The sequence below is a fragment of the Talpa occidentalis genome, unplaced genomic scaffold, assembly GCF_014898055.3.
Source record: "Talpa occidentalis isolate TD23 unplaced genomic scaffold, MPIMG_talOcc4v2.1 talOcc4.12, whole genome shotgun sequence".
Classification (NCBI taxonomy): Eukaryota; Metazoa; Chordata; class Mammalia; order Eulipotyphla; family Talpidae; genus Talpa; species Talpa occidentalis.
Window position 1 is genome coordinate 77,491,161 of NW_023601212.1, and position 144,179 is coordinate 77,635,339.

At 46.7% G+C, this 144,179-nt stretch overlaps 1 long non-coding RNA gene across 2 annotated transcripts; it reads right to left on the reverse strand.

Annotated features, from left to right (window-relative positions):
* Window positions 1–33,935: 33,935 nt before the first annotated feature.
* Window positions 33,936–95,463, reverse strand: LOC119240138 (uncharacterized). Of its 2 annotated transcripts, none has more exons than XR_005124086.2 (3): window positions 94,805–95,463; window positions 35,342–35,489; window positions 33,936–34,148 (listed from the first exon to the last, which is right to left on the reverse strand). It is a non-coding gene; the product is annotated as an uncharacterized LOC119240138 (long non-coding RNA). The 2 variants fall into 2 exon arrangements; XR_005124085.2 differs by lacking the exon at window positions 94,805–95,463 and adding an exon at window positions 90,312–90,511.
* Between the last annotated feature and the right edge of the window lie 48,716 nt (window positions 95,464–144,179).

Genomic DNA, 144,179 nt, shown 5'->3' on the forward strand with positions numbered 1-144,179 from the left:
AGGGAAGGGGAGGAAGAGGTGGGGAAAGGTGGGGGGGGATGGCAGGGAGGGTAAATTCAGGGCCACGATCAGAGCCTGTGAGGACCATGTGCCCGGGGATTTGTGCAGAGAGTGATAGTCCCTTTTTCTTATTTCAGTTTTGCCACAGATCAGAGAGATTCTGCTTTTCTCTGAATAAATCCGCATTAAGGTGAGAAATGTCTAGACACATTTAATCCAGAAAATCCCTCTTTCTGAATGGAAATCACTCTATACTTGGTAGGGATATCAAAAGGCTGTTGTAAGGTGAGGTAAGGAGCATGGATTTGGGCCTCTGACACATCTATCTTCAAACCCAAGTCTGGTGCTTACTAAATACCTTTGCTTTAGAAAGGGCAGAATGTCTCCGAATCAGATCTTCCTGAAATAAATGGAGATAATCGTGTGGACCTCACATGACTGTTAGCAGGATCACAATTTCATGCAACATTCTCTGAGACCATTCCAGATATCAGGCCTGTGCTGGGATGCACCCAAAGCATGGACTACGATGAGGCTCTTGTCTGGAAAGAATACGATTTCTTGCTGATAATTAAGAGGCGCCGAGTCGTGTTTCTGTCATGTGTGGTAGAATCTATGAAGACGTAACAAAAACCGGCAAAGTTAGCCATGCTAGAGGGAGGAGAGTGCCTGGGGGAACCATGTTGAATTGTCTCAAAAGATGAGTTTGGGTGTTCTGGTTGAAAGATGCCCCTGGCCTTCCAGACAGAGGGGGCTGCAAAGGCAAAGGTCTGTACCGGAAGACAATATGGCAAAAACAAGGGGAGGTGGCAGCCAAAAGGGAAGGGAGGGACGCAGACCCAGCTGGGGAGGGTCTCACCTTGAGCTAAGGAGTCTGTGTTTTATTGCCCCAAGGTGACACATTTAGCTAGGTCTTGCCTTTGCAAAAAGCCTTTAAGAAAGCCAAGTGTAACCTCTGTTCAAATGTCACTGAAGAGCTTAACTTAGAGAAATAACACAATTCATCATAAAGTTTGTTAAAGCATCTGAAATTAACAAGTGCCCACTCAATACATCTTGGTTTCTTTCGATGCTCTGAGATGGAAATGGTTCCATTTTCTGAATCTTTCCATCTTCCTAGTGTATATCTCGTGTTGCAGTGCCTCACCATCATCCGTAGGGGTCAAAGGTAGGGAGCGGGGTCCTGTCAAAGGTGATTATCAGGTTCAAGCTTGAAGGAGCGAAAGGCAGAGGAGAGCTGTAGCAAGCAGACCAAGTCAGCAGCTGTACAGGAGACCCTAATGCTATGCCTTCCCCAGACACAAGTGCCTTTCTCCCCTGCCCAGCAGTCCAGGATGGGCAGGCAGGATCTGCAGCCTGAAGCCAGCAGGGACCCAGGACCTTATTTTCCGCAGCATTTCCACATTTGCCTTTAGTGTGGGACACAGAAATTAAGGCAGTTCAGAACTACTTTAGGCTGGAGGAACTTCCACTCACATCCTATTGGACCTCAACTTAGTTGCATGAGCTCATGTATGTTGCTTTGGCTGCTACCAGGCTGTCAGCTGATGTGCAAGACTAAAGTTCAAGAACTTGCAGCGTTGTGGGAGAGGGTCTCTGAAGCTCACTGAGACTGGAATCCCTGGTAAACTCACAAAATGCCTGTTGGCTAATGAAAGCAGTGTGGTCAAATGATAATGAGGTCGCCTTAGTTTGCAGTCACCACTTGGCTGCTTATTCGCAGAAAGCTGTTCACTTAACCTCTCTAAGACTTATTTTCTCCTCTGTAAAAATAAGGTTGTAAGGATGATGGGAAAATAAATAAAATGCATGAAAGTGTCTGCCTCATGGTAAATCTAATAAATGCTACCTTCCTTTCCCTGTGGACAGAGGTGATTGATCTGAAGTCTCTGAGTGAGACTGGAATTCATTAAAAAGGTTTGGGAGGGTCATTAGAGTCTGTCTACCAGGGAACTTTGCTGAAGTTGGAACTTAGCAGAGAAGGGGATATGCACAAGCAGTTACAAACCACACAAGCAAATGAGATGCTACATCACCAGCATGCAGCAGACCTGGCCCAGCTAGAGAAGGTACGTGACCAGGGACAAAGAGGGTCGCTTTGGAGGTGGAAAGTTAAAAGTCGGGTTCAATTCTTCCATCCAGTGGACAGGTAGCCTTGGGAGAATCCCTGAATCCCTCTAAACTTCCATTTCTTTATTAATAAATAACACTAGTACTTTCTGCGATGGAGGGTGGGGCCCCCACTATGAGATAAGTGCCCTTCTAACAAGAGACCACAAATCACTCTCTCTCCCTCTACATGTGAGGACACGGTGGCAAGCCAGGAGGAGAGTCCTCACCAAGAACCGAATCTGCCCCCACGTTGATCTTGAACTTCCAGCCTCCAGAACTGTGAGAAAGAAATGTTTGCTATTGTTCAGTTACCCAGTCTATGGAACTTCATTTAAACCACCTGGGCTGAACTAAGATACATATTGTATTGTGATATTAGATGACTTGCTGAACAGGTAAGTAAGTCACTAAGTCAGAGCTGGCACACAGTAGGTGCTCAATATGAAGTAACAATGATCATCATCATCCTGATTCTCTCATCATTATTTTTACCATATAACTCCTGCCCTCCAGGAGCTCGAGGCCTGGTAGGAGAAACAGATATAATGTTTGGGGCAGAATAACAGAGGGACCCCCAGCTCCAGGGGGCTCAGAAATAAGAGGATCTTCCCTTAGGAATGAAGCTAGATTTACCCCAAAAGCCCCATGGGCTCTCCTGCTGCACCAGACTCTGCAGTGCAGCTGAGTGTGGAACAGGGGCTCTTGGGCAGGAGGGCGTTGCTGAGAAATGCACATGCCCCTCCAACCGAGGACAGCTCCTGGCTGCACAGCAGGCATGGGAAACGCAGGCTGCCTCCCGAGTTGTGGTACATGATGGCACCCTTCTGGGTGCACAAGCTGTCCCTGTCGCTGCTGCCAGAAACACTGTGTGGCAATGTCATATGGAGATGGGTTTGGTGCTCCCACCCCCACTATGCCTGGCAAAAAGTTAACTGTGCTTTATTTCACTTCGCGTCCATATGCCACCTCCAGTTCTGATCAGAGGTATTACAAATTACAGTCTGTCTCTACAGAACATTAAAGTAGGCTCATTTCTCTTTCTGTGTCAACACATTAGTTTCAATTGTTTGAGAGAATGTGCTAGATTGCATTCGCTTCCTTGGAAGATAATTTCTTTTCTGTGCTCCCCAATGACAGGATCACTGGTTAAGATGTTCCTCTTCCTCCCTGCCTCTTGCCCCCACGTGACTTAATCTGCCCGGGGCAGGCGGGTTGCTTTGCAATCAAAGTTTGCAATCTAACAATTGGAAGAGAGATTAATTAAGGAAGAAAGGATTTTCTCTTTCTTTCTTTCTTGTGGGTTCAAACGGTGCTTTAACAAGAGGAATCAATGGAAATCAAAATAAAGGAGCGGAAACTAGGTCCCTGGGCTCCCCTCTGCCGCCCAGTGTCTGCGCAGCCAGGCCCCAGGCAGCTGCGTCTGTGACTGTCTTTCTCTGCAGCCCCTCAGATGCCCTCGGAGAAATCCATCAAGCACCCCTGCAGGAATGAGATGGACAGAAGGAAATTTAAAGGGGATTTTTATAAATTTCATCAATAGTAGCACAAAACAGAAGCAGGACCACTATATTGATTTAAACATTAAAATAACATGTGCTTTCTTTGCATTTTCCCAGCGGTGATAATGTTTCTTATTTTTAATCTAGATTGAAATCTCAGAGACTTTCCGCAAGCCCCTTGTGGTGATTACCAAAGATTAGTAATAACATGTCTAATTAGTGTAGAAAGACATCAAAATCAATGGCACTGGGAAATGCTCTCCTGCCTGAGCACTCAGAGAAAAACCCCAGCATCTCCAGAGGGGGCCGCGCCTGCAGTCCCATGCTCAGCTTCCCCAGGTGGGCTGATGCCCCTCCCCAAGGAGGCCCAGGGCTTTACAGGGGCTTTCCAAGTTCCAAGATACCTTTCTTTGAGCTTCTGATGTCTCTGTTAGCAGAAATGATAAAAAGAGAGCAGAATGCATTGGCGGGGGGAATAAGCCAGTGCAGCCAGCGGCTGATTCTTAGTTCTGTATTTCAGTGCAATTCACCAAGCAAGCCCTGGGAGCAAAAGGAAATCCCCAGCCCTGGCCTCTGACAGGCCCTGATCCACTGAGTCAGAGAGGCTCCTGTGGATGGTGGCCCCTCGCAGAACCCAGGAGGAAGTTCCCAAAGGTTTGTTCCTTTCCATTTCAGAAAGAGGTAAGTGCCCCTTTTCTATCCCATCCAAGAAAGCTCTGCTTCCACTCATTGTTCAGCCCCTTTTCCCTACTCTCCTGTCTCCTTTTTCCCTCCCCCGCAGGCTGACCTAGTCCAGATGGCAGAAACAGCCCTGCAAACTCTCCTGGGGGCCTCTTCCTCCCTCACTCAGGGGGCATTTCCCCCAGAGCCTCTGTTTCTGCTTCACCATAGGAGCAGGGAGGGGGACACTGGACCTGGAGGGTCAGAGTGAGAGAGAAAAGGGAGGGACCATCCCGGGAGCCTCCGATAATAAATGCATGGCGTAGACATTCTATAGAGACACAGCTCACCATGCAGGTCGCGTGGCTCACACAGTCCTAAGAGGTCTAATCAATGGTCTCCGGAACACAGGTGAAGGAGAGCTGATTCGGGGTAGAAGGTAGGATGGGGAAAAGAGGTGAATTTGGAGATGAGCCAGAGGAGAGGACACAGAGGTGGGAGATGGAGGTGGGGCTCATAAAGAAGCCGGCCTACAGGACAGAAGCGTGCAGGAGAGAAGGGGAAAGCAGAGGGGTGCATGTGGCACCGCAGTGACCGCCTCCCCTCTCCACCTCCTCCCTCCGATGCCACCTCTCCACCAGGACCACTAAAAGCAAACCTAATGGCAGCATCCAGCCTTTAATTGGTTGCATATTCCTATTACATTTGACCCTGGGAACCACTCTCTCCACCTGGAAACATCTTGACTCCTGTGGCTTCTTGAATTTCCCTTCTATTCTCAGTATCCTTTTCTGGGTCTTTCTTTCTCTCCCCTATTGATAATCGTTGCAGTGTCATCCAGGATGCCCAGCATGCTCAACATTCTCCCTTCGATGGCTTCACCTCCTGATAAGTCCCAGATCCCCTTCACCAGCTGTAAATCCCTAAGCCCAAGTCTGTTTCCAAAGAACCTTGGCTCTGGATTGAGGCTGTGAATGTGAACCTACAGGTTGCGCCCTAAGAACAGCCTCAGGGAAGTATGCGTGGAGCACCTTTAGCCAGGCTGGGTACAGGAAGTGCCTCATCCTTAGAAATAAATTCCCAGGGGTCTCTGCAGAGATTTGGATACAACTAGCCTGGGAGATTTTGCCGGATAGAGTGACAACAGCGACACCATGTGTCCGTGAAAAGCAACATCAAGCTCCAGCCTGGATGTGGAGTTGAGTCAACTCCATTTTGGTCTGTGAAGCTTGAAAAGTCAAGGTTGGAACTGGCTTCAAAGGATAGATACTAACTTCCTGGAAATAAGCATCTTGGCTCTCAAGTGATCACTTTGTAAACTAAGACCTATGTCTTTATTTGCACTTGGACTTTGAGAAACTTCACGCTGGTTAGGAAGGGTGGGGGTGGTGGGCTATGGGTGATGAGCCTGGAAGGTAGCCAGAGTCCACTGTTGGCAAAGAGCAGTGACTGTCACTGTGCAGAATTTCACTTTTAAATTTGAAATTTTTTTTAAAGATTTATTTATTTATTTATACAAGCACTGGGTACAGTCAGAAGCACAGGAGGGTGAGAGAATCCACCAGAGCCAGAGCTGGGAACAGAACAGGCAGAAGGACCAAAGTACACTGCTGAGGGGAGCAGCAAGCACGGCAGGAGAGGTCTAGAGGTCTGCGCGCCATGTGGAGCCCTCTCCGGAGGCCAGGGATCGAACCAGCACTGCAGAGGCTGCGGGCAGCTTCACAGCCCAGCGCTCAACCACTGCGCCACCGGGGAAGCCCTTGAATTTATTTTTTAACTTTCAACTGTGAGATAAATTCAGACTTCACGAAAAGTTTGTACCAATAATTCCCACTTTATCCACTTACCCCGAATGTTAGCATCTTACACAACCATGGTATAATTGATCCTTGAACAGCCCAGGGGTTCAGGGGCCACTCTGACTGTCCTCGAGTGAAAGTCCTCCTATAACTTAGAGCTGACCCACCATATAAGCAGATTCTGTGTCCAGGATTCAACCGGCTGACATTGGTTGAAACTGTAAACGTGGTACCCTGGAATAGAAAATAAAATCCACAGACAAGTGGACCCCTCAACAGTTCAAACCTGTGCTGGTCGAGGGTCAACCTTACGGTGATATAATTTAAGGAATCAATACTGGCACAATACTATCCATCAAAATACAGAATTTATTTAAACTTTCTAGCTGACACTTGTGTTCTTTGTCTGGGAATGGATCCTATCCATGGCCTCTGTGGCATTCAGCTAAGGTATTTCCTCCATTCTCAGAGAGTTCTCAGTCTTTGTTTCCCAACCTCAACATTTGCGAAGGGTATTGGCCAGTTATTTTGTAGACTGTTCCCAAATTTGTATTTCTCCAAGGCCCCCTTTTATCTCAAGTCTTCATCTTTCAGGAAGAAATTCACAGAGGCAAAGCTGTCGGGACAGATGTCACCATGTGTCTTTCACCAGTGATCTTAACTTGGGACACTGCATAAAGTGGGTCTTGTGGGGTTCACCGCCATATGCCACTGCCTCCCCCTTTGTCTGGGGGTGTCTAGGAGGGAGATACTTTGAGATTACGTGACTGTCCTGTTTCTCATCATACTTTTGCTTGTAGTTTACCATTTGTTGGTGATTTTGCCTGAAACAATTATTGCTGGGCTGTTTGCCTAGTTCTACATTCAATAACGAGATTCCACTGTAAGAAAATACTTCTCCCTTCTCTTTAGTTATTTGTTCACTAATGCAAGCCATTGTGGACTCCTAGAAATTGATTTTATTCTATGTGTTAGAACCCATTACTATCATTTTTGTTGTTGTTGTTGCTCAACTTGTCTCAGTTTTTGTCACTAAGAGCTTCTCCAAGCCGGCCCCTGTGTCTTTTGTCATTCTTTAAAAGTACTTTCTTACTTTCGCACCGAGACTTTTCAGGGTCATCTTGGGCTTCCCAAGCCCAACCAGGCATCCCCATATGCTTATATGTAATGGTGCAAGCTCAGGAATCACGTGGGAATGCTCTGAAACCACACCCTCCTGCACCAATGGAGGGCCAGCACTTCATTATTTATTCATTGCTTTTTTTATTTGCTGATATTAAGTGCTGGTTATTGGATTCACTGGCTTGTCAAGAATGGACAAGCACTCACAGGCACCAGGCTCTGGGCTGGTTGTTGAAGGTGGAGGTTAACCAAGCCTGAATCTCCCTTCCCAGAGCTCGAGCACCCACAGGGACGCAGGTGAGCCAGCACAGGCTGAGAACAAAGTCTGCTGCTGGGACAAAGGCACCAAAGACAAGCCATCACATCCCAAAGGGACCCAAGACCCAGGAGGAATTTACACTCTACATTCTGGCTGCATCACCCCTCCAACCCATGCTGGGGGCTAAGAGTTGGGAATGAGAGATTTGGGGAGACAGTTTCTTTGGAGAAAGCTGTGCTCAGGGTCACCCCAGTGGAAGGGGTGCTGTCTCTTCCCCTGTGCCTAGTGTCAGACACTTTAGGAAAGGATTTTTAGGACTAAGGGGAGAATGTGTCAGCTGGTCCCTGATAGACCACCCTGGGGGGAAGTTCCTCTCTCTCCCCCTGTGTGAGCACCTGTGTGTCTTCCGAGGGCCAGGTATGCTTTTACACCCAAGGCGCCACTCAGTGGGCAATAAACTTCAGCAGAGAGAAGTCAGGGCCACCCTGGCAGGACAGGGACCAGATAAAGAGTAAGCAGCAGGTCAAGGAAAACGCCCCACTTACATCAAGGGAGGAGAATGGCAGGGTCTCAGAAATGGGGTGACAGTCTCTAAGGAAGCAAAACTCCACAGGGGTGCCCCCAAAGAGCCCCTGAATTCTCCTCGAGGCAGAGAAAAAGACATCATGGCAAGCTTTCTGTTACCTCCTCGCCCTCATCAGATGCCCGTGCTGGCATCAGAAGCTCATGGTTGAAATATCAGGAAGGGTGAGGAGGAGAAACAGGAAAGGAGCAAGAGATGACAGCCACCCCAGGGCTGAGTTTCTTGTCTGCGTCAGGCTCAGCATGACAGCATGGCCTTGATTGACAAATCAGGTTGAGATTGTTGGTTACCTGGGGCTGGGATTGTTTTCTCTCAGAGTGACCAGGAGTTTCTCTTCCATACCATGGCTGTGAGAATGGTGGGGCTGATCCGGAGGTCACAGGCAGGCTGGGAGGCACGAGCCCCACACAGCAGACTTGAGACCGTGATCACAGCCCCTGATTAGTGTGACTTAAACACATGCTGCAGGGGATCATCAACAAAACTCTGGAGGAGCTCAAAAGTATGACTTTAAACAAATCCCTTACTTTTGCAGGCCCGGCAGTATCCTCACCTGAAAGTGGAAAGGGGCAATGCAGGCTTCAGTTCTTCAGGGCACTGAGGAGGAAGAGGATGCGGTGCCCAGAGGCCAGATCTGTACTCAGGCTCCGGGCTGAGCCTCCGACACAGCATCTTCTTTAATCTGTACCTAAAACAGGGATATGTGGTTAGATGTCCGATAACGCAGCATAAAAGAAAACTGTTTGGGGCAGCAGATGCGCCACAAAGAAATCTTCATTTTGCTGGGCTGATCGGGAAGAAAGAACAAAAGACTCAGACTCCTGGATTCAATCAGCTTTCTCTCTTTTTTTTCCCTTCAGAAGCACTTTTCACCACCTGGCAATATTTCTCCTTTTAAGCCAGGATTTGTGCTTTTAAAGCTTTATAAAATGTGCAGCTCAGCCTTCGTTTTCCTGGCAGGCAGTCTATTCCCAGGGCCCGCGTCGCCTTCAGCAGTTCTCTCTGGCTGATGTCACCAGGCAGGGGAGGCGGCACTGTCGCCTGCCCCCAACGCATTCCCTGCGAACCAAGCCAGCAAAAGGCTCTAAGGAGCAGATGTTTCTGTTTAAGGCCGATAGAAACGGCAGGGACCATTTCTCTCCCCATCAGTTTTCAAGTGCAAGAGGCAGCTGTTTGCCAGGAACACAGACCTGGATTCTAATGAGGTTCGTGGCTGAGCCAGGCCTGGGAGACCGATGGAGGTCTGAGCAAAACCAGGATGCGGTTATTAACGCCCCCCAGAGAATGCTGGCAAAGGGGCATTTTTAAATGATATGGAGAAGAAATGTCTTGTTTTCTAGAATGGAGTTTGATGTTTTTTAAAAAGCATAATCAATGGGAATGTCCATTAAGTCTAATTTCTACAAAGGATCAGCGCTCACCTTAACAGAAAGGCAGACACTTCTTCAATGAGCGCGTGCATGACAGGACTCAAGATAGGAGGGCGCTTGCATGGCAGGGCGCGTGCATGGCGGGGCGCGTGCACGGCGGGGCGTGTGCGTGGCCCATCTTGGCAGGAAGCCTCACAGTTGGCAGTCCCAGAATGCTACCTACCTTTCACTGTGACCTTGGTCAGGCCAGCTGGGCTAAGCAGCTTGACTGTCACCCCAGCTACTGACCACTCCCTCAAGCTGGCACTGCTGCATTCTGTTATAACTTTATGGGAACTGGGACCTCCACCTGTGGGGACACTCCTTCCGAGGAGGTGTTCCCTATCCCTCTTCCGGCCGCAGAACCAGCCTTGACTTGGCAGAAACTCTGGTTATTCAAATAACCCAACGTGACTTTGCTAATTCAGACTGTAGTTCATGTGAAGTTCTGCTATGATCATTTTGGTAGTAAGAGACAAATGTTTAAGAACAAGTTTCTGATGTGGTTTTGGAGTGGAAAAATTAAAATTGAGAAAATTCCTAGGCACTGACTTCAGTTTTTCTACAAATTGGAAAATGACGGCAATTATTCTTTAAATAGAAAGTTATAGAAACAAACCTTTCATTTTATAACGAAAATCTCACAGACTTAGAATAAGATCCATCTGGAAAAAAAAAGATATTAATTTAAATTCACTGTAAAATAGAACAGTTTAATATTAGAATGTCTCCTATGTGCACGTTTTGATAAGAGAATGTGTACTAGACACAATAAAAGGCATTGCATTTATTGAGTGATTAATATGGATCAGGAGCTTTCATACATATTATCCCATTTCCTCTGCACCACAATTTAAGAGTTGATATTATTATGCAAATTTTGCAGATGTGAAACTGACACTCACAGAGGTTAAGTAACTTGCCTAAGATAATATAGCTAGTAAATAGTTAAGTGCAGAACATTTTTCATTAAATATGTGTTTCTAAATACTTACAGGAATGATAGCTATGCATAAAAAACACTGAACTCACTGAGAAGTTCCCCTCGGTACTCAAAGATTACCTTTATGTCTGTATATGTGTATGTACATATTTAAAATGCAATCATATTTTACAAGCTAGTGCCACTAAAAGCAGTATTATATATGTTTTTTCACTTTATGTATTCTAATCACTATTCCTGTCTTCCAATGACTTCTTTTTTATTATTATTTTTTAATTGTAGTAACATTCAGATCCACCCTACCAAGTATCACCACCATAGAGTACCCACCACCAAACCCCACCTTTGGATGCTTCAGTTCTTTAGTCAGTTTTCAAGGATTAGCTTTAAAGATTCTCGTTCTCAGTTCTTAGTTTGGTTTTTCTATATTCCACTTGTCCGTGACACCATCTGATATTTCTTTCTCCTTCTGACATATCTCACTTTGCATTGTCTCTTTAGACTCCATCCATGTTGCTGCAAATGACATGAGTTTATCTTTTTTAATTGCTGAGTAGCATTCCATTGGGTATGTATACCACATCTTCATAATCCATTCATCTGTTTTTAGGTATTAAGGCTTTTTTCATGCCCTGACTATTGTAAATAGTGCTGCAAGGAACATGGGAGTGCAGGTTTTCTTTTGAATTAGTAGTTTTATATTCTTCAGGTTGATACCAAGGAGTAGAATTGCTGGATCATATGGCAGATCCATTTGAAGTCTTCAGAGAAACCTCCACACTGTTTTCCATATGGGTTGGACCAATTTACAGTCCTACCAACAGCATAGTAGGATTCCTTTTTCTCCACATGCTCACCAGCATTTTTTAATGGACCTATAAGCAATCATCTGACCCAATTCTGTCATTGTTAAAGGCTCTAGGAAATCTTACTTTAAAAGTTTACTGAGCTGGAATGCCTCTTTGACTCTTTGAAACAACTTCTTCCTGCCTGGAACATGGATGTGGTGGCTGGGACTATAGCAGCCATTTTGTGATTATGAGGCAATACATTAATTCTATACACTGAGGATAATGGAGAAGAAAAATGATATAATGGGTTCCTAATGTCATTTTGAGTCACCATAACTTCCCTGGGCCACCTACCCCAGACTTTTGAGAAAGAAACATAAAACCCTCCTTTATTTAAGCTACTATTAATTTCCTTTATCTGTGTTGCCTAACCAATTCCTACTATAATCCCTGTTCTATGTTCTCATTTCAGTAACAGGTTGGTTTGCATGCAATCATATTGCATGTTATTAGTCCTCCATTTAATAGTCCTCCACCCACCCCCATGCCTATCTACACTGGGTTAGAGATGGGCCATCTTGGGTCTCATCCAACTTTTTTATTTTTGAGATAAGATTCCCATGACATAAAGTTAACCATTGACTACTTTAAAGGATATAATTCAGTGTGAAGTAATACAATCACAGTGTTGTATAGTCATCATTTTTATCCAGTTTCAACACTTTCATCACCTCAAAAAGAAGCTCCAAACCCACTAGAAGTCACCCTTAATTGCACCTTCCACCAGTCCTTAATCTGCTTTATGTCTCTATGGATTTGCCTATTTGGGACATTTCAGATAAATGGAATCATATCACATGTGTCCTATTGTGTCTGACTTCTTGCACTTAGCGTAATGTCTCAAGGTTCACCCATGTCTAGCATATACCAGAACTTCTTTCCTTTAATAGCTAAATAATATTCCACAGCATGGATATACCACTTGTGTTTATCCATTTGGGTTGTCTTCACCTGTTGGCTATGATGAATAATGTTACTATGAACATTCATGGACACATTTTCCCTTGAACCTCTATTTTCAATTACTTTGAGTGTATATGTGGAAGCAGAATTGCTAAGTCATGAAGTAATTCTATGTCTAACTCACTGAAGAAAGATGACCTAACTCTTGACAGCACTTTTCCTTATTGTCCTGAAGAATGTTCCTTGAATGCCAGACCAGAGACGAGAGTTCTGTTTCAGATACCTGAGGCCATGAATGTTACCCAGCTGGAGATGCCCCCCACCACCTGCTCAGTCCGGGAATGCTCCACCAAGCACTTCAACTTCAGGCCCAGGGCTGACCACGGGCCATTCTCTTGACCAGTGGCCTGTGTTCCTCTGGAGCTCAGTGTCCTACAAGTTATGCTGTCTTGTAGGCATTGGAAAGAGAGCATCTCAGGCATGAGAGAAAAATGGGAGGTAGACGGGTGAGTGCTCCCAGCTCTCCTGGGTAAATGGCTATATTGGAGGCTTGAGGGGCTGGAGTGAAGGTCAGAGAGGGCAGGACTGGCAGAAGGTGGAGCCAAGGAAATAAAAGCTTGACTGGTACAGAGAAAAGCTGAGTGGATTAAGCAAGTAGAACACCCAGCTCAAGTGCCAGACACTATCAGCTGGGCCCAGACACCAGAGGCAAGGAAGAGGCTGAGGGGAAAACTATGTGTAGGAAACCAGAAAGATTCCCCAAGATGCTGGGCCTTCTTCCCTACTCTTCGGGTGTCCTGGAGTAGAATGTGCTGAGAGTCTCTATAGCCCTCAGAGAGCACGCCTCTGTCTCGCCCAAAAATGTAAATCAGAACCCGAAACAATATAGCCCTCCACCCATACCCGGGCCATGCTAAGAAAGTCCAAATCCCACTAAATCTTTTCCATGAAAGGAGCACATAAAAGCAGTCACGTGGTTCTCCTGTTAGTGGATATAGCAGAGCATTTTTCATGTAGCAGATAGAAGAGTTTCAGGCATGGATCTTTGCTGTATGTAATCCACACATGCTAGGGGAAAGTGTCAAACTTAAAAACAGTTACATACATTTATGTATTAACTCAAAGTGGTGAAAAGTGAAAAAAACATTTCATCTTCCTTTTGTTTCCAAGGAGACTAACAGTTTTGTATTACAGCATTCTATTACTCTTTAAGTAAGAGAAACTGATACACATCTCTCCCTCCCCCATGAAATGAAGCTCATCGCTCATCCCAAAGTGGATTTGGGGCTGTGTTCTCCATTTTGTGGAGTAACAGGATCACAGAGCAAGGAGGACCCTGGGAGGCCTCCAGTCCCAATCAACCCATTTTGCAAGTTGGGAGTTTTCCCCTGACAGGTTAAGTGACGGTTCAAGGTCATACTCATGTTGGTGCCAGTCAGAGTCCGGTGGGAGTCTCCTCATCTGGAAAGTACCCCACTCCCCAGAGGGGTTATCCCAGGGATTCCTAAATGGCTTAAGAGGAGGGGGGGGCCTCCCTGGTGGTGCAGGGGTTAAGATGCAGCACTATGAAGCTACCCACAACCACTTTAGCACCAGTTCGATCCCCAGCCAGGGAGGAGACCTACATGGTGCAACAGACCTCTCCTGACTCACCCGCTGCTCCCCTCAGCAGTGTATTTCAGCAGATCTGCCTATTCTGCTCCCCACTGTCTCTGGTGAATCCTCTCACCCCCCGTGCCCCTGGCCTGTACCCCAGTTCTTGTGTGCATAAATAAATCTTAAAAAAAAAAAAGAGGAAGGGGGATGTGAGATACACATCCCCATACACACAAAAGGTAAGAGCTAACTCCAAAGCATCACGCTCCAAGACCAAAGATGGCCTCAAAGTCCCAGGGCCCCCTGTGGGCTGCCCACTCACAGGCCCCGCAGCAGCAGCTAAGCACTTCTTCTTAGCAATGCCATTCGAGATCTGGACTGACTCCCCCAGACTTCTAATAATTGCTAACACTTAGTGAGTACCTATTAACTGAGCATACCATGGAAAGTGCTTTGGAAGGCCTGCTCTGCTGTGTTCACAATGGTCCCATCGATAGCTATTGTTTCTTTGTAGATGAAGACACTGAGTCTTAAAGAAGCCACAGAACATTCCAAGGGGTTACAGAGCTGATCCGAATTGGAGCTTAAGCCTGTATCTGGGGTTCTGACCCCAACTCTTAAACCATCACACTCAGCCCCTGCAGTTGGTTCCCTGTGCCCCCTAGAAGTCAAACAATTAATTGCATAATAAATGATTCAGTGCCTATCTTTCCTCCCCTCCCCTTGAGGTCAAAAATTCCTATTCATTGCTGAATTTTCAATATTTAACATTGCATTGTCTATGTAAGTGCTAGGTAAACATCTATGAAACAAATGACTGCACTCAGACAACTGGGAGAGAAACTGCTGAGCCCCCTGCATGGAAGGGACTGATGATGCCACTTATTAGCCAAGTGGACAAAATATCCAAAAAGAAAAAAAAAGGAAATTCAGGGAATGAAGCTTGAAGACTCCTAACCTCAGATGACATCAACTGGGCTCATTAGCTCAGGCTACTAATGGGTGTGACCTCCGGTCCCGTGCTGTGATGTTCTTGGGAACCTATAAGTTCCTGTGGTTTTCAGGGGGGTCCCCTGGCCAGGACAGTGGCAACACAGGGCCAGGCACTGACACGAATGAAGCCAAGGGCCTTTTGCAGTGAAGGAAGGCCTTGTCCTCTCCAATCTTCCTGCTTCTTTCCCCAAAAGGTAGTACTCTCCCTGAGTTGCAGAATATGTCTTTCAGAGGATAAAATCTTTTGGATAATGCACTACTTTTCTCAGAAAATATCATCGCTGTGGACAACAGCATTAAGTCAATATGGTTTTTATGAAACACAGTGAAAACTGGAAAGTCAATGCCAGATCAATCCTTTCTATGAACCTGAAGCTGTTGCTGCATGTTTTGCAAATTAGTGAGATAGTAGCAGCATTTAGACCATGAATACACAGACTCATCATCCTTCTAAAACCCAGGGGCTCCAGCTAACGTGAACTGCATGGCAATCTTCTGGCTGTGCTGCATGCCTGGACTTTATTTTCCAGAAAAGAATTTGGCTTCCCTTTCAGGTGGCTTCAGTCATTGAAGACTGTTCTAATCTCAGCCTTGCCCCACAACCCGTGAGTTAAAGGCAGCGAATGTCTCCCCACTGTCACTGGCTTCTTCTAAGGAAAAACATGTCAAGTTACTCTATCTTTTTCACAAGCAACCTCATGAGGAATTGGGACCCAGCTGGAACAAAACATTCAGTTCTTCCCTCGGATCTCTTATGACCTTGGCCCTGAGATCACAAAAGTTGTCCCCAAAGTTTGGAGTAAGATAACCTCACAGGAGTTGCAATGCCATTCAGTAAGAATTATGGTAGCCATTTTTACGTATTGTAGGAACCCAAGCAAGTAAGCCGCTAACTCTGCCTCAGGGAAAGCAGAGAAGGCTGCTTGAAAAAGGTGATATCTGAGCAGCGACCTGCTGTGACAAAAGTGGGAAGTGTATCCCAGGAAGAGGAAACAGCGGAGGCAAAGGCACAGCGGCTTAACCATGAGGGTTATCAGAGGGTATAAGTGGTTTCTGTGTGGCTAGGTCATGGCCTAGCCATGGTGGTGGTTAGGTATTTCACCTAAACAAATAAATAGGATATCAATTTTCAAAAGGTGGGTGTGTCACATACGTAAGTAACTTCATTGACCGCATAGGCAGTTACCAATTTTGATGACATGTCAGACTAACCATGAATCTGATTCTTATTAGCACGTCATTACATTCCCAGCATCTTTAGGGCTGAGAGAGACTTTCAAGAGATCAACCCATGCATTTCACAGATTAGGATATTTAGGAACAGAGAGGGCAAAAAGTTGCCAAGAAGTCATACAGCAATTTAGGATAGAGCCAGTGATCCTTAGTTAATAACCCACTAACTCAGGGTTCATACAGTGGGGACACACATAAGGTGTACAAATGACATCACCAATTCTAAGTATCTTGTTGGGCATGAAAGTTATACCCCCAATTATAAACCATGATTGTTATATGAAAGTTATAGCCCCAAGGCCCCAATTATAAATCCCCAATTATAAAGCATGATTACAAGTGGTTTTTATTATATTTTTACACTTTTCTCTATTTGCCATGAAGTTCTACAGTGAATATGCCTTACTTTTGCAATCAAAAAGCACACATTTATAAGGGGGGGAAATGTCTTTTTTGTATTTTAGTCACTGAGAGACTTTGATTGTGACTTTCTGTGCACTGGAATTATAAGTGGTCTTCCTTTCCTCCCTCAGACCTGCCCTAAAGCAGGTCTTAATAGGGAAGGGCATTCAGAATAGGTTCCCACCAAATGGGAAGGAGAGCCAGAAGTTGATTTTTTGTGGAATTTCTGTCCAGCTGGATCATTGCTGCCTTAAGTCTAACAGATATGCTTTGGCCTCTTGTTGATTTCTTTCTAAAATAAGATTCCTGGCAGGCTCTTCAGATAAAAGGGGCATATGGGTCTTTATGAGAGTAAAAACCAGTAGCTGTGTGTTCACCAGAGGGAATTTGGTCATAGCGCTCAGAAAACATTAAAAATCTCTTCCAGGTATTGCATCTAAACAAATACTGAGAGGTGGGCATAGAGGGCGTGCTGAGGTCACCACCACATGAGTCCCTGTGACTGGTTTTTGGTGAAGGGAATAAAGAAGAGAGGGGAGGAAAGGAAACAATTAGAAATTGCCCAAAATAACTAAGCGTCTAATAATCAAAGACTGGTTGCACTAGCGAACATGAATATCCTGTCTACGCTGTTTCTGTCCACGTCCATGAAGTGATGAAAGCAGAATGCAAACACTGTTTGACTTTCATTTTCAAGAATGTGTGTGTGTGTGTGTGTGTTCATTTGTGTGCTGAACACTGCACTGTGGTGATTTCTGGGTAGTGGGATTACATTCATTTCTCCCTCATCATTCTGTCTTCCCAAATTTCCGTAATAAACATACTGTGTCTATCACTGAGTATTTGCAAAATGTACTCTGAAAGAGGGATGTTTGGACTAGTCAGAAAAATGTTGATAAAGATACATTGAATTTTTTTGTGTACCTACAAAGGGCTAAACGCCTGGTCACCTGAAAGAGTCATCTATGGCTCCTAAGTCCTTGAGCCCAGAATCTAGTGAAGGAGATGAATGTAGACAGACCAATACAATGCAACATGATTGAGTATTGTATGGTAAATAAGAAAGTTTTGGAAATGCAAAGGCAGAAGCACTCACTGCCCAAAGGAGTAAGCAAAAGCATCACAAACAAAGGGATATTTGAGCAGGGCTCTGACTAAGGAAAAGGAGTTCATCAGGAGGTTGAGGTCAAGGTAGGCCTTTCCCATAGCCACAATGGCATGAACAAGGGGAGAAGAGACAGCCAGGATCAGTGTTGGGAAAGAGGAATACACTGAGGAAAAGCTCTCTGTGGCCTCTAACAATTCTGGACCCATCTGTGGTAAATGCAGCATCCCTAGGAGAATCTGGGATATATGGCTTCAGCAGTGATATTGAGGATGGCCTCAACCAGCTCCAGTGGAAAATACTTGTTCCATTATGTCATTTTTCAAGTTAGTTAAACTCACAATTTAAAATTTGAGGGCATGAGAGAATATTTTTGTAGATAAACAAAATTCTTCACTTCAGATCTTATCTCTTCTTGTGAATGAATAGTGTAAATAAGGTTGGAAATATCTTTTCCCAACAAAAAAATGTCCCACCAATGTTAGAATGTTAAAAACATAATCTCCAGGGGAAATCATGGCTACTGCTTCGCCATTTGCTTCCAGTCACTCAGCCATGCATCTCCCAGGGAGGCAGCACACCCTGGCTGTGCAGATGAGGAATCTGCTTCTTCCAGAAGCGTTTCCGCCATGATGAACACTATTTTACATAGCTCCTTTCCTGCTCATGAGCAGATGCACTGAAGCTTACTGAAGTATCCCCTCTCTGGTGGGCTTGCACTTGACTTTACATGTGCTAAAACAGGGCTTCCACAGGCCCCTTAATATGTTAACTTCTTTCCTCAGAATAGGCAACTAGAAGTGAGACTCTAACGGTGAATAGAATCAGCCCCAAAAGAGGTAGAGATAGGGACATTTCTAAGACTCTTCAACACATATGGCCAAATTGCTTTTGTCCTTGGCCTGTTTCCCTCCATGCTTCTTACAGAATACAGTTTTTAGCTGTGGCCATTTTTCATGGCAACTGGCCTGGCTTTTAGTCATGCATCTGTGAATCAGGGGTCAGTCCCACATCTTTTCTGGCCTCAGTTCCCCCAACCACATTGTGGTGGGGGGCGGGGAAGTTTTGCAATTAAAGTGTTTCTATTCTCTACGGTTAATAAATTTGGGCTTAAGAGAGTCTGTGCTATTATTTTATCTGTCACACTTGGAAACAGCGTTTCCTTTCAGCCTCCCTTCTTTGGCTCCATTTTTTCAAGGTGAAACCAGGCATGAGACAGCATTTCTCCCACACCCCCACACAAATCTCATTTTCTGCCAGATTTAAAATGCAATCGCTACAGAGTGGTGCCTATTATTTGAGTCAACATGATGCCCTTACCCAGAAGTCTGGTCACCATTATATATGATTTATGAATCCAACCCAGAAACAAGGCAAAGAGAAAATGAACATAGACTTGAAGTGTCTGTGGTAATGAAATCGCTTCTCAGTTCCATGTCCCTCTGAGTTCATGCTCATTTTCATTTCTCGATTTCTTCCCAAATTTGTTACCCCCATGACTGACGCTCCAATTACAATTTCCTCCCCTCGCCTCCTCCCATGTTATCCAATAAATGCCATGGCCTTTCGCTGCACTTATTTTCCAATTACTGTGGGTAAACAGGGATGAGCAAGCAATTGAATTGAAGCTCTTAAATCATTTGATTTGGTCCTGAGCAAAATTTCAGAGATTGAGACATAAACACCAAGGCCACCGTCTACAGAAATTAAAAGTGTTGGGAGACTATCCCTCTTTTGCAAAGAGCAGTTCCTGCTGGGACATCTTTACCCCAAAGTGACTTCACGTTCCAAAAAGACATGTTTCCAAGTCTGTTAGAGTAACGCCCTCGTTTGTTTCAGTTCTGAGCTGGTGCCCATCAGCCTCTTTCAATCTCCATTAGCAGGTTGGAAATTTATTTAGAAAGCCGACAGGTACTATTTGGGGGATTAATGACCACTGATTTATGAATATTGAGCAGCATTTCAATAATCGGAGGCAGAGCAATCACCAGCGACTGCAGGGGCTCTCCTTGCCATTACGGTCTACAACAATCACTCAAAGCCAGTTAAATGATTCTGATTTATGACCTTAACCTTCAGGGTCCACTCCATTTGCTCTCTCGGTGTGTAAATTCTAAAAATGCAATTGCCTCCACCTCCAGAGAGCCAATTTAAGTCAACATTATGCATGAAGCGAGAATGCGGGAATTCTCTGATCTCTTACTTCACTCATTAAATTTGCACCAAACATCTTGCAATTAAAATTTCATATAGATTTCTTCCTATGATTGACATTTGGCCTTGATGAAATGAGTTCAAATTTGGTCTCTCTGAGGACTTAGAAGAAGAGAGATCGTTCTGGACATTGTTTGCAGGCATGATGACGGTGCGCTAATACTTTGATTAGCATTTTGAACAGACTCATCGGTGAAGGGCTGCCTCTACCAGGCAGTGAGAGACATTGGGGAGCCACGCCAAGAAGCAAACCCAATCTGCTTTGAAAACTCCTCTCATTTAGTTTGGCGATAATGAAACAAGAGGCATGTGTCTAAAAGACATGAACTCTCAGAGCAAGAAACCTCCCAGATCTCACAGATCAAAGCTGTGTTACAGACACAGAACATGATAAGTCAGCAGGGGATGGAACTCTCCAAGATGGCAGAGATGGCAGGGGATCAGGAATCTCTTCTTCCTTGGGCTTCCCATGCCATGTGAGCAGGGGACCAAATTCGGACCCATGGAGCATTCTAGAAATTGTATTGTCCATACTGCCACCTCCAGGCTGGCCCATAAAAACCTCCCACACCGTCCTCACTCTTGCCTCATCCTATGAACAGACAGCTGAGAAATAAGCAGACTGAGTTAAACCACTGAAGTTCAGGGGTTGCTTTAGCAGTTAAACTACTCTAACACATCCAGGACATACTGGCATATACCCTGAGTGACATACCTAAAAGCACATAGTAAATCAGTGACCCACCCTTGGCTAATATACCCAAGAGACATACTGTGTGCACAGACAAGAAAGGGAGAGGTGGCAGAAAACACATGGACACGTCGGTAGGCCCAGGGGCACTGTGAGAGGGGAACGGGAGCAGGCCGGAGGCCATGGGCCTGGTAAACCACAGGCCATAGAGAGAAGTTTGCATAGTTTGGGCACTGATGTTAATGTGTCTCCATCTTTATGCAGAAGCTTCTGAAGCCCGGGCCATTCCGTATACCCAAGAAAAACAACGACGCCTGTTGGAACAGGAGGTTTTCCCCATGTCGCTGATGTCTATCATATATGGGGGGTGGGGGGGCAAAAAGAAAAAACACACAAAAGCATTGCCTGATAAAAAGTGATCTGGAATTTGAGCAAGAATATCCGATTCTGGCCTCAGTCCTACCACTTCTCATCTCAAATTTAGCTTCTTCAACTGTGAAATAGGAAGTTGGCTCCTAGATTCCTAGGAGCTCAGGGACTCAGGTCTGTGACAGCCCCTCCCGCCCTGGAGTCATTGAACCTCCACTCAGAGGACCTGAGTTAATCTGACGCTAAACCAGAATAGTTGTCTCTCACAGGGACTAACCACTTTGCCCACGAGAGCTCTGCTAACCTCAGGGCCAAGTTGGAGGCAAAACAGCCTTTGACTTACCTACTTGCCTCCTGATTGGCCCAGGGGATGCAGAATCCAAACCAAGCCCAGAGCCACGCTCAGTCGTCATCCAATTGGCTTCGCTGATTCAGGCCAACTGTTGTTTACCATGTCGATTCCAAGTCGATTCCAAATGCCAAGCAGAACTGTGCTGAGGACATGGGCAGAGCTTCAGCAGAGAAGGACCCAGCAGGCAGACAAACATGTTAGAAAGACGCCCCAGTGCTGCAGGTGGAGCCAGCTCCCTGGGAAACTGGCCCACCTGGCACAGGAGCCCGGAGCGTGTCAATCCTGGAGCAAAGTCAGCGGAGGCAAGATGGCAAGAAAGCAGTAACTCCAGGGGAGTTCTCGTCCCCAAGCCTATCGCCTCTCTCAGAGTAGCAGCCTCCCCACCACCTCGCCAAGCACAAGTGGCCATGATGGGGGAGAGGAGGGCACACTGCCCCGCACACAACCTTAACTCATTTCTTTTACTTGTTTATCAGTGCACAAGCATTTGGTTAAGTGCCCAGGCCCCCAGCACAGTGCTAGGAACCGACGCACGGCAAGGACCCTGTGGAGCTCAGCCTGGGAGGGGCACAGGGTCAGGGAAACACATCTGTAAACACATCACTGCAGCAAGGTATTATGGACCTCGGGCCTCCCCCGTGGCGCAGTGGTTGAGCGCTGGGTTGCGAAGCTGCCCACGGCCTCTGCGGCGCCAGTTCGATCCCCGGCTGCTCCCCGGCCACCGGAGGAGGGTCCCTCATGGCGCGCAGACCTCTCCTGCCGCCCGCTGCTGCCCTCAGCAGTGTACTTCGGTCCTTCTGCCTGTTCTGCTCCCCGCTCTGGCTCTGGTGAATTCTCTCACCCTCCCGCGCCTCTGACTGTACCCAGTGCTTGTATAAATAAATAAATCAATCTTAAAAAAAAAAAAAAAAAAGGTATTATGGACCTCAACTCTGGTAGAGACGGGGCCTGGAGGGAGCCCCGGGGAGGCAGTGACCAATCTCAGCTGATGGGGAAGACTCTGACAGGGCTCCCTAAGTGTGTCACTGGGGGATTCACGAAGCCATCTGGAGCAGAGAAGACAGGGTAAGTAAGGATATGAATACATTGAACAGTATGGCAGTTTGGGGAGCTACTGATAACAATTCAGCAGGGCCAGGGTGTTGGGGGCAAAAGGCATTTCAGTGAGAGACAAGGTTGGAGCAGCAGGTGGAGGACAGATCAGAGCTAGCTTCATGTTGAGCCTAGCCGACAGGTACACCCCACATTCCCCTAATGAGCAACCCTGACAGCACTTTCTCCATAACCAGAGTAAAGCGCAGGTACACAGTTCAGGACACAGGAGCACGGCGAAGGGAGCAGGGCAGTGGGGAATAGCTTGTCCAGGCTCTGCAGTCAGGCGAAGACACAGGTCTCTGCAAATTCTCTGTACCTGTGAAGGGAAAGAAGCAAACAAGGACATGACCCCAGGAGGCGGTTATCTGAGCTGCTGTCTTGAAGCATGATATGGGGAGGGACTATGAACCACTTCCTGGGATGCACCTACAGGGGTACTCTGGGTATTGGCTCATTGGGGGATTCATAGATTTCACAGCCTATGAGCGCTTATCTGTGACATCAGCCGTCTTGTGATTTATTCACCCAGTTACCCCACTTAATAAGAGTCCATCACACCTCAGAAATGCCTCCCTCACATTGCATAATCTATCTGTGCTCAACACAGCAACTGCACGCCATCCTCTACCTGACGCTCCTGAGTGGGCGGGACGGAACAAGAGCACTGACAGTGATAGTGACCTAACCCTGCGCCCCCACAGCACCCTGTGCAAGTTGCTGCAAGTGTTCCTGCTCCTGGGGGAGCAGCCCACACATGCTCAAATCAGACTCCTAGCAATTAGGTCTGGGGACTCCCATGTGGACCCCTCTGTCCACGACAGACTTGTCTCTTCCACGCTTCCGCTTAGGGCTTAGCATGGAGTACATTGTCATTTTAGGTAAGTGCTATTCCAATGATAACTGTCACAGTAATAATATCTGGCCCTAATAGGCAGTGTGCAAGCATGGGAACTGGGGGACTCCCATGTTACAGAAGAGAAGCCGGAGCCCATTGGAGACTCACGGTTGTCGAACATTGTCTGCTAATAAAATAGGTGACCACAGCCATTACATCATCACCGATCCTGAGACAAAAGTATGTAGAGCAGCACCCCACAGCTGTTTATGAGAGTGTCCCATTAATTGATGCCTGGGCTGAGAGACCAGAAGGGCACTCTCACCTTGTGAGTGGCTACAGGCAACTGGGTCCAAGCTGCCATGGCCTCTAAGGAGATTATGAAAGAAACTTTGTCAGAGTCCAATAATTCCCCCCATCTGAAGTTGAAGAACTGGCACTACCCACAGTGCCAGTCAAGTGGCAAACACATAGTAGATGCTCAACAAACACTGGTTGAAAGCAAGACTCACATCCAAGAAAGGGAATCCAGCATGTACACAGATGAGTATGGATATGACACAGTCACCCCACTGGAAGGAGCAAGCACAATGCACAAGAGCCAACCAGACAGATACTTGAACACTCATGTTCAAAGCAGCATGATTCACAAGAGCCAAAAGTGCCCTTGATAGATACGTGGATGAGCAAAATGTGATCTGTCCATACAATAGAATGTTATTTGACCATGAGAAGGAATGGAATTCCAACATGTGCTACTACATGGATGAATCTTGTGGTTGGTATTCTAAATGAAAGAAGCCAGACACAAAAGGACAATATAGTAGGATACCACTTATAACAAGTACCTAGAAGGGGCAAATTCATGGAGATAAAAGTAGATTCAAAGTTACCAGGGACTGAGGGAGGGAAGGAGTAGACATTTACTGTCTTAGCAGAAGAGAGAGTCTGGGGTAATGAAAAATTTTGCAACTGACTAGAGTTGGTGGTTGCATGACATTGTGAATGTAACACGACATTGTGAATGTAACTATCACTGAATTGCACACTGCAAACAGTTGAGATTGCAAATTGGATGGTAAGTTATTTTGCCACAGTAAAAGAAATTTAAAAAAAAAAAGACAGAAAAAGAAATCAGGGATTGAAATTGTAGAGTCTGGGTATTTAAAGAAAAAGGTGGACTAGAGCAGAGAATAAATTACTGAGTCCAGAGCATCAAAGAGGACTTCTGGGAGGAGGTAGCATGCTGGCAAAGGCAAAGGGGAGCAGGAAATAGAAATAGCTTGAGAAAGGTTTTGCCTCTTCCAATTCTTTTTTTGTTTTGTTGTTTTGTTTTTGTTTTTGTTTTAAGATTTATGTATTTTTATACAAGAGCTGGGGTACAGGCCAGAGGCACAGGAGGGTGAGAGGATTCACCAGAGACAGAGCGGGGAGCAGAACAGGCAGACAACCAAAATACACTGCTGAGGAGAGCAGCAGGCGTGACAGGAGAGGTCTGCTGCGCCATGTGGGATTCTCCCTGGCTGGCTGGGAATCGAACCCGTGCTGCAGAGGCTGCGGACAGCTTTACAACGCTGCGCTCAACCCTCTGCACAACTAGGGAGGCACTGCCTCCTCCAATTCTTGATAAAACTAAATTAAATATATACTAAAACTATACTAAATTAAAAATATACAGCCTTTTGAGCACTACGCACTGCTTTAAACCACAAGGTTTCTCTGGGTTCTAGGAGGACCATACACACCCCTCAGGGCATGCACTCTCTGATCTCACCACCCACTCAGAATCCGCAAGTCTTAGCCTGCTCCTCTCCTCTCTGCAGAGCCTCCCCATTTGCCAGTAGGACTAACTCTCCCCACTCTGAACTCCACTGTACTCCCCAGTCCCACCACACATTCTGAGAACTGAATTCCATACCACTTTGCATCAAGATCCCCAAAGTTGTTCTGTGGTTTACAAATCCCGCCCCGCCCACCGCACCCCCCACCCCAATACTCTAAGAACAAGAGTTTCCACGGTAAAATAATTTGGGGAAAGGTAGCCCATAGTCTCTCTCTTTGGAACAGCATAATACCTAGCTGCTGAGCACAGAGTGGGAGAAGTTCAGTGATATTTAGCTTTTCCCAGTGTTTAGCAAAGCTATTTGTCCACATGACTCTCTTTTTCTTAATGCTGTATTTTTTGTGAGCACCTGGCAACCTAGGTAGGGAAATTCTGACCTGAGAGAGTCACAAACCGATACCTTGTCTTCCCATGAAGAATGGAGGCTCATGGAGGGTAGGAACTGGATTTGCAATGTCTGTTCTCCCACCTCCCCTCCCCCCAGTGCCAAGTGCAGCACCTCAGGGAGCATCCAGAAGGATCCTGTTGCCTTGACGACCAACACTGAGTTGCTATTTCAGGAGTTTCCCTCCATGTTGGAGCCCCAGGAAAGCAGCAGATGCCATCAGGCATTAGTCTGAGTGTGCAGCCTTTCAGCAAAGTGGCGTTAATAATGTTCAGTGCATCTCATCAGCCAGCGCTCCCCAAGACAGGCAGGAAAAGACGCTGCCAGCGGCAGGTCACTGAAGCTGCCTCCCCCAGAGCCTGCTAACTGTAGAGATCCACTCTCTTTCCTTTTTCCAGCTAATTTGGAAGGTGGGAAGTGGCTCCACATTGTTTATGGCCTCCTTCTTGGAGGTAATATGACCCCTCCGGTGAGTTACTCCTATCTTGGTCTCACCATCTGTTTTGTCACTGTCAAACAGCTCCGCTGTGCTCTTGGAGCACTTTGCAGACAGGCTGAGGCACAAGGGTGTTCTTTATGCCTCTAATTATAAGGAGAGCACAGTTTCCACCTGGTCCCAGGGAAGGAGGGACAGACCAGGCTTCTTCCCTCCACAGCTAAGTGCCAGTGGCCACTCCCCCTCTCTGGACCCTCAGCTGTTTCCTGTCCATGCTGCAGTGAGCTTCTGGGCTCTGCCGGCAATGGATAAGGGCCTAAAGCCCTTCCCTAATAGCTACAATCTGCCAACAAAGCTCAAAAAACAGGCTCAGCGTAAGAGTGAAGGAGCGATCTGTTGGTGGTTGACTAGACAAGGTCCAGATCTGCATTGTTTGCAAATGGGCTTGTATCATAGGCTTTGTTCATTTCTTCCATGATCTTCTGATGTCTAGCACACTGTTGGTGTCACAGTGGCTGCTTGTTCTAGTCACCTGTGGCTTTGTAACATATTGTCCCAATATTTTGTGGTTTATGCAGCCGTCACTGACTTTGCTCACAGCTCTTCAGTTTCGGCAGGGCTGGAAGCAGGGTCTCATCTCTGCCCCATGTGGTGTACAATGGGGTGACTCCAATGAGCTAAGGGATGCAAATCCAAGATGGTGCCCTCACTTGGCTGGCACATTGGTGCTGGCTCCGGGCTGGCAGCTCAACTGGTGCTTTCATCAGAAGACCTTATTTTCTTTCCACATGTCCTCTCCGTGGGGCAGCTGGATTTCCTCACAGTGTGGTGGCTTGGGATGACTAAAGATTCCAAGAACAAGAAATGAAAGCTGCCAATCTCTGGAGGTCTGAGCCTGGAAACTGGCATAGCACCACGTCATCATTTTCTATTGTTCAAGCAATTATTGAGCCTTCCCAGGTAAGGAGGGGAGGTACCACGGACCCCGTGTCTCGATGGGAAGTTTCAAAATATACATGGCCACTTTTAATCTCCTACAGTACTGGACACTTTCAGGTAATTGATGAAAAACCCCCATTAGTCCATGTGGGCTGGTTCAAACAAAAGCTGTGTTGTCAGTCCTCAGCGCAAATCCCCATCTGTCAAGAGTTGGCTAAGCTACTCTATGATATTGCTGCCTCAGCCTCCATTTTGTTTAGCCAGATGACTTGGAGGAAATCTTAAACTGACATTAGCCCCTAATGCAAGCACATACCCCAGATAAGAGCCCATGGAATCACAGTAAAATTCCTGAGGAGACCCCCCCAATAGTGATAAACACTCCCCCAGCTTCCCAGGGCCTTTCTTTATCACAACCCCATCCTTTCCAAAATAATCCTGAGGATTCACAGGGGCTTGGGGATGTTCCAAGATCACCATGAACATCCAAATGCATCAGATGCAGCCACACTCAACTTTAAACTTGACCCATGACTCTGCAGATCAAAGCAGACCCCCAACAAACTTTCCAGAGAGAGGAGGGTGGGTGGAGGGGCTGATATAAATCAGACAGGGATTTGAATTCCAACTCTAGTGTTCCCTGGAGCAAATCACAGAAACTTACTGGCCCTTAGTTGCCTCCTCTGGGCGATGGTTGGGCGTGGATACAGTGATGGACTTTGCACGGCTGACTCAGGGACTAAAAATCAAGCATGCAAAGGACTACACCCCCCCCCAAGATATGGTATACCTAAGTAAATGGTGACTTGTTTATTTTTAATAATTACCTCTGTTCTTTCTATTAAATGACAGACAGGAGATAGAGAGGGACTAGGACTTTAATATATAATTAGCCCAAATGCGACAAGTTAGGCGTCAACACATTACGAAAATATTCTGTTAAAACAGCATTTTTCTGAAGCAGAAGGGTGACTCACAGGTCAATAAAGATTTGTGAATATGTTGAGCTGCTTCCACCCCTCATTTTGCCAAAACCTGATGCCCAGGTGTGTCACTGCAAGTGGCTGGCGTTGCAGTCTTGCTGCCAGTTCTTCCACGTCTGAGTGGTGACCCCAGGTCCGAGAGCAGCAGTTCCCAGCTCATCTTGGCTTCAGCTTCTCCCCAGGACAACCAACAACCCAGAGCTTGCACTTCTGCTTCCTCCTTCCCTTGGGAAATGTCTTTGTTCACGCCAGCACCCCCACCCCAGTAGCCCGTTCTCCATTCCCTTTGCATTCACTCCATTGCCCCTTGCCAGTGCAGAGCTGTGGCTTTTGTCAAGACAAATGAAGAGAAATCAGTTTTCACAATATTCCTTTTTACAATCGTGTCAAAAACTATAAAATGCTTATGAACATGCTTATGAAGCAAAGGACAGGACACACTTGAGGAAAACAATAAATGTTATTAAAATACATAAAACAAATTCTGAACAGTTCAAATGGAAAAATATGGTACGTGCAAAGTTCTCAAAATATATCACATTAATGCAACTCTGCACAGAATCCTGCCAAGTTTTTGGGTGTGTGTGTGTGTGTGTGTGTGTGAGCGCGTGTGTTTGCTTCAGTTTTTGTAATTGTATAAATGTCTTAAAGAATCACCAGTCAGTTTGGTTTCAATCAAGGAATAGATAAATCAGTGGAACACAGTAGAGAACCCAGAATTAGATGACTGTGTATATGAGATGTTCATTTACAAGGATAGCAGTTTAATCCAAAGGAAATGAATGGGTTATTTATAATGTGCTGGCAAACTCATAAGCAATTTGGAGAAAAGTTAAAACAGACACCCCATATTATCTCTTATACAAAAACAAAGCAAACAAAAAAAAGTACTTCCAGATGTTTTCTAAAAAACATAAATAGAAAAAGTAAAGCCTATAACTTTGCAATGAAACCTAAGTGACCACATATAAAATCGGAGAGGCAAAGCAAATCACTTAACTGAGACTAGAAAACCCAAAACTATAAAATAAAAACATACATACTTAACTGTATAAAGCTTTCAATTTTAGTGTGCAAAAAGAACCATAAACAAAGAACAGATCTGGAAAAATATTTGTAGTATAAATGCTAGCAGAAGATTAACAGCTATGCTATAGAAAGAATTTCTGGGAATTTAAAAAATAAACACCATCCTATACAAATGAAGTCAGTCCTACACTGACAGACAGTTCACATGACAGCAAGCCCACGTGACTGATACACATTTGAAAGTTGCTCACATTCTTACTAATTAGAGAAATGCAAATTAAAGTTGCAATAAGATATCACTTACAGCCGTCAGAGTAGAAAACACTAGAAACAGTGATAGCATCTATCGCAAGCAGGGAAGGAATCTCCTCAGATGGGAGATGCTTCCGCCTTTGGGGAAAGCAATCTGGTTACATTTATCACCAAATTAGAAATCAGATCTCTGGGGACCACAATTCTCACTCTGAGATGCTTTGCCATAGAAATAAAAGCAACTGTTAACTGCAGCCTTCTTCATATGGAAAAATCTAGAAACAATGAATATTCATAAATGAAAGAATAGGGGAGTAAAAGATGTTCCCTCTGCACTAGGGAATGGAAGTAACCATTAAAGAGAGCAGAAGCGTTGTCAGGCTGGAGTTAGAATGGGCCTTCCCAAACTTTGGTTTACAATCCTGCCTCCCCCTCCCCGACCCAATTCTGATTCCATAGATACACTGTACCTGTTTATATTGTCAGAAGAACTGAGCACAGGAGGAGCATCAGCCATTATAATACCTAAGATTTTTTTCATCTCTTAAGAACCAATTTTTGTCCCCTCGTGGTCAATATTACCCTGTTAAAAATGCGTGATTTAGGGGCCTCCCTGGTGGCACAAGGGCCTAAGCACAGCACTGTAAAGATATCTGCAGCCTCTGCAGCCCTAGTTTGATCCCCAGCTGGCCAGGGAGCTACCCACATGGCGCAGCAGATCTCTCCTGTTCACCTGCTGCTCCCCTCAGCAGTGTATTTCAGTAGATCTGCCTGTTCTGCTCCCCACTCTGTCTCTGGTGAATCCTCTCACCCCCTGCATCTCTGGCCTATACCCCAGTTCTTGTATGCATAAATAAATAAATCTTTTTTTAAAATGTGTGATTTAGAGGTGTTTTCACCAGGTCCTATGAGTGATACAGAAAAGCCTTTATAAAAAGACACCGTTATTTGTACAGCAAACTACATAGGTTTGCTTCTATGGGTATATGAACTTCTATAGATACAGGAATATCTGCACAGAACCACAGTCAGCCCTCCGTAGCTACCTGTCCTTGGGTTCTGCATTCCAGATTCAACCTACCTGAAATGTGTGTTGTGCAGTCAGATTTACACGAGTTGTGTCTAAACTGAATGCTTGCATTTATGGATTGTGCAAATTATGCACCTATGTGAATACACAAATACTAAAAAGTGACCATAATTTTAAAATTTTAAAAGCTCACTTAATAGCCTTGCACATTCCCCTGCATGAAATCCCAAACATGGCTCACCCAGAGTCACTGTGTTCCAGGCCCCTTCACGTCTCTCTGTCCTGAAGAGACTGATCCTTTCAGAATCCCCTATCTCTGTGCACCCTGTTTCCTCGGAGGTCATTATGAGTTGAACTGTGTATCCTAAAAATTCCTTGGTTGAAGTCCTAGCCCCCAGTACCTCAGAACGCGACTATAGTGGAAACAGGGCCTTTTACAGAGATAAGCAATTTAAAATGGGGTGATTAGGGTGGGTCCTAATCTGTATAAGAAGGGGAAGTTTGGCCACAGAGACTGACATGGATTGAGGAAAGGTGCGGTGGAAACAGAGAGAAGAGCAGGTGACGATTAGAGCCTCTCTCCCGAAAGGCCAGAAGGCAGGAGTGAAGCCGGGAGCAGAGGCTGGGGGGGCTCCCACCTTGGAGTCAGCTTCATCTCCCACTTCCAACCTCTGGACTGTGAGGTCACAGTGTCAGCCCCCTCGGTTTGCAGTGTGCTTGGTAAGGACCCTCCTAGGAAACAATCCCTTTCCCTCTCGTCTGGCTGGCGCACACGTTTCCATGCTGCACGACCCCTGTGAGAGCTCCTATCCTCTGCAATGGCTTCCCCAAATCAGGCTGCCCTTTCCTCCTGTATCTCCACATGCCCATCCTATAGCTCCCACCACTGTGATTTGAACTGTCTTGTTCTGGGTCCGGACCCCTGAAAGACACGATCACTGCCGGCTCACCTTTGCATCTACCCACAGGGGAGGAGGCTCACAAACACGTGCCAAACGAGCAGGACAACCGCAAGGCACGGCTTTCCTCTCCATCACCTCCGGGCGGGAAGGGACAAGAGTGGGCGCAAGCAGCTCCTTGGACGGTAATTCTTCTGTCTTGGCAAGGCTCCTCAATTCTAACAAATTGACTTAATAATGAAAATGTCTTTAATGGGGGCAATATGGCAAAAAGTAATTAACTCCCTAATTGAAATCTATAACTTTAAAAGTAATTAATGAGAGGGCCAAATTGTCCTTCACAGCAAGAGAGCGGGAGCCAGGCAGCCAGGAAGGGGGAGAGAGGCTGCAGAGGTGTCCTCTGAGGCCGCCAAGTCCACGTGATGAGTGTTCCCCCTAATCAAAGCGGAGGTGCCATCCGCCCGGGCTGGCAGGTGCCACTTTGCTCTGGAAGAGGAACGTTTCTCTTAATGAGCAAAAATTTCCACCCCCATTTTGTTCTTGTGCTCAGAACTTGGCGGAAGCGGGGAGCCCCTGTTTTCTAAGTCAGCAAACACTACCTAAGAGCCTGACTATTACATAATCTTGGGGTTTGGGCAACTTCACCATCTTGGAGGCCCTGGAGTGGCAGGGTTTCCTGACCACCCTGCCTGCTTCAGCAGGGCAGGCGTGCTGCCCCTGGATCACAGCAGCCTCTCCTGGTTGCCTGCGAGGAAGCAACTGCTGAGCAGGGATCAGTGACAGCATATTGCACAGCAGCAGATGGCTTCTATATTTAGAGGCCCTTCTGAGGAAGGATTAATGCCATTGAGAACACACCACAGGCCGAGAAAATGAGAGTGAGTGCTCCAAATAAATCCCGAGAAAGCCTCCCTTTGTCTCCTGGTGTGGGCTGAGCTGTGTGCCCCCAAAAAATATTCATACGTGACATCTTGACCCCCAGTACTTCTGAATGTGATGGTGTTTGGAGATAAGGTCTTTACAGAGGTGATCAAGATAAATTGAGGCATTGGGGGGCACAGGACCAGTGTCCTTATAAGAAGAGATTAGGACACAGATGCTGGCAGAGGCAGAGCCAAGGAAAGAGACCCCAGAAGAAACCAGTCCTGCCGAGGCCTTGATCTTGGACTTCTAGAACTACAGGCCTATAAGAAAATCTGTTTCTATTATTTAAGACCATGGTCTGTGGAACTTTATTATGCAGCCTCAGTGAATTACTACACACACCCATACCCCACCCCAAGTTCCTAGGACCCAGCACTATTTGCAGGTTGACCTCGGTAAGATGCCCCCACTCACCCCTTGGGCTCCTTGACCTGCCCCTTTTGAGGTTCCCATCCTCTAAGCACCTGGCTCTCTTCCCTGTCACCCAAAACACACCATGACCTTTCACACCACTGAGCCTTAGTGCATGACCTTCTCTTTGCAAGGATCACTCTCTTTGCCCCCCTTCTCCCCTTGAAAAATGCTTTTCACCTTCCAGATTCAGGTGGCCCCCATAAGCCTCTGGTCCGCACCTGGAGCTCTTTCTGCTCTGAGCCCCCTCTTACTTCTCCTCCTGCACACAGCCTGACCTTGAACTCCCACACATAGTCACCCCTCAGTCAGTGTCCGTGGGATGAGGTAACACATTTATGAAGGCCAAGTCATGGAGTGAGAAAAAGGAACCCACAATGACCAGCCAGTCTTGGCCACCTGAAATGGTCTGTGTAATGGACACAGTGCAATGACAAAGCCCCATACCAGAAAAGAAACTCAAAATTTTGTAAGCTGAGTGTTATCTCACTTCTGACACTACTTAGCCCTGTGATTCTGAACAACACCTATCCTCTCAGTCTCAAGTTAGACCACTTCATCTCTAATGCCAAAAAAAAAAAAAAAAAAAAACTAAGGGTATGTGAATCTATAGACATCAACAAAATAAAATAAAGGGACCTTTTACCCTTCCACCCACATGTGTATTCATGCATTAACTTATTGCACATTTACTGAGCACCTACCACTTGCTAAGGGATTAGAAGTCTCCAGGGAAGCAACATCTGAGCAGGAGCTTGCATAGGGAGCCTGAGAAATGAAAGATAGCATTTCCATAGAAATTGAGTTTCCCAACTTCAAAGGATCCTTCCAACTCTTAGCAACATTATGCTTTGCCATTCCAAACACAGAAGAGTACTTCTGCCCAGCAGAGTGAGTGGGAGGAAGGGATGGAAGACAGCTCCGGGTGGGAACATGGCAGACAAAGGTCAGAGGTAGAAGGGCAAAGAGCACACTGAGCAGCAGGAGAGTGGGGGCACATTCTGGATACATGAGTTTCTGAAGGGTGTGGGTACCAGGGCAGTGGGCGCATTGTGGAGGGGATTAAATATTAACCTCAGAGTCTTCACTGAATTCAGGGGTAGTGGACCGCACCAGTTTTCTGAGCTGGAAAGTGATAGATTTGTGTGCTGAAGATAACCTGTTGGATGGTGCTTGTGAATAGTGTGGAGATGTTGATTCCGTTCAGAGACCTTGGCAAAGACTCAGGAGATGTAGGATGGGTCAGGGGGCAGGCCCAGGTCTGGGATGGATGTTTCTCTCAGATTGCTCAGCTCCCAGACCCCCTGGACAGCACTCTGGTCACTGTCACGCCTGAATCCTTGGCAGGCCGTCCCAGCAGGACTGCTGATAACTTCATTGGATCCCAAATCCCCAACAGAAATGAAAGAGATTTAAATTCAATCATCAGTTGAAATACATCTCTTCCCATCAGCTCCAATCCATTACCACTAGATAGGCGTGTGTGTGCACACACACACACACACAGAGTCTTTGTTTTTCCATGGGAAGTCAGAGAGTTGTGTAGCCTATTATTTAGTTTAGAGAAGATCTGTGTGGTTTAAATTGAAGGCTTTGGACAAATTGCATTTGAAATTGAAAGGGGGTGAAGTAGCCAGATGTATCATCAATTTAGGAAGATAACTAGAGTATTTGGTTGCTACCAGTGCCTGTTTTAGCCCACTGTTACTTAAAATAAAAGACCACAAGCTGGGTAACTCTAAATTTCTCAATCTGGGCCTTTGACAGGAAACGGAAGGATTCGTCTGCAGAATTCTTTATTTTTCATTAAGACCCAGGCCTTTCTTTCCCCAATGAATGAAGAGCAAGCTGAGCTTTATTCTCTGCCTCCCTCTCAGCAGAGTCCATTTGGAAAACAGTTTGGCTAATTACGTATGGATGGAAGAGGCGTGCAGGGCCAGGATTTCCGAGAAGAGCAAGTATAGAAGAGTTCCAGAAGACAGGTCTTCTTGCCTAAAGACGGGAAGAGGGGTGTCTGTGAGTCTCTGAAAGCAATAGACTCAAAAGTCCATGAGCAAAGAACAGCCTCATCATGCCCTATAATATCTGCAAAAGCATCTTAGAAACTGAAACAGTTTATAAATGTAAATATTATTGTTATATATTATTATGAAAACATTTATCAGGAATGGACCCATCAGGATGAGAGAAAACATTGTGCATTTATTGAGCACCTACAACTTGCCAGGAGAGCTAGAAATTTCCAGGGAAGCAACACTGGAGCATGAGCTGACAGAGGGAGACTGAGAAATGAGAAAATAGCATTTCCATCGAAATTCTGTTTCCCAATTTTAAAGCATCCTTCCAACTCTTAACAATACTATGCTTTGCCACAGGACGAAAGGTCTTTTTATTTTATTTTGTCCAAGGCTATGGAATCACAAACACTTAGGATTTTTTCCAAGACTAAAAATGAACTGGTCCAACTTGAGACTGAGAGGTTAGGTGACTTGTTCAGTATCACATCTCAAGTTGCCAGACGTACGCCTAGACACAGCTTTCCTAATTCTGCTTCCCCTAGAAGCAGAACAAAAAAATATGTTCTTCTCTGAAACGTCACCATTAAACACCTGCTCCTGAGAGGGTCTAAGGAAGGAGAGAAGGGCACCACGCCTAGGACAGGAATCTGCACACGCACACCTCACACAGGCTGCATGGACACACTATGTGATTAATGACCTGTTTTCTTTAAACTAAAATGCTTACTTTGAACTGAGATTCCTGCCCTGATGAAGCCTAAATGAGTGCCAGACATTGACACCATCAGATGTACCAGGGTCAAGATTACTAGGAGGGCCTCCCCGGTGGCACAGCAGTTGAGCGCTGGGTTGCGAAGCTGCCTGCAGCCTCTGCAGCGCCAGTTCAACCCCCGGCTGCTCCCCGGCCACCGGAGGAGGGTCCCACATGGCGCGCAGACCTCTCCTGCCGCCTGCTGCTCCCCTCAGCATTGTGCTTCAGTCTGCCTGTTCTGCTCCCCTCTCTGGCTCTGGTGAATTCTCTCACCCTACCAGCTTCTGACCGCCCCCAGTGCTTGTATAAATAAATAAATAAATCCTCAAATCCTTTAAAAAAAAAAAAAGATAACTAGGAGACTGATAAGTTCTGAAGGTTGATAACAAGTTCTGGGGAATGAACGTAATACATACCAGGAAGATCAGCTGCAATGGGCTGTTCTGATGGGCTGTTAGCTTAGGACTGTTTAACTCATCATAAAAAGGCCAACTCAAGATGAGACGGCAGAATGGTTCCTTCAGGGTGCTACACCCGCATTCTCTCAGATCCATGGCCAGCAATCTGAAAAATAAAAATGCTTGCAGATTCAATTCCTGTTTCGGCTCATTGGCTCCCTGGTAGTGACAGGCAGCACCAAGAACCCTGCCCATTTCCATGAACAGTACTCTGTGACATGGATTTAGGTGCCCCAAAAGGATAGATGCTAAAGTCTGAGCTATAGTCCCAGATGACATTGGGTTGGAGAATTGACTGAGAGGTAGTGTGATAGAGGTACAAGAAAGTAATCTTTCTGAGATTCAGGTTCTTCATTTGTCACTTGGAATCATGTCACTTACAATCTCATAAAGTTATCTCAAGAATTAAATGAGATAGTATATGTAAAAAATATTTTTGGCAAATGATAAGCACAGATGTAGTAAGTGCTCAAATAAATGATAGCTACTACTATCATTACTTTTTTATTATTACTGCAATCATTCCCTTTCATTAAATTTGGAAAAAAACAACTTGGAATCTCATCCTAGTCTCTAAAAACAGCTAGAGCAAGTCCCACTTTCAGTTGTAAGAGTTTAAAAATATTTCAAATGGAAGGCAGACCGGTTGGGGGATGGGAGGGAGTACTGAGGTATCTGGGAAGGAAAGATATCACAGATGGTCCATCAGGAACTTCACAGAGTGTCACATCCAGAGGTACCTGCCAGCTCAACCAGGGATGAATCTTCTATGAGGACCAGATGCTACTAATTGGCGAGGAATCCTGTGGCTGCCACCCAAGGAAGACAAATTCTTTGTCACCACATGGCTGTTGTTAGTTGTTGTTTTTCTAAGTGGAATGAGTTAACTCCTTCAAATAATCATATCAGCATTGATCTCTAAACCCCATGTCCACATTAGGAAATTCTTATGATACTGGGACCTCTATTTCATTCATTCTGATTCTTTGCACAACAGAGAGTCCTCTCTGTTCAGTCCTGTCTGCTCTGGGAGAACAATGAGCACACCCTCCACGTGGGACTTGAACTTAGTGATCCGGTGTGGGGCTCCATATGGACTTGGCAGCTCAATGCTTCCACTCCCTGTGCCCCTTCCCCTCTGTCACTCTCCTCCACATCTCTCCCATTTGCAGACATGGACTGGTCTTTGCCCTCCTTTGGGGGCCCCTAGAGCCCAGCAGAGAGCCAGCCACATGGCAGAGCTTTGCTCAACAAGGAGATAAATATGACCTGGGCCCCAGTTACATTTTCAGCATTTCCTGTCTCTTCAAATCCCATACCTCAAATTAACACCATCTGCTCCCATCTCATCAAATTATTTTCCATCTCTGGAATACATCATACACTCCCACACACCCATGCCTTCGTACTCACTTGTCTAGAATCCTCGGTATGGAGTGGGCCAAACCCCATAAAAGTTGCATATTAGAGTGCAGAGGTCATCACAACTGCAGCCTAAGACTGGCTCACTGCCTGCTGTTGTCAGCAGCGTGTGATTGGAATACACCCACACCTGTCTGTTTACACAGCATCTATGGCAGCTTCAGGCTACAATGCAGCAGAGTTTTGGAGGACCAGCCTCTAAGCCTGCCTGATGGGGCTACAGTAGTTGAGGCTGCCTGCTCCAGGCTCTGGGCCCAGCCCTCCAGTCTCACCCACAGATGCCCTGAGGGCCTGCTGGAAACTGGGGGCTGAGCACAACCGCCATGACAACCACAAAGATGGAGCGGGTGGCTGCTCTGCCTTTTATCATTTTGGACTTCTAGGTTCTGGGGCTTTGCTTCTGATTGGTGACCAGCTGCTTCTTCCATGTGTGAAACTGTAAGCATAGGCACAGGCACCAGGCTCTCTCCCCCGGGGTTTCCTCAGTTTCAGTTGAATAGTTATTCAAGATTATATGGCCTGTTGAGCCTTAAATATTTACTTTTGGGCCCATTTTCAGAAGCTGCTGACCCTCATTTCAGCACAAACTGCAGAGTGAGAGGGACGTCAGTGTGTGCCCAGATCTACCCCTGAACAATAAGTAGCCATGGGAGATTTGCTACCCACTGAGTTGGGGTTCTTTCTCTCTAAAAAGAAAACAAAAGACTATTTGACAAAGTGGGGATTAAAAAACAGAATATAATGTGGGAAAGGGTTTGGTTTTGTACCCAGCAAAGGGTGTATGCTCAATAAAATTCTCTCCTCTTTCCTCAGGCATTCGCTCAGATTGCATAATACTGTGTTACACCCTGGGGGGCTTAAACAAGGGACATTTACTTCTCACAGTTCTGAAGGCTGAAAGTCCAAGATCAAGGCACCAGCATGGTCAGGTGAGCACCCTTCCCTGGTTCAGAGATGGCAGGTTCTCACTGTGCCCTCACGTGGTGGAGAGAGTCTCTTTGAAAAGGGAACTAATCCCATCTTGAGCTCCACCCTCCTGACCTAGTCATGTTTCACGTCTGTCAGCTTGGACACTGAGCATTCCGGATAGCTTAGCTATGAAATAGAAAAATACCTAAGTCCCCAAAGAGGCAGAGAGATGCCCTGGAATAGAGTAAGCCACATCCGACTATATCAGGAGACATTTACTACTTGAACCATTTTAGAGTTTGCTACTCAATACATCATGACCCCTCCTAAGGCATCTCTCAATCATAACAAAAACATATGCATTAGTTCAGCTAAATTCCATCTTCTTTGTTCTCTATTCCTTGAACTTCAGAATTGGCAAGTCATGACGATGGGCTCATGGGTCATACAGAAAAGGTGGCAGTCCAACAAAAGGAAAAAGATAGGATAAATATCATAACAAAATGGAATAACTATATAAGGGGGAGAAAAGAACTTTTTTCAGCTTTCCAGCTGAAATTTTCAACCCCTTCAAAATTCCTAAAATTCCTTATTTAAAAAAATACAAAAAGCTTCTTAAATACAAAAGCTATTGTCTGGAAAGTAAGAAAATGCCTCCAAGCCAAAAAAATTAAATGGGACCAGGAATCCAGGAACATGGTAAAATGCAGAGGCTGCCCTAGGGTAGCTTTCAATCCCCCAAGATCCTGTACCCCCACTTCATTCACCCCCACATAGGGAAAGAAGACAGGCTCAGGATCCCTCAAAGTTTGGGAATAAGATCAGACATTTTGTGCAATACCACAATCTGAGGGATACACTTTCAAGGAGCCAAGAACTAGAAAGAAATCTCCCCTTGCAAGACATGATTCAGAGGTCAGCTGTGGCTGAGCCTTCCTTACAAGGAGAGCGATGGGGTGGCAGGTGGGGACTACTACATAGTGTCCCTTGAGAATTCCCAGCCACAAGCACATATTCACAGGGATTGGGGACTGAGTTTATTGTACAGTCATGAGCCACATAATCATGCTCAGCAAGGCACCACACATGTGAATGGGGGCCCCTCTGTGTAGTGTAGGTGTGTAGTTTGTATAATTACACTCTGATATTTAAATGACAAAATCACGTAACAATGCATTTCCCAGAATATATCCTCACCATTAAGCAGTGCCTGACTGTATTTGATTTTTTTTAAAGCCCAACTTAAAAATTTAAAGTGGTCCTGAGTTAGTAGTGCCTCCAAGCCACTGGCAAGTAGCCCAAGCAACCTGAAGCAAACCTGCATGTTCTTAATGTACCCTCAAAAAATTATCACAGGCATGTGTGCTAAGAAATATGAGTTTACAACAAAAAAAAAAAAACACAAAACATATGAGGGGAAAAAAATATGAGAATCAAAAAAAAAAGCTTAGGAGACACAGAGCTACAAACAAAGGCTTTGTCGACATGCAGCATGTCCTATAGTGTCCTATAGGGATATCACACATGGAAATCCCAGGGGACAATAAAGAGACCAAATTATCCAAGAACTGGGGTTAGGGTTGAACAGAAAATGCCCAAAAGTTGACCAGTGGTCTGCAGTGGCACCCTACAAGAGGTGGGGTATCCCCATCATGAAAGTCATTTGGGGGTACCACACAAGTACCTGGAGAAGTGGCCCCATTGAGAAGGAGACAGAGGTCACTCACAGGGACCTAGGATGCACAAAGGTGGTCAGGGAGTCAAGAACCACCCTTGACCTCAGACCTGGGAGTAGTCCAGAGATGGGGCTTCTCCAGCTCACCCTGCTTTGTCCCATTCTCCCCTATGTCAACAAAAGTAGGTGGGATAAAGAAATGCTGCCCACCAGCAACTTGAAAAAAATTAATGAATATTAAACTCAATGCCTTACTCTGTTCAGGCTGCGTAACAAGTAACATGGACTGGGGGTGGTAGGGGAATGGGGTGGGAGTGGGTATCAACAATAGAAATATATCTGTTCTGGAGGTTCCAACTTCCAAGTTGGAGATAAGGGCACTAATGTGCCAGGTTCTGGTGAGCTCTCTTTCCCAGGTTGCAGACAGCTGACATGTTATACCCTCACAGGGCAGAAAGGGAGTGAGAATTTTCTGGGGTCCCTTTCATAAAGGCACGAGTTCCATTAATGAGCACTTTACCCTCATGACCTAATCACCTTCTGAAGTGCCCATCTTCTAATACCATCACATTGGGGTTCAGGATTGCAACACACTAAAGAGGGGTGGGGTAAGGGGAGCACAAAGATTCAGCCCTTAAAAATTTTATTTGACTTTGGGTAGAACATGAAAGAAATAAAGAAGTGAACGATGAAAATGAATTAACCAAACTCTCAAAATGAAAAGGCAGAGAGAAGGAGATATCTGAGTTTAGAAGTGTCTAAGATCCAGAGTAAATAGTCTCAGTTTCACAAAATTACCCCTTTCAGTTTCAATCTTTTATATTTTAATCATCTGCAGCCCTGGACATGGTCTTTACCATGAAGATGAGGGCTCAGAATGAACACAAGGATAATGAAGGTGAAACACTATTATATTTAATACTATAATATCATTAAAGCAACTGTAGTCAGAGATCAAGGACTTTTCAAATTAATTATTTCTTGTTCCAACATATACCATGAAATGGGCTTTCTAAATCAGAATGGCACAGTCCAACCTTTTCTTTATTAAGATAATTCTATTTTATTTCTTGGATTGCTGCAGCCTAGACAAGTTTTATAAATATTTAAGAGAAAGATTAGATGGGAAAATGCTGGATAATGCGTGAATAGCAACCATTTGACTGAGAGGGCAGTACACTGAGAACTGAGTTTAGGCTCTTCCTGCATACACACAGAAATTCTGCAAACCTGGACAGTCCTTTCCTAGAAAGATTGCAGTTCTGGTAACTACAATGAATGCCTGTATGTCCTTCCTGATTCACATTTTCCATTTCCATGCCAGAGTTAGGAAGGAAAATCACTGCTCAAAATATGCTCATTAAGCCCACTCTGAATTGAGTCTTAATGGTCAGCAGTAAAAATCAGGCAAAATATTGATAACTTGCCTATCAATGGTGTCTCCAGGGGGACCTCTAATGTCTTGAAGAACTCATCATCTGCAGAAATCAATTTCACCCCTAATTTTGGGCTCCAAAGAAATCTAAGTGTTCACAAAGACTATGTATGAACCTTGGAAATATTTGAGGAGCTTGTCCCCAGTCCATGTAGAGTGACCCCCAAGGTGTGACAAGAGTCCTGTCCACATGAGGGTGTGCACTATAATGATTTATAAGAAAATCTATGTATATGTAATTGGTAAAACATATATATTTGGTCTTCATCCACAATCCCTGGTTGATAGTTCCCAAAGCCTTAGTATTTTCTACGTTTCAAGGATGATAAAGGTGTCTTTTGTTATGTTAAAGAGAAAAAGCACCTAAGGATGAGGGCTGTTTCCCTGGAGAACCAACCTTGTGATTAGAGGGTTGAAAGGTCAGCCCCGCCAGCCCCACACTCAACTACAGCGAAGGGAAGGCCAAGGGCTGCAGATTGCATTCATTTGCCAATGGCCAGTGATTCCATAAAAAACCAAGAGGGAGAGCTTCAGGGAGCTCTAGGTTCATGACCACGCAGAGATCTGGGGAGAAGGGCACGTGTGGAGACGGCATGAAATCTGAGTGCCCATTCCCCATTCCTTGTTCATCGTGCATCTCTTCCCTCTGGCTGCTCCTGCTTTCCACCACCTCTCATAGATCCAGCCAAGTGGGCTTTTCTCTTCTTTCCTCATCTCTTGGAAGGAAAGCTTGCAAGCAGGATAGATTGTAGAGTTTCATTGATTATATGGTTTCTTTTGCTGAAACAGCTCTGGTAGTTGCTCCAGGATTCTAGACAACATTGATGAGGATTAATGATCATGTAAATAGGTATTTAAAATAAATAAAAGGATGAAAACAGGGATTAGGGAGAAACTACAGTGGGTTAATAAATTAGGTGTTCGACTGTAAGTTCCTACAAGATGATTTTAGCAATTAGTGGGAAACATTTTGTCACAAACAAAATAAATCTGCAATCAGAAAATAATTTGCAATCAGCTTTGCAAGTAAAATAGCATACTTTCCTGTCATTCGAAGGCATTTTGAGAATTAAATGATCAAGTCAAGAGTGATGCTTTCAGAAGGTAAATGGTTAGAACCGATTATCCTGGCAATTAGTCAACTGTGAAGCATCAACTGGGGAGCCATTTCACAGAAGTGTTTCCTTGGAAGAAGCTGTCCCACCTCAGAGAGAGCAGAGATGCCTTGGTGTGGGGAGGTTGATGGTCCCTTTCTGGAAATCAGCAAATGTGCTCATATAAAGCCTCTGCCAGGTACGAAGGTGGCTGTCACCCTGAATTGGTGTCTTGAGGCCAGTTTCTCTGTGTGTAAGTTTCCCTACACTAACAAGCAGTTCTCGGACAGCAGCAGGGATTCCAGGAATTCAATGCAATTCAAACATTTTTGACACAGATACAGTGTCAGATTCCACAGGTCTCCCAAGACTGCCCTCCACTTCAATTGTCTGTCTCAAGTCCAGGTTGTTCCCTGTGTAAATCAGGGATTTCCAGGACCCCTTTCCAGATCTCAGGGACTCAGGCTGCTACTTGTGCTTCTGACAGACTTGTATAAAGCAGAGGTGGCCACAACACCCTTCTCAGTTTCTATTCACTTGCTAGAGCAGGTCACAGAAATCAGGAAACCTGTTTACTCACTAGATCACTGATTGTCTGCAAAGGCTATTATTCAGGAGTGAATCTTGTTGATCCATAGAGAAATATCCATTCTTCATCTGCCTTTGGCCAGCCAGAAAATTAAAAGTTGCCAGATACATTTTTTGAACAGTCACAGGTAGACAGGTGAGCAAGACACTGTTTCAACATTCATATCTGGCTAGCGTGCTTTCAAGACATTTTGACTTAATATTAAGAAGGGGGAAGATGAATACAGGCTCATCAGACCAAAAAGCACTATTGACAGAGTGACCGTACAGCTCACTTATTATACAAGTGAGGAAACTGAGGCACAGGGCAGTTGAGCAATTCAAACTGAGGTCCTGTGCTGTTTCATGTTGAGTTGGGGTTGGGGAAGGAAAGACCACCACATTCAGTTATTTGAGGTTAGCTTCCATCCTCAAAATTTCCTCTTGGTCATTCTGCATTTGAGATGGGAAGTGTCTCATATGAATGTTCATTTTCTAAAGACTTGTGCAAAATAGCTGTAGATAATTGCTTTCTCTGAAGCATGCACCATGGAGATGACAGCATTTGTTTCTTTCAATACTGCTGAAGGTTAAAGCCTGTCACATCTGAACCCCAACACCTATCTTGGAGATTCCCTTTCATGAGGTGCCTTGACAGATATCAGTCCATGACATGCACCAGAGAACCTTTTCAAAACTGACTGCTGTCCGCTCAAAGGCCAGCAGAGAGAAGGCACTCAAATTTGGGGTTGAATAAGAGAGCAAAGGACAGTTTTTCTGGGTTTTGTTATGAAGCAGCAATTCTCAAGAAAGGACTTTTATTTGACTCTAATTTTCCCAGCTCTGCTCAGCCAAAGTTCATGTCAAGTTGACCTTAATTCATTTACTTTCTTGGATATGCTTCAAGCTCAACTACATTAACTCTTCCTTCCTGGTGGGCTCCCATGCTCATTGCAAACCCCTTTCCTGGATCTGGCAGGGAATTGCCTGTAATTACCCTTAATGTACTCCTGGAGCAAAGATACGCACGTTAAGAGCCAAAATAGAAGGTTAACTACAAACTGTGCAGTAATGCAATTACCTCCCAATTATCCCTTTCAACGCTTAGGGAATGAATAGGAGACATTAAACCCAATTCTGCAGCAGAGTCCCTGGTTATTGGAGAGAAGGGTGGAGGTAAGGAGGGGCAGAAGAAGGGAAAAAATAAGGAAGGTTGCTGCGTCTATGAATGCCAGGGAATGCTGGTCATGCCTTACTGGAATTACTCTTATGGGCATGAATGTCTTTCAAATTCTTTTAGTTGTTGTACCCTGTGGAAGATAGGTCGGGTTACCAGAGTAGCCCATATCTAAGCCTCTCTACTCAGTAATAATTTAATGAAAAATCCTATATAGAACGGTACATTATCCCCTGCCCCAGGAGCACCTCTCTGGGGCCTAATATGTCTGGGACAAGCAATTCATCCAACACTCACTTGTTGGTTGGGATGAATAGGAAATGTCCAACTGGGGCTATACCATAAAACAAGGGTCCTGCAAAACAGGGGAGACCTGGAAAGGTATTTAAGGCAGACTAACTTTAAGCCTAGAAGGAAGATTCAAGTGCAAAGAACTGGGGGCAAGCATTTGAGATCTAAGTTCTTTGAGAGAATACTGGCTGGAATGTGGTGGTATAATGGCCTCCAAGGCCGTGATGGTGGTCAAAACAGAAACCCCGAACAGAGCACTATCAGTGTGGTTGAGATAACTCCCATGGGGTGTGCAGAGAAGGCAAGGGCAGGAGAAGGGGATAGGTAGGGATGGCTAACCATGGATGGAGAACAGGATTACTACTCAGAGATCAGCAACTGACAGGCAGGCAGAGAGATGAAACAAGAATCCTGGAAAAAGCACACTCAGTGTCAGGACCAGAAGTTGGAGACTAGGTCAGTAGGTTAGGAGCCAGGTAAGCACCCTACCAAGTGGGAGGTGAGGAGCAAAGGTGGGATTGAAGAAGAGTCCTGGACACCTAATGTGAAGAGTACTGGGCATTCCAGCTGCCAGGAACATGTGACAAGGGGACAGGCCAGCCTCATCAAGCTCCAGGGTCAGGACAGGCACTGGCATCAGAAGAGAAACCACTTGGCAGGGCCTAATTGGGAAGGGGCGGGGAAGGGTCTGTTCCAGGTATGCCTGAACTAGCTTCGAAAAGCCTGGCCCGCCAACAGCCACTCGCATGGAAAGCTGCCTGGCCCCATCGAGCGCTCTTCCAAACACAGCCCCGGGAAGACACGCTAGGCTGTAACAAAGCCAGCCGTGCCCCCGACAAGCCTTTTATCAGGCCAGTTGCTCCATTTTGTTTCACATAATTTATTGCTCAGTACATATCGATAATACAATTGTCAGCCCAGCAGACATTTTCCATTTTAATAGTTCGCATGAGATACCACATTATCGATCCTCCACCACTAAATAAAAAACTCGTTTGTCAGGAGAGCACAGAATGGCTTTTAATGGACACAGCCAAACACCTGCTACTAGTTAGGGAAGAAAAATAACCATCCAGCCGCAAGGACATTTGGAAGCTGCATTGAAATACTTCGTTTTAGGGTTTAGCATGGCTCTCAGAAAACAGGGGGTGCCTTCACCAAATGCCCAAATGCTGCCTCTCTCTTTGACAGCAGGAAAAGCTACCGTCCACCCAGTATTACACGTGCCAAGCATTTTCACTTTCTGTACCTCACCTTACATATTCCTCACAGCAGTCCTACAAAAGTACGCTTTGCCACGTTGCCACATAGGCTCTGGGAAGTGAGGCATAAGAAAAGGAGATTAGGACCCAGACACACAAAAAGGGAAGACCAGGTGAGGACACAGAAATAAGACAGCAGGTAGCAAGCCAAGGAGAGAGGCCTCAGAAAAAATCAATCCTGCAGACACCTTTATCTCAGACTTAGCCCCCAGAACTGTGAAAGCAAATTTCCATGTGTCTGCTATATCTCTTCTGTCTTCAGGAGTTTTCCCCTCCCAATGATTGTCTGAGTTTTTGCCTCAGTCACTAATTTTTAACAATGTCACTGAGGTATATTTAACACACAGTAAGATGCATATATTTAAATTGCACAATTTGATAAATTTGATATATGAAAACACTTGTGAACCATCACCACATTCAACAAAATAATCATATCATCTCCCCCAAGATTTTCTTTGTACCCTTTGTAATTCCTACCCCCAATCCCACTGCAGGCAATCACTGACCTGCCTTCTGTCCCTATTGGTTGTTTACATCTTTCAGTTTTATAGAAATGCAATTGTACAGTAAGTGTTTTTATGAGGGGAGGGAGGGACTGGCCTGGCTTCTTTCACTGACATAATTATAAGATTCATCCATGTCGTCGATCAATAGTTCATTCCTTTTCATGTTGGTAGTATTCTATTGCATGGATATATCACAGTCTATATTTCACCTATTGATAAACACTTGGGTTGTTTCTCGTTTTTGTCTATTACAAGTAAAACCACCTTAAATTTTCATTTGCATTAAATTTTCATTTGCATCTCTCTAGTATCTAGAATCAGACTAGCTGGATAATACAGTTGGTGTATGTCTAACTTTGGGAGAACTACCACACTATTTTCCCAAGAGGCTACATCCTTTACACTCCCACCAGTGTGGAATGGCAATTCTAGTTCCTCAGTTATTCATCAATCCCTGTTGTCTGGCCCCTGTTTATTGTTCTAGCCATTCTCACAGGTGAGCGGGGTACATCGCTGTGGCTTTAATTTGTATTTCCTTCATGCAGAATGATGTTGAGCATCTTTTCAGGCACTTATTTGCCATTCATACATCCTCTATGGTGAATTGCCTATTCTGAACATAAGTCTGGTATATATATTTCCTCTCCAGCCTCTGGTTTATTTTTTCATTCTATCGCTAATTCATTCTCAAACACATTTCTGGAGTTTTTGAAAGATCAGAAGTTTTTCATTTTGATGAAGTTCCATTTTGCCATTTTTTTCCTCCTAAAAATTGAACTTGTGATGTTTAATCAAAGAATCTCTGCATAACCCAAGGTCAAATATGACCCCAGTTAGGCCTCCCTTCATTGTCCTTCACTTACAAGCCTGTGGGCATCTTCCCAAAATGCAGGCAAGAGGCTCAGTCTTTGGGGCTCAGACATGAAAACAATGTTGGCATCCCGCCCCTTGGCATCAACAATATTTTTTTCCATCCAAGGACTCAGGCAGCATGAGGTACAGATGACCAAGAAGGTTGGGTGAAGAAAGGCCTTTTGAGGCAATACCTGCTTTTTTCCCCTGAGATTGGGTTCCAGGTGAGTGGGCTCCATATTCCCCACATCCAGAGAAACACACCCTAGATGATGTAACTTCTCATTTTTTTTTTTTTTAGTGGGGGGAAATTAGCAAGAGTTTATGAAATCTGGAGTCACAGAAAGAATGCAACTCTATATGTATCTGAACTACCTGGCCTTTCATATATTAATATGAATAATCATAATAGTGATAAGATCTATGGTAAAATTGTAATAGTAATAATCTTTGGAGCACAGTGTAGCATTAGTGACTTACATTATCTCTCATGATTTCTTCTAATACTTTCATATTTTACTTTTAGTTGTTTGATCCAATTGGAATGTATCCTGGTATAGACAAGAAGTGTGGTTCCAGCTATTTTTCTCTCCAGAAGGCTACCTAGTTGTCCTAATCCAATTTATGGATCCATCTATTTATTTCTCCACTAATTTGAAATTCTTCATCATTTATTAAATGTTTCCATGTGTTCGGAAAGTTTGGAACTATTCTGTTCCATTGATCTGATTATCCACACATAAGCATCTTGCTATTTTAATTACCATGACTTTAAAATGTTTTGCTATCTCCCTACTCTCCCCAAAACTCTTTCAAAACTTTTTGGTGTAATCATTATTTAACTTGTACTTTAGTATCATCTAATCTAGCCTGAAATCAGGAATGATTTCAAAACTACTGTAGATTTCCACACTTCAACCCAGTTGTACTGAATAGGACTCTTCACGGGCAGAGTCCCCAAAGCTGTGTTTTCAATAAGTGCCCCTGGCATCAGCCCACTGGCCGGTGTGTAGGAGCCAGAGTGCAGAACAGTCACGTGGCGTTGTAACTGAGGAGACGGCCTACCAGGTACATGTGGCACTTGCTGCAGGCACCATGGCTCTCTAGGGACTTGCCCAACCCTAGGGCTGGGGACACATGCATTCTCACCTGATGAATTGAACAACAAAAGAATGAATGCAGAGAAAACTGACACTTCTCATGGAAGAGACCCCTGGAAGTTCTCATGGGGAAACACCTGCCAATTAGACACCTCTAAGAGAGACTCGCTGGTTGGAGAGGACGAGGAGAGAGAGTGCCTTACTGAGGGGCCAGCAGAGCCAGGAGAGGGGAGGCTGATACGACAAGCTGACACACCAGCCGGGACACCGTTCTCACACAAGTGGGCTTGCATTTGTCCTGGTGGCTGAGGGAGATACCACAACTTCCAGCTTGGGTAGAAGAAGCAAAGGATGAGTTCAGAGGAGCTGTGTGTACTAACCAGTCCCTGAAGAGCCTAATTCATGGCAGCCAGGACTAGCCTCCTAAAGAAGAAAGCCCAGGGGCAGAGGCACTTCAATCCCAGGACAAGAGGGCCCCCACTGCGGGGAGGGAGGCCACGGCCCGGCCAGGAAGAGCCAGGGCGGCTTGATAGCTGGGGCTTTTAGAAGGATAGCAGATGAGGGGAATCCATCTATCTCTCTCGCTCCCCTTGTGTTTCTCCCTCTGCCCATAAAGAAAATTCCTGCTCAACTCCTTACCTGCAAAGAGAACGCAGACTGCAGGTGCTCATCAGGACCCTTCCCCGCCCCTTTATTAGCTCCTCTCCATTGAAAGGTCTGATTCTCTAAAGGCAGATTGTCCCAGCAAAGCTGTCAACATGGACACCTAGCCAGGAGTGGCCCCAGCAGTGGGAGGGGGCAGGGTGGAACAGCTGAGACCTGTTCCATCAGAGAACTTGACCTTCAATTCATACATCTCACAGGAACGTGAGATGCTGGACTGGCTTTGCATCCATTTCTGGAACCCCTGAGCAAGCAGGCACTTGGCCAGCATCACCAAAATGAGTGTATGTGAAAGTGTGCCAAGTGGTATGGAAACCTCTCAGCCATGCTGGCAAAAGCAAGCTTCTTGTGCCTCATAAAATCTTCATGCCACACAGATGGAATCAGCAGCAGCTGCACGTCTTCGTGGGGACTGGGAGGGGAGAGCTTGAGAGCCACCATCTGGGAGTTTGCCATGTCATCACTTGCTTTAGGTAACACTCTCCATAAGGCTTCATAGCCTTTGCCATTAAAGCAGTACATCTGCTAATTGTGTCTATTGGCATCTTTCCACCCATCATGTCACCATCCCGTTGTGACAGTGACTCAGTGACAGAGGGCACCAATGTCTCAGCTCATTCCCTCTCACGTGCAATTTATTAATAGTCAGAGGTTGCAGGTCAGAGATTCCTCCCTATTGGAGGTGCCATTAATTTGCAGTGGCCAGGACTAGCCTCGTCTGGCAGATAAGCTTACAGGAGTAGAGATGAGTTCATGAGACTATCTGGTGGCCTGAAAGCTAGTGTGACCTTAAGCAGAGGTTCTCAAAGTTTGGGCCCCAGAGCAGCAGTTGATGATGGAATTAACAAGTCCAATGTCTATTTTTTAAACTATGTACAACTCCTCCAGTGAAATTTTTGTGTGTGCACGAGCTAAAAAACATTGAGAAATGATCAGATTTCTTTTCTCTGTTCTTCTTTATTATGGTTATAGCTGCTGAATCTTGACTAGCATTCTATCTAATACACTTGAATCAGAAGTGCAGAATAGAAATACAGAGAAATGGGAAGGAACAATTCATTAAAATATGAAGACAAAGATTTCTATGGAATATAAACTGTATATAAATTATATATTGTGACATATTATAGATAGCAAAGATTTTGCAAAAGTGTTATTGGTTCCATCAATAAGTGTTTGTAAAAATTAATCATATTATGATTCCATGGTTATATGATTTCATCCTTGTGGTGTTTTATAAATCCTTAAGAATAGAATTGTAGCTTGTGTTTGGATATCTAGTTAGAAAACTTGAATTATGAGATGATTGCATCAGATCAAACAGTGAACTAGGAGAGGTTTCAGCTCTTCCATCCCTGTTCTCTGTCATGGTGCAGGATGAGGAACCAGAGGGTTGGGCTAGACTCCCAGAGACCTTAGGAAAATAACAGGACCTCTCTGGACCTCCATTTCCTCATCTGTAAAAATCAAGGAATTGAATTATATAGGCTCATGTTCCTGCGATTCTGATTACGTGCTGATCCAGTCATGCATGCAAAGTACTGAATATTGAAATAATTGCTTCAGGTTGACCATTTCATCACTGTCAACTGCCCAGAATTGCATGGAGGGGCAGCACTTTCTTCTCTAGTTATGTAGTGCTTATAATTACACTTTACATGAGTTAATAAAGGAAACAAATGTTCTCTTTTGATAGGAGTTGTCCTGAGGCTGCACACACTGTGTATGTTAGGGCTGTTTATCTGTCTCACCTAAATGAGACCAGGCCTTGCTTGTCCATGACTTTAGGCTGTCCCTCTGGTCTACCTCATCTCATCTGTGCTCCTGATCAGAGGTAGCAGTGTATCTTGGGGAGTGTTTACCCTGAAGCTATTAGGAGGCCATCAGAAGGGTTGTTTGTGAAGGGCTATGGTCTATAAAACCCTCCCCACATATACACACATGCTTGAAAACAGGTCTCAAAGGTGATAAACTTGGAGGAAATGAGGAGGACAAAAGTTCAAAATGGATGGAGGTAGGGGCCAAAGAGATTGCTAGAAGGGTGTCTCAAAGCACCCTGCCTCAGTTGTCAAAGTCACCAATGTAACAACTTCAGATCTCTCTCAGTCTGACCTTCTGCCCCTCTCTTCTTTTGAGGGTCCTGGTGATTACATTAGCCCTGCCTATATTATCCAAAATAACCTCCCCACTGCAAGATCTTTAACTTAATCACATTTGCAAAGTCCCTGTTGCCGTAACATTCACTTTGGAGCCATCAGGGTATACACATCTTTGGGAACCATTATTTCCCCTACCACAGTTCTTAACTCACCAAGCTTCTATTTCCTCATTGTAACATGGGCTCAGGAAAAACAGTACCTATATAGGGTTGTGAAGATCAAATGACTTACTACTTTTCAAGTGCTTCAGACAGAGCCTGATATGTGGTATGAACTCAGAATCATGGTAATTTCTCTGTCCATCTGGACAAATTTGTGGTATTCCCTCCTTCAGCACTGGAGTCCTGGTTTCGATTTTTCTTGACTATTGTCCACAATACAAATACACTTTAGAGACCCAGGGCGCCCAGTGATTTATACAGCTATAGTGCTAAAATAAATGTTTCACAAACAAAATTTCACTGCACTCTGTGTAATGGATTCTGATAAATTCCCATTCATTCAACTTCATTTTTCATATGATGAAATAAACCAGTGAAGACTAAGGAAGATTTCAATGCTGGTGTCCTAATTCACTACCTTTTCTTTTTTTCTACCTGGTATAACCAACAGCCAGAAGAATCCATTCCAGCCTTCAGAGACCTGCCTTCGGATGATCCTGCTTTACCAAAGTAACCTCAGTAAGCTGAAAGAAAGCAGGAACTGAGAAATAGGGGCCATCACTGACTCTGTGGACTTCTGCTTTCACGTGTCAGCATTCAAAAACTTTCGGTCATTGAGTGGCTTTAAGGAAGCTGACAAGCTTTAATTTGTCAACCTTCTGGTGTTAACGCTGGAGAGCACCTAATTGTCATGTCCTCCTGATTCACACCGAGTGGCTGCGGTGAGCTGCCGCCGACCTATCATGGCCACAAGGTTTCTGTGACAGCTTCTCTTGCCAATCCTGCAAATACTGTCATTGGATTTGACAAACTGACAAGACAGCACTGTCAATCTCCCAGATGGGTGAGGAACCACAGTGACTGACAAAATCTAAGGGTCACTATGAATCTGATGGTGACTGTGTTCAGCAGCTGACAGCTGATGAAGTCTGCCCCTGGTGGTTCAAAGCCTCTATGTTTTTCACCTTGACTGTCCTGAGAAATACATAGATGACTGACATGCATGTGGGTTTCACTCAGGATATGACAGGCCTTGTCGAGGCCTTTGAAAAGTCTCTGCTGCCACCAAACAAAGCGGCTGGCTGGTCGTCCTCCACCTTGTCCCTCTTTCCAGTCACCTGATGAGCTTGTGACTTTCCCTGAGTCACAGGGGCCTTGGTGTTAGATCTGAGGGTCTGTTCCACACCCAATGCAACTCCACAGTGTGGTAGGTAACACCCAAGGACACCAGGACTAGAGACTTCACGGTGGACATATATAATAATAAGCATGGACACAGGATTGGAGTTACATCATGTCAACACACATGACACCTAACTACAGCTGGTTGTACTCTCCCCGGGCTATGCACTATAATCCTCTAGGAGTTTTAAACAAGTATCCATACTGGGCCAAACTCCCAGAGATTCTGATTCTATTGATCTGAGGTGGGGTCTGCATTCAGTATTTTTAAATAGCTCCCAGGGCGTTGAGTTGTATAGAAAGAGTTAAGAAGCCCCTGGAAGCTGACAGCCTGGGTTCAAATCCAGGCCCCACCACTCACTAGCTGTGTAAATGTGAACCGTTACTTCATTGTTCTGGGTCTCAGTTTCCTTGTCTAGCAAACTGAGAGTGATGATAATAAGACTCAGACTGTTTGTAAGGTTTGAATGAATTATTAGCTATAAAGTCCTTATTCATTGCGTGAGGGAACATGTGAGCTGTAGATGGTAGCTGCCTCAGTCCTTCCTCAGCCACAGCTTTGTTTCCATGGTTTTAGTGACCTCTCTGGTCAACGGTGGTCCAACTATATTATGTCCAATGTGATATTTTGAGAGAAATCACATTCATATAATTTCTATTACAGCATGTTATAATTGCTCTTGTACTGTTACTATTGTTAATATTTTCCTGGGCTTAATGTATAGATAAAACTTTATCATAACTATGTACATATGGAAAAACACACACAGAGTTCAGTATTACCTGCGGTCAGGCACCCACCGGAAGTCTTGGAACATGCTCCCCAGGTTTTGAAAGAGATGGTTGTATTCCTATTATTTAAGAATTTCCTATATTTAAAAAAGACTTAGAGAGGAGACTTAACCAATCATGCAACGTAAAGTGCCCCTTCAGGTCTTTTTTCTAATATGGCATTTGAGAGAGAAGTCAAGGGTAACTGAAGTTTGGGGCATAGGCAATGAGATTTTGTCCTGCTTTTTGTCTTAATCAATCCTTGCAAAGGTCCTATTATACAGGTGAAAACTGAGGTTCTGAGAGGTTAAATAACTTAGATAAGACCAGGAAATCTGGGGGGCAGTCAATCCAAGAGTCTCGCTCCAAAGCTTCTATTTCTTCCAACTGCCTCATCCTGACGTCCCAGGTGAATCTGAGTCTGGTGTTTAAAAAAGTGATGAATATTGATGAGATGCATGAAAGAAAAGTCACCCCCTCCCTCAGATGGAAGCTACAGATTTGAGGCTGACTCTAAGTCCTTGGTGGTGCGTAACAGGCTGTGGCTTTAGAAGGAGATGGTCATGGGAGGGGCGGAGCAACATGGCGGCGAGGAGACGCTGCGAGTAAGATCTCCCATTTAAAAAAAGCTAATAGGGAGGAAAAGCGGCAGGTCCCAGTGAGAACTGGGACACGGAAGATAAACGGACGACTCCAGCAAACTACCCGAAGAAGAAAGTGGCCATAAAAGAGGACCAGAAGGGAGGAAAGTGCAGAACTCTGCTCCCCTCCCCCGCCCACAGAGGCGGCACGCTCCGACCCGCAGAGAGGAGGAAAAAAAACAAACTAAAATGACCAACAAGAACAAACTACGCAGCAAGCGGGACTGTGAGTGGAAAGGAACTATTTCAGCCACCACACCCCGTGAACGGGAGCTGCGGAGAACCCTGCAGGATTCGCCGCAGAGGTGAGCTCCAGGCGCCATTAAAGAGAGACCCCGCCCCCCAGGAGGAGGCCAGCACCAGCACACAGCCCCGGGCCGCCCGGTAAGCTTGCGCGGAAAAGCGGTGCACTGGAAAAGCAAACGCGGATTGGGATCGCTCGGAAAAGCAGTGTGGTTGAAAAGCAAACGCGGATCGGGATCGTGGCTGCCCAGGTCCCCGCGCCTGCGACCTAGGCTTGCGGGGAGACGTGCACAAAGACCCTCACTGAGGTGAAAGTCCCTCACTGAGTAAACAGGAACCAGGCACCCAGGCACGGGAGCGGGGTGCAAAAGACTTCATTCTGTGGACACTGAACTGGGCTACAGCCCACGTCCTGGACCTGAGGGCTTTGGAACTGAGACCGGGGCACGAAATTCGGGGCATGGGTTCTCCACGACGGTGGGGCACAAGGCAGACACAGCACCCCAAAGCCATTGAGGTTTACCCTACCATTCCCGCTCTGTTCCCTGTCCCACGGGGTGGAAAAATCAGCTCCCCAAGGGCTCTAGGAGAGATCTCTGGCGCCACCTAGCAACTTGAAACCAGCAGAGGCTCCTGGAGGAGCCAGTGGCCAGCTGGGGAGTTAGCCCACGCCGGGCCCCTTCCGACCAGTAGTCTGAGCCCACAGGGGGAGCGAGCACCCACAGCCGGGGCAGACCAGGTGCGCAGAAGAGTGTGCCTGAGACCAGACGCGCAGGGAGTGTGTCCCACATCACCATTTTAGAACAGGGACATTTCTTCAGTAAAGACTACCTGCAGAAGGCTTCCTCAGGAGGCAGAGGTGAGCGGGGGAAGTTCGCCCACGCCAGACCCCCTCTGGCCTGCAGTCCAAGCCCAGAGGGGGAGCGGGAACCCACCGCCGGGGCAGACCAGGCTCACAGGGGAGTGTGTCCCCACATTGGCATTTTAGAACAGGGACCTTTCTCCAGTAAAGACTGCTTGAAACTGACAGATGGCTCCTGGAGGAACCAGAGGGGAGCAGAGAAGCTCACCAAAGATGCCGGCCAGTCCCAACTACACAGTGTCCCAACGCATACGGCAAATTAGAAAACAGACAGTAGGGAGGAGAAGAACCACACGCAACCTAGCAACTCCCCAGGGAAAAAGCACACCACAAAAAGAAAACCAGCCCCCAGATTGCAACGACAGTAACTTGGAACAACTTCTGAGCCTTCCAGAAAGAGAATTTAAAATTGTCGTGATTAAAAAACTGACAGAAGTCATAAAGGAAAACAATGATAAGGGAAAAATAATCAACGATCAGAAGAATGAAATTGAGTCCCTAAAGAGGGAAGTAAAAGAAATGCAGGAGATCAAAGAATTAATGGAAGAACTAAAGAATTCTGGGAAAAGCAATGAAAGCAGAACAGATGAAATGGAAGAACGAATAAGTTCTCTTGAAGACACAGAAATAAAAAGAACCAAAACAGAAAAAGAAAGAGAAGTACGAAGGAAAAAGAACGAAGAAAGACTTCGGGAACTATTTGACTCCATGAGGAAAGGAAATATAAGAGTTATAGGAATACCAGAAGGAGAGGAGAGAGATGTAGGAACAGAGAATATATTCAAAGAGATAATTGAAGAGAACTTCCCAAATGCGAAGAAGGAGCTGAAAATTGATATACAAGAAGCAAGAAGAACACCAAACTTCCACGACGAAAGGAAAAACACAGCAAGACACATAATAGTAAAGCTCCCAAGAATCCAGGACAAGGAAAAAATAATGAAGCTGACAAGAGGGAAGAAACAGATAACATTCAAAGGAAAACCAATCAGGCTGACATCAGACTTCTCTGAAGAAACACTACGGGCAAGGAGAGAGTGGAGGGACATAGTCAACAGACTCCAAGAAAACAGATGCCAACCAAGAATACTCTATCCCGCAAAGCTCTCTTTCCTCCATGAAGAAAGAATATGGACCTTCCCAGACAAAGAGAAACTCCGGAATTTCATTACGAATAAACCCCCACTCCAAAAAATACTACAAGGAATCCTAAAGCCAGAACCTCAGAGGGACGAATAACAACGAAAGAAGACCAAAAAAAAAAAAAAGTTATTAAAAGAATAAATAAAATCAAAGGAAAGACAAACATAATGGCAAATACAGATGCTAACATATCAATATTAACTCTAAATGTAAATGGACTAAACTCTTCAATAAAAAGACACAGAGTTGCAGCCTGGATTAAGAAACAAAACCCAACCTTTTGCTGTCTCCAGGAAACACATTTAGCTACAAAAGATAAAAATAGGCTCAAAGTCAAAGGATGGAAAACAATCCTACAAGCAAATGGGCCAAAAAAGAAAGCAGGAACAGCTATACTTATATCAGATAAAACAGACTTCAAACTCAAAAACATAAAAAGAGACCCCAATGGTCACTACATTATGATTAAGGGGACAATACTTCAAGAAGAAATAACACTCATTAACATATACTCACCAAACGAAAGAGCACCAAAATATATCAGACAACTGTTGTCCTCTCTGAAAACAGACATCAGAGAAAACACATACGTAGTGGGAGACTTCAACACACCACTATCAACAATGGATAGATCAACAAGACAAAAAATAAGTAAAGAAACTAAAGCTCTAAATAAGGACCTAGAGCATTTGGGCTTAACAGACATCTATAGAACACTAAACCCAAAAAAAACGGAGTACACATTTTTCCCAAGTGCACATGGATCATTCTCCAGGATCGATCACATACTGGGGCACAAGACAAACATCAACAGATACACCAAGATTGAAATCATACCAACCATCTTTTCTGACCACGAAGGCATCAAACTAGAAATAAATCATAAAAAGAAGGCAAGGAACTATCCTACCTCATGGAGATTAAAAGCCACACTACTGGAAGACCACTGGACTAATGAGGAGATCAAAGAAGAAATTAAAAAATTCTTTGAATTGAATGACAAGGAGGACACCAATATCCTAAATGTATGGGATGCAGCAAAAGCAGTAATAAGAGGAAAATATATAGCAATAGAAGCTCACATCAAAAAACAAGAAAGAACTCAAAGAAACAACCTAATCTCGAAGCTCAAAGATCTAGAAAAAGAACAACAAAAAAACCCCAAAACCAGTAGAAGAAAAGAAATATAAAAACCAAAGCAGAAATAAATGAAATTGAAACTAAAAAAACAATCCAAAAGATCAATGAAACCAAGAGCTGGTTCTTTGAAAAAATAAATAAAATAGACAAACCCCTAGCCAGGCTCACAAAGGAAAAAAGGGAGAAAGCACAAATACACAGGATCATAAATGAAAGAGGAGAAATCACAACGGACACAGCAGAAATCAAAAGAATAATCAGTAACTACTATGAACAGTTATATGGAAACAAGTTCAACAATCTAGAGGAGATGGACAAATTCCTACAACTCTACAATCACCCAAAGCTAGATAAAGAAGAAATAGAACACCTAAACAGACCAATTACAAGCAGCGAAATTGAAATGGTAATCAAAAACCTCCCCAAAAACAAAAGCCCAGGACCTGATGGATTTACAAATGAATTCTACCAAACATTCAGAGATGAATTAGTGCCTATCCTTCACAAACTCTTCCAAAAAATTGAGAAGGAAGGGACAATACCAAACACGTTCTATGAAGCCAATATTACACTAATACCAAAACCGAATAAGGACAACACAAAAAAGGAAAACTATAGGCCAATCTCCCTAATGAACACTGATGCAAAAATCCTCAATAAAATTTTAGCTATCAGAATCCAACAATGTATCCATAAGATAATTCACCACGACCAAGTTGGATTCATTCCAGGGGCACAAGGATGGTTTAACATCCGAAAATCAATCAACGTTATCCAACACATCAATAAAAGAAATATAAAAACCATATGATAATATCAATAGATGCTGAGAAAGCTTTCGACAAAGTGCAACACCCATTCATGATAAAAGCCCTTGAAATTCTTGGGATACAAGGAACATACCTCAACATCATAAAGGCCATCTATGACAAGCCAACAGCCAGTATCATTCTCAATGGTGAAAAGCTGAAAGCAATTCCATTAAGATCTGGAACAAGACAAGGATGTCCACTCTCACCACTGCTTTTCAATATAATACTGGAAGTCCTAGCCAGAGCAATAAGACAAGAGAAAGACATCCAAGGAATCCAAACAGGAAAAGAAGAAGTCAAACTATCACTATTTGCAGATGATATGATAATATACATAGAGAACCCCAAAATCTCCACAGAAAAACTAATTCAACTCATCAATCAATTCAGTAAAGTGGCAGGATACAAAATCAACACGCAAAAGTCAGTAGCCTTCCTATACACAAACAATAAATCTGAAGAAGAAGAAATCAAAAAAACCACCCCTTTTATTATCGAAACAAAAAAAATCAAATATTTGGGAATAAATCTAACAAAAGAGGTAAAGGACCTATACAAAGAAAACTATAAAACACTGTTAAAAGAAATAGAAGAAGACACAAAGAAATGGAAAGACATCCCCTGCTCATGGATTGGAAGAATAAACATTATTAAAACGGCCATCCTACCAAAAGCAATATACAGATTCAATGCTATTCCAATCAAAATCTCAATGGCATTCTTCAAAGAAATAGAACAATTATTGATGAAATTCATATGGAATCACCAAAAACCCCGAATAGCCAAAGCTCTACTGAAAAAAAAAGAAGGGAATGGAGGCATCACACTCCCAGACTTCAAACTCTACTACAAAGCCATAATCATCAAAACTGCATGGTATTGGAACAAGAACAGACATACAGACCAATGGAATCGAATAGAAAATCCAGAAATAAACCCACAGATTTATGGTCAACTAATCTTTGACAAAGGAGCAAAGACTATGCATTGGAGCAAAGAAAGTTTGTTCAATAAATGGTGCTGGGAAAACTGGGTTGCTACATGCAAAAGAATGAAGCTTGACCACTACCTCACACCATACACAAAAATCAACTCAAAATGGATTAAAGAACTAGACATAAGACCTGAAACCATAAAATACATAGAAGGAAATATAGGCGAAACACTACGGGATTTGCACATCAAAGACATCTTTATAGACACATCACCCAAAGCAGTGATAGTGAAGACAAAGATAAACAGCTGGGACTACATCAAATTAAAGAGCTTCTGCACAGCAAAAGAGACAATAACAAAAACAAAGAGAAACCCCACCAACTGGGAGAACATTTTTGCACCCAACACTAATGATAAAGGACTGATCACAAAAATCTGCAAAGAGCTGATGAGACTCAGCAACAACAAAGAAAATAATCCAGTCAAAAAGTGGGCAGAAGAGCTAAAAAGAAACTTCTCTGAAGAGGAAATGCAAATGGCCAACAGACATATGAAAAAATGTTCAACATCACTTGTAATCAGGGAAATGCAAATCAAAACTACCATGAGATACCATCTCACACCAGTGAGAATGGCACATATTAAAAAAACTAGCAACAACAAATGTTGGCGAGGATGTGGAGAAAAAGGAACTCTTCTGCACTGCTGGTGGGAGTGCAAACTGGTCCAACCACTATGGAGAGCTGTGTGGAGATTTCTGGACCTACTAAACATAGAGCTTCCATATGATCCAGCAATTCCACTCCTAGGTATTTACCCAAAGGACACAGAAACATCAATTCCAAAGAGCACCTGCACCCCTATGTTTATAGCAGCAATGTTTACAATAGCTAAGCTTTGGAAACAACCCAAATGTCCAAAAATAGATGACTGGATCAAGAAGATGTGGTACATATATACCATGGAATATTACTCAGCATTCAAAAAGATAAACACATGCAATTTGCAGCAACATGGATGGCGCTGGAAGGGATCATGCTCAGCGAAATAAGCCAAAAAGAAAAAGAAAAATACCGGATGGTCTCACTCATAGCAGGAATCTAGAAAACTTAAATAAGGGACCAGGAAAATGAATATAAGAAAGCGAAAATCAAAATCAACAAAAAAACTATGAACCAGAGACACTTTTTGGGGGTGGGGGCGGGAGGGGAAGGATTGGGGTCAGAATGGGGCGTTTGCAATTGTATGGGGGAATATAAAAATAAAATTTATTATTTAAAAAAAAAATGGGCAGAAGAGCTAAAAAGAAACTTCTCTGAAGAGGAAATGCAAATGGCCAACAGGCATATGAAAAAATGTTCAACATCACTTGTCATCAGGGAAATGCAAATCAAAACCACCATGAGATACCATCTTACACCAGTGAGAATGGCACATATTAAAAAAACTAGCAACAGCAAATGTTGGCGAGGTTGTGGAGAAAAAGGAACTCTCCTGCACTGTTGGTGGGAGTGCAAACTGATCCAACCACTATGGAGAGCTGTGTGGAGATTTCTGGACCTACTAAACATAGAGCTTCCATATGATCCAGCAATTCCACTCCTAGGTATTTACCCAAAGGACACAGAAACATCAATTCCAAAGAACACCTGCACCCCTATGTTTATAGCAGCACTGTTTACAACAGCTAAGCTTTGGAAACAATGCAAATGCCCAAAAATAGATGACTGGATCAAGAAGATGTGGTACATATACACCATGGAATATTACTCAGCATTCAAAAAAGATAAACACATGCAATTTGCAGCAACATGGATGGCACTGGAAGGGATCATACTCAGCGAAATAAGCCAAAAAGAAAAAGAAAAATACCGGATGGTCTCACTCATAGCAGGAATCTAGAAAACTTATATAAGGGACCAGGAAAATGAATAACTATAAGAAAGTGAAAATCAAAATCAACAAAAAACTATGAACCAGAGACACTTTTTGGGGGGCGGGGGGCGGGAGGGGAGGGATTGGGGTCAGAATGGGGGGGTTGCAATTGTATGGGGAATATAAAAATAAAATTTATTATTTTAAAAAAAATAAATAAAATAAAATAGAATAAAAAAAAAAAAAGAAGGAGATGGTCATGTGGGAGGACAATAGGCAGAGCGCCCTTGCTGCAGTAAAGGGTCCCAAGCACAAAAGGGTGTGAGTAGCAGGAGGGCACACCGATGAAGGCACCCCGCAGACCAGGGAGCCTGGAGGGTGTACTGGGGAATGTGTATCTCTGTGGAAAGTCTACACTAAATTCTGATTAAATTAACAAGGATGTGAAACAATCGTACTTCATTAAAATAAATTTTTTAATTCTGTTTAATATTACATGAGGTCATGCAAGCTGCAAAAACCACAATGTGAGAAATTATATAGAGTATGGACAATCCATCTTCTTCAACAAAAATAGCAAGAAAAACAAAAAGAAGTTGGGAAAAACTATAGATTAAAATACCAAGCATAATAGGTGTGTTTTGATTGGATCCTGATTCAAATAAAAACACATACATGAAATAATCTTAGAACAGTAGATGCTGACTCAATATTTGAAGAACTAATGAACATTTCCTTCGAGTATATTCCAGGCTAGTAAGCAGATGAAAGGAGATAAGTCATACATCTGAATTATTAGGCAGAGGAAGGGAGTGATAAGAGTTCCAGAGAGAAGCCATAATGCTGGGGCCATGCTGAGGAAGGGGTTCAGTGTCAGGGCATGGAAGAGGGAAGTTCTTGTTCACTGAGCATCTTCTAAACACATTCTGGACCAGGCCCTGCTCCAAGACCTCTCCTAATCAGTAGTGGATTTCAAACCATGCTTAACCAAACCCAAGGGGCTTCTTGGGAGACCTGCCCAGGTCACATTGGTGGCAGAAGTGCAAGCAGAGTGGGGGGACATTTTTAGCCAGAATAGCTCAGCTCTTTGAGTCTCTTGGGGAGCTTTCAATATGTGAAAAAAAAAAAATAACTGAAAAGAAACTTGAAATCTCCTAGTCTATGGTTTCCTGGTTTTCTACCCACAGCAAGCTGTCCTTAGCACTTTCAGATGATCCACTTTGCCATTAAGGGTTTTGCTGAAAGTAGAAGAAAACCTGGTTTTCAGTGAGCTAAGCAGAGAAACCAGCCAACTACAGTTCAGCTGAAATCCCTGACTTTGTCTCACAAAGCACATTAAACTAGAGTTGCACTATCTACTTTGCCTTATTAAAAAGGTCACTGAAGCAGATATATTATATTGCAATAAATCACATCATTACCAAAAGGCAGTCCTATACCTATATGGTAAATCCAGTGATTATGAAATCCAGTTGTTTCTGCTATTTACTGGGCCAATGAGAAAGACATAATTTACAGTCAAGAGCTGCAACCAGATGAGTAGATCAGGGAGGAAAGTCCTGGAACTGTGTCCAAATGGGAGAAACCTGCTAAGGAAATTGGAATTTTAGAAACACAATTGGTCCTTCCACGTCAAACCTCTATAGCAACAATACAGCAAGCAGGTGGGAAGTGACAGAAGCTTCTATCCCTGAGACCACCAATACCACTGGAAAACCCTATTTCGGAGACCCACACCCCAAGCCACCAGCCAGAAACCCAGTGTGAGATCTGCCTGTAAGATCTGGTGTAAGATCTGCTTCCTTAGCTAGCCAGAACTCCTGTTTCCCCACACACACACCCCTGCCTTCTCCACCTCTTTCTGTGTCCTTAGAACATCACCTCTAAAAAATTGTTTCTCATACATTAGTTCCCAAGATGTTCCTCCAAAACAAATGCCTGTTGACAAATATATCTGGAGAAAAACTGCGTAAACTATTACCCCTTTTGGAATTCCTATCACTTTTACTCTGTTTAAGGACCACACTGCTTTGTCTCCTCTGTCAACCTGAAAAAGGCAATCGGCTAGTGAAGTCACAAACAGGGTTTATTCAGAAACAGAACAGAAGACAGGAGGAGAGTGTGTGTTCATGGTCACAGCCACATGCATGTCATTCCTTCCTGTTCCCACGGACCCACCCACAATCCCCCCACAGAAGAAAACAGTGGAAGATGCTAGGTATTATCTGCATTTTGCTGATCTGACATGCCTTGTATTCTTTAGCCTCCCCACCTCATATATATATATATAGGGTTCTGAATATTAATGTTGATACCTATAAGTCCCATAGGCTGTTCTGGAAAGTGCCCTCCTCCATTCTCCCCTTAGATACTCAGAGAGAAGCCCTTTCACTCAGTGAGAATGCTGCATTCTTGGCTGCAGCTGATTGGTCCGAGAGTACCTGACATAAGCTTAGCCAATCACAGTCCCCTTCCCAGACTCTACCTGCTAGCCTATTTCATTGGTTCCAGGATAGATAATTCATTCAAGGTAGGCCATTATTATTCCCTGCAAATTCGGAAAGGAAACCGAAAGATCAGAGTTTTTTCTAGGGCCTGAAGCTATAAGATATAAAGTCCTGAAAACTACAATCACTATTCCTTTCCACCATGATGGCTAGAGAGGGCTCAGAGACTAGGATGTGAGAGGAGACAGCAGAAGAAATATATACTGAGTAAGAAGCAAAGATGGGAGACAGAATCTGGGAGCTGCTGAGTCCAGGTCTAAGTGCTTAGGACATCCATTGGACTGTGGTCCTGGGTGCACAAGACCCCAGTGTCCTTGTGATAAGTGTCCCTTTTTCAAGTTTGATTTCTCAACCAGAAATGTTCAGACTAGCTACTGCAGTGACCTCTTTACCTCAGATCAACCCAGTATTTTCAAACATATTTAACCACTATTATTACTAAACAAATGAGCTATCGTGTCTATCAATCTCCCTTAGAATCACAGTCTCCTTCCATGAAATACCCTTTGGGAAATGCTATCTTGCAGAGAAAACTCCCCAAATACACTATGACGAAAGATGAGATGTGTCTATGAAAATTTATTTCATGGCTGTGAACTGGGACCAACAGATTCTGTGGACTGTAGATTTTTATGTTACTTATAGCACAGGAACTGTGGACTATTTCAACGATCTAGAAACACAGTCACTTTCTCTCACTTAAGGGACCAGAAAATGGGAGCAAGAAAAATTTCTGATAGTTATGAAGAGCTGCACTAGATAAATGCCTGCCATTCACTAGAAATGTAGCTGTGGGCTATGCATGCCAATTTGCTTCCAGCCTGAGATCCAGAAAGGGAAATCTGGTTAAAGGCAGAAAGCCTGTGAAGGGGATGAAAGAATGTATATACCCTATTGGCTAGCGAACACTGACCTGAACAAAGCCCCTCTTTGATCGAGGGTGTGAGTGTGTGAGTGTGTGTGTGTGTGTGTGTGTGTGTGTGTGTGTACACAGACATACCTCATCTATTTGCACTTTATTTTATTCGTAGCTTTCATGTTTTTACAAATTGAAGGCTTGTGGCAACCTGTCTTGAGCAAGTCTATCAGCACCAACTCCCAACAGCACCAGCTCACATTGGCTCCGTGTCATGCTAAATTAATTCAGGACATTGCTGTTGCTTTTTAGACATATGCTTTTGTACATCTTAGAGTGTAAACATGAGGAGGAGGAGGAGGCGGGAGAAAGAAGAAGAGGATGAGGGGGAGGGAGAAGAGGAAGAGGAGGAGGGAGAGCAATGTATAGAGAGTGTGAAGGAGAAATCCATGAACCAAGAATTCTTTGCATTACCCAGTTCATGTGCCAAAGTAGAAAGTCATGTCACCACAAAAGTATTTTATGGATGCTCTCCTCCTGAAAACCTTAACTAAACTTTTAATCCCTGTACCTAGCAGATGAATCAAAAGTAAGGGCACAGGAGCTGAAAAGTGATCAAATGAGGCATTGCTGCCATCAACCAGGTATTATCTAATAATGGGCATAAATATGGTAATCAAATGAAGGTGCAATTCTACGGGGATTCTGAAAACCAGGTTGTATATTGTAAAAATGTCAATATTCAGAAATACATGTTCCTACAATGGACCCAGGTGATGTTGGCATGGCCTAAAATTCAACACTAAGAGCTAAAATGCATCATGGGTTGTTCACTTCAACAAAAGAAATCAAAAGTTCTTGTTTTTTTTTCTTGCATTTAATAATTATATAAAGTTATACAAGCAAAGATGTTTTTGAAAAACATAAAACCACTTATTAAAATGAAATATTGGCCACATACTCCCAGTCTCACAAGGGAAAAATAAAAGCAAATGAAACATGGTCCATAAGGCAAAATAGTGGAGTGTCAACAAGTAAATGTGTGAAACAATAATTTTATCATAATATGATAAAAATAAAACCAAACATATTAGTCATAAGAAAAAATGGATTAAATTCTCCAATGGATAAAGGACAAATCCAGTTTAATTAACACCCAGCTGAGAGACCCCAAGTGCTTAAAAATATATCATGAACAAATTTCTACTATACCTTTTCTTTCCAGATTATGTTATATTGCAGAGTATGTATTTCTAAACACTATCAGTTTATGCAATTATCTATTCATTTTGATTCCTATATATCAAAGATACAGGTGTGCACATAAAAATATATAATGGGCATTTTTTAAAGAAGATGAACTCCCAGAACCCAATGAAAAAATTCATGTTACCAGATTTGTTCATAAATTCAGGAATAGAATCACAGATAAAATAGAGGCAGCTTATATGCAATGTACATTAATAAAACTTCTTTTAAATACTCCATGATTTCTAGTCAACCTGTCTTTGTGACTGCTGAGTGGCTTTTGCTAATCTCCAAACCTCAGGCTCTTTCTCCAAGTGCCACACAGCTCAAAGGCAGGCAAGTTCATACTCCAGATTGTGAACATTGTCTCTTTATAGATCACCAAGATCCATGGGACGCTTTTTCCTGAAGTCTGGAAACTGAAAGGAATATTCTAGTGACCCTGCCCATTCATGCTTAGGGGTAAGACTTGGGGAGGGGAGAGACACAGCAAGATTTCTTTTTCTCCATTTTTTTGATAGTGTTAATAGTACCTTCCCAAGTGGCTCTTTGTTGGTCTGTCACCTGCCCATATCCCAACATGCAAACCTAGCACACAGCTCTTAAACTATGTGTTAATCCACCTGCAGAAATGTATTAAAATCAGAAATTTCCTGAACAGAGAAACTCCACCTTTTTACACTGAACTTCCTAAAAATTATAAAGATTCATAAATATTTCAGTTTGGAGGTTGGAAAAAAAAAAAGAATTAAGAGGACAAATGGTTGCTGTCCTTGGAATGCTGTGTCGTCAGCAGGACTCCTGGCATCCAAAAGTGAGAAAATGTAGACAGAACACCAGGCGATGTGCAAACACACTTGTCAACTCACAGAGCCAGAGAAGCTATTCCTGCCATCTCTCTGGCCCAAGTGAATGTGACACTAGCAGAGACATGGAGATGTTGAGTTTACAATTTACACTGTTAAATTTGAAAGAAGGAGAAATATCAGGAAAATAAAATGAAGAGAGGAAACTGGGATGTCAGAGCTGGGAAGGAGCAGATAGTAAGATTCCAACTCTTGCTCTTGACAGATGAGGAGGCTGAAACTCAAACTAGGATCAGGACTAACCCAAAGCTTACCTGTGGATTCCCCAGGGCCCCTTGTTCTCGGGATGTATTCTTGGCACCCAAAGTTTCTGCTGGTCAAACTAAAATGTAGAGTCAGGCAAGGAGCCTCTCACCAGGACAAAAGCCTTGGTATGAGTGTATCTGCTGAAAACAGCAGGCAGACATTATGTCCAGATCAGCATAATGAGCTAGACCGCCTAAACAGGGACTAGAGATAGGATGTTTGATCGCAGCAAAAATGGAGCCCCCAGGCAATAGACCCTATACACTCTCCTCTAGCTTGTGCCAGACTATTATACATGCCCAATCCACATCCCCACCACACACATTCCTCCACATACTTTCCTACCTTCCCTGAATCTGATATGAAATAAATGTGAGACTGGCTGGGGGGAAGGCACTCCCTCTCCAGAGATGTAGCCCTTCTAGCCCCCTCTCTCTCTCACTACTTGGATTTTGAGTTGTTTTTCCTCCGTCCCATGCTGCCTGGATAGGCAACCCCCACCTCCTCAGATCCCTCTCCCCTCCCCAGAAAACCTGCACATGTATGATTGATAATAGACACTGGGAAAGGGAAATGAAATTGAGCAAAGTCCAAGCACATGGGTTGTCTCTCCCAGCTACACTACACTCCCCCACAGTAGTCAAGGGTAAAATAGAGAGAAGGAAGGTTTATCCCAAAACAGCTCTCTCCCAATCTGCCAACAGCACAGTCTCTTACCCTCTCTTGACTGACAGCTTCCCCAGCAGCTGGACTACAAGGACTTCGTTGAAGGGGGTCTTGAGCCGACCTGCCCTGACCCGCCGCAGTGTGACCATCGGCAAATGGATTCTTGGAGCCTTGATTTTCTCATCAATAAATTGTTTCCTGGGGCGGTTGAGGGTTAAATATGCTGCCACAGGAAAGTCATTTTCTGTGGATTCCTGTGTCCCTGCTGTCACACAGTGGGATGGTGACAGAGCAGGTCCTGAGGCCCAGGTCTCCTGCCTGCTGGTCAATTTCTCTCTCTGTTTTGCCTTTGCCCCATGCACAATGCCCCAGCTAATGAGGCAGAGAATGCGCTGAGTGCTCCAGGCAGGCTTACTATGCAAGGCTTCTCACTGAAAATTTCTTTGCACTGAAAATATTCTGCCCTCGCTATTGACAGGCTATGATTTGTAGACCATCTGTAGACACGGAGGCTTAAGGATTTCATTTGACTCCACTTCAAAGCCATCCCCTGCTTCCAAAGTGTCCCTGGGTTCCCTGGGACCTGGATAAATATTCTATTTGCCTGCACAAAAGCCACTGAAAATGACTCATTACTTGACACAATAGGTGACTTAATCTGTAGGTCGGGTTAAGTGACTGCACGCTTGGCCTCAGGAGGGGACTGCCTAGTCCCCCAGGCCGTGCAAATCAGACAAGAAGCTGGGGTGGCTGTGTTCAGCCTGGATTGTGGTCTCAGTCCCCTGCTGCTCCAGTAAATGCAATGGTTTCCAGTCTTTGCTCCCCAGTTCACCCTCCCAATTCATCTTGCAGAGCCACCAGGTCAACCTGCTCAGATTCCCAGGAAGTCAGTCCACCTCAGAAACTTTCCAACTCTTCCAAGCTCAGTTCAGATCATGTCCAAGAAGCTCTGCCTGACTATTCCAGTCCTATCCTTTGGCCTCTTTCAAATTACAGTCGCCCCTCAGTGTCCCCAGGGGAAATTGTTTCCAGACCCCTGTGGAAACCAAAATCCTGAATGCTCAAATCCCTTATATAATGATATGTAGTTGCATAACCTCCCCTATACTTTAAATCATCTCCAGATTATTTATAGTACCTAAAACAATGTAAATGCTATGTAAATGGTTGTATCATTTAGGGAATAATAACAAGAAAAAAATCTGTGCATCTTGGGGACAGTCACAGTTATTCAAGGCCTGATGACATAATATGCATTTTCTTTCCATAAATGGTTGGAAACCATCTTCAGATGTGAAAGTCACAAATTCAGTCAAGTATACATACATCCTACAACTTACTTAGCCAGTCTTAGGCCATTTTAGATGGTCACCTTTGTCTCTTATGTTATGACCATCTCAGGTATTCACTGAGGAGTCACCAAGTTCCAGGGTCTGAGCTGAGCAAAGATAAACCAAGCGACACCTCTTCCCTGGAGGCCATGGGCACAACGTTGTAGCCCTCACACCACAGCCCTGTCCCAATACAGGCTGCTGCCCTCTTCAGAAGAGATGCCCTAATGCTTGCAGAGGAGGCAGCACTGGGAAGTGAACAACCAGCTTTGGAACCCAGTCCATCTGGGGCATGTGGGTGCCCTTCTGCCTGCTACCTTCTAACTGTCCAGCAGACTTAACCAAAACCCCTTTCTGTTTTAGCACCAAAGGGCAGACACCTCTCTACCTATAGATAAACCTGCAGCTAAATGCTGAGAAATATAATAAACACGTGATGTGCCTGCCGCTATGCTGAGCATGTTGAATGGATTTACATACTAGCCTTTCTGACTCTCTGAAGTAAGTATACCTATTATCCCCATTTTGTAGATTAGGAGACAGAGTCTTAGGAAATAAAGATTATCCCAAGATCATACAACCCTTAAATAGAAGGGCCAAGAGTTAGATTCAGGTGGATGTTTTTGAAGAAATCCAGTTCTTAATAATAACTATCACTGTAGTTAGAATAGCTGCTATTTCTGGGCATAAGCTACATAGACTACTTAGATATAGGCTAAGCATATCTCCTGGATTATCTTGTCAGTTCTCAAATAACTTAAAAGGAGCGTCGGTATTCCTACTTTATAGATGAGCAATTGCATTTTAGGGTGAACTTGCTCAAGGTCTCACAGCTTAGTATATTCAAACCCCAGCTCCCATAAGACCAGAGAAAAATGTTTAATTCATGTGCATATCACTTTCACCCCACTGTCCAGAAATCAGATGTTGGTATAGCTGCTTCCTTTCCTAGAATCACGTGGTTCAGGGTGAGAAAGGATCTCACCCTGAGTTTTCTCCCTGCCTCTACACACACCTCTGTGCTCCCAGGCGATGACCGTCTTGCACTCTCGAGAACACAGGTCTGTGGCTGAGGGGCTTCTGGTCACAAAACCAGCCCCAGGCAGAGCCCACAGAGGTGCCCAAAACCCCCATGCTAGAGACTGAATATTTGTGTCCTCCCAGAATGCACACGTTAAATCCTAATGCCCAATGTGAAGGTGTTAGCAGGTAAGATCTCTTGTGCATGATCAGGGCACAAGTGGGGAGACCTCATGAATGGGATCAGCGCCCTTGGGGAAAAGACCCGCAGAGTTCCCTTGTCCCTTCCAAAAGAAGGCTGTGACCCTCACCCAGCCACACTGGCTCTCTGCTTTCAGGCTTCCAGCCTCTAGAACTATGAGAAATGAATCTCTGTCCCTAAGCCACCCACATTGTGGCATTTTGTTCTAACAGCCTGAAGGGACTAAAACATCTGACTGGGAGTTTGCAGGTGGCCCCTCACCTCCCGGACCCCTGGGCTCAGCAAGACATCAGGGCAAGACACTAGGGGAGAAGGCTTGAAATTCCTCCCCAAAGGGGAATTCTGTTTTGAGAGGCTGGGAGACCGGGGACCAATCACTTCCTCTCCAGCCCCGACTCCTGTGTTGCTGAAGTGAGGGGGAAATGAGAATAGAGGCCGGGGGCTTGTCCTTTCCAGGCGCTCAGCAAACAGTCGTTATGATTAGTCACAATTTGTTATCAGCTCTGTGCTAGGCTGCCTAGAAGATTCCTTTCGTTTCCTCTGGGATCCAAGGGCTGGACATTGGGGAGGATCTGGTTGGATACAGTCCCTTCCACCCAACACTCAACTCTTCCACACTGCCCACACTCCTTCAGCACTCCTCCAAAGTGAGCTTTCACTTAGAAAGAGTGCAGTCGGCCTCAGCCTCCCCAGCCCATCCGTCTCCGGAGTGGGCTTTGAGGGTCTCATCTGGCCATAATCAATGTGCTAAGTGGCGGCAGAGACTAACGTTCTGTTCTGATATTCTGCGTACCTCATTTATCCTAATGGAGAGCTAATACGATATTTAAAATGTTAATGTTGTAATATGTATCTCAATTAGCTTGTACAGCCCCTCTTAAGCAGAGACAGCGAGCTGGGTGGAAGCTGCCGCAGGGTCCACACCAGGGGACGGGACCCCACACACATCCTAGGAGACAGGTGGGGGCAGGAGGGGAGCCCAGCTCTGGCAGGAGAGCTGATGAGAGACGCTCAGAACCTTCCCACTTAGAATACCCCTGAGCTTCATTACCTTAACAACATGGCCTCAAGGTCCTTCCATCCTTAGGAGAAACGCAACTCTCAGCAAATTATACTATAGCCAGTATTTTTCAAAATTACATTTTAATACTAGAAACGTTCCAAGCAAAGCAGAAAATGCAGCAGTGCACACTCGGGGTTCCGGGTGAGTTTCTGCTTTTGCATGAGGAAGATGGGAAAGAGGGAAGATTGGTGCGGGAGGAGGGAGCATGCGGATGATTTCTCTCCTCTTTAAATGCACACACATATTATTGTCTTTTCCCCCCATAATCACTTACTCCAAGCAAAGCCTCATTACTTTAAAGAAAAAAAAAAAAGACTAGAGTATCCTAACAATAGTCCATAATTACTTCGTAAATGGTTCTGTGGAGTAATTATGCCATTAGCCCAAGCGCCTTCTACTGCAAAGATTTCTCTCCCTCCTCAGTGCCATCCGCTGGCTTAGGGACTGAGCGCTCCTTTGAGCCAGAGGTGTAGCAACGCAGTCTATATTCAGAGATACCCTTCGTAGCAAGCCTATCATTAAGCCAAGTGTTCCCCAAAATGACACCACCCCCCAGAAGGCAGGACACCAAGGCTGAGTTTCCAAGGAGAAGAGATGAACAATCAGCCTTAGGAGAGAACATATTCTGGCAGCTGTCTCTATGGATTTCTGGCCACACTAGGTAGAGAAGGGACCTCAGAGAATCATCAGCTTTACTTGTTGGCTGGCAATGACAGTCTGCGACCATGTGACGGTCACCCCGTCCACAGGTAATATGTCCATGCAGGCAACTTGTCTGCGCTCCCTGTAAATCCTGGCCATGGGCCACCTTTGTTTGGTTGGGTCCCAGCAGTGTCAGCTCCTGGACCAGGCCCCTCTCTCATCATCCAGTTCCCTGTGCTCCTGTTGGGGTCCTATTTTACGGGTGAGAAACTGAGGCTCAAAGCAATGAAGTCACCACTCAGTGTCACGCAACTGATGAGCTGCAGTGCCCAGATCCACACACAGATCTGCCAAGCCACAGACTCAGAGCTCTCCCTCCTCCAACTCTGCCGTCACCATGGTGCAAGGGCATGGCTTTCAAGAGTTCAAGGTGCCAATCACTACCAGCCAGGTGCTGGCCGAGTACACTCATGTTCTCATCTGCAAAATGGAACCAATGGTACTACTGGCAAAAAGGATCACAGTGGGGTTAGGACACGGAGGGGGACACACAAGGGTGGAAATGAAGGAAAGCTTTGGTGGTTCTCATTCGAGTCTGTGTATCTGAGGCTGGCTCAGGCACCGTCGGCTGGAAGCCCAACACCAAGGCATTGCTGGTTCCAAGTGAGCCGCGACAAATTTGCCATAACCACAGTAACACCATGGGGGTGATGACACCGTTTAGCAGGGACTTGCAAGGGGGCAGGTGTGGGCAAGTGTTTGCCTCCGCTTAAAATTACTTTGGCCGCCACGTCAGGAAAGAGACCTGAAACAACAGCTTGAAAGCAAGACAGAGATTTCCCTTTGGAACGTGAAGGAATTGTGTGTAACAAAGCCAGTCAGAAAGCGAATGACAATATTGGGCCATTTCACAAAGATGAGTAAAATAAAGAATTACAGCTGAAGGGTGGAATCCAAAACGTGTAAATCGTATACAGTGTCGTAAACTAATATTACCTCAACTATAAAAAAAAAAAAGTCCAGGCAGATGAACTGATGAAGCAGAATAATTATGTATCAGTGGACACTGGTAAGGGAAGTGAGGTTTCTTAGCTTAAAGGGGAGGACAGAGAAGGGTACAAGGGCAGGTTGTGGGGGCAAAAATTCAAAAGAGCAAAATGAAGCTCAACCCCCACAATGAGATCTGTTACTCAGCAGGGTGACACAGGGCACCCAGCTGTGTTGGCATAAAGGGAAGAGAGAGATTTTCCTCTTCTTATAGAGATAGTGAAAGGCCTTTGTGAAAACCACATTCTGATTTCAGGTTCCTGAATTCTTAAGAAGGAATTGAGGGCTGGGCTGCAATGGTGTTGAGAGAGCTGCCTTATCCTTTGCAGCAGCTCACCAAGACCTATTCTTTCTCCTTTCCAGTCTTTTCATGACCCTAAAGAACAACCCTGTTCAGAGCCATTTAGCAAACATTACTGACACAAGCGTGTTGTCTCACAATTCTGGAGGCTGGGAAGCCGAGGCCAACGTGCCGGTGGGGCTGCTTGCTGCTGAGAGCTGTGCAGAATTGGTGCTCCATGACTCACAGAGGCGTCGCCCCATCTCTACCTCCCCCTTTGCATTCTCCACGTGTGTGTGTCTCTGGGTGCTGGCCTCCCCTTTCTGTAAGCACACCAGTCATCTTGGATTAGAGCCCACTATAGTGGCCTCATCTTAACTTGGCTACATGTGCCAACACCCTATAGCCAGATAAGACCACATGCCTCAGAACCAGGACTTCAACATATATTTGGAGGGAGGGAGCATATAATCCAACCTATCACTGTCACGTAATCTCATCTTTTCACCAAATTCGATTTTGCAGAGTGAGTCATCCGGTCCAGCCACACCCAAGGGCAGAGGATTACAGAATAATTATTTATCAGTGGACACTGGTAACTGAAGTGAGGTTTATGGGAGTCAGAGATAGAGGTGACTGCAGTCATTTTAGAAGCTGCCTCTCCCACAAGTACTCAAACAAGACTTGAGTGAGAAATCTGTCATCCATGTACTTCTGCTGTCATTGTCGGCGCACATTTCTCCCCCTACCCCAGATTGGGGGCTTCCTGGAAGCACGGGCCACGTCAGATGCATCACCAGAAACTTCCTAGCACCAGACCTGCCAGATGACATGGTCGGCACACAGTCAATATTTACGGAATGAATAAATAAGTGGGAGAATGAGAGCAGATAATGTTTCTCTCTATCAAAGGGAGCATTTCTAAATCCTGTATCAGGAGTGCATCGCAATTGGCCATTGCTGTGATGTCTGGGATTAAATGGATTCTCCTCCAGCAGCCCGGTCTTCACTATTGATCAGAAAACTAAACACTTGTTTATTTAAGGGGGAAAGGCGCATCATCTGCGTGCAGAGAATGCATGGGACAAGTCAGATGTCTGATGAGTAATTTCCCTGCCGTTTAATAAGACCCACGAGGTACATCTGTTTCAATCACTTTGATCAGAACTAAAAACAACCTCAAACATACTGCCTAATGCAGCATCTACCTGACAGGTGTGCAGGGAGTGATTATATTGTCTCATTCCATCCCCAGAAGCAATTAATGAGAGCCAACATGACTGGCAGCATTAGAAGCGGCTTCTAGAAGGAGGGGAGAGAAAGGAGGAGATCAGAGCAAACAGACCCCACAGAGAAGCCGTGGATGGCGTGCTGGGCCCCTGTGGAACTCTTGATGAGGAGGAGAAATGAGGGCCAAGGCCAGAGCCTCAGATGGCATCCCATGTGGCCACAGGCCAGGTTCTCAGAATGGGAATCAGGCAGCTGGAGCGGCTCTTGACATGTGAAATCTGACAGATTAATGCTAGAGAGCCAATTTGTCAAAACGAAATAATTATCGACAGAGTAGGCATGGGAATTAGAATCTGTATTGTTCTGGAAAGAAGTGGATGAAGACAGTTGTGTGTGTTTGAATAACGTCCCTGATCCTTGCCAGCTCTGTGACTTAGTGAGATCTGCCTGAACGTCAGTCTCTCTGGCTGTGGAATGGAGACAGCGGTTCTCACAGAATGATGAGCATTCACATATTACATAGCATGATGTCCAGGCAGGGGCCCAGCACCGTGTCCAGCTCATAAGCAGTTCTCAGAACACATTTGGTCAATCAAATTTCTGTTACCTAAATTGAGCTTACCCTGGCTTTGGAAAAGTAATTTGACAATGATTTCTTAGTTTTCAGCTGAACAGCTAGGGAGATACGGGCATCTGTTCTGTTAACTTGCTTCTGAGGCTGCTTGAGCTCCATCTTTGGTTGTGTGTCTGTGCATGTGTGCATGTCCCTGCACACTCATCCTTGCATATTCGCATATGTGTGCTCATTCCCAGGCCTCCAGATGACTTGGGCTGTCGAAGACTTTGATAAGGTCCAAATAAAGCAGGGCAATGGATCATCAGCTTCTGGGGGTTCCATTCAGTTCCCTAGATGGAAAATCACCTACATTCTCACACCCTCATGGCGGAGAGCTCACTATTTAAGAGCATAGATTTTATTTCCAAAGAGCCTGATTCCAAATCACTGCCCTGCCACTCTCCTTGGGTAACCGATCCTCTGGGTCTCAGTTTCCACATCTGTGAACCAGAGGCAATAATGGAGCCACCTCACAGAGCTGTATGAGCAGGAAATGACTCAGACTTTAGCGCAGAGTGACAGCCTACAGCGGGGCCTCCTGGCCCTGATGTGTCTGTTTCCTGCTTGGCTTGGGTGACTCTGGGAGCTTTCAATGTGTCTTCCAGGGAATGCAATTCCATCTAACACCCAATGTATAAGCAGTGCAGGCTTGGCAGATGAAAATGAACTTATGGGTAAATACAAAGAATTGCACCTGTCGTATTGGAACCCATTGAGAAAGAAAAAACTCAGTCTATGTGTTAAATCTTAAAAGACAGATGTCTTCCAAGTGTATTTGGTGAGGAGGAAATGCTTGGAAATTGATCCCCTTCATCTTTTGGCTGGGTCTTTAAAAGCCCTCATGCTGAGCAAGGCTAACCATGTAAGGAGAGGGAAAAAGATTGCCTTGGGCAACCTTCTAGAAGTTTGACCTCTAGCCATCTTCCCCATCACAGCCCAGACATGGCTACTGTCACAGGACACCTGCAAGGCCCAAAGCCCTGGGGCAGTCTCCCCTCTGGCCACCCCCAGCATGAAACTCTCTGAAAATGTCTCCTTCCTCATCTTGTCAAAAATCCACCTCCTACATGACTGGGAAGCTGTCAGTGTGATCTATAACCCCCAGGCAGGCCTGGAATGTGAGCTAAATTGCCTGAGTCACTAGCAATGATAGAGTCATTCTGCAGGAAATTGGAAATCAATTCTTGTCATCACTGTACAGAACTCCTTTATCAAGAGTTCCAGCTCAACATGTAATGCAACCAAGAAGGACTTGAAGACCAATAGGGCAACAACAATAAGAGAAAGGACTCTGTGTGTGTGTGTATGCGTGTGTGTGTGCCTGCCTGCACGTGTGTGTGTCTCCGAAAACATATCAACATCCAAAGACAGTGGCCGAGACTCCTCAGCTCGGGCTGACGGCAGATCTCAGCATGAGGCGGACGGAGACGCTGCCTTCTAGGGAAACTGAGGACAGAGTTGTGCATCCCCTACAGAGTCAACTCCAGATGAGATGCTTTCCCTGGAGGCCACTGCCAGCCCTCCTCAGCAGACACCTCTGCCTGTGCTGGGTGCACAGAAGACAAGAACAGGAAGAGAAATGCTCCCTCCGATATAGCACTCTGATATCCTCCAGAAATTTTTAGGTGACTCATCCCAATAGCACAAAGGATTTTGGTCTGCTTTTTATTTCTGATGGGCTCTGCTTGCGTTGTTTGATGTTTTTATCTTCGGAGAGGCAACAAGGCCATAAAAGTCATCCTAAAGATTTAAGTGCTGGTTCTGACTCTTACATATATATACTCACATATACAATATAGAAAAAATGCCGAATTTCTCTAAAATATCATTTTTCTCCTGAGAGTTTCTGGTTATGTAGGGGAAATAAACTCTTGCTTGGTTTAGCCACTATAGTTGCTTTTCTCTTATTCATCAGCAAACTGTATAAAATAAAAAGCTGGCACATCAGCACATCTGGAGGAGAAACCTATTGATGGTGGATAAGAGCACAGGCTGTGGCACCAGACAGACCTGAATCTGTGTCACATCTCTTGCCTCTTACAAGCTGGGTGGACTTGGGCAAGTTACTTCTCTTGCTAACCCTTAGTTTCTTCATCTAAAAAATGAGTATGATAATAGTACCCACTTCAAAAAATGTATGTCGTATTTAAATGCAAAGCACTTAGCCCAGAGCCCAGCACAGAGCAAATCCTCAGCAAATGTGGGTTATTTCTGTTAAACTGGTTGTTTCAACAAGGTCAACGTGCCAATTTCCTTGAAGGAATGATTATGGATAAACTAATTATACCTTTTTCTTTTTTTTTTCCCATTTTTCAACCATTTAGGGGCTTGTGTGCTACCATGATATTCATGTTCAGAGGTTAGTGGGTCACATAAATGAGTCTCTAAAGACTCACTTAGAGAGAAACTGAAATTGTCAGCTATTGCCCCTTCCTTAAAATTAAGAACAGACTCAGGTCTTTATAAGGTCTCTAAGCGTGTCCCAAGAGGAGTGTCAGGATCAGGCCCCTGTGTTCCGAGGGACAGAGGACTGAGCCAGCTTTCCACTTAGAAAGCAGAGCAGGGGACCTAGGGGGCAACATATCAGAGACATGGGGGACTCTTTCCCTGGCCCAGCTCAATGAAATCTAATCTAAGAGATGATTGAAGCTTTCCCTCCATCACGAGCATTGAGCTCCAAATGCAAATCACTGGGGACAGAGGATACACGAAGCTGAATTCTCTTTAAAGTGTACATGACTGACATTAGGTTCTCCCTGGAAAGCCAGGTATCAACGGTTCATTTTACCAGGCGTTGCTCTTCAATATTGGTCCAATCATAGCCCCCCATTTCTGTCCCTGAAGGGTTTTCCAGGCCTGACACCCCTTCCTCCATATGAAATCAATTTGGTGCCAAAATAGCCACTGGACACTGTGTAAAGCCATGTTGCCTCCAAGCAGGGCATAGGGGAACCTCCCACCTCCCACCTTGGAAACATCAACACAAGACTTGCCCATGGATATGCTAGGGCCCATGGCCCTGCACCCCAAGCTGCCCCCAGCCAGTTGCATGATAAGGTCTGCTGGGGACCACAGGCTCCACCAGATGGGGGGCGGGGTGGGGGGTAAGGGGAGGATGGAGGGCGGGGTGTGGGGGCTGCAGCAGAGAGTGCTTTGCAGTCCTCTTGGACTTACTGATAGACCCCAGGCCCTGGCTACCAGGCTCTGGCCTATCACACAAAACCCTTCCCTCCTCTGGGAAGGTGTGGAGAAAGCAGAAATCCTCTCTCTAAAGCAGAAATGTGGGTGCACACACACTTGCACAATTTAAACACAACTTCACTAACACTTCCCAACAGCCTGTGAAACACTCTGGGCAAATATCATCATCCCAATTAATGGGCAATCAGACTGAGGCTCTGTGAGGTTAAATAACTTGGCCACACTCAACCTGACTCGTAAATGCAGGCCCCAGCTCTCTGCCTCTCTGCGTGGCTGCCCTAAATAACTCCCAGATGCTCCATGGGGAGGCACATGAGGCCACCTTGCCCCTCAACAGCAGCAGAGAGGTTTTAATTTTTTTTTTAAGCTAGAGATGTTTTCAATTGTTCCAGCCTCTTTCAGCTTTCTCCTCTGGATGAAGAAGCTGGCTGGCGAGCCTGCCTTGCAGATGGCCGCTGCTAAATGCCTAACAGCTTTAGTCCTGCATTTGGGGGCAGGCGATGGAGAAAAACAAAGGATCCTTAAACTGTGAAGGGGCCTGCCCGGCTATAGCACATTCTTTTGTGCTGATATTCAAGATGTGAGCTGTGCGCCTTTCAATATTTTTTAGTGTGTGATGCTCGAGGATCTTTGAAGTTTCTCTTATGGAGAAAACATTTTCTTAAGTTATTGGTTTTTTTAAAAAAAGCAAAATATGGAATCCTTATGATCTCAGCTCTCACAGCTCATAAATACTTATGCAGAGAGGTAGCCCGACTCAAGAGGACTTTTCTCTGTGCTCCAGGAGGAATAAAAGCACCGCACCTCACCACGTGACCCAGTTACCACGGCCCCCTATCAGATGGAGAAGGAGACATAGTTCCCCTAGGGCCACCCCTGGAGCCCACAGGGAAGAGGCTGAGCCTGCAGCCACCTTCCTGTTGGCATTCAGATCCGTGCCTCTGAGACTCATGGCCGTGTGTGGAGATACCTTCCTCTTACTGCATCTCCTTAGCCTTCCATTCTGGGAAACACTGTCTTGCCCCAACTGTAAAAGTGATCTTCCTCAGATGCTGTTGCCAACCTGGCACTCCATTTCAGCAACCTTCTGGACTCTCAGTGGCCCACTGCATGAATGCAAAACCCTCCAGCCCACAGCACCCTGTCACTGTGGCAGCTCTTGGGGACCCGTGTCACCGGGCCAGTGTCCTGCCTCTAGGTGGCCTCCTCGGCCTGTCATGACTTGTCCCAGGGCCTTCAATAGTTTCTTCCTTCATGGTGTCTACAAAATGGTGCCTTCGGCTTGGGAGTCAGGCAGACCTGAGTTCCTATCCTGCTCTACTTCATAATGGTTCACACCTTTGGGACAAGGCCATTATGAGAACTAAGCAACAGGACAAAAGACACAGCCTCATACCTTCAGAGGAAGCCTCTACCAAGTCTGAGAGAAGAAAACCAAGTGTTTGCTTCCATCCACCCAGGTGGAGAGAGGCAGTGTTAGAGCTGTGTGTACATCTGTTGGTGTTTCCTTTTAGTAAGATGCTTACACGCACGTGATATATGTGTCCTTAACACTCAGAGGTAATCCTTTCCCCTTAGCAGCACATCCTGATTCACCAGACATCTCTCCCATAATCCCTTCCTCTCTCCCTAAAGAGACTGCCAAATTGTGTTAGCTGGGCTTGCTAGCCAGTCCTTCCCTGGACAAGCTCAAGCATTCCCTGTGGGTGCTAATAATCCCTGCCCTAAATCCCGGCCATTTGGCAGGAGAGCACTGAAGACAGGACAGAGGACAGAAAGGGGATATAAGGATGTGGTGGGGTGTTAGGGCAGGCATCAGCATCAGGAGCTCTGTCACAAAGCCTTGTCCCAGTGGTGGAGCAGCCTGGGGACTAGGATTGAAGGGTCTGGCTTATCCCCATTGGGAGGCAGTTAGGTCCCACTGATAACCCGTGGTTGGGAAAATTAAAAAATGGGTTGCCAAATTGGGGATCTTCTAGATTAGAGTAGCTGCTTCCTACTGCTGAACAATCCAAAGATATGTTCAGGCAATCATATACCTTGAAAGCTGAATGTCAAGTTCCTCTGAGGATCTTCTCCCTGGTAGTGCATGACTGGAGGTATCTCACGGGGGATGTAGGGTCTGGGAAAGACTGCCAAATGACAGGGAAAGCCACTCAGGCCACTTCAAGGAGAAGCCTGGAGGCTTAGAGGTTAAGACATGTACCCCTGTTCCACCAGAAACCCACAGTCCATGCAGCCAATGCTATGGGGTGTGGAGAGCTTAGACCTATGGGGTGAAGTAGGCATGGTCATCCAAAAGATGCAGAGTGTGATTAAGAGGTTAAACAGAGAACTGATGTTCAAAAAAAATCTACCCAGAATTGGCATAGAACTCAGGCTCCTACTCTAACATGCCAACAGAAAGTTGAAAGCAGACAGTCCACCAGCGAGAGAACATGACAGCAGCCCAGGCTCCATGAAGCCAACATTTCCATGACCACATATCCCAACAGCACGCTGGCCTCCAAAGAGCTCAGCATTACAGTCAGTGTGATTCATGGCCATCACAGCCTCTATAAATGACAACCATATTACAATTATGACATGAAAAAGGTCATGGCTACCTACACACAGTTGCCAGACTTCCAACAGGATTACACTCTATATCAGAGCATCCTTCTTTTGCTAACCCCTATCCTGTTAGGCTTCTGATCTTGGGAAGGAGCGACTTCTCCAGGAACCTACACAATGAGGGGCAGAGGCCCTTCAGGACATGCAACCATTAAATGTTCAGGGGCTTTTGGCCTGTTGTATCTGAGTCCTGCCAAAGCTGAAATGCACACTCAAAATCAGGCTTCCTGTGTTGCTGTGGAAAGTCTCCTATCAATGACCACCTGAGCCAGACTGAGATTCAATGTTCATCTCAGTGAAGGGGAGAGGGCACCAGCTTATAGGCCAGACTAATTGAGAGGCTGTGGCCCTCCCATCCAGAAAGACCAGTCATCCCCAAATCCAGAGGCTGACAAGATCATCTCAGATTGCTCTGCCACATGACTATTAAGTAGTCTTGAAAGGAGTGTCAATGGCCAGGAAGAATGGAAAGCAATCTTTCTTTATGGCAACATTGTGGTCTGTTGGGGTTTCCCTGCTCCCCTGTCCCTGCAAATATGGCCCATTGTGCTGATAACAGCATGGTGACTCCTCACCAGCTGCTGGCAGGAGGGCAGGGCTGGGTAGGCAGCTTTCAACAGGTCTCAGCAGTAATGGGTGCCCCTGAGACACTAGTCTCAGAGCAGTAATTGTAAGTGGTCCTGGGTCAGAGAACGCAGACTGTAGTCCCCACTCTCACTCACTAGATCCCAGACAGATCTGAAAGCCTGAATTCCTATTGGCTGAGGCATCAGCAAAACCAAAATCTTCCCCAGCTTTGAATGACCTTGAGCCACATCCAGGTCTTTCCTTCAGCTCCAGCCTGGCAACCAAGGCTGACGTGGGGATAGGCACTGCATGATGGGCAGGGAGTCAAGACTCTGTTTAACCTCTTAATCACACTCAAGCCTTAACTGCTTCTCAGGGCTGTTTTCTCACCAACAAGTGTGATGGGGTACTAAAGAGAGGGGGATAATAGAGTATTTCATTATTATGACTATATAACAAATCATCCCAACACTCAAGGCTGTGAAACACCCCTTTGTTATATTCACAGGCTCTGGGTCAGAAACCAGGCCAGAGCTGGCAACCCCTCAGTGTCTGAGGCCTCAGCTGGAAGATTCAAGCAGCTGGAGCTGAACAGCTGAAGCTCCCCCAGCAGCTCTGTCTCTGCACAGTCTCTCCTTGTGATCTCTTCTGCATGGAGGCTCTGGGGTAACTGGATTTCCTACATGTCAGCTCACAGTCCCTAAGACACGTGACCCAAGACTGAGAGCAGCGGGGTGTTTCCCTGACTCAGATGACCTGGCCCAAGAAGTCACACCACATCACTTTGGCCAGTTGCTATTAACTGGCCGATCACAAAATCTATCCAGCTTCAATGGGAGGGAACAGAAATCCTTCTGTCTTTGGAGGGCTGTCAATGTCACATCACAAGAAGAGCAAGGGGTGGGGTATGTACTGATATAGTCATCACAGGGTAATATGGTCTACCCCAATATCTCCCTTAAGGAGCTGGAGCAAAGAGTGCATGTCACAATGGCTGTAAAATCACTTGGGAAAAGTTCCTGTATTCCATAAACATTCTGCACCCTATTGTCCTAGACACCATGGGGCATCATCACACACCCCATATTGGACACTGGGCATGTGCCCAGGAGGTTCTCATTCAGAGGGGAATATGATGGGGGTGCTAAAGATGCTTGAACCAGATGCTGCAGGAAGGAGGAGGGAAGAGGATGGAGAGCTAGAAAGACAGGTGGACAGACTCAAGCATAACTTGAACCAAAACCATTGGCAAACCATCAAGGGCTGATACTTTGGTGAAGCAGAGTAATAATGTCAGAAATCCTGGGGAGATGGGAAGACACTCAAATTTTTTTTTTTACTTTGTTTTTCAATTTTACCATTTTTTTCTTTTGCAGTAATACTGGTTTACAATACTGTACATGATCTGGGAGCATAGGCTAACACCTCTTTAGCTATGTTACCACTCTTGCAGAGTCTTATACTATATTATCCCCAAACCCAAGATTCATTCATTCAATCACTCAATCATTTATCTGAGAGTCCCTGAAGGAGGGTCCATTACATGCCAGGCATTACGCAAAACTGAAAAAATGAACTAGATTTGGCCTGGGGCCTCAAGGAGACTAAAATACATACTTTAAACAACTTAGGCAAAATGGGTATGGGGAGAAAGCCCCACCACTGCTGCACCCTCAAGGCCTTCTGCCACTTTTCCAAGAGTGGAAAACCAACCCCCACCACTGGGGCTGCAGACCTTCTCCAAAAGCCCTGGAAGGCCCTGGTAAGCAAAGTCCTCAGCCTCCAGACACCGGCCCCCAGAAGCTTAGTGATCCTCCCTTCCTGGTCCCTCTCCCAGCCCCTGCCTTCCTCCAGCCTGGCCTCCATTAACACCTCCATGTCTGCTACAGCTTCTATTTCCCCACCATTTGGGGTTAACTTTTTCTGCCGTTCCCTGCAGGGTTTGTGAGGCAGCTGTTAATGCCATTTGGAAACTGATTTTTCAGCCTCCTCAGCTCCTCTTAGAAAAGACCACAGTGCCATCCTCTGGTGAAAGTCTGACTTCACTTGCCACCAGCTTCCCTCTGCAGTTGGAGGGTAGCTTTCAATGGTTCCTGGGGCTCCTTCTGAAAAAACACTCCTGCTCCATGTGTGACCTCACTGCACCCCTGCAGCAGGAGTCCTGGAAGGGGAATTATGGGAATCAAGAGCAAGTCAGCAGGACAGCTGGATCCAGAAAGAAAAAAAGAGAAAGCAAGAATGCTTGGGCTTGGGCAGGGGAGTGAAACTGTGGCCACCCTTTTGGTCAACAGGGAACTTACCCTGGGGATTGAGGGTGGCTTGAGGTCTCTCCTAAGACCTGGCTTCACCAGCAGAATAGAAATACTTGGAGGGGCAAAAATAGTGTGGCCAGGGGTCTATGTTGGAACCCAACAATCTGCATGCAAGCTGTCAGCCTGGAAAAATAAGAAATGGACAGATGCTTGCTTACCTGTATATGCAGTACATATTTGTGCCTGGTATTTTCTCAAAAAATGAATTTTATTATTGTGTTAAAATACAAAAGGTATGTATTTCTAGACACACTGACTCCTTTTTCTAGATTCATTTGTTCATTCGGTGCACATTTGATAGTGTCGGGCAATGGTCTAAGTGCTAAGAATAGAAAATACGCAAAAATTCCCACCTTCACGTAGCTTGCTTTCCAGTAGGAGGAGACAGACAACAAGTAAAATGTGTAAGTAAAATATATAGTATATAAGAAGGTGCCAAGGAGGACAACTACAGCAACAAAGGGTGAAAATGAGAGACAGGGTGAAGCCATTGTAAATAGGGCTCAGAGGGAAGGCCTGAAGTTGATACTTAAGGAAACACCAAGGCTGGTGGAAATAAACCATTTGCTTCTGGGGGAAGAGACTTCCAGCAGAGGGAACAGCAAGATAAGGACTTGCGATGAGCACATGCCTGCCATATTTGGGCAACACTGAGGTGCCAATATGGCGTGATAAGAATGAGTGAAAAGTAGCAGAGAAGCAGAGAGATATTGGGTCTAAAGGAGGAATTTTAGGCCATCACAGAGACTCATCTTTATTCTGATGCCAGAGGAGTCCTTGCAGCATCTGAGGATGTGGTCTGATTTACAGGTGAACCTCTTAACATGTACTGGCTGCTTACTGTGGATTGGAGAAAGGGAGACAGAGGTATAAAAGGCAAGGGACTTCGGGGGCTACTGCAATAATGCTTGCAAAAGAAGAGGGTGGATGGACCAGGGAGGTGGCATTGGCCACCCAGGAGATACCGTGATGGTAGAGCCGGGCGCTGACTCATAGATCTATAATGCTAAATGCATAAAGCACACAGCTCCAAAGGCCCCGAGTGTGTGGACCATGATGTGCCAGGTGATGTCTGGAGCTGTGTGACATGTGCTGTCAGATGCCTATGACATTAACACTGACAGATTAGACATGGTATGAAAAATGGGAGTAGGCAGGGGGGGCGCCACGGTCTTAGACGGAGCAGCAGGAATCCTTGAGTCACCACTAAGTGAGATGCCGACCACAGCAGAAGGAGTGGGTTTGGGAAGAAAGATAAAAAGCCCAATGTTGGAGCATTAACATCTACAGATGCCAATTTGACTCTTGTGTAACTGCTTGATTGGCACATTTTCTCCTGCTGGGCCCTGCATGCATACTGACCTGGAAGATTCTGTGCAGAGTGCTTTCAGAAAGGAGGCTGTAAGAGATGAGAGAACAGGCCACCTGCCAGAGCCAAAGCTGCCTTCCAGTGGGGAAAAGGCCTGGGTGGTGTAGGCAGGTCTAGACCGTGGCAGGAGAGCCAGACAAGGGACAGCTGTGCAAATGTCCCATGGTCCCCCAGGAGAGGGGTGTCCAGGACAAAAATGGAAAAGAGTGAGTTTGAGGAGCACATTGGATTGGCCTTATATCACCAGGATATTGGATACCTTCCTGGTGCCTCCTTCTCCATGAATCTTTCCTGATCTACAGCCCTCAACACCCTAAACACACCTTTATTCCAAAAGATCTCATGCTCTACCCCCATTCCGGTGGCCACGAAGACCAGACCACAGTGTGACAGACATCATATGCAAGGCTGCAGACCCTGGCATGCCAGGAGCCCAATTCTCCCTCTCAAGAATTTGTGATAAGAGACAGATGTTTGACAGTCAGTGGCAGGTGGTGGAACAAAGATGGCCACATAGGGAAGGTGTGTGGGGCTGTCATGTTGGGCCACACACAGGAGGAACAACAGACATAGATAAACAGCATGCAAGGGATCACCTCAGGCTGATAGATGAAGAGACCTCAGTGCCCGACTCTCCAGGCCTTCTGTAAGGCAGGGCCACCATGTCACACAGCTCCAGACATCACGAGGCTCACTTCAGTCTATGTGATCGGCGCCTTTAGAGCTGTGTGTGTGCAGTGTGTTAGAAAGGCAGACCTCCAAGGGAAGCCAGGGAAAGGCAGTGCCCTGGAGCTCTCCCCAGACAACTGGGAAACGGGCTTGGTAGGGGCTGAGTTTCCCCAGGTCAGGGACTTGGATTCAGTGCACGATCTGGTGAATCCCCCACCCAGAATGATCTAAATCCCGTGTGAACTGCCATCCCTTTCAAGCAAACTCATCTGTATACATCTCACTCTCTTTCCTCTGGCCCTGCCATCTTTGCCGGTGAGAGAAGCTATTCCCAAACTGTAATCTACAATTAACACCTCAGCGGAGAGCCTGCTGGTCAAGGATATTTGAAAATCATTTCTCTCTTCCCATCGTCTTCCCTCTCCAGTTGCCTAGAGCCTGAGGTCCACCACATGTAAACCTCCAATTTATTTATGTTGCAGCTCGTGAAGAGGAATTCTTAAACAGCAACTTTAAATTTATTCACATTTCGAGTACCTTCCACATAGCGGATACATTCCCCACAAGAAAGTCCTCATGTATTCTAAGCACATTAAGAAGCCCACTGTTTGCATACCCGTTGGTTTTCTGAATATCAGAGTGTCCTTCTCCTCTCCAGACTGCCATGATACGCCAAATAATTTAATGCTTGTTTTAATAAATGGAAAAATCAGAGGGCAATTCAAATGCTGAGGCACGAGATATTTTCCACAAGACACATTTCTGTTTCCTCAGGTTATTATCGAAAACAGAAATTGAGCTGTGTGTTGATGAATCCAAGCAACAGCTCATCCATTTTGAGGCTTCTGGAAACAACAGAATGGAAGGTTACTCTCAAATGCCTGGTGATCCGGTACATGAAGGCTCAAGCAGCAGTGGGCACACACCAGCCTCAGCAACCTCACCAGGGAAGTTGTGGAGATCGAATATTCTGGAACCTTACTTCATAGCTATGGACTCAAACACCAGGATCTGTGTTTCCACCAGCCTTCCAGATCATCCCAATTGACTCTCGAGTTTGAGAGCCAAAGAGTTGTAGACACTAGAACTCTTTAGATAGTGACAGTAAGTGCATCCTTTAGGAGGGTATGTCAAAATGAGATTCGAACAACATAGTCACAGTCTCTGAGGAGAGGCGGATGGCCAGGCAGGGGTACCTGGCAGCAGGAAAATCCTAACCATGTTTGCTTTGTTAGGGTCATTCACTTTAAAACATCAGTGAAGTTCTAATGATGTGCCAGGAATTAGGGGCTGGGGACAGCATTAGCAGTAGTCCCTGCCTACATGAGCATCCAGTTTTATGGGAGCAGCAACGAATCCTATAATCACATGTCATGTGAACACGCATTTGGGGCAAGCACAGAGAGGGGGTCTCACTCTGACTGCAGCAATCAAAAAGTAGCTATCAGGGAGGAAACCCTGGAAAGAGCAGGAGGAGTTGTGGAAGGAATGAGAATCACCTGTAGGACAGAAGCATGTTCAGAAAAAGGGCCAGATGGGCCCACGAATTGGGAGAGGCGTGTGTGGGCTCTGTGCTTATAGGCCAAGCTCCAGGCACCATTTTATGCAGAAGAGGCATGTCTGGGGTTCAGCATTGTGTCCCAGAACCAGCTGGGACCACCTCTAAGCCTGCTTGCCCTCCCCAGAAAGGATTTAAATAGTCAATTCCGGATCAGATGTTTGAATTCTCTTGTATATTATTCCTGCTCGTCATGTGCCACCTTCAGGCTACCGCTAGCACCTCTGCATACAGAAGTTCAGATATGTGTGGACCTCATTGACAGAGACAGGGGCAGTATCGTGAGGGAGAGAATGAAAACCAGGGACCATGGGGTCAACATCCTACACGGGGCAGGGAGGCTTCTCGGCACACCCACCAGGTGACCATTCAGCTCCACCATCTACTGGCTGACCAGCTTTGGGTCAGTTATGTAATTTCTCTCTGCTCAGTTTATCTGTAAAATGGGCATATAATAATCTCTAATTTATAGGCTCATTATATAAAAAGCACAGGCTCATGCCTGCAAATAGCAAACTTTATACGTGATGATATCCCACCACCACTACCATCATCATCCCAACAAGCAGGAGCAGCCAGTCCCCACTCAACCCTAGAGTCTGATGATTGGAGCAGGGAACTAATGGTATGCCAACTACTGGTCACAGTGAGCTGATAGACAAAACTTCATCTCAATCCAATCCAACCCTATTCCTCACTGGAAGTTTGACTACCCTCTACAACCTCTCTCCTGAAGTTTCCAGACCGTTTGACTTCTTCCTCTGAATGGGAACTGACGACCTTACCAGGAAGCTCATTCCAATTGCCAGATATAGTGATTTGACTCTTGGACTTTAATAGTTCTAAAATTCCAAGATCTATGTTATCCCTTCTGTTGATTAGTATAAAATTGGAAAATAGGCCATTATTTGTGCAACATCTATCTTTTTTTTATGTCCAGGGCAAATTTTTTGCTGCCCCTCACATTGAGAAGTGGAATCTAATTCCCCTCCTCCTGGACCTGGGTTGGACTTAGTGACTTGTTTGGCCAGTAAAATATGGCACAAGTGGCTCTCACCCAAGTCTCTTGAAACACTCTTGAATATTAGCCAGTAGCCTACAAAAAAGCTAAAGTAGTCCCACAGAGATGCCCATGTGGAGAAAAATAGAGGCCCCTTACAATAATGCCAAGATAACACCAGCTGGCAGCCAGCACCAGCTTGCCAGCCATGTGAGTGCACCATCTTAGAAGTGGCTCCTTCAGCTGGTCTATCCTGCACATCCACTCAACTGATAGCTGGGGAAGCAAACATGTCCTGCTCAGATTTCATACCCCTTAGCAAAATAATTATTGTACTAAGCTTCTAAATTTGGAGAAAATCTGTTATACAACAAAGAACTGAAACATCATGACTTACCACTTATCTGAGAAATGGCCTTAAACTCCTTCAAAAAAAAAAAAAGCATTTAGGAGAGCCATTAATAGCTGCTCTGAATTAGTACTGGAAACTAAATATAATCCAAATGTTGGTTCAATGATTCTTCTGGATGATGAAGCACAATCTTACTCTCCTATACATCATTTACCCATCCAACACTTTGAAGTACCCGCCACACTTTGGGCACAATGGTGGAGACTATGGAAGACATAGAAGGACCAGCCAGTGTCTCAAGAAGCTCATACTCTAACAAAGTCTCCCAGGTGAAACAACATGTTCACTGGGAAGAGGGGCTCGCACAAGTCTAAGAAGACCCAGAGAAGGGAGAAATCACTCTGCCTGCTCAGAGATGACAATGAACTGACCCCAGAGAGATGAAAAAGATTTCCCAGTTGCAGAAAAGGAGGAGAGGGGGTGGGGTAGAAAGGACTGGCACTTTCAGGGATCAGTAGGAAACAAGAATGGTGGAGGAAGCAAAGGGTATGATGCAAAGAATGAAGAGATGAGGCCTTGAAGCTGGTCTGTGGTCACATGGAGCAGGACTTTGCAAATGAAGTTAAGTTTGGATTCGAACTTGAATACAATGGAAAGCAACTTCGAGATTGTAAGCAAGGGCACAGAAGTAGATTTGCATTTCAGAAAGAACAGTCTGACTGCAGAGATAGGATTTAAAAGAGGGCAAGCTGGGAATCTTTTCAATAGCTTGGCCGAAGGTGATGAGGTGGTCCCAAATTAGAGTGTGGAGAGAGTCCAAGGAAAGTTTGCAAGACCCAACTGGAGTTCAGATAGGGGGCAGAGAAATCTGCCAAGGATGAGAAATTAGTAAAAGATCATTCCAGATTCCTTGCTTAGGAAGATGCCATTCAGCTGACCACCCACTATAACTATACCAGCAATGGTAGCAGGAGCAGCTTGAGGTCCTTCTCAGATAGCTCTCTCCCAGTCCTTGGGACACCCCCAAACCCTGGTTTCATTTCAAATCTTCAAAAACAGTCCAAATGTCTCAAATTTCTTACATGGGTATTTGCTTGAGCCTCTTCATTCCCACTTGCTATGATCCTCTTTTTTCCTCAGCTCAAAAGGATTAGAACACACAGCCAAGTAATGGAGAGAGTCTGTTCTCCTAAACCCATGCAGGAAGAGACCCTCTTCAGGTTTTCAGATATCCTTTTAAATGATTCTTTTTAAGGATGCATCAAGATCTCGTGTTGGAAATATTTGAGCATACATAAAAGCATAAAGAATACAAAATTCACCCACAATCCTATTTCTCAAAGAGATTATTCATATTTGGGAAGTTCCTTTCAATTCTATTCTTACATATTTGCTTTTTCTGATTAATATCATAGTATAAACATTTTTCCAGGTCTCTCAGATTTCCTGGAAAATATGCTTCTTAAATGGCTGAATGGATTCCAACATGGGTGTACCGAAATTAAGTTAATCCCTGTAATTCGACATTGAAGCCATTTCCATACATGCGAGTGTGTGTGTGTGTTTCGTTTCAACTTTGTTTTTGTTGTTGCTGTTATAAAAACCTTATGTCAAGCACGTTTGTGTATAAATCTTGGGTGTTCTCTATTTCTTAAAGACAAATCACTAGAATGGTCCAAGGGTTTAAAGATTTGAAAAAGTTTAAAGGTTTGAGGTCTTAAAACAAATTTTTTCCCAAAAGAAAAAAGAAAAAGGATAGTTTTGTTGACTGCCCTTGCTCCCTACCTTTCCCCAGTCGACGGGAGAGGAAAACACGTGGCCATACTTCCTGGAGCCTGAAGTTTCTGGAAGATATTTACTGACTCTCTCTTGGTGGAAATTTGAACCGCCTCCCCTCACCCCCCACCCCAAGGGCCCTTCCCTGTGATTTACAGCTGGCCTGAGCAGGCTCAGTTGCCACAAACAATGTCATCGCAGGGCTGTCGACCAAATGCAGCAAAACCTCCAGGGTCATTCAGCCTCTGAGCAAACACTGAGGAACAGTGGCTGCTCTCTTCTGCTTCCAAAGGAACATGCTGTTTTAATAACCCCCAAGAATGCTTTTGTGAAGTCCTTCTGCTCCCCAGAACTTTCCTGTCAGATCTGGAGTCTGTGCAGCTTATTCCCTGGGTCTGTCTTTCCTGAAACGCGAAGGCTGGCCAGCCACGTCCCTGGCCACGTACACTATCAGGCCCCCAGACCTGTGCAAGGACCGAGGAGCATGGACCACATGTCTTGGCCCAGATTGCAGACGCCCCATCCAGGAGCTGGACAAACGTCAGCTGGCTCAATGTGGCCCTGTCTCCTCCAGCCCTTTCTGCAAGATGCATGGAGCATCCTTTCTAAAATCAGACTTGTTCCCGAGTGGGGTGCAGGAGGGAAGGTGTGGGATGATTTTGAATCCCACCAAGTGCCAATCACTGCAGAAGAGTGGAGAGCAGAGCCCAGGAGAAGAGCTGCACTCCAGGCATGCTCAGACTCCATGCCCGAGGGTAGCCACGGCCTGAATACACAGGGATTTTGTGTTCTCAGCACAGGAACACCTACCTCTTTTTAGAGGTGATCCCAGAAGAGGTGGCTGGTAGACAAAGGTAGAGTTAAGTGGAAGTAGGAAATGGATTGGCGGAGGTCCACATGGCTGGGTTCGGGATGAGAAACCAAAGCTGGGGGAAGTGCCTTCATCTCAAACTTTAATCCAAGCTGAATGGACACAATAGCACTGTATTTTAGAATGATCACTCTGCAGAGAGGAGATTTGCAGAAGGCAAGACCTTGAGGCTGTAGAATGTTAGGAGGAGGCTACAAGGAGAGAGATGTTAAGACCAAGCCAGAGAGGCGTGAGGGGCTGGAGGGGAGGAGGACCTTGTAGATATCAAGGAGGCAGAACTGAGAGTAACTTGGTGACTGTGCAACACTCAGGAGAGGACATGTAATAGACTTCAGTTTCCTCAACAATGACAGGGGTGCCTGCTGCAAAGGGATTTTGTGGATCAAGTTAAATGACACATGCAAAGCACTTAGAGCAGAGCCTGGCTTATCTGACTCATCAAAGTTTAGGCCCTAAACTAAGTACAACGTATGACAGTATTTTATAAGCCTGCAGGTCCAGACCAAATATATGGAGTCGAGCATCAACATGTAGATGGCACTCAAGCCAGGGGAATGGGCAGGACCATCCAAGACAAACCTGCACTGTGAGAGCTTGAGAAAGGGGGCTCACATGTGAGGGTGCTGATGCCAAGATGCTGGAAAGGAGTGAGAAAGGAATTCCAGTTGAACCAGAGAGAACATGTCACAAAAGCCAAGAAGGAAAAGTGTTTTGAAAAGAGCCCCAGCTGATGGGCCAATGCCAGAGTCCAGCTCCAGTGAAGAGGACTGAGAGAGAAATCCAAAAGAACCAAGGAATAAAGAACAGGCAGACACAAAATAGGTTTAAGAGAAGTGGAAGCCAGGGGACGCAAGGCCTCTCATGCCGAGCTCAAGTGTCCCGAGTGCCCAGTGCAACTCATTTTTATTGAATAAACTGCCCCCCTCCCCTCCTTGTTAGTTACTAGACAATGAATCATTCTCTTAGTAATCACCGCCAAGGTTCTGCATTATCAGGTATTCTACTCCCTTTCTAATCTTTGCTCTTTCTCAGGCTTAGCTTTGCTGACACAGAAAGGACATCATGGTCTGGACAGATTCAAGTTACCAATTCAAGCCCGTGCTGACCAGTCTTCCAGTCACGACCTTGAGATTCTCCTTGTCTCAGCACCTCACACCTTAGGGGTCTCCAACAGGCCAAGAAGGACAAAGATGGACCCGGGGTGAGGGGTGGGTTTATCCCCAGAGAGGCCACCGAGAAGGGTGTTTTCAGTGGTGTGGGTGAGTGGGCAGTCACTAGAAAGGACCAGAGCATGCCAGGAAGAAGGTCACAACACATCATCTATCTTGGAGAAAGAGGTGTACCCCAACTATAGGGAATTAAGTCTGTCGTGGTCCAGCTGGTCTGTTCCACCATTTTATAACAATAATTATACAACAGTTGTTTATGAAACGGAGTTAGAAAATATTAAAAGTGAACAAAGAAACCCAGAAGATACAAGTGTCGACATAAGGCAGAAGCATTTTTAAAGGTCTATCATGATATCAGGAACAAAAACAAGCAAGTAGAAAAGACAATTTAATGCCTTAGCTTGAGAGATTGGCTGAGACTAGAGTTCAAGAAAGACACAGAGATGACTCAAGGGCTGGCAAATATAATGGAAAACAAGAGTGGAATTTGGTCCAAAACATTAAATGGTGTTGAATGCAACTTCACGACTGTATCAAGGGTAATGGAAAAATGTAGAAACATAAATCCTCATGCGGACTCTATACCATAAATATGTGCAATTCCTCACCAGCCGGGAAGCTGGATGAGGACTGGGCCTCACTGTATTCTTGGGTCCTCAAGAGCAGTTATTTACTGGCAGATATTGGAGCTGTATAAAACTCCACCGGCCAAACAAAAGGCCCAACTTGGACCTCCAAATCCTGTGCACATCACCAAAGGGAACAGGTTCTCCTTCCAACATCCTACAGCAACACCATTTTCACTGCCTAGAGCCCAAGAATCCCAAGAGCTGTGTTTCCCCGACCACTGCATGGTGCAAAGCAGACCAGTATCAACAGTCAAGGTCCTAGCAGCCCGGATGGAGTGACTCATGCCAAGGTCATTCTGCACAAAATGGCTCCAAGGCCCTCTCCTCATGTTTGCATTGCATGTGGAGACTCCAAAAGAGGCTGGATTCCACCCCCCTCCCCAAAAGCAGAGGCAGAGACAAGCTCAGAGTGTTTATTCCAGGATTCCAGGAAGCAAGAAGGCAGCAGTGGGAAGAGGGAGACCAGAAGGGAGAAATAACCAATAAAGGCTGAATTATCAAGGTCCCCACTGTACACAGCAAAGCAATTAACATGCACTCAGCTATTCCTTAAGGGCTCAGGGATGAAACACAGCAAGTGCCACTTTCCAGTTCGTTTGCACTGTGTCCATAGTCTGTCCTGCCTGATCTCTGGGAAATATTACCCTTCAGAAGTACAGGGGGCTGGGGTGTTTATTCACAAGACTCCACCTTCATCCACGTTAGAGCATAAGCTAATCAAGAGAATGGTACCCCATTATCTTTGCCCATCTATCGGTGAGAGCAACAGAAGAGTTCACCTTCACTGAAGGGAGGGGACTATGCAAGGGTGTGACACATCGGGGTCACCAAGAGTGTGTCTGTTGTACTAGGTCAGCTGTTTTCAACCGGTGGCACCTGGAATCACCTGGAAAGCATTTCCCAAAAAGCAGAGTCTGGCTATGCCGCAGGTCCTGATAAATTGGCCTGGCGTGGGCCTGGGCCTCTGCATGTTTAAAAGGTCGCCAGATGAATCTCACATGCAGTCAGGTAGATAGTGACTGGGAATTGGGCGAGGAGATGGAGTTGCTGGGAGAAAGCCACCTCAGCCATATGAGCCATGACCTTCCCAGGTGAAAAGTAATCTGTTTTTCATCCCCTATGAAACTAGCCAACCTCAACTTATTGCACAAATTCTCCCTTTGTCTCTGGAACTGGCTGGGCTCCTGCTCCTCACTCCGCACCACCCCCCCACCCACCGCCTGCACTTTCCAATTTTCCATAGCCCCGCGCTCCTCTGGCTCCATATACTTTGCTCCCTCTCCCCACCCCTACCAGTTATTTTATTTCCTTTTGGGGTTTGATTGGAGAATCAACCACCAGGAGATGTGTATAATGAGAAATTTAATATAAGACTTGACCCCATTCACCTTTGGGAACTGGTCTCTCGGGCTCTGTGAATGGTTGTCAGTGTCTGGTGCCTCAAGTCCACGGGGCATGTGGGCAGGAATAAAGATGGAAGAGGGAAGCAAGGAAGAGGAAAGACAGCTGGTACCCCTGAGGATGGGCTGAACTCACGCAGGTCTCATTGCCTCCGATGGGGCTGATTGGCAGGAGAAGCCCAAGTCAGTCAGAGGAGCCCAACGCCAGCAACACAGGGGCCTGTGCTGACCTGCCGTGTGGATGAGAAACAAGCCTGCTAGTCCACGTCCACCTGCAGACCTGGCGTGCAATGCCCTGTGACCCAGTCCAGCCCAAAGGAAGCCAGGCAGGTGGGGTCCCAGGGCACCCAGCTCCACCTGGGTTAAGGTGACAGCCACAGATGGTACTGCCCACAGACGCGCCAGAAGACTTCCATCAGTGTTCTGGTGAGAAAGGTTTTAAGTGCCAATTTTATTTATTTCACTTTCTCTATTCTGTAATCAAAAGCAGATTGGTAAAATAAATAACATAAGCCGGTGGTTTCTGAAGCGCTGGTAAGGTTTAAAGGAAGGAGCTTTAACCTAAAAACTGCCCCTTTCTTTGGCTCTCGTCTTTCCTGTCCCTTGCCTTCTTCCTTGCAGATATTTAAAGACATTTTTTTCAGTGGTGAGGGTTCACTCTTAAGTAAATCTAAATATTTAATAAGAACCTACTTTGTGCTAATACTACTGGGGAGGAGGCAGGAAAAAGAAAAACTGTCTGGCAAAGGTGGTAGAGGACCCCATGGAGAAGTCAAGTCTTCACCTCTCACCCAGCTGAGATATCACAGGGCCCACGCTGTCTGAGCCTCTTTGGCTGCTCCCCCAGCACCTCAGGACCAGGGTCCAGGACCCCTCATTACCACTCACTATAACTAGGCCCATGCAAAACAGAGTCTCCCTGGGGCCCCACAAGCCTGGGACTTGATATTTATTGGTCATTGCTGTTATACTAAAGAAGTTTAGCTGGTGGCCTCTGCTCTCTAGGCACTTATCTCCAAGAAAACCACACTGATACACTCAGTGAACATCAGACCTTAAAAATATAGGAGCTTCCTAAGTTGCAAATGAGGAAATAGAGACCGTGGAGTGTCGCTAGACTTATCCACGATCACTCATCCAGGAACCAACAGATTCAAGTTACTGACTCCTGACCAGGGATCATTCTATACCACTCTGTGAAATAAGGACTCAGAAAGGAATGCAGTCTACTTACCGTAAGGGGTGGGCCAAGTCAGGCAGCCCCTCAGATCGAGGGCAGACATTCCTTTGAAGTAGAGGTAACACCTCAGGGAATAAAAGTCTACTCAGAAAGGATCATCTGGAGTTGAGGTCTATGGAGAATCCACTGGCCTCTCTGCTCAAGCAGTTAACACGTGCTACGCTGTCTCGCAGAGGGCTTGGAGATGAAACACAGCCAGCCGCCACACTTCCCAGCACAGCTGAAAACAGTCTGCAGGGCCCTATCTGGAGCAAATCGGTCTCACTGGAGTGAAAAATAGCAGATGTCGGAGTTCACCAGCAGCCCCAGGAAACCCAGCCCTGCTGCCCTGGGCTCTGCCCTCACAAATCATCCTTGCACAAATCGCTCACTCACACAAGGCAGCCTCTTGGCTCCTGGCTTTCCTTCTGCCCTGGAGGCCCATCTGTGGCTGCCAAACAGGCTCAAGAGCTGGAAAAGAACCCCAGAGTCTCCTCAGGGCCATCATCCAGGAGGCTGCTGGCTCCAAGTCAAAGGCTCAGAGACATATCGGACTTTCAAGCCCAGCAGACCATCAGCATCTTCCAGTCTAAAGCCACCGTTTTACAGGTGAGGGAACTGACTCAGCAGGTTGGCTCTGAGGCTTTGACAATGATCCTCACCAGTGATCCTCGGAAAAACTCAGGCCTCCACTACCCTGAATACCTCCATCAAAGCCTTGAATGAGCATCCTGATGTCTGTAGAGCAATGTGCCCTGCTCTGCTGCCACCCACTTAACCAGAACTGTTTTCTAAACTCTGGGGAGATTTGCAAGTCCTGCTGTTGTGCAGCCATCACAGGCCAGGCAGGCTCATTGTTGACTTGGGCAGACAAAAAAAGCACTTTGGTGCCTTCAATGTATTTGACAGGCTTTTAATGCCGAATCAGAGGGCCAGACTCACAAGCTGTCCAGCAGGCAGGGAAGCAGCAACTGAGCACTAGCCTTTGTGAATCTCCCCTTTTATCCCTTGCTTCTAGGCCCACGTGTCCACACTTACATATGCGCATGCCCATGCTCTTTGGCTTCTCTGCCCAGGTGTCCGCAATTATAGATGCTTGTGCCCTTGCTCACACTCCCAAGCACCCTCCACAACAACACGATATCAATTGTGGGCAATGAAACCTGGGAGGAAAGCAAGACCTCAGGTGGCCGCCATAGAGGCTACTGGCAGAAAGGCAGAAAAAGGCATGAGTCATTCCATTTTCCCTGCACCTGCCTATCCAGTTGTATCTTGCAGAGTTAGAGGAGAAGCACAGCGACAGACCCTTGTGAGACAGCTGGATTCCTGGCCACTAACTTCCCCATGGGTCCATGTGGGTCAAGAGGGAGCTGCAGGCTCCAGACTTGACACTGAGGCCTGGAAGAAGTCCCAGGCCCTTCCTGGACACAGGTCAGACCCATGAAAGGCTTGACCTTCGAATCTGAAGAGTCCCCTGAAGGTCTCCTTCTGTGGGTGCTGAGCCCTTCTAGAGGATGTTCCACCCAGGGGGATCCCATGGCTCTCAGTACCCCAGAAAACATGGCCACTCCAGCAACAAGGCTGTCTGGCTGTTTTCACCCCCAATCTCCCCTGCTTTCCTGTCCATCTGTCACTCTGGTCACCTCTGTTACCAAAGACAGAAACTGACTGTCATGTGCCTGAGGAGAGATTATGCCAGGGTCTTCCCAAACCCTACCCATGAGACCAATGGTCAATGCCACTCTCTCAGACTCAGTCAGATTGGTCAAATTTTGCTCTCCCCCCTCCAAAAAAAAATCATAACTGGGGAGGAAATTGGTTTGTTCTCAGAGCATTTGCAAGCTGATTCCACACTGTGTTGCTGGGCCGGCCGCCATGACTGAGCAGCAAACTGCAGGAGCTGCTGTGCCTCCCCAAAGCCATAGTTTAGGAGAAGGCTGAATAATTCCTTCCCTCCATGCCTCCCCCCTCCCAGCTACCACCACCACCCTGCAGCCAAGACCAGTTCCAACCTGCCCATCCAAGCTCCCACCCCTCCCTTACCCCACTCCCAGCAAGGACCCCCAAAGAGCCTCTGTCCTTCATCAGAAACTTCATTTCCATAAGCACTTTCTGGAATTCTTCCCCCACCTATTCAACTTCACTGAAGCCGCAGAGAAAGGGTGGTTTCCCACAGGGGGGGTTCTCTAATTTCAGGGAGAATGAATTCCTTCTTGTCTACCAGGCTACACCCCAGTGACAGCTGAGGAGTGAAAGGACCAGACACACAGTAAGTCTTCAATGAAGATTTGTTGCATTGACAGCCCTAAATCAGAAAATAAAGGCCCCAAAGCTCAAGACAAGCCCCCTCACTTTTGGGTGGCAGAAGGCAGCTTTGTGGGGGGGGGGCACTTTCTCTACTCATTTTCACTCCACAGCTCCTGTCACTGGGGTGCAACTCAAAGAATGGAAGTGTCCCCACTCCCACCCGCCCGCCCAACTCTCCCCCAGTGGAGCAGCTCATTGACATGCAGCCCACACAGCTGCAGGGCTCACTTCGGGATCACTGAGAAATGGGTCCGATTTGAAAATGTCAGGATCTCGTTAGCAATTCCAATGGCCACAGCGGTAATTACGCCTTTTCATGTTCCAGCGTGTTACACCGCATCAAAACTGACACAAACGCCTGGTTTTATAATATCACGGCCTGGAAATAAATGTCCAAAATGATATGAAAATGTACTAGGAAGAGATTAATAACTGTTCTTCCAGGAAGAAAGATAGCCCTTTTCAACCAGTATATTATGTATTTTTTCCTCTTAAAAAAAGTCTCCCTGATAGCATCTCTCCTTGAGGGGAACTGAATTATATTATCACTCACAGGCAGTAATCAGTTCTGTCAGCTGCAGGCCTGAGTTGCTACAGGCAAGGGGGGTAGGAGGCATTGCAGGGGGGCAGGGGCAACACCCTCACCCACCCCATCCCACTCCCAGCCCTGTCTTCTTTCCAGAGTAGATAGACGAGCATCTGGTTACAAAGCAGGAAGGTCAAAGAGGTAAAGTGGCATCTGTTTATCTAGAAAGACCCTGTCTGACTCCTGGGAGAACATCCCCTTCCAGTCCCAGGGGAATTCTCTCTTCAGGATCAGCCCAGGAGCAGGAGAAAGGTGATGGGCCCCCAGAGCAACCATTTCCTGAGCCCCCTGCCTTGAGGCTGTCACAGTCATCTCATGGCACAGAAAAAGGCCCTGCCCCATGCCAGGGACGTACTAGGAACATCCTGTGCATTATCCCATTTAGTTCTCTCAACAGCCCTAGGAGGCTGGCCTCATTATCCCCATTTTACCAATAAGAAAACTGAGCCACGGGGATGTAACCACGTCCCAAGGTCACACGGATGAAAGAGTGGCAGTGGAAGGAAGCAGGTCCTCTGACTCCTCTCTTGTCCAGTCTTCCATGGGGTTCCCAAGGCAGCAACTGCTATAGACCACTTCGGGGCCCAGACAGGGAACAGATGTCTAAGCCAGAGGCAGGCAGCAGTCAGTGCCGGGCTGGACAAAAGATCAAGATATCAATGAAATGGGAGGTGGTGCCATTACAAAGAGCCCCTCGGAGTCTCCTTGTGGTATGGAATTGTTCTGTATCTTGACTGTGGTGTTGGATATACAAACTTACACAGGTGATAAAATTGCATCAAAGTAAATCTACACACACACACACACACACACACACACACACACGAGTCAACTTTCTGGTATGGAGACTATATTGCAAGATGTTACCACTAGGGGAAAGCTGGTAAAAGGTATACCAGATCTCTGTATTATTTCTTACATCTTAATGTGATTCTATCATTATCTCTAAATAAAATGACTATTTTTTTAAAGAATTATTCCTTTATTGTAAGATTTTTTATTTACTTTAGCGTAGAACTAGGGTGTAGGCCAGAGGTGCAGGGGGTGAGAGGATTCACCAGAGACAGAGTGGGGAGCAGAACAGGCAGATCTACTGAAATACACTGCTGAGGGGAGCAGCGGGCGAGACAGGAGAGGTCTGCTGCACCATGTGGGTCAGCTCCCTGGCCAGGGATCAAACTCAAGCTGCTTTAACTGACTGACAACAGGGTGGTAGCACTGAGACTTTAACCCCTACGCCACCAGGGCAGTCCCTAAAATGACTATTTTTAAATTAAGTGGGAAAAGCACTCATCCCCTTGCCAAAAGGGCACAGACTAGAAACCGAGAAGGACTTAGTCCAGGGTTTGTTGGAAGCCAACTTCAAGTGGTGATAGGTCACGTGATGGGCTGTCTAGGAAGACAGGGCTCATGCCTCCTAGTAAGCCCTTCAGCTCCTGGTCTAGAGACGGGCAGATCTGTTTGTTAGTGGGTCGCCTCCTGGTATATACTTGTATATGTTGATTTGTTCTATGGTGTGACATCATGGAAAAGTCATCTGTTAGTCTCACAAACCTGGATTCCGTCCTTGTCTCTGTTAGTTAACCATGTTGACCCTCAGACAAAGTGGTTAACCTCTTTGAGACTGTATTTGCCCATCTATAAAATGGAATGGGTAGTGCCTCTCCCGTTGATTTAGGGGATACAAGGAGAAAATATCTATAAAGAATGGTGTCCAGCACTTGTCCCAGTTAGTGGGAGCCATTGGCAGTGCCATCTGGTGATTAACTAGCATGGGGGTGAAGGGGACACCACAAGGAACTTGTGCCTTACAGAAGAGTTGGGGCTTAGTTCTGCCCACAGAGGTCTTTTAGTGGGGATTTTGTCTAGAGCCCACCGGAAACAGTCAAGACCAGACATCAAGAATTCAGTTTACATGAAGGTCTCTCAGCTTCTCTGCCAGAGAGTAAAAAGGATGTGAGACCAGGAGTTAATACCATCCAATGAAAACTGGAACAAGAAGGTGTCTAGCCCCTGCCAGTGGCAGCAAGCAGCCGTGCCTGGGATAGTGGTCTGAGGTCAAGAGCAAGGCGCTGAGCATGATGACGACCAGTATGGAATATCAGTCCTGCCCCTGCGGAGCTTACTTGAAAGATCCAGCTCTTATAACACCTTGGATTTGTGACTCTTTGTGCCTCACCAGGCACCACAGAAAAGGAACCCCAATGTTCCCTCACTCTTCCCAGCTATGCTCAGTTCTATACACATGTGCATATACACAGACACACCAACGCACCTACACACTCATATATATGCATATACATATGCATACAACCATAATCACCTACCTGCACACACATACACACTCAACTACACACACACATTCCTGCACCTACAAGCATGCACACATGCAGACACTCACAAGCACATGCACACTTGCACTCCGTCCTGCTCCCAGAGCCCAGGTCACATCCTTTTGCAACCTCCGTTTGTCCTGTGGGCCAGACACTCAGCACCACCTCTCCAGCTGTGACCTTGGCCCCCTTATTTACATACTGATTTCTCACCCTCTTCTATATTGCCTGTGTCTATCCTCAGTAAACACTATCCAAGTCTCTCTGCTCTTGGAACCTGTTACCTTAGTTCCTGGAACTTCATGGATGCCCCCCGACCCCATTAGCAAAGACCATATAAAGGGTGGTCAAACCCTTGCAGCCTCAGTGGGAGGAGATGCGAGACAGCTTGACCTCCTGATGGTAACCTGGTGGGTAGTGGAGAAGGACACCCAAGATTAAATATTTAATTACTTGTAGCTACCGGGGCCTTGACTCTCCCTCAAGGCCCAGGGGAGTCACACGAGCCAGGAAGATGTAGGTGATACCCCCTGCCCCTGTCTTCATGCCCTCCGACCTCAGAGCAAGGCCTCCCAGCCTCTCCCAAAGAGCCAGGTGTCCACTCCAGACCTTGGGCCAGGTGGCAGGCGCCAGGGGCGCTGACAAGCTCCCAGGTGCAAGGTCATGCTCTTCTTGCAGAGCTGGACGTGCCACAGAGAGGTGGGGAAAGGCACAGAACAGCGGATGGTTTCTAAAGCAAACCAGCGCTCTTCAAAGATGGGAATCGGCAAGATTAATGAGGCCGATTACTGCCAGCTGCTTAAAGGAACTTGAAGGCTTTCGATGTCAGTACATTTATGATGACAGAGTAATTAGAGCTAATTAAGAAAAAATGAAGCTGAGAACAGTATAGTGGGTTTGTGCTGGCTGAGTCTCAAGGTGTCCCAGGCCCTCTCCAGCGCTCCTGGAAACACTCTCAGGGAAGCAGCCTGCAGCCTGAATTGAAGCCTCTAAAAACACAGGATCAGCAGAGCTGTGGGGAGACTCTTGGGCCCTCTGCCAACCCAACCAGTCTGATGTGACCAACTGGGGGAAAGGAGCCCAGTTTAATCTGAAATCAAGACTGTCTTGTCTATATGGGAAACAGAAACTGTTCTAAAGAATTTTTCTTTCAATTGGGTGTGGGGTTCCTAAAAGGTTTGAGCTCAGTGAGAGCCCACAGGTTTTGTCCAACAAAGACTGACAGACTCACAGCATCTTCATCCCATAGCATAAAGTATTGCTGTGCATTGTGGTCATATGACAGCAGTTTTTCTAATGGATGGACTGACTGCCCCAAGCCACCTCACTCCTCAGTCCAACAGGCTTGCCTCTGGGGCTGGGCAGAGAGGGTGGCCTGGAGGAAGAAAGAGAGAACTGCCCTCTCCCAAATTGTGCCAGAAAGCAAATAGATTGACAGCTCAGGGCAACTGAGGACCCCTTGTTAGTCCAGCACCCTCTACCCTGATCTTCCAAGTGTTGTTTGAGGAAGCTACTCCCTCAGCATTATTCATAGGCTGACATAGGGGATGGCAATAAGATTCCAGGAACCCTGGAGAGTTTCCAGACACACACCCAACTTTGGTTCTCTGAACCCTAAATTGACTCACCACCAAGAAGCAAACCCTTTGCCTCACCTGAAGAAATGCAATTCCCCAGGTATGGGGTATGAGAATGAAAACTCTAACTCAAAAGTAAATGGCTGCTACTCCTTATTCAGTGGACATGAAGTAAACCCAGCGAGGTCCAGCACCCCCCACAGCAGAACCCGGGAGGGAGGCCGAGGCAGGATAGAGCTCCAAGAGGCTGGAAATGGGGCATATATTCATCACAATTGAAATAAAAACAAAGAATAGGCTCTGAAGCCCATTTTGAGAGACCCACCCCACCAGATGGAAGTAATATATGCCTCTCAGCCATTTCGTCACGGTCCGCCTTTGTGCTCAGAAATCTTTAAGGCAAGAGCAGAGTGAAAAATAAACACCAGCTCATAAATGTGGAAGTCTGTCTCCTACAGGCTGCAGAGACCAAGCACATGTGCTGACCCCACGCTTCCCTGACCAGCTGCCTCTGCGGGAACGTCCCTCTGCCTCTGACCTTCACTCGCCGGGAAAGTGGCAGTGGCACCACGTGACTTTAAGTTACATGCCCCTTCGTGAGTCTCAGATTCTGACCTTCCCTGACCCTTAAGCACTTTTGCTGAAGTAGAATTGCAGGGGTTTGGGGAGGTGGGGTCCTGTAAGAACCTATGGTTATATTTCTTGGCTAAAAGGAACCATTTATTCTGGAAAGTGAGCTACATCCCTGATGGGAGGATTAAATCCAGCAGCATCCTGAAAGCGCAGGTTCAAGGCCACAAGAGACATGTGAGTCCAATTAAAATATTTAAGCTCGTTTTCCTTCAGAGAATCACAAAGCCTAACTACATACACATGTCTGGCATTTTCTGAGGCTGGTGATGAGGTTTTTGCATGAGTTGTTTTGGGTTTGAATTTTATTGGATCAATACCAGGTGCAGGTCGTGTGATGAAAAAACTTTTGGAAAAAAAGAAAATCTGGCATGTGTTCTTTCCTTGCAGTTTCTATGGCTTCTTATTTCGTGGCCATTTTAAACCTCCAGCACTTAATCTGGAGTCTTCTTCAGCCTGTTGCTGTGTTATCTTGAGTGCCCTTGACCTCCTCAAGGTTAGAGATCTTTATTAGGCATCCAGTGGATGCTTCATCTCCATGACACCAGGACAGGCAACCAGGATGCTGTGGCTGTATGAGGAGGGTATGCACAGCAGGAGAACCATGAGGAAGACCAGGCATAAGCCTAAGACTGCCTTGTTGACAATGGAGTGTATCCTAATTCTGAGGAGTGTCCTGAGTAAGAGGGAGACAGAATTAAAGTAAGAGAGTTAGAGATGCTTGCAGCTTCATGCCAGAAGACTGGGTCATCAGTGGCAGGAGTTTGTTAAGGGAAGGTCTGAGCTGCCGTCACAAAGAGACCCAAAGCACACAGGCCTCGCCAAGTTGGAATCGTATTTATTTCTCACTTAACAATCCCGAGAAATCCCCCAGAGCTAGGAGGGCAGTGCCTCCATCCTCAACATGTGCTTCCCTCACTCGGCTCAATGTGGCTGCTCCAGCCTGTTAGCCAGTGGAGAGAGGCAAGGCACAAGGCTCGTGCAAGACTATTTCTTTCAAGATTGATTGATCTTGGGCAAACGAATTAGCCTTCCTTGGCCTTGCTTTCCTCATCTGTAAAATGGAGACAATCATTTCTCCTGGTGCCAGGAGACACTTGGAAAATCCTACATCTCAGGAAGTGGGGGCTTTGTGGTACAAGGCACTATTTTCCTCTGAGAAGCAGGAACTTAAGAACACCTCAGTGCTCCCCAATAGTGGTGTACCCAAAGTCTTGGATGCTTTGCTCCAGGACACCATTTATCCTTGTTACACTGAGGGAAAGAGATGAAAGCATAAAGCACTTTACATAATTCCTTTATCTTGCTTTTTAGCTTGAAAAATTATCCATGCTTGCAACATTGTTATATTCTCATTAGAGAATAAAACCTTCCTCCTAGGGTCCCGAATGAGCAAGGAACAGCTGTGAAGGGGCGACATCACTGCCAATCATCACAGGTCCCCCAGGATGCCAGGCTGGGCCCAGGGAACTTGCTCATACACAAACCTCTCCTTGTCTTTGTCCCCCTCTGCTATTCAGGGAGGGAAGAGTATTCATTCAATAAAGGGCTGATAAGTCAGGGGAGGTTTTATCTCATTTCGTAACACTGAGTAGAAAATAAGAGACTTTGTTAAAATCCCTTTGGCCTCATGTCTATGTCTTAGTTCAGAATCTTTTGTCACTGTGTTATAAAAAGAACCAAGACACTAATTAGGGTCTGACAGTAATGAGGCTTCCCCAGATCTCTGGTTGGAATGTTCCAAAAGCCACCCCAGCTGGTTAGAAGCACAAGAGGATGAGTGAGCCATGTAAAGTCCTATGAAGGGGCTCCGGCATTCAAATAGTTGACAAGGGCAGCAAGTGTGCCATTCCACAGGTGCACATTGAGAGCCTGTGTGCCAGGGTCCTGCCCTCAGGAGGTCACACCTGCACCCAAGGGAGCAGGACTGTAGGAAGAGAGAGAGCATGCCCAGAGCTGCAGTCCTGATGAGGAGTGGGAACCAGCTGGGCAGAGGGGTGCTGAGAGGACACTCCATGGGGCTCAGAAACAACGGACTGCTTTGGGGGAGGCAGGTGTTTCAGAAGAGCTGCAGCAGAGGGCATCAGTGGAAATGAGAAGGAAGGATGGGCCTAAGATGAGGTCCCCAAGCAACAAAGGCACATAAGGGGAGCTTTTCAAGAAAATGAATGATAGCAATATAGGTGAGGGGGAAACTGGGATGAAAGAAAGACTACAAAGGAGCATTAAAATTATAGATCTTTTTTCCAAGCAGCATTGGAAGAGACCAACAAACTTCCCTCCAAGCACAGGTGGTGTGAGGGCAAAGGGAATATGCCAATGATTTTTACTCTGTTGCACTGGGCTCGGAATGTTAATGTCAGCTAACTTGATCAATGGCTGTGAGACTTCAGTTCTCACAAATGAAAGAAGCCCAGCAGCTGGCCGTGCTAGGTTTGATACAGAGGCTCAACCATGTCACCAAAGACACCACTTTCCCTTCTGTCCCTGCCCTGCCATCTCCAGGATGTTGCTGACTTTCTGTCCATGACCTTCTCAACTCCTGGTCACAAAAGGGCTGCCAAAGCACCACATCACCACATTCAAAGAGAGAGGAGACTGGAAAGGAGCCTTGTTCCTCCCATAATAACCTTTTATTAGAGAAAATCACCTTTCCCAGAAGCCCCCAGCAACTTGTCTCTGGTCTTATTGCCAGAATAATTCTCATGCCCACCACTACACCAAACAGTGACAAAGAGAAAGTGTGTTCCCAAAACTCAAAATTCATTTTCTAGGACAAGATCAGGTGGAGGGTATGTTGACTCTTGAGGACATTATACTAAGTGGAAGAAACCAGTGACAAAATGACTATCATTCCCGCTGACATGAAGGGCCGCAGTAGCCAGACTCACAGAGAGGGGAAGATGGAGGTAGGCCAGGGTATGGGGAGCAGGGAACGTAGAGCTAATGCTTTGTGGGTGTGGGTTCCAGTTTTGTAAGATGAAGAGAGTTCTAGGATGGATTGGGCCACAGTTTGACTGTACTTAACACTGCTGAGCTGCACACTTAAAAATGGTGAAGATAGTACATTTTGAACTATGCATATTTTATCACAATGTTTATTTTTTTAATGAAACTTTTTTGTTTCCTCACATTATTGTTCATTTTTGTACAATATACAATGTTTTTAAAAGCTAAATGTAGTCCTGGGAGGCTGAGCTGGCATGGAGTTTCTGCCAGCTGCTGGGTGAATACCCTTGAGCCATTGCTGTGTGGCCCTCAGGCTGTCTCTCTCTCAGAAGGGACACTCCTGCTTGCCTGGGGATCACTCTTCCAACTGCCTCATCTCCCAGGCTGTTGAAGTCTCAGCTCCAGCAGGAACATTCCCTGCCAGGATGTGAGCCACTCAATAGCCACCCCGCTTCCTCCTCCTGTGCCAACAGGTCAACTGTCAGGCAGGCAGCCATGGGCTCCAATTTCCTCCTGAGTAAGAGGGGCTTAATCACAGTGACCAGCTCATGGAGGTGTGTAAACTCAAATGAGCCAGTAATATCCTTGGATCAAACTCTGGCCTAGAGGAGATATTACATGAATGTTCATATCATCATCATCATTACTGTTATTACATCACTTCTCAGCATTTTGGCCAACATCAAGTGTATTATGATGATGATGATGATGATGATGATGATGATGTCATGTCTGGGTTTACTTTTTTTTAAGACTTATTTTTTATTTATTTATGCATACAAGTACTGGGGTATAGGCCAGAGGTGCGGGGGGCTAAGGATCCACCAGAGACAGAGTGGGGAGCAGAACAGGAAAATCTACTGAAATACACTGCTGAGGGGAGCAGCGGGTGAGACAGGAGAGGTCTGCTGTGCCATGTGGGTCAGCTCCCTGTGCAGGGGTCAAACTCAGGCCACAGTGGCTGGTGATAGCTTGATAGCGCTGAGACTTTAACCCTTGCACCACCAGGAAGGCCCCATGTCTGGGCTTATTTTTATAGAATCTCCTTCTCCAAGCTGATTTTTTTTAAATAATGATCATGAAAACAATAGCATGATGCTATGTACATGGTTCTTAATAAGCATCAGGCAGGAAACTTGACCTTTTTCATGCTTTATCACCTTGAGTCTCAAGAGATGCTATGGTCTCATGCTGGTCTTCTTTTTTAAAAGGCAGCAAGGAGGATTTTCGGGCAGGCTGTAGCCAGACATGTACAGAAAATGCTAGATGAAGTCAAAGTCAAAAGCTGCTGCTTAGGGCTGCCATGATGGCACAAAGGGTTAAGTCTCAGCACTATGAAGCTATCAGCAGCCACTGCAGCAAGATGAGTTCGATCCCCGGCCAGGGAGCTACCCACAAGGTGCAGCAGACCTCTCCTGTCTAGCCCGCTGCTCCCCTCAGCAGCGTATTTCAGTAGATCCACCTGTTCTGCTCCCCACTCTGTCTCTGGTGAATCCTCTCACCCCTGCCCCTTGCACCTCTGGCCTATACCTCAGCTCTTGTATGCATAAATAAATAAAATAATTTTTTTAAAGCTGCTGCTTAGTCATAGTTAAGATCAATGCTAAGTATGGTCTGAGGATTGGTCTAACTATTTGGAGGGAGTGGCCTGGTGTGGCGGCCACAGCATGACTTGGAGACAGATATCGGAGGCTACAGTCCCTAGTCTCCACCTTGCCAGCCTCAGCTGCCCACAGCAGGGCCAAGGAAAAGGCACATTCTAAAAATATTGTCATCCCTTGCCCTAGAGATGAAACCTCTCTCCGCAAAGCCAGACCCCTCAAATGGACTCTCGTGTTCACAGCTGACAGTAACACACGGACACCACCATCTGAGCGTCACACACAGGGGTTCACAACACAGAGGCCCACTGTTCAGACCCCAGTGTGTCCCAAAGCACAAACCATCACCCCCAGACTTATCCTCCAGTGGACCCTTAAGATCACTTTTTTCCTTCCAGGTCATGCGCTCCCTTTCCAGTTCACACACCCCCATCTGAGCTAAGCACTCAGTGGGCACACAGGAGGGCTCGGTGACATGAAAGGGAAAAAGGAGCATGCTGGGAGAAGAGCAAAACAAAAGGCCTTTGTCATCATCTCCCCAGCCAAGCTAAACCTAACAAGTCTTACAGCTTCAGAAAGAGAAATCTTTAACCCAATTATGTCAAACCCCACTGGATACATTTGATCCCGGAAAAATATCATCTCTGGCAATCATAAAGAATATTAAGGTATTAGCAGCCGTCGTTTTAGAATTGCATTGGAAGGGGAGCTGGAAATAATTGCACATCAGTTGCTCAAAAATCAGCAGTAAAAGAAATTTACATTAGTGTATAAATTACCCTCCCAGCAATATAAATTAGGATTTTATACCTCCTAATGACAACAGCACAGGCTCTGGCTGTGCTAAGCAGAGATTTCTTGGAGGAAAGAGAGGCTGTGCTCTGAATCCAGCAGGCACCTGGGCCTGAGTGCTGAGCTGGGGAGCAGAAGTGATTGGAAGCTGACTGTCACCGGCCTGGAAGCCAGCCCTGCTTGAAGATTCTCCAGCTCAGCTGAGCTCCAGGGAGGCATGAAAACCCAGCCCAGGCTCTGAGGGAGCAAAAGTAATTTACTTCCCTCACCCCCAACAGCACACTCAGCCCTCTCCAGTCCTTCCTTGGAAATGAAAGTCTCTGCATTTACTCAGAAGGTTCTTTCCTTATCATCACCTTCCTTAGGAACATTTGGTGGTTTGCACTGCAGTGCTCTGGCTTTGTGGCAGCTGAAGCAGCTTAGAACCATGGACCATCTTTGCTGGAAAGGCCAACAGAAAACATCTAGAAACTCTTTAGAGTCAGGAGGCCAAGGCCCAGGGGAGGGTGGGTGAGTGCATGAGACAGGATAGGAGGAATGGAGTCCCTTCCTGTAGCAGGTGACAGAGACAAAGGCAAGGGCAGGTGGCTAGAGCGTGAAAGGCTGCCGTGGCTTTAGGAATAGAGGGCCCATGAGCTCTAATAATGAAGCCAAAGTCTATCCATTCATCCAGCTGTCTGTCCACCCATCATCCATCTACCTAACCATACATCCACCCCTCTACCTATCTGCCCATCTGTCTTTCTGATCAGTATGCCTCTACAATCAGCCAAGGTGAGTGCCAAACCAAAAGAAACACACAGATAAACAGAGCTGTTTTCTATTCTCGGTTGAGAGGGGAGGACTGTGTGTGACTCTTGATCACAAGCTACCCCCTCGACCGTCACTGTTGAGAAGGGGCGGTAGTTTGTGATTGGCTAGACTCTAGTCTAAAGTTCCCTATGGCGCTGGGGTGGGTAATGGTGGTAGTGATGGTGATGAGTTTATAATCCCACAAAACCCACAACAGAAAAAGAAGAGCAGTTCTCACCTCCTGTTCTCTCCCCCCACCCCCCAAAAAAACTAGGCACTCTAGGAGATTTGTTCACAGAAATAGTGAAGGAGCCAACAGGGACCTCTGCCCCCTCCCTGAGCACTTTCCAGGCAGTGAGGGAGGCAGAGGTTTGGGGCAGAGGCTGATCTAAGAAGCCTCACCACACTCCATCTCTCAGCTATTTAGACTCAACAGTCTCTGTGCTTGTGGGAATAAAAAAATGGATCACAGTGGGCCTCAAAGCACAGCCCTGGACTCAGACAGACCTGTGTGTCTCCCCAAGTAATCCTGACCCACAGCCAGTGTGGAAGATCTGCGATAAAGCATTGGGGTCTCCAGTTCAAGTTGCAAACGGGGGGAGGGAAGAGACTTAGGTGCCAGGGCTGGATCACACAAGCAGGGGCTTGAGACTGGCACTGTATCCCAGGGTTCCCAGGACGATGAGTAGTATTCATGGGCTAAAGTGAACCCCTAGAATCACAGACTCCCAGCCTCTCCCAGGAAGAGGATATCTGATGGGGAACCCCCATTTCAGACAAGGGCATGCCCAGGCCAGGACTGAGGAGGGACTAGAACCCACATCTCTGGACTCTCTCCCCAGTGCCTTTCCAGTCACCCTGTTACAAGAAAGAGAAGGTAGTGAAGTGGCCTCTCCTGCCCCACTGCCCCGCCCTCACCTCCTTGATAAGTTAACCTGGGCCTTCCCTGGCCCTCCCCTGTGGGACTCAGGTACTATTGGGGGAGAGGAGTCAGGGGAAGTGATCTTCTGGGGCCATGAGTGCTAGTTTCTGCCATCCCCATTTGGATCCCCAAATCAGATCACAAACCCCTTGAGGGACCCAAGGCAGCCATGGAATCATGGAGGAATGTGCCTCCAGAAGCAAGGAGGAGCAGGGTTGGTTTTGCCATAGACAAGCTGTGCGAGAGCACCCTAATTACTGAGGGTACTGGAGCCTCAGTCTCTACCCCTGCAAAATGGGGGTAATAGCACCCTTCTCGCAGAGTGGAGGTGAGGGGTCCAGGACTGAGCATATAGAGACCTCTGCCTCCTGCCTCTCCTAGAGGCTGAGGTCAAGCCTTGCCTCCCTGTAGCCCCACAGAGGCTGATGAATTGATGTGGAGACCAGGTCTCCACAAGGACTTGTTCTGATGATGAAAAATCCCTGGAGGATTAAATATTATGTGTCACTTGTCAACAAAATCCAGCACTTTTCAGTAAAATAAGCATCTGATTCTGGAAAAACTTAATTAAAACTGCTGTTGGCGCTCAGTGATTTACACCATCATTCCCAGCCTTTGCCTGGTGGTTCCCCGGGGAGACACCAATTATCTCCTGGGGATGTTGTGAAATTCTCAAAATACTCCTCTAAACAACATGAATCTTTAATTCATTTTAACTTTAAGAAAAAAATACAGCAAGGAAAATCAGATCACGCAAGAACTTTTTTCAGAAAAAGCTCCCAAGTTTGGAGCCAAGTGAAATCTCAAAGAAGTAGGAGGCTCAGGAGACATGGACCCAAACTCCAGTTTTCCACGTCTCAGCAAACATGGCTGAAGACCTACTGTGTGCTAGTCACTGGGCCATCCCAGACCCACTCACCTTTCCGTCTTGACTTGGGAGGAATTAGACTTTGTAAAGAGAGGCAGAGATGCGGCTCTTGTTTTCTCTTCTCCCAGAATTAAAGCCTGGATTATCAACTTCTTGCAGGAATCCAGAACTGGCAAATGCCCCCAGAGAAAAGCAGCTATAAATCATTAGCTCACCTCTCTGCCATTTCCACCTCCAAAATTCCAGGCCTTCTGGTCCTTGTTGCTTCTACAGCTCTCTTGCCTTTAAATGGATGATTTTTGTATTTTTTTTTAACTTTTTCATTGTTCTTAACAAGATTGTTATCCTGACATATACTATTCTATCCTCCCCAGAAATTCAGGCTCAAATTATATATTTGTGATAATGAAATACAGGTCTGAGTTTATATGGAATAAATTCATTCATGCATTCATTCAACAAACATTATGGGTCTGCGGACTTAGCACTGTGGGAAAATTGATGCCTCCCCATCAGAGAGTGAACATCGAGTCCTGAGTTGTTACAAAAGACAGAGCCTCTACCCTCCTGGCTGCTATAGAATCAGTTTTGTTTTTTGTTTTTTAATTTCTTTGAACTGTTTAGGTTGCATTTTGCCCTTTGAGACTATTTCTTTCCTAATCTGCCTTTAAGACCCTATGTGACTGGCTTCATACTGTGAGTAGAGAAGGACTGGTAAATACCTGGACTATGTGTCATTTTATCCATTTCTCTAGCCATGGCAGGCAACACTAATCAATCCCAGGAATTTTCCCTCGAAACTAAGGGGCCTCAGAATCATATCCTGCAATCAGTCACTACCAACAGATCACAGAAATTGAGCAAGATGAAACCCATTTGCCAGCCCTGGATGAAAGTGCCTTAATCCCTCTCTATATCCTGACGTTCTTCCCAAACTCCACACCTGACCCTCACTTCTAGTACTTGAATTTCTGTCCCTGATTCAGACCCCATTTGCAACAACCCTCCACATACTTAGTCCTACAGCTGCAGGTGGCCCCCAAGCTGTTGCTTCCTAGCCAAAGGTTCACCCTACCCTGGTGACAGTCCCCTTCCTGGCTCAGGCTCAAAGCCAGCTTCTCACATTTAATCCTATACTCTCTACCTTCATCCCAGCAGGCTCAATATGTCAATCCACTTCCTGAAGACCACATTATACCCAGTGACTCAGACTGACCATATATGAATTGCATATCAGGAGGCCTGACTTCTAGGTCAAGATTTGTGGGGTCTCAAAGGAACACTCTCCCTTTCCAGGACTATTTATCTTCATGTGGATGTTGAAGGATTTAAACTGTATTCAAGACAGCAAATACCTGGCAGGCATGCTGCCCTCTCTTATTCCCAAGTCCTTCACAGACATCACTAATCAGTCTTGAAGTACTTTCCCACTAAAGTTAGACCTACCAACCCAGATCACCAGGAAACCACTCCCAATAATTAGAGTAGGCCCACAGGATAAAATTTATTTTCCATCCCCGTGCTATTAGTTAATAACTCTCCTAATAGTTTCTGCTACAGTTGCCCTTTGAAATATCCTCCAACCTCTTTAAACACTCAGCTCTAGCTCTTATATATGGGAGGCAGATTAATTATCCTACAAAGATGACCACATCCTAAAACATGCCCCTTTGCATAGCAAAAGGAACTTTGCAAATATGACAAAATTAAGGGTCTAAATTAATCTTGAGATGGGGAATTATCCTAGAAAATCTGGGTGGGCCCAGTGCACAGCCCAGCATGTCTCACAGATGTACTGCCCCCTGTTGTCCTCAATATTAGTCCTTAATCTTCATGATAACTGCAGGTCGGCACCAGTGATACCATTTGACACGTGTGAAAACAGAGGAAATTATTTATAGCTTTGAATATAGTCTCCACACTGTATGAGAAGCAGTTATAACTCCAGACACAAAAGTCATACCCTCCGAGTCCAAATCCCACTTTTGCTTCTTATTGTTATACAACTGTATATACAAGCATATAAAATATGCTAAAATAGAAATGTATTTAATTCAGTAAAATTGCTTTAAGTTATACAACCCTGGACAAATCACTTAAACTCTCTTAGCCTTAATTTCCCCTCCTGCAAAACAGGAAGAAGAAAAGTGTCTACCTCATAAAGCCTTCATGACTGGCGGCAGATAGAATCCTCCTTCCTTCCTACATAGGCCCACAGTAAATTTTGTCAAAGCCAATTGATTCCTACAGATCTCCTCCAGCCCCAAACCCTGGGTTTCTGTGCACATTCTGGCCTGTTTATTGCTCAGACACGTTCAGTGATGAACACGGATTTGGCTGAGGTGCATGGACTCATCAAAGTCCACTCTGCTTTGGCTGTGAGGAAAGCAGTCCTCACCAACTCTCTTCACTCTCCCTCCCCCACCAGGCCCCAGCTGCTGTTTTCATCTGCTGGGCTGCATTCCCTCCATTGCTTAACATGTCATCTTGGAGTCAGGCTGCCAGCTCCACAGAGCTAATAGAATCCTCTCTGGTGTGCAGCAGAGGGACTTTGCCAAGGTTTAATATCCCAGCCAAGGCCCCTGAGCCAAAGTCGCTGAATACCTCTTGCCACTGTTCTCAGCACTGACCTTAGGGAGCTCCAGCTACCTCTGCTCTGCGCCTGGCTGCCCTGGAGCCTGGAATCCCTGGATGCCAGAGCAAGCCTCTCCCACAGTTGCCGCGTGTGAGCCAGGGCATGATGGATAGAAATGGAGACCCAGGAATACCTAAAGTAAGAAGTCCTCTCTGCAGGACCCAGGGGTACCAAGTGTGAAATTGTGCAGCCAAGACCTGTACTAGAGCTGATAAAGTCTTACAACCGCTCCTGGGGCTTGATTTCTGAGGGGCAGGGGCCTGCAGTACACACAGAGCTCAATAAATGCTAGAGGGAGGGAAGGAGGGATTGATCAAATGTGGATGGACAGAGGGAGGATGGATGGATGGGTGGATGGATGGATGGATGGATGGATGGATGGTTGGATGGATGGATGGACAAATAAATGACAATAGAACAGAGCATCTTCTATCATTTACAATTCCCTCAGCCCGTGGCAGATGAGCCCCTCAATAGCTTCAGGATGGGCACTAGGCTCCAGAGTAAAAACTATTCAATGAGGGTTTAAACTTGAGGTCCCACCTCTGTCCTGTGGGGAGGTAGGAAGGGCTGCAGGAGGAGCTCAGTCACCATGTGGCCAATGATTTAATCAATCTTGCCTACAAAATGAAGTCCAGGTAAAAATTATGAAAGGAGAAGGCTGAGGGAGCTTTCGGCTTGGTGAACAGACCTTGTCCAGACCTTGTCCTGTGTCTCTCTTTCCTCAGGCTGTCCCTGAGTATAGCCTTTATTATAAAACTGCAATCCTAATTATAGCACTTTCCTTGGGCGGGAGGTGAAGGGTGGGTTGTGGGAACCTGCAGATTTGCAGTGGGCCAGGTAGACGCACAGGTGACTGGGGGACTCCCGAGATGGGTGGCCAGTGCGGAGTGGAGGCAGTCTCAGGGCTGAGAGCCTTGAGCTGTGGGGCCTTGCTAACTGCAGGCCGTCAGTGTCGGGACCCAGCTGAACTGCAGGATACAAAATTGGTTTCAGAGAGGGGGTGGCAGAGCTGAGCAGAGTGACACGGACGGACGGACAGGACAGGAACAGACCAGGCACTTGGGGGAAGAGGGGACAGCTCTGAGTCCTCCTCTCTCCTCCCTTCCCTGCTTCTCCTCTCCATCCCTTTTTTACTGAGTCCTAAGAAACAGAAAGACGGGGTTACATAGCCCATGACCGGGACTGATCAGAGAGGGAGAACCCCGTTTGCCCATCCCCAGTGGAGACGTTTTTCTGCACCATCTACAGCAGCCCTTTGTTCCATCTGCAAGCCGGTGACTGTGGAAAGAGGGTGTGGGACTCCTCACGCTGCCAGAGCCTGGGCCGGAAGACAGATGCGGAGGAGGGGTACACGCCCTCCCAGCCAGGGACAGCGCTCAGGAGGAAGATCTATTCCAAGGAAGAGCTGTTCCATGACAAATGCTCCCCCAGAGTAAAACTCCCTTTAAGTGTTAATAGCAGAATCCATAAGAAAAAAGGTTCCTGTGAACAGAGCATAATCCTGAGGGGCTGCTTCGCTTCTTGCTGTGTAGTTATGACCCTCCAAGGAAGGCTGTCCTCCCATCAATTGCTTGTTTTAGAGAGCAGAGGGCCTGAGTTTGACAGAACAGGACAAACATCTTTTTGCCAGGCAGGCAACAGGGGAAAGGGTGGGAGGGAAGCCCGGAGCCGAAATAGTGCAATAAAACATAGGTCTGGGAGCCCCCAATCGATTCTCTCCCAGCAGTGTAAATTTAGGCAAGTCCACTCACCCTTTGTTCAGCTCTGGTTTCCTCAGTTTCCAGCTCAAGTAACGTCACCCCACAAAGGACGCTTGAGGATAATATAGAACGATACGTGTTAAGATTCTGCCCAGGGACAATGAGTGGTCACGTGGGGTGACCCCACGCTGCATCCAGTTCATGCTGCTCCAGCCAAACCCTATATCAGCAACGTCTGCAAACATGGAAAATACTGACACCTGGTCCCGGGTCGCAGGGCCAGAGTGTCTGTATTTCTAAAGGGCCCTGCAGGAAAGCACCAGGCCAGCTGAGAGCCAGTCTGCAGCATCTGGGCAGGGCTGAAAGAGCACCAGGCATGGGGAGCCTTGGGCCAAGCAGGAAGGGCATTCTCCACATTTGGTGTTCTGGAACAATCACATCTTCCTTCCTTCCTTATCCAAGCTAGCGAATGTATCTGTCCAGAGTCTCAGAATGCTTCCTGCCATGCTTGTGACTTGTGCAAACTCCCAAGTAGGTCCCCAAACTCTAGCACACATCAGGCACCACCTGGGGAGGCAGAGGGAGCAAAGTCCAGACCTCTACCCCCCCAACCCCCTCCCCCAGGTGTCTGGGCAGCAGGCCTGCGTCTCCAACCAGTTGCCAGGTAGTGTTCACACTGCCGGCCAGGTCCTGCCCGGCTCCCCTTCCACAGAGGAGCCTCGGCAAGCTTTGAGTTCTTAAGCCCTGCTCAGCAGCCCTTCCCACCAGAACACCCTTCCCTCCCTCACCTCTACCTCCCTGGCCTCTATTTCTCCTTCCAAAAATTCCATTGAGCTGAGTTCTTGGTTGGGTTCTATTGAGATGGCCTGCAGGCTCCTTACAGCTATGCAATTCTCTGATTTAATGATGAACCACTTTGTGGGCTCACCCAGGGTCTGCTCTGAGCCCTTTTGGCCATAGGCTACTTTGAAAGCACTCAGACTGGCTTTCTCAAACTTAATCCCCAATCTGCTCCCTCTCACTTCTGAGAGCACCAATTGAAGCTGTGGATTTAGAATACACGAATTCCTCCTGGCCAGCACTTCCCAGCTTTCATTATTTTGCTACTTGTTGCAGATGTGCACCAAGGAAAAGCACACCAAAGCTCCCACTGGCACGGAAAACAGAAACATCAGCTGGCGTCCATGGCTGTGGGTGTCCAGTAGCAAAGACGTCTGCACTGAGTCGGCTCCCGCTCAGGTCTGCTCACAGCTCTGCAAGCAATAACCCTTCCGGATGGGATGGCCCCATGCAATAGCAGAGTGCTGGCCAGGCTTCAAAGGACATTGTGGGGAGTGCAAGAAGAAAAGGCTTGGAGTGGGGACACCCCAGGAAGTTTATCACCTTCCTGTCTCTGATCATCATTGAACAGTTCCAGCTTCCAGTTAGTGCAGCGTCTATGAGCCATTCCTTTTTCCCTTCTATTCCTCCATAAACATTTACCTAGCACCTCCCCCATGCGAGGTGCTGTCAGTCTCCACATACTCCAGCAGCCCAGGTCCTGTTCCAGAGGGGCCCGCAAGGAAGTGAGGGCTAGAGACACAGAATCAAAGACAGTTGCTGTGGCTTTCACAAGCACCAAGTAGTGCTGTCATTAAACTTACTGTCCCTGGGGGGCTGCATGATGGATCGAGAAAAATGTGGCTTATGGAATTCAGCAAAACTGGCTCTAGAGGCCCACTCCACCTCTCCCATTTCTCATTTCTAAATGGGATGCCGACAGCACCTCACACCTCCTGGGCCATCCAACCCCATTGCAACCCCCTGCTATTTCCACCACTGGCTGAGAACTGTCGGACCCAACTATCCTCACCCCATAACCACTTTTCACCAAGTTAATCTGCAGAATCTAGACAGAGTTCACCAGCCACCAAAAGACTGCCTGGTGCCCCAGTTGGGCTGTAAGAACAAAAAGCGCCCAAGAGACTTTCAAAGTTTGTGGCCATTGGAGTCCACAATTCTTCATGTCTTCATCACCCCTGACAGTTGCCCTAATGTCACTTTAACCACTCACCCAATACCCACTCCCGCCCAGGGCCCTGCCCTCTGGAGAAAAACTTACTTCCCTCCATTCAACTTCTTCACAGGATGCTCCATTTACATCTTGCCTTAACTCTAATCCAGGGCACAAGGCAGAGTTGCAGTAACCGAGTGGCCAGTGGTATCAAATGGCCTCGGGAGACCATTTAAGTACAGAAAATTTTATTTGGGATTTAACAGCAAGTCCTATGGAGATTTCAATGGACAGGTTTCAGTGGAATGAGCTGTAAAGAAGCCAGATGGTAGAGGGTTGAGCTGTGAGTGGGAGAAGAGACAGACAAGGGAGGCATAGACAACGCTTTCTAGAAGATTATGATAATGGATAGAAAAGGGTGATTAAAGGACACAGTAGAAGACATGGATGGAGAGTCACCTTGGAGAGGCCTCTGTGTTTTGAGGAATGTTCTCTCTATCCCTGTGATAACTGAGTCCATTGGTGCACATGCTGCATGTGAAAGCTTGGAGAGCCCTCGTCTGCCTAGCCCAGAGCACTGGCTCTGTAGATGAGGAAACTAGAGACCAGAGAGGCCAAGTATTCTGTTTAAGATCACCCAGCAAGTTAGTGGCAAAACCAAGAATGGACGCCCCCTCCTGTCTTTTCATTCTCTGAACTTGGCTAAGCTCCCAGTGCCTTAAAAATCAAATGCCCAGATGTATAAAAAATCATTTGTCTCTAGAGGCATCATAAACATGGGCAGGTGCCCAACAGCTTGTTCGGAGAAGGACTGGGCAAGAACTCACCCCAGGAGAGAAGTGATCCCGGAACAAGGAGCTCACGCCTCCCACAGAAGTTGTCACTAGGTAGTGGCTCTCAGAACCACCCCAGTTGGTCCTACAAACACACATCCATGTCTTCTGGGGGCAAAGAGTTTCTCAAGAAAACCCAAACAATTCTGCTATGACCTTGGGGCACAAGCCACAGCTTGGGAGGACCCTCTCATTGAGGCTTATACAGATATTAGGGGGCCTTCTCTACCCTCTCACCACATGGCATGTCACCATGGGCTTCCATGGCTCTGAACATAAGGACAAAGGCAGAGCAAAGAAGGGTCTGGAAGGGGCAGTAGGGCCAACACCTGATGGTAAAGCTGCAAAGCCCCTAGAAACCTGTGGCACCCTGGAGCTTTAAGGGGGATGGATCCCAGCACAGCGGCAGGGATGGAGCTGTGGCCAGGGCTGACAGGAGGAGGCATAATCATGAGTTGTGTAAGACACCCCTCAGGATTCTGGAAACACCTGGGAGGAGGGCTTTGCAGGGAACTGAGGGTCCTACTTCGGCTGTTCAAGCACCTTCGTTGGGTAGCTGGGGAGCATTTATTTTCTTTTAAAGATTTTGTTTTAAGATTTATTCATTTATGCATATAAGAGCTGGGGTATAGGCCAGAGATGCAGGGGGGTGAGAGGATCCACCAGAGACAAAGCAGGGAACAGAACAGGCAGACTAACCAAAACACACTGCTGAGGGGAACAGTGGGCAAGACAGGAGCGGTCCACCTCACCACATGGGTTTCCCTCTGTCTGGCCTGGGTTTGAATTCATGCTGCAGAGGCCGCGGACCACCTCATAGTGCAGTGCTCAACCCCTTGCGCCACCAGGGAGGCCCCTAGCTGGGAAGAATTTAAGGCCTCTGGAAACAGGTTATAAGTGAAAGGTTGATAGAAAAAATATATATATCCTTTTTCACTGCATCCACACCTTTGTTCCCATGGTATCCGGGTACAGCCCTCTCTTCTGTGACACCCCTCTCATTGCCAAGGCCAATACAAGCCCCTGCTGAGAACTTACGCTCTCTCCTTTCTTTAAGGTCCTGCACTGACACCTCACACAGGTAGCCTCTGCTTGGCCCCTTGCTTTGGTGATGGGTTCCACCCCCTGCCAGCCCCTCAGACCCCCAGAAGGCTGGGACACCCTCCTCTGCCCCGGGACAGGTCCTGGCATCAAGGAGCCCTGTGAGCTGCACAAATCCCACCCTGATCACATCGCCTACTCCACCAGCCTAAGCAAAAGGGCCGATTAAAACATGGCCAATTAAAATTAAAGGGGAAAAAGGCGAATTAGGAAAAAGGTATGAGGCTCCAGGGCCCTCCTGCCCCGGGGCCTGTGCCCCAACAAGTTGTCCTGTTTGGCCCTGCCTGGGTCGCCACCGCTCTCCCCAAGTTGCACAGACTGGGCATCCTGTAGCCATCTGTGAGGCAAGGAGAGCAGCCTCGGGAGAAACCAGCCCCCCCACACACACATCTGGGGCTTAGATTTCCAGCCTCCAGAACTGTGAGAAAATAAATTCTGCTGTTTACGACCCCCTCTCTGTGGAGTCCTGTCACGGTAGCCCGAGTGGATAATACCTCCTCTCCAGGCACAGCAGGTCCCCAAAGGGGCTGCTCCTTCGGCTGTGGGGCCTGCAGCCAAGGGCAGAGAACCAGAGCCCCACAGCTCTCGTGCAGCCTGTGAGTTCAGGGGTGACAGCTTATTTCCTCACGAACAAGGAGGGTGGCCTCAGGAGAACCAAGCCTGCCCACACCTTGATCTCACGTTTCCAAGCTCTAGACCTGTGAGACAATAGATTCCTCTGGTTGAAGCCTCCCAGACTGCAGTATTGTACCTTGGCAGCCCAAGCGAACCCACACAGTCCGTCCTCACTTGAAGCCATCAATGGGTTCTGGGAAACTGCAACTTTAAAAGAAAAAATGTATGTGAAACCCGGTCCTGTTTTGTTCAACAGTCAGCAGGGATTTCTTTTTTCTCATCAACATTATAACCAAGCGGCGCTGAACAAAACCATGTTCTTCAAAGACCTGCTGGAGACTGGTTATGCCACGTCTGGGGCAGCTTTCCTAACCAGGTCATAAATGAAAATCACTGTTTGCAAAGGGCCTCTATTCCCTCTCCTGCTCCTGCTCCCAGAATGGCAGCCTTGATTTCCCCATCGTATTTTTATTCTTGAAAGTACATAGCATTCAGTCTGTGGAAAGGAGTACTGGTGAGGGGTGCAAGTCTCTGGAAAGGCCCCCCCAAAGGCCCCACCTCCAGCCAGCCCCCCTATCTGCTCCACCTACCTGTAGGCTCCACCTGACCAGGTGAACTGTAGTCACAACATTCCTTCTCCCCCTGCATCTCCTGGCCCCTCTCTATCACTTACTGAATCTCTCGGTGTGCTTAAGTACAAACTCATAAGAAGGATCAAGGGCAATTCAGCAGGAAATCTACAAGGGGTTCTCTAAATGTTGATGAAGCTGCGGCTCATCCACTGTGTTGAACTTTGATTTATCGTCATTTTAATATCTTAGCAAGTGAAGGGCACCCTCGTAAAGCATTATCACAGCCTTTAAATGGAGAGAAATCGTTTCCCCTGTGCCAGGGCGATGAAACTCCGCTCCTGTGATCTGCAGTCCAAGAGGAAATCCTCAGCAGAGGTTAAAAGCATTAATACAAATTGACTAAGCCTCTTTCCTATCCTACTGAGCAAACCACTTCACAGTCATTAACATGCCAATATTTAAACAAACTCGCCTTCCATTAAGAGGTGGCTCAAGAGCGGGGGCAGCCGGTGGGGAAGGGACTGTGGACGAGGTGGCACCATCCAATCCTGCTTCCAGGGAGCCTGTGCTGCCCAATGGGGTTTCAGCTAGCAGCTCCCAGGTTTCTGTCCCTTCAAGGTCAGTCAGGAGCTGCCTTGCTCAAGGCCATGCCTTCCCCAGGCAGCCCAGACCCTGTGAGAGTGAGGTGGAGATATAAAGGCATGGCCATTTTAGTCCAACAGGATGCCACTGAAGGGACAATGCTTTCTGCAGAGCCCCACCCCTCTGGGTGTGCGAGTCTTCCTCAGGCCTGCACAACCATTCAACCACTTTCTCTGCCCAAGCCTGCTTGCTCCTCTCCTTTCACAGGTGTGATCCTGTGCTCTTTTTTCTTTTATTTATTTATACATATAAGAGCTGGGGTGTAGGCCAGAGGTGCGGGTTGTAGGGGGTGGTAAGAGGATTCACCAGAGACAGAGTGGGGAGCAGAACAGGCAGATCCACTGAAATACACTGCTGAAGGGAGCAGCGGGCGAGACAGGAGAGGTCTGCTGTGCCATGTGGGTCACCTCCCTGGCCAGGGATCGAACTTGTGCTGCAGTGGCTGCAGATAGCTTCACAGTGCTGAGACTTAACCGCTTGCACCACCAGGGAGGCCTGATCCTGTGATCATAATAAACATCTTGCACCCCAAATTCCATTTCAGCCAGCTCCTATGCCATGAGACAGGCTGAGGATGACACAACAGAACTGGGAGCCACCATTAGAGCCACAGCTGGCCCTGCCTGGCTTGGGCCTGGGTACAGCGGAGTGTGCAGGGGTGTCTGCACTGACTCAGCCTGGGGGGGTTCACCCTCTCACCTAAACTTGTGTGACACTAAGAAAAGCACAAGATCCCTGAGGTACTGTCTGCCAACCCCCAGTGTATGCTGGGAGTGGGAAGGAGGAAGGCTGGATAGGAATTGTGAGAACTGCTGTTTGGGAGAAGAAAGTGAATTCAGTCTGACTGTATTGGTCCCCATGGATTCTGGAGTGGAGGAGGAAAGGAGGAGCAAAAGTCTAGGAGGTGGGGGATGAAGGGGCCTGAAAAGTGCAACCGCAGTCTGTCCTGGAGGTGCAGAGCAGAGAGGGATTAGCACTTTGTCTGCACTGAACACAGCATCCTGCCCAGGGAGTATGAGAGGGAGGGGGTAGCTCCTGGGACATGTTTCGAGAATAAGGATAAATTGGTTCCACCATGGGGCTATGGGAATCCAGAGCAGAAAAATGACCGTTTGGGGGAAATGATCCTCTAAGACTTCCCCAAAGAGACAGCTCTTGAACTGAGCCTGGAGGGACAGGTAGGAGGAGGCCACACTGAAACTTTATTTTTTTTTTTATTTTATTTTTTTTTTTATAGAGGCATGTTTTATTTATTTATTTATTTGTTTATTTATACAAGCACTGGGTATAGTCAGAAGCGCAGGAGGGTGGGAGAATTCACCAGAGCCAGAGCGGGGAGAGCAGGCAGAAGGACCGAAGTACACTGCTGAGGGGAGCAGCGGGCGGCAGGAGAGGTCTGCGCGCCATGTGGGACCTTCCTCTGGTGGCCGGGGAGCAGCTGGGGATCGAACCGGCGCCGCAGAGGCCGCAGGCAGCTTCGCAACCCAGCACTCAACCGCTGCGCCGCCAGGGAGGCCCCACACTGAAACTTTAAAGGTGAAGGTGAGGTGAAGGGGGAGCTAGGGAGTTCTGGAGCTGGACCATGGTGATGGTGGCGTGTGACGTGTTTATACCACTCAACGGTGCACTTAAAATGCTTACGATGGTAAATTTAATGTTTGCGTATTTGCACCACAATTAAAATTGGAGAAAAATCAATTGTCAATACATGGCATGATACAAAAACATGCAAGTCAGATGAGCTTTGGGCCCTTACCAGGGGGTGCGAGGAGGCTAAAAAACAGTATCACGGTATTTCTTAAAATTATGAACATTCCAGAACTGCAAGCTATGATTACAACCTGCTTTGCATGGTCTCAAAGACAATCTAAGAAATATAGAGCTACTCATTTCAAAAGGGAAAGTCAAGAATTATGGTCACAAATTTCTATGCTGAAGTAGATTCGAACTTCTCGGGATCAAATGGGAACCTTGGGGTTCCAAGAAAAGTATTGCCAATCCCCTTATCTCTAGCTTACGGCTTACTCAACAGGAAACATGGATTGGCGTCTCCTCTTTTTTCAACGCTCTCTGACCCTCGAGGCCTGAGAGACCTGAAAAAAGGTGTCAAGACTCTGCAATATTTGACACTAGTTAAAATCTTAAGAATTATTTTTCCTATAAAGATAAGGTTACCTTCGTTCCAAACAAAAATGCTAACCAATAGTTATTGTCTGATGATCTTTTTAAAGGTGTCCCAGTGAAAGAAACAGGTGTTGCAACCATATTAAGCAATAGAGAAGGGTTTTTTTCTTTTTCTTTTTTAAAATCATTTTTATAGATTTACTGTTCATTTACAGAACTGTGTCATTATGGGGTCCAGCTTCACCCCAGATGTGCACACAGACTTCATTCCTGTGCCACTACACAATGACTGACCCTCCCCTCTGCTAACCCCCATATTTTTTCAGAATCTAAAAGTTTTTTTGGCTGTGGGGTTTTTTGTTTGTTTGTTTGTTTTCTTAGCTTTTTTATTTTCTACAAATGATTGAAACCATCTGGTAATTGTCTTCCACATTTTTATTTCACTTAGCATAGTCATCTCAAGATTCACCCATATTTATCACAAGGGGCACAATTTCATTTCTCTTAATAGCTAAGTGGTATTCCATGGCATATATATATCACAATTTCCTTATCAGTTGTCTGTCGATGGAGGTTGATTCCATGTAATTTTTTTAAAGATTTATTTATTTATGCATACAAGAGCTGGGGTACAGGCCAGAGGTGCGGGAGGATGAGAGGATTCACCAGAGGCAGAGCAGGGAACAGAACAGGCAGACTGACAGAAATACACTGCTGAGGGGAGCAGCGGGCGCAACAGGAGAGGTCTGCCGCACCATGTGGGATTCTCGCCAGCCGGCTGTGATCGAACCCACACTGCAGAGGCTGCGGACAACTTCACAGCATGGCGCTCAACCTGCTGCGCCACCAGGGTGTCTCTGATTCCATGTCTTGGTGATTGTGAGTACTACTACTCTGAACACAGGGGTGTTTACATCCTTTTGTATTCGTTGTCTTCATATTTTCAGATGGATTCCTAGAGGTGGCATTGCTGGAGCCTCTGGCATTTCCATTTTTATAAATAATGAGTTTTTAATGCAAGAGAATTCAAAAGAGGCAAGGATGCAAAGCACAAAAGAGACAAAGATACTTGGTGGCTCCTCCTGCTCACTGCTTTGTGTACTTGGGCCTCATATCCCCAAGCTTCACTCTGCTGTAAAATAAAGCCCCAGGGTGCCTTCCTTACAAGTGGCTAGAAGGGATTAGAAAGGAAAGTACTTCTCCCATTGCCTGCCATTTGGAAGGTTCACAACAAGCTGTAACTATTTTTATAATTGGGAAAATCTTACCTTTTCAGATGTAGCCGCAGATACAGTGGCTTCCTTATAAAATCATTTTCCAGGAACAGAACCATTACTTACTCACGGTATCAGCTGAAACTTTTGGTTTGGCAATCCATTAAATGCACTTCAGGAGTCTGAGGGACTGTGATTTGCTCCATGGGCTTGATCTGACTGCAGCCCAATGTGCTGACCAATGGCTGTGTCAAGGGGCTCTCCTGAAGGGGGTTTCCTGCAAACACCACTCACATCCACAGCCCACAAAGGGCCACTGTCTCAGCAGGCAAGATCAATGTTAACAGCAAGGAAGGCCATGAGGTACCAGGTGCCCCATTCTTTTATTTCATTCTGTCCTCTATATAACCTTGCTGAGTATTTGTTTTACAGAGGAGGAAATTGAAGCTCAGAGAAGTTAAGAACTTTGCCTGAGGCCACACAGCATCAAGTGACCAGATTTGAACTCACCTGCCTGAAACTGGGATCTAGACCTTCTTCCTTCTTCTCATTTGTCTTGCAGTGAAAATGATCTTGATGCGCTGCATCCCTTCTCCTTGTTTGCTTGCACTCCTTTCCAGAAATACATCTTCATCATCTCCCTTCTCTGTGAGGAATTCTGGCAACACCTTAGCCAGAATCTCAGGTCTTTCTCCCCCTAGTAGATTCACCCACCTCTTGCCTTCTTCTATAACTCACATAAATGTCAGCTCTGGTGGAGCCCAAGACTTCACTGTCCCCCAGCACACTTTCTGTCCCATCCCATGCTCCCCCTTCCTCTCTCCAGCCCTCCTCGGCTATGCCAGGCATCTCAGCATCTGAAAATGGATGTAGTTCGCCCACCTATTACTGTTGTGGCTTCATGGTTAAAGGAACATTACTGACCTCCATTCTAGAAGGGTCAGCATGCCTGCACTTCTCCTACAGATGCAAGAGCAAAGTTATTTCCTTGCAAAAGGGAAGTGGAGCTTGAGGAAACAGATTCCACTGGCATGTGGCCACTTTCCGACCTCACCACACCAACTTTGAACTGAAGACAAAGGATGGGGTTCATTTGATTTGCCTGTTTGCTTCTCCACATTAATCTATCAACTTGCAGCCTGCACGCCAGGGGAGGAAAGGAGTCAGCCACAGCCACAAGAAGATGGAAAGAAAAAGGGGGTAACAGATGGAAAGAAAAGATGGAAGAAAATGAGAGTGTTAGATCCACAAAATTAATTCCTTGGCATGATCAACTCCAGACTTATGTAATTATTGCCTAGTCTGTGCCCATTACTGGGCCAAAGCTCCAGGCCAGAGAGCTCATAAAAGGCAGTTTAAAATGCCTTTTAAGGAACTCTCCTACATTGCTGGTGGGAGTGCAAACTGGTCCAACCACTATGGAAAGCTGTCTGGAGGTTCCTCAGTCTACTAAAAATGGAGCTACCGTACAACCCAGCAATTCCACTCCTAGGGATCTACCCAAATGACACAAAAACACTGATTCAAAAGACTACCTGTACCCCATGTTTATTGCAGCACTATTTACAATAGGTAAAACCTGGAAACAACCCAAATGTCCAAAAATAGATGACTGGATCAAGAAGATGTGGCATAAATATACAATGGAATATTATTCAGCAATCGAAAAAGATAAACTCATGCCATGCACAGCAACTTGGATGGAGCTAGAAGGAATTATGCTCAGTGAAATAAGCCAGAAGGAAAAAGAAAAATATCGCATGGTTTCACTTAGAGCAGGAATATAAGGGAACCAAATGAGACATCAGTGTAAAAAAAATAATAACAGTACAAAGCACAACAAAGCAAAAACAGACAATTATAAATCAGAGACATCCTCCTGCAGGGGAGGAGGAGGGAGAGGGATTAGAGGGAAGGAGGGAGGAGCACAGGGGCCTGAGGTGATGGTGCACAGGTGCATTGGTGAAGGCAACTCTTTATGGGGACTACACCTGAGGGGGTGGGGGGAGGCAAATATTGTTTAAAAATGAACATGATGTAAAAAATTTAAAAATTAATTAAAATAAAATGCCTTTTAAAAATAACTCCAGAGGCCTCCCTGGTGGCACAGGGGTTAAAGACACAGTGCAATCAAGCTATTGCCAACCACTGCAGCATGAGTTCAATCCCTGGCCAGGGAGCTAACCCACATGGCACAGCAGACCTCTCCTGTCTCACCCACTGCTCCCTCCAGCAGTGTATTTCAGTCAGTCTGCCCTTTCTGCTCCCCTCTCTGCCTCTGGTGAATGCTCTCATGCCCTCATATCTGGCCTACACCCCAGTTCTTGTATGCATAAATAAATAAACTTTAAAAATAAATGAAATGCAAATTTTGATTAAGTGCATTGCCTAGGAGGGTGGAGCTGAGGCCCCAGGCAATACTGAGGGTGTACATGCATGCACACACATACACACACACACACATGCACACATGTCCACACCCACACACATATGCACACTTGCCACTCAGGGCATATTTCCATGGCCTTTCTCTAGACCCTCCACCAACCTACTATTCACCAGCCTGGGCTCATGCTCCACTCCCGCCCCTGCTTCCGAACCCCCACCCGTTATCCAGCACCCGCACTAGGGAATGAGGAGCCTCATCAGTCCCTCTCCCCACACCCCTGTCCTTAGAGATTCTAGTCAGATGCGCCAAAACACCATCTCTACAAAGAAAAGGTAAGGTTTGGGGGAGAAGGTTAATCAAGCTGAAGGGTCACACAGTCATGGTCACAAAACTAAGAAGGAAAAAATTAAACTTTGGGCTAGAAGCATATTCATCAGCAACAGGAAAAGACCTGCATCTTCCAAGCCCCCATCGGTGCAGAGACAGAGTGAGAAGGAGCCCACACGGCAGCGAGCGCTATATAAATCCCCAGACAGGAGCCGGCCAGAAAGGGCAGGCATCATTTATTGCCAGAGAATGAGAAAAATTCTTCTGCTTTGGGAAATCAACCTCTCCCTGGAACACCATGATGGCGGGATCTCCGGCAGGGGCAGCCGGCGGCCAGCACTGACTCCCTGAGCTGCTTTCTCATTAAGATCAGCAACCAGGAGGGCCCCCCTCGGCTCCCTCCCACTCCGGCTGATGCCTCATCTCCTTAACCACTTTCCTTAGGAGCCCCCAGCCCCACACTTTGTGACCACTGAGAGCAGTTGGCTGTATTCAGAGATGAATGTGGACACTGAAATCTCTTTTGCAGAAAGAACAAGTCCTTGCCAGGTTCCCAGCTAAGCAGGTACAAGAGCCAAGGTGGGCAGGTGATGCTGTGGTAACAATCCACCTGGAAACGCAGCGGCAGGAACAGCAGTGTCCTGCTTCTTGCCACGAGTCCAGCCTGGGCCGGCCTGGGCCAGCCGGGCTTTGCTGCATGTCATGTTCATTCCAGGACCCTGCTGGTCACTGCAGTAGGGAGAGAGAAACAGGCAACACAGACACTGGTTCTGAAAACTTCTGCCACAGAGAAACACACACACTTTCCCTCACACTTTGCTGGCCTGAAGATGTCGACAGGCAAACCTCATTTCGAAGGGGAGGGGAAGTGGAGACCTGTGCAGGGAGAGCTGGAAGGGCTTCCACAGGCAGGAGAAACAGAAAGAGAGCTGAGGCAGGGAGGGCAGAGGACAGAAAAGGAGGGGAGGGGAAGAAAGAACAGGGAGAAGAGGAGTTGTCCAGTTGTCCAAGGTTAAGGTGACCCCTGAGGAAAATTCCTGGATAATTGAGAACAGGCCTGGTTGTTTTCATGTGGAGACAATCTGAGGATTTTTACCTTTGTTCTGGCTCTGATGCAAGGTGCTAAGACTCAGCACCCCCAAAAAAGTTCCAATACTTTCCCCTTCTTTCAGGAGGGAGAGCTGGCCCCCAGGGGCTTTCAGCGCCCTGCTCACTATCCGATGTACCTGCCTGTCTCCTCTCTTGCTCCCCAGAGGCCCCTCTAGCCCACTGGATGTCTTTCTGGGAAATCTCATTTTGCACCCTGGCAGCACACTCAATTCCTCCTGTCAGGTCCTGGAGATGGCCCTATCAATAAGGCCCAGGTTCTTGATTGCCGGAGTCAGCAGAAGGCCTGTGCACATGACGCCCTCACTCATACACAGTCACGTGCCCCAAAAGCCTGTGCACAGAGCTTCATATGAAGAGGGACATAGGTGGGGCCTGGGGAAAGGGGAGACGTGTAAAACAGGCCTCTCTGCAGTCAGGGCCCCTCTCCCTTTGGAAGGTCTCAGGCTAGCACAAAAGCCTAGAAATAAAAAAGATTGCCAGAGACAGTATTCACACTCAGACAGAGGGACGACAACTGCTGACTCACAGGGACTTCTCAGACTGGGCCTGCCTTGTCTCCTGGTGTGCCAGGGCAGCAGATGTCCAGGGGACTAGGACTAGTCCCCTGACCTGATCACTTCTCAACTGCTCACCCTCTCTGCCCTGGGACCAACTTCCTGCCTGCTTCCAAAGAGGCAGGCAGAGTGCCAGCAGATTCTTCATTATTCAAAGTCAAAATCTCAAATCAAGAGACCAATGCCCCAGACTTCACTCTATTTGTGGAACAGGGGGTCACAGAGCAAATAGAGTGCAGAGCAGGAAGAGGAATGCGTCGTAGGTGGTAGCAGACATCAAGGGTGAGAGGGAGACCTGTGAGCTGGAGCAAGGTATCCTCAAGGAAAGGCATCTGTGCAGACATTGCTAGCATCCCCAGGTCATCTGGTTCTCCTTCCAGGCACATGGACCACCATACTGCTCAGACCCCTTGAAGCTAAGCAGAACCGTGTTCTAGGAGCTGTAATGGCCAACAAGTTTGGTAAGAAGTGATGGCTGGTGTTTTCAGGACAATGCATAGAAAAGCCACTCCAAGACCCCCATGTTGGAATGGAGCAGCAAGATCTGAGGGGCCTGGATCACTGAATTACCACATAAAGGAGAGTTTATTTGAAGACTATTTGCAAAAATAAACCTTTGAGAGTTAAGTCACTGGAATGTTGGAGCTGTTTGTTACAGGCATACAGTACTTACTCTAAACTATCTTGACTGATGCAGTACTGTTGTTTAAGTCACTCAGCTTGTGGTGCTTGTTACAGTCACTGCAGCTAACTAATATGGACAGCACAGAGGCATGAGGCAACTTTAGGGGTGATAGACTTGTTCTGTGTCTTGGCTGAGATAGAAATTACCTGAGTGTACACACTTGTCAAATCTCACCCAACTGTCTCTTTAAAATAGGTGCAGTCCTGTTGGTGGGAGTGCAAACTGGTCCAACCACTATGGAGAGCTGTGTGGAGATTTCTGGACCTACTAAACGTAGAGCTTCCATATGATCCAGCAATTCCACTTCTAGGTATTTACCCAAAGGACACAGAAACATCAATTCCAAAGAGCACCTGCACCCCTATGTTTATAGCAGCACTGTTTACAATAGCTAAGCTTTGGAAACAACCCAAATGCCCAAAAATAGATGACTGGATCAAGAAGATGTGGTACATATATACCATGGAATATTACTCAGCATTCAAAAAAGATAAACACATGCAATTTGCAGCAACATGGATGGAGCTGGAAGGGATTATGCTCAGCGAAATAAGCCAGAAAGAAAAAGAAAAATACCGGATGGTCTCACTCATAGCAGGAATCTAGAAAACTTAAATAAGGGACCAGGAAAATGAATAACTATAAGAAAGTGAAAATCAAAATCAACAAAAAACTATGAATATGAACCAGAGACACTTTTTGGGGTGTGGGGGGCGGGAGGGGAGGGATTGGGGTCAGAATGGGGGGGTTGCAATTGTATGGGGAATAAAAAAATAAAATTTATTATTTAAAAAATAAAAATAAAATAAAATAGGTGCAGTCTAGCACAATATGCATTGTATCTCAATAAGGATTTTTTTAAGTTTTTTTAGTAAAGGGCTCAGGACCCCTGATTCAGGTCACATGGAGAAGAGGAAAAAAGAAACCCCTCCCTGTGAGCCACACGCCACAAGCACACTACCCCTGCAACCCGCACAGCAGCCCAGTCAAGGGTGTTGTCTTACTCATTTTAGAGATGAAGAAACTGAGCCTCAGCAAGGTCAGTTATCCCAAATCACACAAGCTGAGGGCAGCAGAGCTGGCATTTTAACCCTGTCTGACTTTCTGCTGCCCTTGGGCCAGCCTCCCAGATAGAAACTTCTTGACACTCAGGTGTTGGGGGCTTGCTGCACGGCTATGTCTTACTCAATGCCATGGATATTCACAGAATTCTATGAACAAGGAAAGCTCCTAAGCTTTCCGCTCTGCAGATAAACAGAATTTTGATGAAACGAAAAATAAAAATCCCTGGCAGAAAAACCACACCTGCATGTGGGATTCCAAGGAAATAACTCCATCCTCTCTTGAACTCCCCGTGTGCATGAGAATAAGAGGCACCAGCAGGAAATAAACTAGAGATACTACACCTGAAGCAGAGAGAAATAACGAAAAGCAGATAAAGAAAATAGGTTGCAAGACAAAGCCCACAGAAGTTGGCCAGCATCTTAGCTGAGGTTTATTATGTGGTGTTTGGAGACCTCTTTCTTGGGTCTCCTCCTGTTCTTTGCAAATGGAGGCCTGGGATTACAGCTGGGAAGCCCGTGGGTGGTACCCCAACACTATGACAGCCTCTGTCCCCACTTAGTAAAGTGAGAGGATGAAACCTGCACAGATCACAGACCCCCAGCCTAGTCCCCAGTCCCTGCACACACTCAGCATCAATGAAAGTGTGCTCTATCTCACGCCAGGATGGGGATCAAAACTGGTTCAACCACTTGGCAAAGCAGTTGGGCTAGAAAACACTTCTACTCGATGACCCAGCACTGCCACTCCTAGGTACAGACCCCACAGCCATGGCTGCACGTGTCCACAAAACAGTCATGCTGTATTAAACTGCACGCACCATAAGCAAACACAGGAAATACCCCACAAACCCTACATACAGCATGCACCCAGTCCACAAACAGGAGAGCAGGACATAAAGCACAGTCTGTTTGCACAGGGGGGTACCGCCCCCACACACAGATCAGCTATTCCTGCACATTGAGAGCCCTCCAGGGCGTCTAGGGACCAGGCACTCTTCACGCTGTCTACCAGCACTCTGTGCAGAATAGGTGTCCAGTAAGTGCTGTTTTGAATCAATAAGTGCTCTGCATGGGCACGTGTGTGTGTGTGTGTGTATGTGTGTGTGTGATTACATCCACAACCCTCTGATAATCAAGCAGGATGACAGCCAGCTGCCACCATGGCCCAGGAACTAGGAAAGGACCACAAGCTGACTGTGTGGCCAGAAAGCCAACATGATGAGTGTTTAACAAGCACAACCCATCCAAGCCGACCTGCGGCAACCAGCAGACTCTGCCAGCCCTGCACACAGGGGCCCCGGAGCTGCACTTCATGGGGGCTGGGGTGCTGGTGGCTAGAAGGCACCTGTGCTCCTCCCCTTCCCCACTAGGTTCCAGACTGTCCTGGCTGTAAGTCACCCTCCCTCGCTAGAGGTTGACCTGGCTTGTAACAGATTTGTTCACAGATCAAAGTCATCCGACAGAGCATCTGGAGGCTGACCCCGCGCACAGCACGCGCCCTGCCAGCTCTGCAGCCAGCAGATGGATGGGCCGAGTGCGCCCCTGGCACAGCCTGGCCTGCTTCCCCAAGCCCAGCCAATCCACGTGCCTGGACATCCGGAAGACTCTTTTCCTGCCTCGCCTTGCATTACAACATGGTAGGAACAAGGTTTATTAACAGGTAAGATTTCTTCCACCTCCCCATCTCACTGCCTCTCCCTCATTCTACTGAAAATATATGTGTGTATACACACACACACACACACACACAGAGGAACCAGTGGAGACACTTGGTGAGGCCAAATGAAAGGAAGCTGAATTGATCCACATAAGGAAAAGCTGTGAAGGAAGCGGGGCAGGGACACAGACACTAGGGCAAGGAAGAGAGAGCTTGCACCTGACAGGGAATGGCTCTAGATCTGCCACAGAAGATGGAAAGGCAGATCAAAAAGCATGGCTTAAAATTATTAAATAAGGCCTCGCTGGTATTCAAGACCCCAAAATTGAAATTTCTCTTCATAACCACTGTAGGGACTAGATTTGCAGAGAAGCATAGTCCCATGAAGCCTGCTTCTGGCCCTCCCCCCACCCCGCCTAGGAGGGTGCCGATGTCACTGCACCCAGTGTGAGTCAGGTCCCTACTCCTCTCCAGGGGTGGACCAGGTCAGGACAGTGCACCCATGACTGAGGTCAGAGGCAAGGCCAAGGCCTCCCTGACAGCTAATACTGTCTACACACCACATGGGACAGAGAAGGGCAACCCATACCTCTCCCCTCCCTCCCCCAGACAGGAGCCTACAGCCTCCCTAGGGCTGTCAAAATTAAAACAAATCTGGACTTAGGAAAAACATAGAGTTCTTTTATAGGGAAGGGGAAGCAAGTCAAGAAAGAGCCATGCTCAGGGAGGTAGGATGGAGGGGTGGGTGTCTGGGTAGATCAGATAACGGCTGACCCTGAAGTCAGTCTATGTACAGGAGGGGCTGTCTGCTGCCAAGTTCAAGGGGAACTTGGAGAAGCAGCACCTATTTCCAGTTGATCAGTGGGGCAGCATCCCATCGGTCGCCTGTGAAACAAAGGCTGGGGATGTGCAGCGTCTGTGTCTGGCCTTGCTGCCCATAGACAGTGGGTACATCCTATGAATCTTACCTAGGACATTGGGGGAAAGAGCGATTCTTGGCAGCGAGCCATTTTCCAGAAAATGAAAGAAAGTCTCTTAGCCTTTGGGGAAAATCCCACATTGTCGGGGTGCCCTCCACTTTTGAGTCTGTGCTTTTGTCCTAAGGGAGGCCTAATCGAGGACCAGCTGGGCCCCACCAGTTAGGGACCCCGAAGAGGTTTCTTGTCCACAAGCATCAGGCTAAAGCAGAGCTTGCTCAGCCAGTGAAGTCTGGGCTCAGGACCCACCCCCTTCTCCCTGTTGCCATTTTTCAGGCACAAATCACATAACCATATGAGGCAGATCTACCCAGCCCCCATCTGGTCATTACCCCCAGAGTCTGCTTGCCCTCCCCTGGCCTATACCCCAACAAGCAGTCCTGTGTCACCTTTCTAGGGTCTCTGCTGCCCTACTCACTTTCTGGCATTTCCTCCTGCCAGATCCACGAGCCCCCCTTGTCTGGCCCCCTGGAGGCCCACCCCACCTCCCCAATCCAATCACCTCCATCATCACCATTCAAAATTCCTCCACAGCTTGTGGTTTATGAAAGAACCAAGGTAATTACATTCAAGCCCAAGGTGCAGAAGGTCAAGTACATGCCTTCCTGTCCAGGCCTTTCCTCCTGCAAAACACCTGAGGTGGGAGGCGGGGGTTCCCTTATTCCAGGGGCCCTCCGTCCACATAGTCATCCAGGTTGCTTGGACAATGCTTCATCCCTTAGGCCTCCTATATTACTTCTCATATTGTATAAAGTACTTAGGGCTGCCAAAATCAAGAACATTTCCCAGCACAAAATGAAGACGAGTAATTTTGGCTGAAGTTATTGAGCTGATATGAAGATCTTACTCCCAGTGACCCCGCCAAGGGCCAGTCTGCTCTTTCAATTTCTTATCTCAGTGGAAACATAATTTTCACAGAGAACAATAAACCCTTTGCCATTTTTTTTAAAAAAAAGGAATAAAGAAGGAAAATAAATAGTTGCTAACATGCGACCTGAGTTTGGTTCCCCAGAAAAGCTTCTTAGAGAATTTTGCTTTTCCTCTCTGGATCTTAGAGATTAAACTAAAATCAGTTGGGTATGAAATGCTGCCGCCTTGTCATGTCTGGTGAGAGAGAAACCACTCTATGCACCTGTCCCTGTCTCGCCGGAAAAGGATCAATGTCACGGTCTGGGCTGACATGTCATCGGCCTTGGCAGGTACCACCGTGAGCTCGGCAGAGCGCGGCTGTCCCACTGACAGCGTCAGCTGTTGTTTCTGGTGTTCCCAGTCGGGAGGTCAAGTACAACAGAAGGAGACAGCGGGGAAGAGCCCCAAGAAGCAGTGTCACACAGAGAATTATCTAGAGCCACCCCTCTTCCTCTTGCTTCCTGTTTACCACAGAGAGGCCTACGACCCCTTTGTTGACTCCCTCAACACAAAAAACTCTAAACTGCTTTCGGCTCACCTCATTGTGTTGAGTCCTGTCATTACGAACCACGTCCCCCTCCCACATCCATAGATTGAAGCCCCAGCCCCCGGTGACTCAGAGGGTTACTCTTTAGAAATAAGTAAAGTGGTGATTGAGTTAAAAGGAGGCCCTTAAGGTGGGTCCTACTCTAATCTGACTGGGAGCTACAAGCAAGAATTTGGTGCCCTTGCTCCATCACCCACCACCCTGTACTATCACCAACTGCACCATTGTCAATTGCGGCTCATGCACAAGTGATGTGGAGCCAGGAGAGGCCTTGTAGTCATCCACAGTAAGTGGCTCCTGCTGCAGGGATGACCACTGAGGTCCAGAGAGAAGTGGCTTGCCCAAAGGCACCCAACTGGACAGTGCAAAGCTAAAACCACCAGCCAGGGAGCAGGAGTCACAGAAATCTCTTTGACCAGATCAGAGTATTAAATTTATATGCCTGCTGTGGGGGGAAATCCACTTCTCTATGCAGGTAGAGCTGCAAAGCCATGACCTTAGAAGTCAGACAATGTAATGGGCTGCTGACACAGACAAGACACTGTTTCTCCAGGCCTCCACCCTGATCACTGTCTGCAGCCCTATTTGGAGATTCCTAACCTTTTATTACTTTGGAGAAAGGAAAATCTATAACTTAGCAAGTGTCTGTGATGTAACTTCTTCGTGCAGGGTTCTGCTCTCAAGGAACTGGTAAGAAAAAGGTTTTCCGCATTATCCAGAACATAAGGCAAATGTGTGATGGAGGAAGACTTGCCCCGAGGGCAGGAGAGGCTGCGGGGCCTAGGACAGAAGCCTGGGTTCTCAACCCAACCTCTCCCTGATCACCATGAGTCTCTGAGCAGCCCGTTCCCTGTTCCCACCTCACTGCACCTTCTAGAAATGCCAGCACCCACTGAGCCAGAAATACCCTACCAGCGATCCTGACACCAGTCTCCTGGGAAGTGTTACAGATGCAAACTATGCTCCCAGAGAAGAGGAGGAACAGTCTCCCTCCATCCGGAGGCCAGGAAAGGGGTCCAGGCCTGGGGGAGAATAGAAATGCCTGACCCCTGGGAACAGCTTGGTAGGAGCCTGATCTGGTGGCAGATGGGACTTGCGAAAGAGTGTGGGACCCAACTCCTGGGTGGAGACTCCCCAGGGTCAGGAAAGGGGAAGGCCCTTCTAAGCCCCTCAGTGAACACTGAGCCTCTCTGGGGAACTGGGCTGGCGTGAGGATGCAGCCAAGTGTGTAGGATTGAAGCAAGATGGATGCTGAGGGAAAGAAGAATGTGGGCTGGGAAACCAAGGCTGCTGGCAAATGGTGGGCATCCAGAAAGGCTGGCTGTCCCTTCACAGGCCTGTATTCCTGTGAGTTGAAGCTGTGATTTGTGATTTATAATTAGAAATAGCTATCTGGCCTTCTTCCCCATTTCTGGCACAGAGCTTCTAAAACCCTGGGAATCTCCTATGAGAAGAGCAATAAAGGTGTCTTTTGTTATGTTAATGGAGTACCCTTGGGCCAGCTCCAGAGGATGGGTTCTGGTAGCCAAGCCAACCTTGTCATTAGCTGGTTGGAACTTTTTGTTTAATTGGGGTCACTTGGTTTATGAGGCCTCAAGTGTGATTCAGAGGTGTGGGCTCACACCCTCCAGGTGGGTGTTACCACACCACACCCACACCCAGCCACCCAGAGTGCTCTGCCAGAGTCCATTAGAAGTTCCAACTTCTCACCCACCCAGCCTGTGAGGAGGTGAGAGGAGCTGGAGGTTGAGCTCAATCACCAACGGCCAGTCATTTAATCAACAGGGCCTCTGTAAGCACAAGCACCCAGGCTTGTGAGCACAAGAGGGGTGAGCAGAAGAGGGGTTATTTGGGCAAACAGATAAAGGGGTGAGCCTTTCCCCAGGCCTCGGGCTGTGCACCTCTTCCAGTTGGTTGTCCATGAGTTATATCCCTTTATAGCACACCCGTCACTAATAAGTGAACTGTTCCTCAGAGTTCTGTGATCAGCTCGAGTTAATGAATCAAGCCCAAGGAGGGGTCATCGGAGGCTCCAACCTGTACCCAATAATGGATCAGAAGCACAGGGGACAACCTGAATTCACAATTGGCATTTGGGAGTGGGGTCTGTCTCGTGGGCTAAGTCCTTAACCTGTGGGATCTGATGCTATCTCTAGGGTGAATAATGTCAGAATTGAGTTGAATTGTTGGGCACCCAGCTGGTATCTGAGATTTGCCTGTAGTGGGGAAAAAACACACATTTAAAGTGGATGCAGAATCTTACAAGCATGAACACCTTCATCCATCACTACTCACCAGATAACTTCCCACCACCTCCCATTTGACCTCAGCACCATACGCCTACAGGTTGGAGACTTTGACTTGACTATGTCAGACATCAGTGAGGGTCCCACCTGCACTGCCTCCCGCGACTCCCTCAAGAAGGATGGACATCTCAGGGACATTATCGCTCAGAAGAAGGATGTTTAGCCAGGAGAGACCCTCCAATCATATCCTCACCTCCCAAGACAAACCTCTGCTTCCCCACTATGTCCTCACCACAGAGAGAGTCCAGGCTGAGAGTGCAGGACTGGGGCAGCAATGGTCATGGAGAAAGGCTTAGCATTTGGCTGGAGGCTGCCTCCTTGTTGTGCAACCAGCCCAGGCCGGACAGGTTCATGGCTGATTGGGGCAAATGGATAAAGGATCTTGGAGCCTTCAGTAGACTTGACAGCCCTTTAATGCTGAAACAGGGGACCAGATACAGGCAGACCAACCGGCAGACAGGTAGGCAGGGAGGCAGGGGGGCCGGAAGACAGGGGTCAGGGGAGCCGGAAGGCTGGCAGCAACTGAGCCTCCCACTGTGATCTCTGTACTCTCTCTGTGGCGTCACCTCTCTCTCTCCTTCTCCCCATAATGCTCTCCTGGCCTGGGGGTTCATACTTAAAGGTACACGTGCCCCATGCTCTCTGGCTTCTCCGCCCAGGTATCCATAATTATAGCCATGAGTGCCCTATGCTCACGGGCCTCGGCTCGGGTGTCCAAAGTTATTGGTGCATGTGTCCCATGCTCATGCCCCCAAGCGCTTTTTTACAAGAACACATATCACATGTGGGTAATGAAACCAAGGAGGAAAACAAGGCCGTAGGTGGCAGCTGCAGAGGCTAGCGGCAGGAAGGTGACAAAGAACCTAAGTCCCTCCATTTTCCCTACACTCCTGTAGGGATGTGAGAATTTTAGCCAGAAATCAACATGGGTTGCTATGCAAAATCCTACGTCTCTGTCGTTGACAAGGGACTGCAAAAAGAGCACGTTGGAATCCTCAGAAGGGATGACTTCTCTCCTTGCCTCCTGGCCCAAGGCCACTACCCTAAAATGCGTGCTGTCCTCTTCCCCCAGGAAGTCCACCTGGGCCATTCTTTTCACAGTGAGCACCCCTTCTCTGACATCTTCCTGCCTGTTCCTCACTGCAAGACACCACTTGCTATGTATCATGTCTCCCCAAAGGTCATACATTGAAGTCTAGCCTTGAGCACCTCAGAACAGCATTATTTGGAGCAGAGTCTTCAAAGAGGTAATTAGGTTAAAATGAAGTTATTAGTGTGGATGCCAAACCAGAGGACAGGTGTCCTTGAAAGGAGTAACCAGGGCTCAGACACACTTAGAGGGACAATCAAGTGAGGACGCAGGAGGAAGCTGCAAGTCAAGGAGAGCCAAGTCTGCTGACACCTTGATCTTGACCTCCAGGCGCCAAAACAGTGAGAAAATAAACTTCTGTTGCTTAAGCAGCACCCCCACACCCACACAGGCCGTGATATTTTAAGACATAAACCATTCATGTTGTATGTGACTTCTGCTGGGTTTATGCATCGTGGATTAATGACAAGGGCATGGATGGGCTTTGAAGGCCTATGTTCACCTGCTGCCATTACATCGTGTCCAAGTTACTGACCCTTGAGCACCTCAGTCTCCTCTTCTGTGAACTGGGAATAGCAATGTTACTTATTGCAGAATGATTATGGAGATGGCCTAAGAGGGGGGTCAGCAATTCTGTGCTCAGTGGACGGATCTCAGGTTTCAAATCCTCAACCAGCCAAAACTCACCCTCCCAGCATGTGGAAACTTCCCATGGGCTTGGGTCTACCCCAGATTTGAACATTAAAGAAGAGGGGATAGACAAGAGCCAGGACCCCCTTCCATGTCCTTGCACTGCAAGCATGTCTGGCCCCCCGAAAAGAGCTGTGCTCTCCATTTTAGCCTCCTCGCAAAGGTGGCCCAGGCATCGTCAGTCATGCCTGTGAGCTCCCAGGGGGAGCCAGCCAGGGCCCTGGCGTATTAGTGGGGGTTCTTCAGAGAAGCAGTCACATACTGATGTCTAGAAAGAGACCTATCATGGGAAACTGGTTTATACAATTATGGAACCTGAGATACCCCACAAACAGTCATTTTTCAGGGGTGTCATTCCAGTCCAAACCTAAAGGGCTGAGAGCCAGGAACAGTCTTGCTCAAGGACAGGAGTAGAGGAGTCTCCTGACTCAAGCAAAGAGCAAATTCTTCTTCCTCCACCATTTCCTCCATTTGAGGGTGGCCTTTTTCACTCAGGTTACAGTTTCAGATGCTAATCTCTTCCCAAAACATTCTCACAGGCACACCCAAAAGTAATTTATTACCAGCTATCCAGGCATCCCTTCGCCCGGCTGACTTGCTGCATAAAATGAATCATCACAGCTGGTCATGAGGTTGTCCCGTCATCAACATTCTCCATCCACCTCCCAGCCTCAAGCCTCTGTGCTCAAGGCCCCTCCCCCACTTTCTCTGTCACCCCCTGCTCCCTCTCCCTCTCTCCACTGTCTTCACTCATTCTTCTGTTGATTTTTTTATTTTAATGTGTTGTTTTAGTTTTCTAATAAAATATTAGCTATTTTGGCCTCAGATATTTCTGGAATGAGATGGGGAATAAGTGAGTAGATAAGTAACACCTAATAGCAGTTGCCAGCATTGACTGCGCCTTTTATTATGGGAGGATAGAGACTAAGCCCTTCCTGTGCAGTAACTCATCTATCTTCACAAATCCCACCCAACAAACATGACAGAAGACCTAATTAAATCAATGTTATAGATCAAGAAGCTTAGAGTAGCGAGGTGATCGCATTTAACAAAGACCAGACAGTCCATGACGGTCTCCACCGACAGGCCCCTCCAAGTGGGACCCTCGACCAGGACACGCAAATCCCTGTGGAGATGCAGAAATAAACAGAAGCTCTGGGGGGCCTGCCCCCTGCCTCCACCATTTATTGAAATAACTGCGAAACCATTTCTCAAGTTCTCAGAGCAGGTAGTGGGGAGCAGAAGTGAGAACTAATGAAAGTTTGCAGTTAGCAAATGTCACATTAGCCATAGATGGAAATACATTTGCGAGAATCAGATGCTGCAAAATAAATCACCCCGAGTGAGAATATTAACATTTACTAGCACAAGCACATTGCAAATGAGGTCTGCAGAAAACTCATTTAGCTGTGTCCTGTCTTCCACACTACAGCCTCTCCTGGCCTCACTGATATGGAACGCCTCTTGCTGCCCCCAGGGTAGAAGCCCTCAAGGTAGTAACCTCTGCACTCTGGCCCTCTGCCCTCCACACGCTGTGCCAGCCAGCCAAGCGGGCACTGGGCAGGACAGGCACTACTGAGAAAGAACTGCGACCCAGGACAGCTGCACATTCTGACCAGCGATCACGTTCTGCTTGTTCCAGACATATAGATACTCTGAAAGTCCCTAAGAAAATGTCAAGTGCCTTCCAAGAGTCTGATTTCAAGGCCAAGCTCCATCTCTCCCACAGAGCTAGCTTCCCTTCCATCTAAATTGAAGCCCCCGAGAGATACAAGTAAGTAATAGAATCGGCCTGGAGACAGTTCAGGGGAACTCAGAATGAGTTTGCAGGTGCCCTGGGCTCTTCAGGGCCTCTCAGGAGCCCCACCCACCTCCATCATGTGCACACACACATATACCTGTGCATGACCACACGCAGAGACAGGCATACACATGTGTACACACACACCATCCCCACGCCCTCTCCCCTGTGACTCCCAGCAACTGAATCATCCATCCACAAAGACTCAGGAATGTACAAGGCAATGATTGGTCTGTCCAAACCCACAGCGAAGAGCTCAGGCCATATGGAAATCGGCCTGAGTGCTGGAAGACATGTAGGTCATGTCTGCACAGTACCAGAAACCACTCTCACTGGTACATGGAATCCTTAGTTGGAAATAGATCAGAAAATAAACAATGCTGGCGCCAGAGAGTTCCAGATATGCTCAAATCCCCGCCGGCTGGTGTGCAGATGCCAGTGGCAGACAAGTCAACAGAAAAAAGGGGCTTCTGGCCTCCAGCGTGGGCCATGACGCTGGATCAGAGCGATGTAGGGAGTGCGTTAGAACAGGAGGTCGAAGCTATTCCCACATGAACTGGCTCCTTTTACAGCCATGAAACTGACTCTTAGAGGCCTATCGTCTGCTATCGACACACCTCGCAGGCACTCATCTCTAAGCAGACAGGCAAGTCTGGAGCCTCCCCCACACCAAGGATCTTGTCTTCCAGTGTCTTCTGGAAGCTTCTTTCAGTCTGATGAACCCCAGGTTGTCTCCTCATCCCTCCCATCCTTCACCTCCTTCCCAGTATGTTCCAACATGGAGCTTGACATTGGAGCGAAGAGGAGGCAGGAGGGTTGAGCCCTGGCCTGGGCACTCTGCTCTGCCCCCTGGGCCTTGGTTCCCATATGTGAAATGGGAGGGCTGGATAAGCTCCCTTCCAGCATCCCCTGACCTTTTTACCCCCTCCCCTCCAGAGCCAGCAAAACTGTGAGCCTCTGTCAGTCCTCTGTGGCCTACATGAACCCCCCCCCCTTTTCATGACTGGCTTCCCTCCTGTTCCTGCCCCACGCTCTTGCCACACGGTATGTCCTAAGATAAGAAGGCCTAGATGCTGCCCAGCCCAGGTGTGTGCCCCTGGAACCAGCAGGGCCAGGGTAATTCATGACTGGCAGGGCAAATCTCTGGCCATTGGGACTGGAGCCACTGGGTACCTTCCCCCTCCCTCTCCCATGGGCTGTCCTGAGTAAGCATTTTCAGCCTCTGGGACCACGGAGCCCTCCACCCACCCTGCCTGCCACCCAAGAACAATCATCTTCCATGCCACCCAAGAACAAGCATCATCCAACAGTAGCCATTGAGCATCTTCCTTTAACCAGCTCTGTCTCCTCCCTCCCTTGGCGCCTTGGCCCTCACGTGCTCTCTGAGACCCTGCTTCCTCCTCCAGCAGGGCGCACAGCCCTTGCCTCAGGCTCTGCTCTCCTGGAGCCAATTTTTCCTCCTGCCCCTAAGGGAAAGAATAAGACATGAAAGTGTCAAAGCCAGAACACAAAATTGAGTACAAGTGCTCAATAAACAGTAACCACATCATATACCTGTGCGCCCCACATACACACACATTCACACACACCCCCATCTCACAGGCTGGGGAAGCTGGGCCCTGCCACCTGACACCATCAGGTTCTACTCCCTACTCTCTGTGTTCCAGCCACACTGGCCTTCCAGTTTCAGATACACCAGGGTACCCCACCTCAGGGCCTTTGCACATCTTGTTCTATCTCTGCACATCTTCATCCTGTCCTCCCGTCCACCCAAATGAAAGTAGCTCCCACCTTCCTCCCACTTCTCTCAACATCACCCTCGGAAATATGCTGGTTTATCGGTCTGTTCAATTCATGCCTGTCTCCCCACTTGACTATAAACCCAAGAGCTGATTTTGTGTCTGGCTTGTTCACTGCTGGATTCCCAGCCCCTAGACTGGTGTCTTGCATGCAGTAGATGCTCAGTTACTGTGGTCTGCATGGACACTCAGTGCAGCGGGGCTGTTCTATCTGGCAGAACGAGGCAGATAGGTAGATAGTGAGTCTCTCTAGAACAGACACCACCTCTCACCCTGCCTATCCCAGCTGGCCTGCTGCAGGAGAAGAAAGGAGACACAGGGGAAACAGGAAGGCCTGGGTCTCCAAGCCCCTGGGCTCAGGAGACTGAGGGCTGAGCCCTTCAGGACAAGGCAAGTGGTTGTGGGGGGGAAAGGCCCCTAGCCCCCCCAGCATCTTGACTGAAATCCACTGACCCTGCCCTCCGCAGCCAGCACAGCAACGCCCGGGAAAGTCAGTCATTTATTCTTTTGCCCTTTGACTTTCAACACTCATGATCCCATTGGAGGCCAGTGTGTCATTCTGGCCCTCTGTGGCTCCGGGGTCCAAGTGATCATCGTTCCAGGAACTGAGCCCTGACCTGTGGCAGCACGTGCTCCACCATCTGCAGCACAACACCATTTACCCCTCCCCCCGGATCCTGGCCACAGACCTGAAGCAAGGGCTGAGGCCTGACAACTCCTGCTGTCCTGCTCCATGTCCCTGAGCGGGGCCGGGCCAGGCCCAATGTGGGGCTGCCGGGCTAAGCAAGAGCAGAGCGCTCCTTCCCAGCTACCACTAGAGCCAAGAAGGCCAAGCAGTCAGGGCTGGCACCACTGCAGACAGGCCTGGGACATGGAGCTCAGGGGCCACCAACATGTTCCCTGAGTCAGGAGAGACACCTGGTGGCCACGACGAGTGTTCCTGCCACTCGCTCAGGCTGTGACTGTGTCCAGGCCGCCTGCTGGGCCCTGACCCAGAGCACACAGCCTGACAGGACCAGCACTGTCCTGAAGGCCAGCTGTCTCCCCACAGGGTGTCAGGAGCCCTGCCATGCAGACAGGGAGTCCCAGCCCCCTGGAGCCCTGATGTCTTCATGAAGATAAAAACCTCTTAGGAGTAGAATTTTCCAGAGCAGGGAACACTCAGACCACCTGCCCTGGGCCCTGAACACCTTTTTACCCAGCCTTTTACTAGCTCCTCTTCAAGCTACAGTTTAGGGGCAACTCCCCATAGGTCCCTTCCCCAGAAACCCCTAGAGGGATCACACCTTCCAAGCATTTCACAGGACTCCTGGTGGGGAAGGTACCTGACTCCCAGTCTTCAACAGATCTAGGACATCATGTACTTCCTCTCAGCATAGTCTCAAACTATTAATTTCTTTTTTCAGTGAAGGGGAGTTTTTAATGCACCAGGGTAATGGTGTTTTTCTGCAGAGGTGCTTTTTTTTTGGCGGGGGGGGGGGGGTGACGGGGATACAGGGGATCTTTTTTCAGCTGTGGCAAAATACACATAACATAAAATCCACCATCTCCCCCATGGTGAAGTGTCCGTTCTGCAGCATTATGTCCATCCACAGTGCTGTGCAGCCACCCCCACCTCCAGCTCCAGAACTTTCTCAACTGAACCCTGTCCCCATTAAACGCTAGCTCTTCACTCCCTCCTCCAGCCCCTGGGGCCATCTCTCTGGCCTCTGTCCCTGTCCCTGTGAATCTCACTATTTAAACCCCTGCAGGCAGCTGACAATGCCAGGAGAGGGGGGGGATACATGGAAGCTGGTGCATTTCACAGTCTTGGCGCTCCTGCAGAGTCCAGGCAGTATGTTTAGTGCAGAGGAGGCCTCACTAGGAAGACAGATACCTTTCTTGTGGGGCTGACGTCACAACCAGCAAGAAAAACACTAACCCATCATGACAAAATTTTTACAATGTGATGTCGCTCTGTGAAAACATTCAGAGAGCCTCAAGGGCCTATCTAGTCAGAAAGGGCTTCCTGAGACCTCCAGAAAGAGGGGGTTGGCTAGACAAAGGCTGGAGGAAAGAGGTATTAACTTCCTACCACTGCTGTAACAATTAGCCATCTGTTGTGGCTTAAAACTCCACAGATCTAACCTCTTACAGTTCTGGAGGTCAGAAGTCCTCAAATCAAGGTGTCAGCAGAGCTGATTCCTTTTGAGGCTCCAGAGGGGTCCACTTCCTTGACTTTGCCAGCTTCTAGAAGCCACATGCTTTCCTTGGCTCCTGGCCCCTTGTCCATCCTCAAAGCCAGCAGCACAGCATCTTCAAATCTCTCCCTCCCTTTTTCTTTTTCTCTCTGGCTCCGTGCTCCTATCTTCACTTCTCCGCCCTCTCTCTGCTCCTGCTGCCTCCTTGTTTCCTTTATAAGGACCCCAGGACTACACTGGACCTGCCTGGATGAGCCAAGATATCTCATCACAAGGCCCTTAATATAATCACACCCATAAGGTCCCTCTGCAATATATGCTACCACAGCCCCAGGTTCTGGGGATTAGGACAAAGATATTTTGGGGGGGGCCATTGTGGTGCCTTCTTTAGACCCAAGGTAGATACTTACTGATGGGGCCAGAAGTAGATCCTCTTTTTCCAGGGGAAGGAAGCTTTTATGTCTAGGTTGTCTTTTGTGCCTAGGGATGTGACAGCCACTGTGGGGCGGGGGGAGA